Source organism: Xiphophorus hellerii, chromosome 2 (assembly GCF_003331165.1).
Source record: "Xiphophorus hellerii strain 12219 chromosome 2, Xiphophorus_hellerii-4.1, whole genome shotgun sequence".
NCBI lineage: Eukaryota > Metazoa > Chordata > Actinopteri > Cyprinodontiformes > Poeciliidae > Xiphophorus > Xiphophorus hellerii.
Genome location: NC_045673.1, coordinates 22,971,316 through 23,076,270, shown reverse-complemented (window position 1 = coordinate 23,076,270; position 104,955 = coordinate 22,971,316). Strand labels below are relative to the sequence as shown.

General features: G+C 40.1%; 1 protein-coding gene across 1 annotated transcript; it reads left to right on the top strand.

Annotated features, from left to right (window-relative positions):
* Window positions 1-1,464: 1,464 nt before the first annotated feature.
* Window positions 1,465-102,473, top strand: nell2a (neural EGFL like 2a). Its single transcript, XM_032588831.1, has 20 exons — window positions 1,465-1,906; window positions 2,124-2,255; window positions 14,967-15,117; window positions 16,776-16,949; window positions 18,439-18,535; window positions 22,472-22,544; window positions 23,075-23,157; window positions 24,738-24,866; window positions 27,775-27,877; window positions 32,830-32,921; window positions 35,419-35,524; window positions 38,082-38,210; window positions 53,886-54,011; window positions 64,895-65,017; window positions 67,706-67,801; window positions 83,203-83,343; window positions 87,624-87,817; window positions 92,978-93,154; window positions 98,960-99,184; window positions 101,652-102,473. Exons 1-20 carry the CDS (start codon window positions 1,855-1,857, stop codon window positions 101,691-101,693), a joined length of 2,445 nt encoding a protein of 814 aa, XP_032444722.1. The 5' UTR covers window positions 1,465-1,854; the 3' UTR covers window positions 101,694-102,473.
* Window positions 102,474-104,955: the final 2,482 nt, after the last annotated feature.

Sequence of the window (104,955 nt, the reverse complement as noted above, 5' to 3'; positions counted from 1 at the left end):
ATATATTTAGGGGTAAGAGAGAAACAAACATGCTAAATATATATTCAGGCCACTCAGTACAGAAGCTCATATGTGATTTGTTGCAAGTTTCATATTCATGCTTTACTGTCACCTAAAGTCCTGACAAAGTATGTTGAATTTTGAGCTTGTTATGCAACCGAATGGAATAAATTCACTATATATTAACCAAAAGGCAAGCAAAAGCGATATAAAGCATAAGTGAAAGCAGAGTGAGCTAAGCAGCCAGGAACGTTTTATGTCATGCCACCTGCTGAACAGCTAAACTTCAACTTTGAAAGATGACTTGAGCATTTTGAAGGAATAAAGCTGCTTGTCTGCAGGGGGTCACACAACTCTGCTCAAAGAGCAACCTCAGGAGGGTAAAAAGGTTTAGAGGAGCTGTTAAACTCCACTTCAAAGTCAAACTGAGAAGAAAAACATTTAGACAAATAAAGGTGGGGGAGCTGCAAGAACCACATCAGGCAGTTTCACCGCCGTTTTCCCAGCCATTAATCAGACTTCTAACACTGTCAACTTCTCAGGTACTACGCATCCATCAATTTTTTCATTGCCGCTAATGTTCAGTCACAGTGGCTCAGGCGAAATGTAACATTAACATGAAACCATCAATTTCGTGATTTTCCAACATCGATCAGTGGAACACATGAAGCCTCAAGGAAGCAGATTCTCAATCTAAGCAGAGGTAGATAGTCATTTTAAACATCTGCAGATTCGGTTCTTTTAGTGGTTGTATTTCAGTGAGTTCAAAAATACTTTATTTAAAAACAATTATTTTGTTTTTGTGTTGTAATGTCTAGCTCTGTTGTAAAAACATTTTTGCTTTGATTTGCTCTCAATTAACACGTTTTCTTTTGCACTTTGCTAATTTAGAAAGCAATCCACACAAAATCTGTTTTGTCTTTCTATTGTTTCTGCTTATCTTGTAAATATTCATAAAGTATTTTGCCGACGCATATAAACGATCTAAATTCTGTTCTAGGTTTTAAGAAAATAAGTCAAAGGAAAAACCACAGAAACGCCTGAAGGTCAGAAGTTTGATGATACAAGTATCGGTATTGGGTATCTGCGGTTCTGGCCTGTATTTACGGTAAGTGATATGATCGGATTAATACCAAAATAAACAGCATAGCACTCCTCCACTGTGTAGGCAGCCATTGTCTGTGTGGGACAAAACATCTCCTTGTCAGTATTTTAATATTATTATTTAGAAGCTAAATTTGGAGTTTTCATTTGTTGTCAAACAGCAATTCCCCCCCCCCAAGTATCGAACAGAGTCGGACCGATTATAAAGATTTTATTTTGATCTGATTAATATTGAAATCTGTCCAGCAGAGGGCGTCATGGTCCCTGTTGTATCTCCTCCCTCTCCCGCCCTCTTTCTCTCCTCCTGTCTCTCTTCTCTCTCTCTCTCTCTCCACCCCGTTCAGCGGTGTGAGCTCCCAGCCCGCTGTAGGAGCGTCTGTTGGGCTGGTGAGGCAGGGCATCTCATCCACCTGTGCCGCGGATGCTGCAGCCGGAGCGGACCTGGCGTTACATGGCGTAGTTTCTGCATCGCTTACTTCTTGTCTCTCCTGAGGATTTTATTATTATTATTATTATTATTATTATTATTATTATTTTTACCTTTTGTCTTTCCTCCTCTGGCATCTTTTTCCTCCTCTCCTCCCCGTATGATAGAGGTATCTAAAGTTGTGATGATGCCTCAGCTCGGCGTTTGGGATCTGTAACAGCCTCATGTGCAAGGGTGATATCCTGTCAGCCTGTGATTTAACAACACGGTCCTTTGGACGCGGATAAAAACATGGACTAAACCTTTGCTTCAACACAGTCAATATGGGATTGACACAGCTATTTCTGGTTCTTTGCTTATTTTGCACCTCCTCAGGTAGGACGCCTCTGCAACCTCTTGCAACATGTAGCTTTCGGGATATGTGCAGTAGTAGAAGCGTATCCTGCGTAATCAGCATCCAATCTTGCATAAGTTTGTCAAAAACAATTCAATTTATTGCATATTATTGTGCAAAAAAAAAAAGTACCACTATGAAGGATGTTCATCATCCAGCTAACAACCTCAGTAACAATATTCTTTGTTTGGAAATAAGTTGTAGGTTTTGGGGTTGACCCTGCCCTGCGCATCAGCGTCTTTGACGAACTGACACTTGGAGACGGAGGCTTTGATGGAGTTACTCAGGTCCAGGGCTTCCACAGCGAGTCTAGAGCGTTCCATTTTCAAGGTACTTGAAACACACTTCCTGCTGCATGTTCCTATCTGGTTATAGAAAAAAAAAACAAAAAAACACATGCATGATCTGTCCTGTGCTTTTTAGGACTGGGCATAGTACAGCCCTGAAATGCTTAAGTTGGTTTTTTTTGTCAGAAAATCTGGGGATATTATACTTTGATATATAGCTGCATTGTACTGGATTATTTGCTTTGTCCGCTGCAGGAATGATCTTGTGAAGCAGTCCCATCTGCCTCTTTTCAGGACTTTCAAGACAAACATAATGCAGCCCTAAAATCCTGAAATTTGACCCATGTAGATTTTTTTCTTACAGGTCTGCCAGGGATGCCTCAAATACCATTATATGTCGATATCTGTATAGCATCATATACACAGTAAACATACACCAGAGTTGATAGATTTTTTTCTGTAACAGGAAGGAGCTCAGGAGGGGGGGGTCCCACCTGCCAGAACAATAGGCAGTACTAGGTCATGAAACAGTGGGGTGTCCAGGGCAAGCAAAAAGGGGGGATTGTGCAAAGAATATGTTAATCTTGTTCATGTTATGCGAATGTAAAGATACAATATATAGATCTGAAAAGATATTTCTTGAATTCACTGGAGATTCTCTTGGAAGGCTTTCCGGAAGCAAGTCGTCTATTCTCCGTTTCCAGTCGTTAGCTGGGCAAAACGGAGTTGCCAGAGCCACATTTGCGTAGCTATTGAGTTTTTAATTCCATCCACACCCGTGTCACATCTTTACAACCCACTGCGAGCCAATATGATTGCTTCTGACAACCTAATCACAAGGACAGAGATAACTTGGAAGCAGAGGCAGAACTGAACATCTCCTGACGTTTTAAAGGGATTATTGTTGTCCTGGAGCCAGGGAAGCAGCGCCGATCAGCTGCCAGCGCGTCTCTTCCCTGATATCTTCTCATCTCCCAGCACGCCCGTTGAGGCGGCGTTGCGTTGCCGTGCTGCGGCGGCTCCGGCATCCTTTGCGAAGGCGTGTTATTTGATGTCTTCTGTGTAGATGACACTCAAAAGGTGCGCTCTAGACCCAGGCAGAGAGTCGGAGAGGGCTAAGAAAGAAAGGGAGTTAAACATAGACGCTTATTGAAAGAATCTCCCACTGCTTTTTCTGTAACAAGGTAAAAAAAAGAACACAAACTGTACTTCGTCTGGCACCTTTCCGTTTCTTTTTACCTCCACTGAGCACACGCAGTCAGGTAGAGCGGATGGTGTGTGTGTTATTTATGGCAGAGCTCGCCTCCATCCTTCATTCGGGATGTCTGTGTAAAGTCGGTGGTGCTGATGCTGCTGGGTGAGGAAGAAGAGGAGGAGTAGAGGAGTTGGGAGGGGGGCGGATGCGAGGCAGAGCAGACCTGGGCCTCTGCTTGTTTGTTATCAGAAGCAGACAGCGAGAGCCTCATTCGGCAGAGATGCAGAGTCGGGGATGATGAGAGGGAAAAAGCGGGGTAGGCTGTCTGCCAGCTGTTTGATAGACTGTGTTGATACCTCGCGTATGGACCCGCTTGACTGGCCGGGACCGGCCGAGAGGGCCCCCACGGTGACATTCCGATGCTCATTAGATAGCAGGCAGAACATATCCATGGCTGTCCTCTCCGCCGCCTGCCTGCCTGCTGCCAGAGGAAGGGAAGGCTGTGTCTCTCTGTGTGGCTGGGTGGAGGCAGGAGGACGAGTCTTATTCTCCATATCGAAATGTATAGCGAATATTACACATATTTGTGATATCTCTGGATCTTTGTCTGTCAAAGTAGGTTTTTATTTGTTCGAGAGGAAGAAAGAAGAAGGCTGTGAGGATTGGAAAGGTTTGGGGAGGGAGGAAGTTGGTGCTGAGGTTTTTTTTTTTTTTTTTTGGAGGGAGCTGTCAGTACTACAATGCATGGCATCAGGAGTCCTCAGAGATAGAGGCGGGGGGAGAAAAGCCCCCCAGGCCATGCTTCTCTAATGTCCCGATGCCAGGTGATGCTCAGATACAAATGATCACATCACCCTCCTCCCACACAGTTTTCAGGATCCACATTATTGCTCTGTAGGAGCAACAATAACGAAAAGAGAGGAGGGGGCTTTGGGGGGGCCACACCCAGAAGCACTCCCCTCCCCCAGCGCACGCCCAACCTGTGTGGATGGATCAAACTCATTTGAAGTGCAAACAGCACAATTTAAAAGCATCCTTTGAGCTGTGTCGCTGGGCTCGCTGTAATTGCAGCGTGTAGGGGTGTGTTTGTGGTTTGTGAATATGAATCCTGTCAGTCTCTGAAGCAGCGATTTTTACGCCGACTGAACACCGTCAGTAAGATGTTTCTGTGTTTGTTGTGCTTATGATGTCGCTGACTGCAGCGACAGTTAAGTGCAACAGAACGGAAGAGGCTCATTTATTATACAGCCGCGCTGCGCGCGCGGGGGCGTGTGTGTGTTGGGGTGTGTGTGTGTGTGTGAAGAGCAGTAGGAGTGCGGTTCATCCTCACAATGTTGACATTATGTTGAAGCGTATGGGAAGGATTCATACTTTTTGTCTGAATATATCTGAGTTGGTGCGGAGCTTTAAAGTGGTAATCCTCTCAGTAAACACTAAATCAAGGCTCTTTTTCACACGCTACCCTTCTTCAAAGATAAACAGCCTGTTGTTTGTGTTACTACCGTTAAACGAACCATAAAGCAGTCCAGTGAGAAAACTCTAAGAAACCGCCATGGCTGTTTTGTGTAATATTGCAACACATTGTGATGCTGGCTTTGTTGGCACCATCAAGAAAGCACGCCGAGAACCTTTCAGTGAAATGCATGTTGGACCTGTGGCATGCTGGGAAATCTGAAAGAGTCTTGCTCATTTGATGGCTCGTCTGACACCTGAGACAGATAACTATGAACCTACACACATTTAAAACCTTAATTTTATTCTACTGGGGTTTTACTTACGAGAGATGTAATGAAAGAAACTGATACATGGTTTTCAACATGTTCATTTATTTGTGTATGCAAACACTAGAGGTGAAAAAAAATATTAGGGGTGTAACGATTAATCATGTTGAATCAATTATTGAAATAATCACGAACTAATTTAGTAATCGATGAATCGTTAAGTGAAGTACGCATACAAAAATAAGCTGTTTGGTGCAGGAAACAACAGTCAGAGCAGTAATTAAGCTAAAGCTAAACAAAATCTATACATTTTGAATTTAAAATAATTTTTTAAAAAAAGTATTTGTCTGTAAACATATTCTAAAAAAGTGGCATAAAACTTCGGTGGGCTCAAAAAAATTCTATTAACCAGAGGATCTTTTTCCAAGTGTTCGTTGCTTTGCCTCCATGGTTTGTGGCAGGATTTCTAATGACTTTCTTTCAGTAAGGACTGTCGTGTTCCCTCTCTCTCACAGACGGCAGTTTTGCAGAGATTTCGATTAATAGTCGCACCGTCAGCCGACTCTCCCACCTGAGCTGCTGATCTCTGCAGCCCCTCCAGTGTTGTCACAGGCCAGATTGCTGCTTCTCTGATTAAAGCCCCCATGTCATTTTGGATAGATTGCCACGTCTAGGTTAGGTCATCACATTAAAAAGCTGACTAACTAGCCTGAGCGCTTCATTATTCTGTTTTTTAAGGTAATGTTCTTAACAAAAACAGCTGGACTTATACTGAGATTATTTCACACACAGCTTGACTACCTAGTTGCTAAATATGTGTTTTATGGATACAACTGGGTGCAGTGAGTGCATTTGATTTTTAATACAGTAGAGAAAAAAAGCTGAATTTTCACAAATTTTTACATTTCTCAAAGCTCTTCAGCTTTTAATTAACCGTAGTTGAAACTGCCGTGTCTTTAGTGGCATCGTTAAAATTACTCACAATTATTCCAATTAGAAACCAAAATGCAAAAAAAAAAAAAAAAAAAAAAATTGCAACCAAAAGTGCTTTGACCTTTTGCGACTAATAATGAAGAGTTAATTGATGTTAACTTTTGCAGCAGTAGCCTGTTAAATCTGAAGGGTTATTTCTCTTCATCATTCACCTTGTGCTGCCGACTACAGAGAGAGTCAGACTTTTCTAAGCTGGTGGGAAACAAATTTCAAAGTTAAACTTAAGCTTTTAAGGACGGAGTCGAGCAGATCAGTGGGATTTTTCCCTTAAGTTTAAGTCGTCTTGGTGGGAAATTCCCTCTTTGTACTTTTACAGAAACATTCCCTGGCTACACCACTGTAGAGGGATAAGAAAAGAAAAAAACCACTATACTAATATTCCATGTATATATATTTTTAAACAACATTTCGTTAGGAAATAATGTCTAAATGTATTCCCTTCTAAATAAATCAGGGGGAAAAAAATCTGCAATCAGCAATCAAACCAATATCATTTTAATCTTTGGTGATGAGTTTCAAGTTTTAAAGGTAGTAAGCCCTCAATGCCATCACAACAATCTTTAAAAAGCTCCTACATATTCTACAGCAGATTCAAGTTGGGATTCTGTCCAAAATGTTAACACTACTTCCAGTCAGAGGAACATTTTTGGCAAAAATTAAACAATTACTGTAAACCTTAATCTATCAGGCGCATGAATTTTAGGCTGAATTGTCAAAACTGCTAATCAAATTTGTACGAACATTTCACCTATCACTATGAAGTGTTTTGCAATCGCCAGCTGCCCGACGTGTGTTTGAATGTAAAACGTAACTAAAGACAGTTTGTTTTATTTGAACAAAATAAGATAAAAATGTGCAAGTTGTAGAGAAACACATTTTATTACTACTTTTTTTTCCCGTTACATGTTTATTTTCCTGATTTCGGAGACTTAAACATCTACATGTTTACATCCTAAGGCAAATGTGAGAGAGCCGCCTGGCCTCGATTACAACTTTCGAGCTGAATTCGAACAACCTTTGAACACAGTTTTCTAGTCTCTTCAACACAGTGCTTTTTTTGCTCTACTCTGTCGCATTGCACTCCCCCACTCCCCTAAAAAAAAAGTTAGCCAATCTCTCCAATCTTATGACTGACATTATCCCCAACTCCCTGTGGTCAAAGTCATCTTTGCTTGCTGACTTCTGAGGCAAAGCCGATCCACACAGGAGAGCGAGTGACCATGGAGAGAAAGTGATTTCTTTTCCCTCGGGGCAGTTATACAGTTGGGTGGCTGGAATGCTGTCATTAGCTCTGTGTATGTGTGAATGTCAGACGGGCAGACACTGAAGAGGCGATCTGAGAATTGGGGAGAAATTGCTGGCCGAAGCAGTCCTAGAGGTGCCCTTCGTTCGGCTTATTTGTTCCAGAAGAGTGAAGCCTTGGGAGGGTGGTGTGGGGGGAGGCAGGCTTCAGAAAATGCAGATTGCCTGTTGGACTGACTTGGACTTGAGTTATTGCTACGCTTGAATCAAAACTCCTAAAGTTTACTGAACTTGGTGAAATCGTTCTTACCTTGAAGAGTTGCACCGTTCCAGTTTTAAATACCCATTTTAGTTTTCCTTTATGTCTGATCACCTGCTTTCATGATTTTTTGTAGGTTTATAATTCATAAACTGTTCTGTGTAACCTTATTTTGCTTAGCAATTAAATGCAACAATGACCACTGGAAATCTACTGCTGTTTCCTTTGTAAAGACAGTAGCTTTGAACCCAAAAGAAAATGGAGGAATTATAAGGTTATCCCCATTTATGCATCAACGCTTATATTTAGAACCTTTTACTTTTCTTGTAATCTAAAACTAAACAAAGTGAATCAAAAGGCATGCTGATTGTTGACGAGTTTGCAGGCAGAAAAACAGGTGTGATTTTTTCTTTTTTTTTTTAGTATTGGACCTGAAGATTTTAGCATGAGCAGGTTAGAGAAAATTGTCTGATTTTGATCATTGGCTGATTTGTGCATTGCTTATATTTTATTAATCTTTTGATGCAGTTCATTCTGCATTGGAGGCACAAAGTAGCCTTTAGTTTTTAACATGTTTTACTCCAGGGTGCTAGCTTAGTTCTAAGAATGTTCTGCTGGTCATTATTGTTTTATATTTTAGTTTTTGCTGGGAGTTTTTTTCAGTCATAGTTTCACCTGATAGTCCAGTAGACCCTGTTTGATTGGATGACCAAGATTGCAACATTTGTTACATTTTCAGCTGGGGCGATTCACTTTCGTTGCACGGTGTCAAACGCACCAAAATCTTTGAAAAACCTGTTCACCTCCTCGCCTGTGCACCAAGAACCACTGGAGGAAACAGCATGAAAACTTCTGACGTAGACTGTTGTGAATGCTCAGTCTAGTTAGCATAGCTACCAATGACAGCAGATAAACATTTTTCCTGTAATGATAAGTTGTTTTTCCACTGCTAGCACATTTAGCAGTGAATGAATGAGGTTGATTGACAGCGCTAAGACCCTCCTACTGGTTCTGATTGGTTGTTTGTTTTTGGAACGTTGCATTACTTTATCCAGCAATAGTAGTTCAGGGAGCAGGTGGAGGAGATTGATTGTTTTCACAGATTATCTGTCTCATAACAAACTGTCACGACAGGGTGAGAGCTTTAACAAATATGGAGAAAACATATTTTTATTTAAGTTCTGTACTTCAGCTTGAAGTCTGGATTGTTTTATGTGTATTTTGCATGTTGCCCATGACTGATGCTTGTGGAGAGAGACATTTCAGTAATCTAAAACTAATAGAAAATATTTAAGCAACCTACTTGCACACTGTATGCAGACTGTTGCATGTAAAATTCATGAGCATTAAATATTGTGCTAGTTATCAGTATTGGACCAAAGAAAGCAAGGCAGTTGCAAGCCTTTAAAATTGTGACGCTTGATAGGTCAAATGGACTCAAAAAGTTTTAACAGCAGCTGCGTGGGGGGGCCCAATTAAACTTTTTGTCATGGGGCCCAAGATTCCTGGCAGCGCCCCTGTAAACAAGACTGGTGTCTGAAGCTTTTAATTAGTAAATATTTTTCCGCATGTGACCTATCTGTCACCAGAAGAGCCAGTCAGAAAGAGCACAGGTCATTTCATTGCTAATATTTTGTTAAACTCAGAACCACTAGCATGGTTATGCTAGGTTTTGTTCTACTGTAAGGAAAGCTCTGTGTTATCTAGGAAACATTAAATCATCATTTTCAGCTTTTGCTCTGAAGATCTTAGTTAATTTCAGCCTACTCTTTTTTTCCCCCTAACTTTTGAGCTCTTCTCTAAACATATTCGACAGTCGTTATTGTTTCCCATTGTCGCTCCTTTCTCTGCAGCGCTGTCTAGGAAGTTGGTCTGAAGCTTGGTTGTTTTTCTTTCTTTCTAACGTGCACACCAGGCTTATCCCGTTGAGTTATTTCTTAACACTGCAGCCTGTAAATATCTTGACTATTTTGTCAGAAACCATCTTGCAAGTACTGTCACGCTGTGCTCTTATGCACTGCAAATGTTATGCTGCCACAAGAATTCACTGTTAAAGTTTCCCTGCAGCATCAGTACAAATTGAATTCAGGATGACCCGGTAATTCCGACCAGAACTCCATTCAGGATTTCAATAGCTTTTGTCTGGACATGTGTCCATATGAACTGAAACCCTCCCTGCTGCATTATTCTCTTCCTTTATATTGACTCTGTAGTTGCAGGGCGGTCAAAAAGTTCCCCACTTTTATTGCACATCTTCCAGTCGGCACCTGTTTATCTCCAGGCATGCACTTACAGCAGCGTGTGTGAGCTTTGACAGTAATGAAAGCCTTTGTGTTTGCTGCGACTTGGAGGTTTTATTGTCGCCGTGAATCCTCCTGCAAGATTTTCTCCTGGCTTTGGCGTGTTCCTGTGCATCCAGCAGATAAAATATCTCACTCGGAACAAGTTCAGTTCTTCCTTTTAATGGAAAACATTCATCCTGGGAAAATAGTGTAGCTTCAGATGCTTTTAGGGCAGTGATGTCTTCCTTCCACGTCTGTTTTCAACTGCATATCTAATGCAGAATAGTCTTGGCTCTGGGTTTTTAATCTCATCTCATGGCTCACCCGGTCTTTACTGGTGGAGAGATTGCTTATTAGCAAAATGCTGTGGAAAAGCTGTAGGAGGTGTTGCTTTGTTCTGGGAAACCACCAGGTGACTGAGAGCGAAAGTCCTCATTATTTGCCTACAAAAGTAACGGCAAGCTAGAAAGACTGTTTTAAGCTTCCTCTCCTAGTAGAGGAAAAAATATGAGACGTAATATACAACCGAGGTGAACTTCTGCCTCTCCAAACAAGCATCGGAGATACACTTAATCTTAGATAAGCGTAGATTTTTTACAGTGTAAACCATCTGTACTTAGAAATGAGATGAGAGAAAAGCCTTTGGTGAAAAAACTGGGATTTCAGTAAATTTAAGATTCAATGTGTTGTTAGCACAAACATTGTATAAACCTTTAGACATGAATTATTGCAACCGCATTGGGATGATATTGCGACGGACCAATACAAAGTCACACTTGTCTGTGAAGTGAAAGTAAAATGATGCAATTACACCTCGGATTTGTCTCCACCTGCTTTGAATTGTTTGTTTCTCTTTGCAAAATAGCTCAGGTGGACTGCATTAATAAAAAAAAATAATTAATCGGTGAACCACAATTTGATTTTCTCTTGGATTCATATCCGGCCTTTGACTGGGCCATTTTAACACATAAATGTGCTTGAATCTAAACCATCCGTGGTTTGTTTGCTGTTTTAACTACATGGTTTGATGCAAACCGCAAACAGGGCCTCTTGCGTCTCTCTTTCAGAAATGTCTCTTTCCTAAAGAACAGATTCGTGGCGTGTTGACAAGTAGTGGTCATCGACAGATTATCCCACTTGAGCCATGGGTCACCGCGGCTCCTCCAGATTTTTCCAAGGGCCTCTTGGCTGCTTCCCTGATCAATACGCTACTTTCTCAGCCTGTCAGTTTAGTTGGACAGCCATCTCTTGCTAAGTCTGCAGTTGTGTCTTCCTTTTCCCATTTTTGTATGACGGTTTAGAACGTGACCCTTATTAAGCTCCTCCATGTCCTCCACAGAGGTCACATCTCTGATGTCTGATGTGTTCATGATGGTGTTTGTCCTCTAAATTTCTCTCACAAACCTGTGAGCCCTTTGCAAAAGGACTTTAGATATTTTGAGGTTAAATTTTTATGCAAGGAGAGTATTTGGTGAAACAAATGTAAAAATAATGGAAGCTAAAGGAGTATGACTACTTTTGTTTTCCAGGTATGTGATTGGGATACAGGTTTTTGGCCAGCTGTTAGAACTCCAGTCGACAAACGTATAAAATAAATCATGAGAATTGCATTTTAAATGCTCACATCAGAATCTGGTTCACTGAATCATCTTTTTATAGCTGCTTTGTGTCAGGATTTCACATTGGGGTGGTCGTTAGGAGCAGGTGGCTGCCCCATCCAGGCGCCTGCCAATACATAATCGACCCAAAGGCCTTGTCAGCGGGGCTGCATTGATTTGGCAACAAGGAAACGCTGACTGGCTCATCACAGCTTTAAACGCGCATTTATGTATGTTTTTCAGGAATACAGAGACGTCTGATGCTTCGCTTGTCTTAATCTTAAGCGCTTTTCACGGCCAACCGCATGTAGATTACTCTTACCACAGCAACGAAATGAGCGCCGACCTCAACCCTATAATCCACTAACGTGCCATTTGACGCAGCCCCTTGCCCTAAACGTGTAAAAGATGGTGATGAAAGTCAGACGCGTATGGGTCAAATGTTCCTGGCTGCCAAATTGTGGATCAGCCCAGTGTAGGAGGTTCCCTGGTCTTCACCATCCCCCCGTCTGTATCGGACCCGCCCTGACACCTGCTCCCACTGTGATTATTTTGCTCAAGATTAAGATGACATGGTACTCCCTGTTCAGTCTGCGGCCTGGCTAAAAAAAAATAAATAAATAAGGAAACCTATTTATAGCTTCGGATAAAATAATGTCCATTAATCTCAGATTATTTCCAACAGTACCATTTGGATTTGGTTGCTAAGCAGGATCTACAGATTGCTGCAGATTAGCGCTAGGCAGAACTCTTTTTGCCGTCATTGGTCCATCTGTCCCACGTCAGCCAATGGCAGAGATCGTGTCTGTTGATGTAAAATGCATGAAACATTTCCTGTCGAGAGCCTTTGGCGAAGCACAAATGTAGAGAAAATTGGACAGAATAGTAATTAAGCATACAAAAGGGGAAAATGCCGAAGTATGCCAGCAGAATCTTAAAATCCAAGTCATACTTTGTTCTTTCCGATATACGTGTTCATTATTCTCTGTATTTAGACTCCATAGTTGGCCCGGCTTCCAGCCTTGCATTGCGTTGGGTAAATTGGCTACTCCCACCAGCTGGAAGTAATCTAAATACTCTGAAGAAAAGCTGCCACAGCGTTCTTGAGTGTGCCAGGGTTAGCTTGCTCACTTCCCATAGCTGGAAGTGAGCCCTTTGATGTGATTACTTCTGAGAAACGTCATCATTTATGGATGCCTCCATTAAAGTTGCACAAAGTTTTGTTGGAAAGGAGAAAAGAGGGCACAAAGCATGGGAGAAGGGCGTACGAATGAGTGACACACAACTGGCAAAAAGTTCTCTCCTGCAGGGTTATTAGCATTTCACTTGTTCTCCTAAAGTCACCTGGCTTCATGTGTCAGGTCTTACAAATAACCAAGGAGGGAGTCGATAGCTGGGAAGAACGACTTGCACTATTTGAGAGAATATTCTGACAGACCATCAGCATACTGGTTGCAAGAGAAACTGGTGTGTATAAAAAGGCCTGAGCAACTCAAACCAAGGTCAACTGGATTGTGGCCGTTGACGTGTCAGAGCATCTCTAAAATGGCAAAGCTTGCAAAAACTATTGCAGTCCAGGAATAGTGAGTGCATTTCTCACTAAGGCTCTCGTTTATCACAGGTGAATACAGCAGAAAAATGGGTGTGTGGACATTTTTACTCTCATTTTCGGATGCATCTATTTGGTGTAAGTGTGGGATACACTCAGATCCCGAAGCGGCTCTTAAATTGTCTGCAGGTTTATGTTATTGCGGACCTCCGGAGCAAAGAAAATGAAGCTTTGTTGGGTGAATTACAAGCCCATTCTGGTGCTAAATGATGGCTAGCAGCGCAACGTTTCAGCTGATCTTTTTTCAGTGGGTTATATTTCTTGTATTTCTCCTTCTATCAGTTCACCTTGGATGTTAAAGAGGCTGATTGCACAAATGTGCCAGAAGCTATTCAAAATTCTCTAGGAGACTTGTATAATCAAAGAGAATTATATGAGCTAGCAAAATGTATTCCAATGTTTATAGAAGTTTAAGATATACCTTCTGTCATCTGTTGTAGCAGTCCTGGTTCTTGGTATCGAATTTCTTGATTTATTCAACTTTAAAATCATCTGTGCACATGTAAAATTTAAAAAGCTTGCTCGTTCATCTTGCGGCACTGTCTCTTCACATCATCATCTTCACAAAGATCACTTCTGGATACACGACCTAAGAAATTTCACTTTGCTCACCACGTCCAATAATTAGCCTGCTAAATAAAAAGTTGGGAAATGTAGCTTCTGATCTTCCTTAGTTGTAGCAACACTAAGGAACAACAACACTTCTTTTTTAGGGTTAAGCCAATTGTCACACTTTGTGTAACTAGCAATCACTTAGCGCTTACAATAATTTAGCTTGACTGAGACATACAAGATGAAAAGTCCAGGAGAATATATTGCAACTTGTCTGACTCCCTTAAATACAGTAAAAAGGTTTAGACATTTACATAATAGGATATATTTTCTGAAATAGGGAATATTTTAGCTCTGAATCATTAAAAAGTAATACTAAAACCTTGAACAGCATGTTCCATTTTGCATAATTAGCTAAAGAAATTAACATTTTTATAAAGTATATGTCTCTGCTCAATACTCTGCTGTACAGTAGTGTCTAATTTGATGCTTTGCAGTGTAATGAACTGATATGGGTTTGAAGGCTGTCAGACGGACTTTATCCAGCAGTTATAAATCTGTGACTTTTCTTTGAGGCAAACTCTTAAAATATCAAATTAACACAAAATTTGCAGAGACTATGTTTGTGTTTCAGGCTTTTTAGGGTGTTTTTTTTTTTTTTTATCAGGAATCTTCTGTTGTGATACGGTCACTTCCTGAAAAGGAATTTTGTTTTTTTTTATCGTCTTTCTGATCAGCTGGATCAGAAAAACCAAGCTAACCGGGCTGTGGAGTTTAAGTCCTAATTTTTACCAGCAGTAAACGCGCTGTGTCATGGATCACATGTGGGGCAATCATTTGTTTTCCTATCTAAAAACAATGTTTTGATTAATGAAGTCCAGTGTGCGAAAGGATCAGCGTTAACAGTTCTACAAGACGTTTGAAATAGATTGGAGAAAGTTTGGTAAACCTGAAGCCCAAAAGTTAGCAACAAAAGAATTAAAGCTGCTATTTACTATTATAATTTTTATCTTTTCTAAAAATGTGTCGCTAATAAAAAAATCTGCCAATCTGAAAGGCTCATGGGAAGAGCTGTGCTGCTTAGTCTTATCAAAACACAGAGCATGCCTCGTTTCTGAGTACATTGAGAAGCTGCTAGTTTAATTCAGCAACTTCCTGATTTAAAAAGGTCAACAGACACTTGCCGTACTTGGTTGCCATGTTTTCTAGTCTTCGCCATTTTGAAGAGAAATGAGCCAGTACTCATTAAAGATTTATTTCTTTAAATTTGTCGCTGTTTTTTATCTTTCTGTGCTCACTCCAGGGACCTCAAGGGAAGTAAAAGCTCCTTCTACAGTTTCTAAACAGATGGTCCAGAAGCTTAAAGGCAAGAATGAGTTTACTGTGCTGGCGACCCTCAAGCAGGATCATCTCAACTCAGGAGTCATTCTCTCCATCCATCATTCTGAGCACAGGTAAAACCAATGAGCTTCTTGTTTCTCACAGTTTTTGTTCGATTCCAATGTCTCTTTAGTAATTAAAGAATACATAAGAATAGCTTTGTCAATTTTTTCAGATGTGTGTGAGCGTTAATTTATTATGTATATTTGGAGCTGTAAAGTAGGGTTTTACAATTCTAGTTGAAAGCAGATATGCACATGCATGTTAAGAAGACATTTAACAGTCACTTGTAGCCGTACAGTGTCTGATTTCTTTAAATCCCTTACCAGAGTCATAAGTTCGCTTCCACGGTCAGGAGCACACCGAACTAAAAATTTGAGGTTTAAACGGTAAAGAAAAATGCAGAAATGAAAGGTCGCTTGGAGAGGAAGAAGCCATTTCTCCAAAACAAACATTAAAAGTCCATCTACAGTTTTTCAATCTTATTGTTTTATAAAACGCGTCCTGTGGTCAGAGTGACCACTGTTACATGTGGAGGAAAAAAGCTGGCAGGACTGAGAACACACTCCTAACTTGGGTGGTAGCATCATGCTGTGTCGGTGACTTGCTTCAGGAGAGACTGGTGCACTTAAGCAAATATGTATTACATGTGATCAAAAAGAGTTTGGTGAGGTTGATGATTGAACAGTAGCCAAAATGTGACATACTATAAAGCCATCTTGTGATAAATTCAACTAATTGACCATAATTGGAGTTGCATTCAAAATTTAAAACATCTCATTTAGTCACATCAACAGACCGAATGTCTGCAATCAGTTAGCATCTACGTGTTTTACACACCGGCTAAACAAACGCAGCAGTTCCATTTAAATGCTGATGTGTTCGTCATCGTCCACAGGTGCTGTAAGCGCGGAGTTTTGTAATTGTGAGCCGCAGACCCTGTCTGCACCCGGTATGCTAATGCTTCTATTAGTTTGTGCTAGCTGAGCCGTTGGACGATCAGAACAGCAATCTGACTTTCACATAATGCACTGATTGAACAGTTTGTACATTAAAGTCAGTCCTGAGCAAAGAGCTCCCAGGGATGTTAATGACTTTCCCCCACCGCTGATTAGCTTTCCCAGCCGCTCAGATTCTACAAAGCAGCGCTGCGTGGTTTCATTTGGAAATGTGACAAGGACTAATTCAGCATCAGAAGTGTAAGCGAGTGCACTTCCAGAGCCAGGATTGGTGTGCATGCATGGCTAGGGGAGAGTAAATCTATTAGATGTGGTTTGCAGATAAATCAGTTCTATTGCTACTCTTTCATGAGCGTCTTTCTTTTTTTTTTTTACTTTGAATGATGTTTCCAGGAAGCAACTTTTCTTTAACCAAGCCTGCCTTTAAAAGCAGAGATGATGTGTGTGTGTGTGTGTGTACTGGCAGCTCTTTTCATTAATGTCTCGTGGTTGGTAAATCTCAGTGCTGGGGAGAAGAGGATTCTCCTCGAATACTAATACTCCAATGTAAACAGTCGAACAAGTAGATGCTCTCCATTGTTGGCCGCTGCTGATGTTGCATCTACCAGCCGTATGGCTGCTGGTGGGATTACATTTAAAATATTGTTGCTGATCTGAGGAATTTGAGTACACATTTTCAAACGATCAAGGCGTTTAACTGATAAAGGCATTACTTATCTGGATGTTGTTTTTTTTTATCGTGATGGGTGACTGATGCTACTTTAATCTTTTAGGTTTCTGGAGCTTGAGAGCAGTGGCCAGCGCAGTGAGGTGCGTCTTCATTACCGCACCAAAAGCCACCTGGACCACACTGAGGTGTTCCCCTATAGCCTGGCCGACAACCAGTGGCACAAAGTCTCCGTGGCCGTCAGCGCCTCCCACGTCATTTTACACGTCGACTGCAACAGGTAAGAGTTTTGGGATCCGTCAACCGGGTCTTACAGAAATATTCGTCCTTGAACTATTTCACTCCTTGTCTTGCTTGCAGCCACAAACTTTCTTGACGTAAAAGTAAAATGAAAAACTGGAAATTGTGAAATAAATGATACGTGATTTTTCAACCTTAACTGTGATTTCTGTGTTTGAAATGTTCACACAATAAGTCATTGGAGAAACCATTTTGCATCTGACAGAAACAACTCACTTTTGTGCTAAAATAGTTGAAAGAGCAATCCCTTTTGAATAAATGAACGCATTGAAATTAATGCTACAAATGTGGCAGAGTATTAGGGTAGGAGTAAGAAAATAAATGCAGATGCAATTACGAGAATAAAGCCATAAAATTACAAGAATAAAGTTAAAATGTTACGAGAATAAAGTGATGATATTGCAAAGCTAAACTTGTACGAGAATAACGTCATACAAATTTGAGAATAAAGTCGGAATATTATCACAACAAAGTCTTGGTATTGTGAGAATAAAACCATAATGTTACAAGAATAAAGTCGGAACATTATGAAAACTACGACACAAAAAAACAGCTGCGGTGAAATGAGGAATGTAGGGAATACAAAGTAAATAAGTAAAAGTAAGTAAGTATTACAAAGTAATACTTTGGTATTGGTTTTACAAATAAGGAAATACTTAATCTGTTGACACATTTGCATCAGATTATTATCAGTAGCAGGACACATTACATATTATGACTTTATACTTGTATTATTTTGACTTTAGTCTCATATGACTTCATTCTTGTAATGCTGTGCCCATTTTCATAATTTTATTACATTTTTATTCGTAGCCCTAAAACTCCATCATACACAGACATAGAAGCCGAGACGATAAGAAAACTGTATACATTTTATTATCGCAACAGCTGGCAACAAAAAAGCATCCGGGATTTTGGCCCAGTTTGCGTCTGCAGTGGTTTTGCCCTATTTAAACACAACTTTCATTACATTTAGGTGAGACGCTTTTGAGGGATTGCAACCTTATTTTTTATTGCTCATCCAAAATAACAGAACCTGCATTGCTGACCCGTCGTAATGAGTCAAACTGAATGAAAAAAATCCTCTTCTGATTTCCACAAAATTGTTTCACGCAAATTGGGAGTCGCCAAGGCTTCAATCAAGCTCACCTCACTTCCTACATGTTACAGAGACCTTGAATTCTCCCACTTTTACATTTGCACCTGTTGTATGAATGTTATTGGCGTGTTACTGCTCGCGTATGACGATGCTTACCTTGGCACAGCAAAAGGAAGCAGACGGCGTCACCATGTGCGCTGCTGAGAGTCCGTGACCGTTTGTGCTGTCCTTCGGGGAAAAAGTTTACAGGAGGATTTTAAAGAGCAGGTCCTACAACATAGAGAGAAACTGATGCGATGAAAAGAGTAAAGGCCACCAATTGTGTGTTTAAGAATGTCAACTTTAAGTCCGTTGTGCTTTTGTTTTTTAGGATCTATGAACGAGTGGTAGATGCGCCATTTATGGACATTCCTGAGGATACTTCCTTCTGGCTCGGACAGAGAAACTCTGCTCACGGCTTCTTCAAGGTCAGCACTTCTCCCCCAGAATATATTAATGCTGATGCTTGTCTTGATCTGTCATATTAGCTGGCAGCTAATGCTTCGGGCGCTATCTTTCCTCCCCAAACCCAATTTCGGTTTGTCTTCTCATTCTGCATTTGTCTCATTTGGGGTTATTTATTACGGCTCTGGGATTTAATTGCAAGCATTTCTCAAGGCTTGCCATTTTAATTTGAAGGGTTGTTCGACTCACTCTATTAGAATGGAGATTTTTTTTTTTGTTGTTATTATTATTTTCATCATTTTTTGTTCTTTTTTCCTTGGTCTGCAGCAAAGCCCAGCACAATTATCTCAGCAACTCCCACGATGCTGATTTGGGAGAGATCATTAAATAGCCTGTGGACTGAGCTCATTGAGCCCAGAATCTACAGTTCTGTCTTCCAGTCGGAGACAAACAGTATATCATCACTTACTTCCAGCGATGTGCTTCAGAATGTCTCACCTGGGGAGACACTTCAGTGCAGAGATATCACTCTACCTCCAGGTGTTACTATTACAGTCAGTGTGCTTTTGACTAGCTCTGTGTGTGGCGGTCTTCTGCCTGTACGTACCTGTCAGCACTTCACCCACTGCGTTCTGGCTGTTTGTTTCCACTGTGTTAATGGGTTAAACAAAGACACCCCAGTTGTTGACCACAAAACTCATCCAGCAGCGTCCCTCTTTGATTTTGTGTATCTTGATTAGTTGCTAGCAAGACGGCTCTCCTCGTTTAAGAACACACGGCATGTGATGTGATGAGAAAATAACAAGTGAGGCACCAAGAATGTGAGAGCTGACTAGAATGCGGTGACAATGAAATTATAAACGGGTTTTTTTTAAATCAGTGAATGCATCGTACTCTTGTCCTGCCAGATTGTGATAACAGCGTAGAGCTGTGATGTAGATGTTGTCAATAAGAGTCTCAAGATTAGATATTTTTGGTACTGATTGTTTTTTTTTTTCAGAATAAAATCAGGTAATTAAAAGGACACCTTTTTTTCATGATATGTTGAGATTTGTCTTTTGTGGGAGAGAGTGAGAACAAGACTTTCAGCAAATAACAGGAAGGCAGAACGGAGCGCAGCAAAGTTTCTGTTTCATCCTCATAACCTTACATCCTGTTTCTGTCATGATGCTGGATTTGGAAAGGCTTTCTAAGTCTTAAGGTAGTCATTGACTGTGGAATACATATGGAAGCTGTTGCTTTATTGTTGCCAGCTGTGCTAACTGCTAATTTGAGATGCTAAAAACAGCTTAAAAATGTTATCTCCTTAATAATTTTTGAATTTGTTTTAAAACAGTACAACGCTCTATTATTTTAATCAACATTAAGACATTATCCTTTCTCATCGCATTAATAATAACACTTTGAAGGATCTGAATTGGCAACATTTAATTTCCCTTCGGGATCAATAAAGTATTTGTGAATTTGAAGTTGAAATAAGAAGTAATAGAAAGAAGACAGAACTTTTACAGTGTTTCTATGTCATTCAGACCATACAAGGTGCTTTAAGACGAGCGCTACATTCACCCAGTTGTACTGATGTCTGGATATGACGTTTGCTCAGTTTGAACCCTTCCCTCCAGAGATTAATTATCACAGACAGGAAAAGCTGACTAATATTTAGAATAGAAGGCAAGACTGAATAAGTTGTCAATTTCATTTTCATTTCATTTCAGTAGTGCAGAATTTCATGGTCTAGTTCTTTTGTTATTAAAAATCAAAGTTTTATCAGGACCATGCACGCCTTGTGAGAGCCCTTGAGATCAGTATATCTCCCCACAGATGGCGTCTTTTTACATAAGTTTAGAAAGTGGTTGATTGCAATTGCATCCCCACGTTGCTCCTCCTCCTCTTAAACAAGTGTCCAAGTTAAACGAGCAGATGAACAGTTACGAAGAATTAAAATTACAGCAATCGTAATACTCAGGGGGCTGGGGGATTTTCTTCTTAGGTTAATTGTTCTTTTACACTTTAAATAGCTAAAACAGTTAAATATTCCTCATTTCCTCTCCGTATGCTTAACGTAAGTTTTCATTTACTGTTAGTGCTCAGTGGAATATCCCAGGCGGTTGATTTTTTTTATACGTCTGTTCATTTATTAGACACCTGACAGCTCTTTTCCTTTCTCCAATGCGCCAGCCCTCCCAAAATGATCCAATAAAATGTGACAGATTTCATATAAATCCACCCGGTTACTAAACCTCACTCACAAATTTGTCACATTAGTTGGTTAAACGCTTCACTGTGACTCTACTACATATTTTGTCGTTCGAGGAAGAATTCACCACAGCGGCTGGAGGTTATGAAATTTGCACCGTGGCCACAACAAATGCACTTTTTTCGTGGTTTCATGACAATTTTGATCCACTATCTCCTTCTGGTTTTTTTATTTATTTATTTTTTTCATTTTTAGCGCTCGCTCGTGAAAAAGTGCCGCGTCATTTCGGCTGGATTTTAAATTTACGGCCAGCAAATTGAAGTGGCAAGACAATTTAAAAAACAATTTCTCCTAAGTTGTGCTGCTCCACTTCTGTAAGGGTAATAAACGCTCTCGAGGAGTGTACTGGGCCAGGTTGCCATGGCAACTGAGTATCTGTGTTTAGATGTGTACGTTTAAGGGGTGGCTGGTGTTTGGACAGAGAACAAAAGGCTATCAGTTTGGGTCTTGTGCATCACGCCGAGTCTGAACCCAATGTTCATGCTTGTGAGAAAACACCATACAAAACGATCGATTTCACACACACACTAATTTCCCCATGATGTTTTTTTTTAACCTAACTTCCTCCTGGTCTCCATATATGAGATGACTCAACAGCCTTGGTAAGGCTCAGACTAATAAATATGTTTTTGCTCACTCTCAGATTCACTGCCTTTTCCCTCTTTTAGCTTGTTTAATTCCAGAGATCCGTTCAGTAAACAGGTTTTTATTGAGTCATGGCTGACTTAATGTTTTTTTTTTTTTCTTCTTTTGCACCTTGTTTCTTTAGCTGAAGTTAAGTGATTTTATTTTCATGCACCTATTTAAGATTTCAACAGTTTAGCAATCGTTTTTGCAAGGTTAATGCTTGGATTTTATGTGAAAGACCTACAAAAGATGCATAAATGTGAAGTGGGGGGGGGGGGGTGAACAGATTTAAAAACAAAAAAATAATTCCATCTATGAAATGTACGGTATGCATTTGACATCAGCTCTGCTGCCTCAAGACTTTCGAGAACCGTCTCCTGAAGCAGTTACATCTGCGAGTCTTTTAGGTTATGCCTCTTTCAGCTTGGCACACTCAGAGTCTGAAGTTTTTGCCCTTTCCTCTTCAAAATAACCCAAGCTTAGTCAGACTGGATGAATAGTGTCTGGATATTTTCCTTCCAGGCTACAGATCTTCTGTGGCCTCTTAACTTAACAGGCTTTGTTCCAGAACTGCACTGAATTATGCACTGAGGTTAGCTACTCAGCTATACGCCCTGCTAGCCAGCCTGCAGTTATTTGTTTTGCTAAAACAGATGCTAACTTTCACAAATACTTGTTTTTAAACAGTGTTACCTTAAAAAGAGTAATAACTAGAATTTTTTGGAAGTTTTAAACAGCTAAGTCAACCTCATTTATAATAAATCCAGGGAGTTTGCCTTTATGTAGCCATCAAGCGCAGATAGCTAACAGCGCAAAAAAAATGGGGTGATAGGAAGGCTACTCTATAAACCCAGAAAAAGCTCTCTGGTAGGTCAATAAAGGGGATTTAAACTCCACGAACATCAGTGACGAAAGCTTTTGACGGTGATAATATCATGAAACCATAAACTGGCCCATGCCTGCTTAGAAAACTCTGTCAGGTTCTTAGCATTAACCTATGTTATCTCATTTTTATAGTCTCTCTGTTCACCGAAAGCTTCACTAATGAGGACACTACTTATATGTCTGTATGCAGGGAGTGATGCAGGATGTAGAGATCCTGGTGATGCCGCAGGGATACATCTCACAGTGTCCAGATCTGAACAGAAGTAAGTCTTTCTCAACTTGTTTTAGAAAATTAATTTTATTAGGAGAACAACTAATTTAATTTACACTTAGTGAGACTTGATTGTTCTATTATTTTCTGGTTTAAACCTTGGTACCTGTTGTATAAAACTTTGCTAATGTTTTTTGTCTCTTCAATGGTTCCAACTGCTATCAAGAGACAAAGAGAAACTTGTCTCTTCAGCTGGTTTACGCTCTGTGAAACTACAAAATGCACCAGAAGATAATACATTTAGGGTATTCTCATTCTGCACTAATATCCACATACGTATAATTTACATATCACGTTGAAATTGCTTTTCACGGTGGATCTGTGTTGCTTGTTCTTTTAAATTTGTTTACACGGTTCAGGTGTTTTATTCAAATAAACTTCTTTTCCATATTAAGAAGCTTTCAGATAGAAATAGAAGAAAGTTCTTTATTCCTGCTTTGTGATTATTTAGTGAAAGAAAGTACAGTTAATGTATTTGAATACATGGTCTAAAATTGTTCTGCGTTGTATTTTGTGACCCAGCATGTCCAACCTGCAACGACTTCCATGGACTTGTGCAGAAAATCATGGAGCTGCAGGACATCCTGGCGAAAACATCAAGCAAGGTAATGTGACGCGTTTCTGCTTGACATTTAATCCTGCTGGAAAAGATGAGCATATAGTCTTTTAACAAAACGAGTATATTAAAAGGTGTGAATTAAAGTGTTGCAACTGCAAAAAAAAAGAAAATATCAACTTGTGAATGTTCTTCTATCACTGGAAAAGACTGTTAGAGATATAACAGTCTTTTCTGCTGCCTCTGTTAGAGATATAACAGTCTTTTCCAGAGCTTCTTATTGAAGTAGTTTGATTTCTGATGCAAATACTGATGAGCAGATTTATGAAGGTAATTGCAAATGCTACTTTTGTAGGCAAACCTAAGCTTTCACATATTTTTAATTCTCAATTTAGTTGCAAAAACATCAGCTCTGACGCCGATGGCCACATTTAACTGGCCTGCTGCTCACAGTTGTGTATATCTCGGTATATTACAGCCACAGCTAAAAGCTATGCATTCTCAAAAACCAGAGCTTTTTGAATCATGCCAATTGCACAAACAAATACCATCTGTCTAAAGCCGGTTGATAATTATGGGGCAGGGAAACAAAAACAAAAGAAAAAAACCAAACCTGCCTGAAGTTGTTTTGCCTCGCCCAAAAAAAATCAAAAACATGTCAGAAAATGTAGAATTCTTCTGGTGCTACGGTGAAAAATAACTTGATATTTCTATTAAAATATTTTCTCTTTAAGTGGTCTTTAAAATTGTGATCGCTTTTTGAAAGAGAGAGAATACAACTGTTATTATTGTGCAGCAGATGCTCCAACAGCAACGGTCGATAAACAGATGTTAAATAAATTAAGGATAGAGACGATCCATCAGACTTACACAACCCTGATAATGAGACAAGGGACTCTGGTGAGAGGGAGGTGAGGCAGTGAGAGTCAGGAGGTGAGCAGGCAAACCGCTGCAGTAAAAACCAAAGAACCTTCACTTACATGAAATCAACCGAAAATAATTATATACAATATTTATGGCATATTTGTATAGTCTACATCACTAAATGTGTTTATTCGTCACATTTTTGACTCTTTTTTAAAAAAAAAAGAAGTTAAATAATTTATTATTTCCAGATGAGTACATCACTGGAAAGCCTTTAACAATCTGCGGTTTCACTTTCTGATGTAAAGATACCATTCTGAGGTCTTTAGTCAGACAAGTCTTTTTAAAGTTCCGAGGAGCTGGATCTCTCTGTTAATTAAAAATGCAAAAAAAAAAAAAAAAAGTTAAGAAAACTATCAATGATCACTTCACTGCACCTGATGTATTTGCGGCTTTAAGAAGAATTGCCAAAAAAAAAAACAAGCAGCAAGTTGCTTTCACATAGCTATATTCATACAGTTAAATCTGCTTAGTAAATCCTGCTCAGAAATAAAGTAAATGTCCGGCCGGTGCAAAGCTGTTGCCAAAAAACCAAAAAACAAAACGAGGAGATTGCGCCGCCTCCCTCCCTCTGTGCGCGAAAGGTGTCAGAAGCGCCAATTTCTCCGTGCGGATATAGAAACAGACTGAATCTGACTGGAATCCTCCTTTCTTGGCTCGTAACGTTTTGTTTTTCCCCCCCTGTTTTCCGGGCGGGGCGAGCAGCTGTCCAGGGCCGAGGAGAAGATGAACGGGCTGGACGGCTGCTATTGTGAAAGAACCTGCAGCGTCAAGGGGGTCGTCTACAGGGAGGACGAGGGCTGGACAGATGGCTGCAGGAACTGCACGTGCACGGTGGGACTTCACACTTTGACGTGTGTGCGCGTGAGGGGGAGAGAGAAAGGCTACAATTTCATCTCCCTGTGTGTAAAAGAATGAATATAATCAAAAATTATTTGCTTATTACGGCCGCTTCTTATGTTTACGAATGTCTGAGTGAGTAATCAAATAAGCACTGTAATTATGTGCGAGAGCATGAGGTTTGTGTGTGTGGGAACATGCATTTTTAATCATGTCTGTATTGCTGTTGTCTGAGCACACGGCTCAGTTATCCATATGTGACGCACACATGTTCACTGCTATAATTGTACGAGTTAGCTTTTTACGTTTATGTTTGATTGAGTTCGCAAATGTCGAGCTGGGTAGACGATTGGATGTTGAATTGCAGCAAATTGCTGTCATCATTTTTTTTTTTTTTTTTTAGTACATTATGAGATTTTCTAACCCCAGAGAAATGAAACGGCTTCCCATGGTGCTCCACGCTGAACACAAACAACTCCGCTTTGGATTATTATACTCCCAGGCATTTACATTGCCATATAAAAAGTGTAAAGAATTATAAATGACTGGAGATATTGGGCCGGTTCCGCATCAGCGAGCAGATTTCACCGTTTGTCAGCGCGCTCAGTTTTGAAACATGACTCTCACCGAGGAGCTGCTGAACTGCTCGATCCAGCCAATCAGATACCTTCACGCACCGCTAGCCAACATGCAATGAGAGAGAAAAGAAACCAGAGGAAAGAAATCACATATCTCTTAATGTGCTGCACCTAATTGCTCCTGACAGATGATAATTACCATCAGGGATTTGTTCAACCCACTCAGCCAATGGAATAGCTACATTCGTTATAGGGACGCTGTTTTTGCCGTTACCCGGCTGCAATTAAGGAATTAGATGGGATGCGCTCCTTACCTTATGTGCAGCAATTAGATGTGACCTTTAAAATTCAAAGGTGAGGCATTAAGATGTTATCAATTATGTGGATCAGGTTCATAGATGTTGCTGTCACAGAGCTCTCAGCCGTGAAAACGATGTTAATTACCGTACAGGCACAGCAGCCAGAAAGTAGACGCCACCGGAATGTGTTGCATGCGCTGAGAAAATATGGCTTTCACAAACCAGTTACTTATTTATTTATTTTTTTAATCTAAAGTGTGCATATCGTGCTGAACTCTGGTGTTCAAAAGAATCAAGGGTTCGGGCTTTGTTGTAAAACTTTAAAATGGCTGTCCTACTTTATTCCGTTGCTAATCCAACAATAGGAGCCAGTTCTTTACTGGTCCTGTGCAATAACTGGGTTTGAGAACCAGCTTGGAGACCCACCGTTACGTCACTTAAAATGTCTCATCAGGTAAATGTTTGATCCTCTCTCTGTTATATGCTGATCTTTGTGTGGAGGACTCCATCGCAGTGGAACAGTTTAACAACCCAATTCACATTATCTCTGTATTCCTGCTAAGAGATGTTCAAATACCAATTTATTTAGGTTAGTTAAAACAGCAGGCTGAACGCCACTGCAGACCTGGTTTAAGGACGTGTGGGATTCATCAAAGCAACCAGGTTGTTTTGAATTACTCATGCTGTTCTTATGAATGGGTCTGGGAATAGCATTGTGCAGCTGTTTGCAAGCCATTAACCCACATGTATCAAAATAACTCATGGAAAATAGGAAGCTGTGAGCTCTTGTAATTCCAGTGCCAATTTGATATTTTGCTAATGTTAAAGTTGAGCAGTTTTACCTCAAATCTGGTCGATTAAAGTGAGCAAAGTTGTTGTAAGCGCAGCAACTTTTTGATTGGTTAGAACCCTCCTCCATGTCCTTTATGCCGTCAGTTCCTTCCTCACTTCAGAGTTGGTTCTAAGTTGATAATTGTTTCACTTTTTGCCACATTTCACCAAAACCTTCTCTGTATTTTATCGGGATCTCATGTGGAAAAGTTCAGCACAAAGTACTGTAGTTCATAATTGTGAAGTAGGCAAAGCAATTGCTATCTCGTTCTAAGAACTTTTCACACACTGCAAAAACATAGAATCATACTAAATGTTTTTGGTCTGGTTTCTAGAGCAATTATCTTTTTACACTTGAAATAAGACTTATAAGTAACTTTCCAGAGAAATACGGGAACTAGTATTAGGTTAATAAATCCTTAATATTGATGAAAAAGTTCTAGTTATTTCACTGATAATAACTGGCAGATTATTATTAGTGAAATAATCTGCCAGTGGAACAAGATCAAGTTCAATTTGGAGTTAAAATGTCTTGTTCAACTGGCACTTATTACTACGGTAGTACTTTTTCATCATTATTATTAGCTTGAACCAATCTCCTATTTGTTTCTGAAAAGTCACTTGGTATTGTCCTATTTCAAGTGCACTAAGATACTTTCACTAGAACCAAAAATATTTGGCAAGATTTGATGTTTTTGTGATGTTAAATAAAAACCCTGTGCATTGATGTAATTTACCCTGATAAACTTAAATGAAATCTGTACTAATTTCCCCCAGAAGTCAGTTAGAGTTCACCATTTTGTAATTTAATCAAAAAAAAAAGGCTCCTGTGCTTGGTTTGTAGCTAGCTACAACACACATATGGAAGAAGGTTCTCTCTTCAAGCGAAGTCAAACCAAAAGCCACGAGTTGAATATTTTTGCTCCCATTCAAAACGCTATGTGTGGGCAAAGAGCAACATTGCACGTCACCCTGTAGCAACCATCCGTACGGTGAGATATGGTAGTGGCAGCATCATTCTGTTAGGATGCTCTTCCACAGCAGGAACAAGGAAGCAGCTTAGAGAGGATGCAACCAGGCAGGGCTTGCACACTTGTGCGCAGCGCCGTATATTTTAAGAAGTCGAGAGAGGGTGGCGGGGGCTGTGGTTGTTTGGTCACTGTTCAAACAACCTGATTTTTGTGTCTCCTGCAGAACGGCACGGTGCAATGCGAGGCCATCTCCTGCCCTCCCCCTCAGTGCCCGGCAGGCACGGCTCCTGCCTACGTGAAGGGAGCCTGCTGCAAGGAGTGCCTGCGTAAGTGGAGTACTCTTAACCTCTGCACCTTCCTACACTTACGAAAGCATGGACGTTATAGCTCAGGCACACACGCACGCACACACTCCAGATCAGAGCGGCGCAACCTCCACAAGCAGATCCAGAGAGCAAACATAACGCCTCCACCAGGGCTGCGTGACAATTGACCGGGGCTCCGCCGTGTTGCTTAGCTACATCCTAACACGTCCCTCGAGATGAGTCCGTCCTTTTGGCATATACACGGACCAATCAATTATTCACAAGCTGGCTTCAAAACACAGATGGCCAGCAGTCACATAGACGTGAGCCAGTGAATCTGGGATCGCTGCGTGCGATGAAAAGTACTTCCTATTTGTGGTGTGACACGCAGCCGCTTTGAGAAAAGTGAAGAGGAGCGAAGTGTTAAATGTTAAAGGCCCAAAATGAGGCGCACGCTTGGCAGCGTCTCCGTAAATGTCCATTTTTTAACTTTTAGCGCTCATGCGTTCTGGCTGGGGGGATAAATAATTCTGTTTCATCACGTTGCTACAAAGAGGGTCGGGGTTTTTATTTTTTTTCCAAAAGTCTTTGAGCTGAGCAATGAACTCTTATTAGCCTCTTCACAGCAGCAGTCTGCATCTCATATTCTCTCAATTCCACCCTCATTACAAATGGATTTCAGTGGATATTATCCTTTCACACCATGGAATAGTTTTTCTAAATAAAAAAAATAAATGTCTTTGAAAAATGGTAGAAAAAAACGGCCACTGTCTGGATCATTGTCCAGCTTACATGTTGTTTATACAGTCTAATCACCTTACTCTGAGGTTTGTAATTACTTATAGTCTAATTCTTAGCCCTACATATAAGATCAGACATCATATAAAAATATAATAATACAGAATGTATGGTTGCATAGTATTTCTTTGCAGATTTGACTTCACACGTAGTACCAGCCGACTTCCTTTCAGAGCTCGCTCCTCACTAACTCCCACGTTCTTCTGCTGTTGCTCTCCGGCTTCGTTTGCATTCGTGACATAAGACGAGGTTCAGCTCTGTCAGAAAAGGAAACCGTTATTCTCAGGGAAGAATAGGCGATACTACCTTAACATTTTTTATCTCATTGAGCGGCATTTCACAACAGTTGCAACCCATCACATTTTAAAATGTCCAAACAGCAAATATAAGATTTTTGGTAAACTAATTAAAGTTTATCGTTAATTTGGCTAGATGCGTAACTCTCATCACAAGGTGTCCGCATGTCTTTAAAGTCTTAAATTTGTGTGGCAAAAATGAAGGCCTTAATATGTCTTAAATTCCTAAATGAAAATGTAAACTGGCCTTAAATTTGTTCATAGTAGGTCTTAAATTCTGCTATGGTGGGACTACTTGATGTAGTTTTTTTTTTCTCGCGGGACTTTTCTGTCAGACAAACGTTTGAGTCGCACACAGACATCTTCATCGCATTCTGTGCATTTTGTGAGGCGGTTGAGGTAACTCTTACTAGCTCCTAATATACATTTGCCCTAGCTAGCTAACTTTTTGCCTCTGTCATGGGCAAGTATAAATTTGGCTGGACAACATAAATTTTTGCCACTGGCTGACTAATGCTGCCAACCCATACAAGACGAGATGCAAAAAATAAACAAAAACTTTTAACCTGACCACTATGGGGCATTAAGGCTGTATGCAGTGTGAGTTCACAGTTATTGGTATGCCTGATTGCAATCCAGGAAGTTCCATTACCCATATTTACACTTTTATGGTCTTAAACTTGATTCATGATGGCATTAAAAAGGTTTTTTTTTTCTTAAATTTGAGTTGCTCAAACCTTTAGATACCCTGTATGCCAGTGGCAAGCTTAACTCTGCCTGTTCCAGGGTTTGTTAAATAAAAACCTTTGTAGTGCTGTGAAGAAGTATCAGGTCACCTGCTCTTGATGGCGGGTTCAAATACTCGTGCATGAAACCAAATTCCTTCTCTGTTGTCTTTGCTGAGTCAGAAGTATGCTCCCTGTCATATTTGTTCTGTTTGCTTTTTTATATCCACCTTAAAATCACCTTACAAATTTTAATACCTAACAAAGTTAACCTGAGAAAAAACAAAACAAAAAGCAGTTTTCAGATGATGAGCTCATTATCATGGTGAAAAAGCAACCTGAAACTACCTGGCTGTCTGAAAAAGTGATTTCCCCCCTTTGTCTTGGAAAGCTGAGTTCAATCCTTGACTGATGCCAGATCTTTAGAAACAAGACGTCACTTAAGCAGAACGACACGGATTGGGCTGAAAGCAACAAATGTCCTGATGTAAAGAAATCCGTGAACAGATGAGAAACAAAGCCATTGACATCTGTTGGTGGGGAAAGGATTACAAAGCCATTTCTAAGTGATTGGAACAAAGTAAACCACTTTGGCAGCCATTACTCATTGCCAGTATTACTCCAAGACCACACAGACAACTACAGGAGCTCAAGAAAGAAAATCACTACAAAACACTAGAGGGTCGGTTTTGTGTTGATTATTCAAAAGCACGAAGCAGACGTGCAAAAATGTTATTCACCAAAGGATTCTAAGGTGAAACCCACTGTTGTTGCTGATCTCCAAGAAGTTTTGGAAAATAGGACTTGAACTTTTGCCGTCTCTCATGGATCCTTAAATTTAGATTTTTATCAGAAAATCTGGCTGATAGTTTTTGACTACAAGTCTGAGCATACTCAAGTTATAAAGCAGGACAATAATCCAAAACATCAATATTATTATCAATAAAAATAACAAACACACAAAAAAAAAGAACAAAGTGAAAGTTTTGGAGTGGGCTAGTCAAAGGCTGGGGTAAGTCCTATTGAGATGCTCTGTCGTGACCTTAAACTGGCTAGGGCGACTTGAAAACACTGCCCCTCCCGACAAAAGCAGAAGATATCTGTCTGTAAGGTGTAGGCTGCTACAGTTGTCAATAAACACAACATATTTAATACCATATTTATATATAAGACAAAATGTAAAGAAAATGTTTCTTTTTTTAGCACTTTGCTTTGAACGTCATAAATTTTAACTACTAGCATTTCAGCTGCTTTCATTTGTCTGAGCACAGTATTCAGGGCAGGTCATATGATATAGACTGGCAAGGTGCTGCAACATCCAATACACTCTCTCTTTCAGAATAAACTTCCTTGTGAAATGTGAAAAGAGAAAAAAGACCACTCAGATTGCTGAATCCTTAGTTGATCAAGATTTAATGTAAATGGCGTGTGATAAGGATTTCCAGGTTCTGCACACAGAAATATTCTTTCTGGTTGAAGGGCTAAACCAGAAAGCCAGAAAGCCCCAGTATTTTCTTCTTCATAAAGAAGAAAATACTGTTGCAGAATGTGTCTATTCCTTTGTGGATTTGACTTTACTCGTTGTTCAAGTGGACTTCATTTCAGAACTCGCTTGTCACAAACTCCCACACACTTATGCTGCTGCTCTCCAGCTTCCTTTGCGAGAGCGCTACAAGATCAGATTCAGGTCAGAAAGGAAGCCATTAGTCCCGGCTTCTGAGCATCTTGTCTCAGCATCATTTTGGGGGGTTGGTAGACTTTAACCCTAAATCTGTCTGCAGTAAGGTTTCTCTAACATAAACACGTTGCTCTTAAAACCCAACACTCCTGAGCTCACTTATCTCAACCAGGTCCACGCAGCTAATGATGAGGCATGCTGCGGATTTTGAAAGAACAGCCCCACATATTTCTCCTCAACAAAGACATGATTCGTCCTCCAAATTAAAGCCTTATCTCATTTTACTCGCCTAGCAGGGGAGAGGTTTGCACTTTGCTTGTCTTTTTTCTTTTTCAATTGCCTGCCAAGCACAGTGCTTGAGAAGCCGTCCACCGCTCCGTGATGGTACCCGACCGGTGGTGTCAATCATCCCTGCCCCTCGCATCAACCGGAACCTGTCTGACCCCCAGCGCATCATCAAGCCGGGGCTCTTTCTACCCACGTCGTTGTTTTGCAGCGCCCCCGCCCTCATCGGCCTCTTTCATTATTTAAAACAGATTCTCATTAAGGCGGCGCCGGGAAGTGCTTTCTCTCTCAACACATTAACTATGTCATCACTTCTTCTCTCGCAGTTCTTAATTGGGTTTAACATGCTTGATTTGGTCTGACTCTCATTTACCTGAGGCTTTAAAAAGCATAAAGGAGCTTCTGATGATAAGAACAAATATGTGAGCCATGTTAAACAGCTCTGGCTTCAGTGTTGGGAAATTTGGGGAGAAATGCAAAACGTAAGAAAAAATAAAGCCTAACTTTTCCCTAGTTGTTATTTGTAGTTTCGGTCACCAAACCGTTATGCTAGGGTTTTACCAAAAATCAGATTAGGGATTTTTTCATGTTAATCCCCAGGAACAAACACAATACTTTCTATCAATTAAAATGTTATTCAACCTCAGGCCTCAGTTTTAAATCCGGGAACTTTGTCCCATCTCAGCTAATTTAACACAAAACAAAATGAATTCAGATATTTCAGTCTTTTGGTGCATAGACTGTATTAGTTCCAGTGGATGCGTTGGACGTGTTGGAGCATTACCTTAAGCTATTTACAGACAAGGCACATATCTTATTCTTTAAGCTGTTTATTTATCCATTTTGACTGTTCCTGTCCAGTTGTGGGGTTAGCGGGAAACTAGCTTTGCTGTTTCTGTTGAGCTCAGATTGTCTTAAAGTTTTGTTTTTTCGGTTGTTTGCTCTGGTCTATGAAGCAGTGAAAACATGCTTGTGCAGAATAATTCAAGCTGTTCTTTACCTAAAAAAAAACTTAGGTAATGTAACGAAATATTTTGTGCTAGCTCACATCGTCTTGTTGACATGCCGTACGTAGGAAAAAAGGCAGATCGTTATCTTAACTATGACATCAAAAAATGTGAAGTTGGGCTTTGTTTACTTATATAGTGCGTCTTCTTCAGTTTGCGTGTGTGTGTGTGTTTCTCCCACCAGCTGTCTGCTTGTTCGGTGGAAGAGAGTTGGTGGAGGGAGATCAGAAGGCTGTGCGCGACTCTTCTGGCAGGTGCCTGCTGTTTGAATGTCGGGTAAGTCAAGTCAGCACATACACTCAGAAACAAGCGCTGCACCCGGTTTAGTGAAGAGAATTGAATCAAAATCCTCCCCTGAAAGAAAATTGGGCCATAACTCAGGTAGTAGCTATTACACTATTGATGTCTGTGTCACAGTGTACAGTATGCTGTCTGATTAAATGCTTATTTGATATCTAAAGTGGTCTAGCTTTACAAAATTCGGGCTTACCAAGCTGCTTTTTCTGCTTGAGCTAATTTTGCTGGCCTTCTTTGTCCTTTTCTAAGCACTGCAATGTGCTGCTTCACTTAACTGTGATCTTCTTTCTTTAGCTACAGACATCAGCATTCACTCTAAAGTGAAGTGGAATCCCTCTAAACCCCTCACTGCTCAGAATCTTTACATTTGAACACACCAGAAACATTTACTCAGCCGCATTTAGCTCCTAGAGACACAAAGTAAAGAAAGAAGTCAGAACACTGGGTCACTTGTGTAAAACAAAACAAAAAAAGCAGAGTCCAAATCTAAAATGACTGGTTTGGTTTTTATATAGAACACATTTGCACATACCTCCGTTGCTGTTAGTAGTTTTATTATATCCTTCATTAATCCAGGTAAAAGTCTTAATAGATATTAAAATATTGATTTCAAGGGAGAACTGGTCCCTTTTGCACCAAAATATGCTAAAAATCAAATACAATATTGACAAGAGTTCCCACATTCTTATAAGATTTTGCCATCTTAGTTTTGGCCATTTGAATAATTTTAATTTTAGTAACTTTTACCCTCTGGAAATATCTTTTCTTTTTTCTACGCATTTAGCAAAACGTTAAGTTGGGCAAAGCTGAAGCGAACATCCAAAGTCAACTGGAAAAAATTCAGTGAAACATTGATGTAAGCCAACATCATTGTTTCATTTGAATAAAATTTAAATTTGAAGTTCGATAACTTATCACAAAGGGTGTTTGTGTCAAAAATGAAGAACAATTTTAGTTCTCCATATTAGGAGCCCTGAAGATCTCCTTGGATACTGGCAGAAAAGGAGAAAAGGAACCCAACATGATTGGTCCACTTTATTCAAACTGATAAGTAATGTGAAACCAACATGCAGCAATTGCAGAAAACATCATTTCATTTAGTCTGTTTGCAAAAATAGTGTCAAATGAATCAAACAACAACTAAAAATCAAATGTGTTAGAAAATAATCAGACCAAGGCAATTTAGCCCAACTGCACATATTCCTTGTGTGTTTTTTTAAAATTGTCTGTCATATATGTGTTGGAAGCTCCCCTACCTTTACCGTGATGAAAAATTGCTCCAAATTCACATATCTACTTCAGCAGTGTTGTGTCTTGCAGTAGACAAGAAGCTCAGCTGAGCTCTGCTGCTCTGCGGTGCATCTGTCATCGACTGTAGCCATGTTTTAAAGCTAGTCATCAGACACAATGTTGACTCAAATTAGTTCTATTAAGTAATTATTCAAAATGTTTAACTTTTGTCCGCCTGCTGCACCAGATGGGTGCATTGCTCACTTTTGGGAGTACTTCACTTGATGGCATTTCACCAGACAGGCTCAATCACTCACAGAAAAGTGATCTGAAGTTTTAATCACCCGTCTGCGCCATAACAAACCAACTGATTCCTGGGATCCAATGAACCGCTGGAATGAGCCGTTCCAGACAGCTGTCTGGCTCGCTTGCTCGCACCCCACCTGGCCCATCTGTAGTCCCCGTAAAAATGACTGGCAGCCCCCCGGCAGATCAAAGAAGTGGGGAAAGGGAGGGCTGTCAGTCAGCCCACCGCTGCAAACTTCTCCAGGCTCCCCCTGACAGCTGCTTGTCATGCCTCTGATCTTCTGTCTGCCTGCTGGCTGAAAAAGATGGCGGAGGTTTTTAGGGTGGTTGGCGAGAAGTACCGCTAGCAAGGAAACTTTTTTTTTGTTGTTGTTTAGGCTTTTTGAGGAAAAGTTTAGCAGAATTTCACACAGGACTACGATGAGATGAATTCATAAAACATCAGCTTTTACCAGGAGACCATTTTAAGATGAAGCAAAACGTTTGTTTGATTGAGATGTTTGATTGTTGTCATCCTAGCCATCTCAGAATTTTAATGAGTCCAAATTAGCATCAATGGAACGCGCACAGATTAGATCATTAGGGAAGCTGGCTACAGGCATGTGGGGAAAAGATAACCTCTAATCAGTTTCACACACTGACTAAATGCAGCCTTAATCCAAATGTTTGATTCACCATTTGTTTCCTTTAATAAAGACACACTATTTTTTTTTCTCACCTCCAAAGATAGATTTGGGGGGGGAAAAAAATCTCTGAGAGGCCAATCCATAATTGGACTGTAATGAACGTAGGAGGAAGAGGGAGAGCGGAACATTGGAAAAGGAAACACAATAGATGAATAATTACCTACATAATTATCCTCAGGACCTGAGAAAATGAAGGAGGATAGCAGAGTTCACCCCAGAAGTAGCTCATGGGAATTTTGATGTGCCCTTCACAGGAGCAAAGCATGCATCGAGTCGTCCCCACCGATCCCTGTCCTGAACTCAGCTGCCCGGAGTCGGAGCAAGTCACTTTGAGCAGCAGATGCTGTAAAGTCTGCAGAGGTATTGAAGATTTGTCATGCTGTAAATGTTTTACCCAGCCCATTATTCTGCAACACTCATTGCACATTATAGAGTATGTCCAGGTGTTACAGATGTGTCTGTGATGCTAACCAGATAGACCAGGCCAGTTTCATTGTTAAGTGTCATCTACATTTGTAGGCGTGCCTGGGAAAGATGTATTGAAACACATTTAAAAAAATCCTACATAAAAAAAAATTGGGAACATTTATTTATTAAGGAAAGACTCCCATATCAGAAAATAAGAAAAATCAAAGTCACAATTATAGTATATACACCCTGACAATTACGCTAGAGTTCACACTTTTAATCTTTTTCAATGTGTCAGTCAACTTTAAATCAGTGAACCACAACTTCCTGTTTACTTCTAGTACAAATATGACATTATGCTGTACAAGGAGCTGGAAAGAGAGGTAAAAAGTCTCCATAGCAACTATGTGTGTACTACCCTGTTTGTGTGGGATAACAAAAATGCCTTTTTTTGGCCACCATCATAAACACAAAAATGTGGAGTTACCTACATTGTTCTCTCTTTAATTGCAATTAAGCTGTGTTCTAGTTTCATTTGGCAAAAATGACCTCATGCCTGTTGATGCAATGAAGCTGTAACTCATCCAGCATCCAAGCCTTTAACAACTAGGCTTGTTAAAGTGCATTGCACCATGGGATCTTTGAAATGTGAAAGACTCAGCCTCTAAACTAAAGTTTTTGTTAATAAATCTTTGGACTACCCACATGACAGAGATTAAAATCCATCCTCCTTGGATTAGGGTTAGGGTCCTGGGGCCTTAAAGGCCCCAGATGTAAATCCTGCAGAAAACCTTTGGAATGAGCTAAAAGACATCAAGATGTCATAAGAGGCGTCCAAGGATTCTTGGTAATTTAGTGAGAGTTTGCAAACAGGAATGTCCAGAGATTTCTCTCTGGATGCTGCAGCCTTAAAAAAAATTTATAAGAGAAGACTGCTATTGGTCAGATGTAGTGACGTTCGGTGAGGTTCATACCTGGCGAGGCACTGACTTAATCATAATCAGATTTATAAATATAGACCCCCTGCATGTTATTGTTTACATAAGAAAATTTCGCGCATATAGACAACGCTGGAGGGCAAAAAGACTATTCTTATACGTCATGCATGGCCGTAGAATAATTCCGTTACCTCAATCAAACTTGGACATGTAGACATTATTAATTTCGTGCTGTGCTGCACAGCAAAGGGAAAAATCGTTACAGTACAACTCAAAGCCACATCTTTCTCGCTCTTTGTATCAGCGCAGCTACGCGCAGAATCGTTGCTATAGCAACTGACAACAACGCCACAAAGAAAAAAACAACACTTAAATATTTCCCACACAAAGAGCAGAACATTCAGTCTGTTGCAGAAGTATGGTTTTAGGCTTAATGTTTATTTTGCGATCATTAATAAGTGATTGATGTAGTAAGAGGAGAAAACTATAAATATATCGCTGCACTTGACTGCATGGCTAGCTCCATGGCTAGCTTGCCGGTACTGTCTCTTACTCTGCAGTTGTGGAGTCACAATGTCTGGGATCGTGAGCGCCCCCTGCCAGGAGGCAAGAGAACTGCCTGCCTCACCTCGAATCTGTTCTCTGCCGTTTCTGATCGCTCCTCAGCACAGGAAACATGTTACACACACAGTTGGTGACAAAAAACACTGTACATTGTGTACATAAGCAAATTATGGAAAATCAGTTCATACATTAAATGTTTTTTTAGCCATTTTATTGACGACCTACAGACAGGAGGAACATGCTCTCATCGAGTGGCAGCCAGTGCAGTTAGTGAGAGGTTGATGAATCCCAGGTGAGGCTCAGCTCGCTGCTGCCTCACCGGCTTCGCTTCCAAGCATTTGAATGGGAAAATGCAAAAATTCAGCGATTTTGAAGAAAAAATAATTAGAATTGGTTAAGCTAAATGAAAAATAGATACTTTATAGTACAAACCACAGGGTGAAAATAGAAATATAAATTATTTTATCATTATATATTATTTTTCACCTGCCTCACCTGCCTCCCCTGACCGAACATCACTGATCAGATGTATAAACCGTCATTGTGGCAGCAGTGGCTTCAGTAAAACGTAGCTTTTACAATTCTTTACCAGGTTTGCAACTAAGTATGGAGGAAGCTATAGATGAAAATACAAATAGCCAAAATATTGCTAAAGGTGCCATCATCAGTCATTTTCTATTAGGTAATGTGTTGTTATCTAATAGAAAATTAGGTAACAATTGAGATATAACATCAGTGTAAAATGTAAATATTAAGCGTTTATATGATCTTTAATATTGATTACTTTTTCTGGTGAAAACTGACATGTAGAAAATACAAATTTTTAACATTTTCTTTAGTGTCTAGAGCAACTACTAGTATTTTTGCCTAAATATGCCAGTAAGAGACTCAACAGTTGAAACACCACGAAGCAAAGTATAAATAATCCTGAAACCAAACCTTTCCTCCACCCCCTCCTCCTGTCTCCTCTGTGGGTTTCAACCTTTGTGGATGCGCGCCTGCTGCAGGTCATGACTTCTGCTCAGAGGGCCACGGCTGCATGGAGCACTCCGACTGCGTGAACCTGGAGGCAGGAGACTGCTGCGTCTGTAAGGACGGCTTCCGCCCACTGCGCGATGATAACGCCTACTGTGAAGGTACGACGGGGCTCTGAATAACAACACCCCGACTTTAAGCCGAAGTTAGTTTGCCCTACACAAGAGGGCATTCGGGCTTTCTTTCTTCTGGTTTGTGTTAATGTGCGTGAGTCGCATTCGAAAAGGTCGTATGAATAAATAAAAAAAAATAGAAGAAAAGAGTGCCCTCTGGGAAGAAGGTGGCATTGTGAAACTAATGTTATTTTTACACCCAGATTTACAGAGCAGTCCCGGCTCAGGATAACCCTGTGTATCATCCATGACAGCAGACAAATATAACAGCGTGGGTGACATTGAAATAAGAAGGTGGAAAATTGAAGTGAGTTAGTGAGGAGGATGTGTGTATTGTGGCTTACAAAGTGTTCAAGACACTAAAACTTTTCCGCAATTCCTGATATTAGAGTCAAAAGCTTAGCTGCGTTTTATTTTTAAAGTAGTGTATAATTGTGAGGTGGAAGAAAAATGATTCAAGCAGTTGTAATGTAATGGGTTTGGTGTCTTTACCCTTTTCCACATTCCAAGTTGCACTTGCAACAATGTGTCACAAATATTAATTTGTGACACTTATTTGTCATCTTGCAGAGATCGCATCATTGTCAGCATAAGCAGTAGTGCATGTTTACTGCATTTGTTTGCTGGTCATATAAAGAATGTACATAAGAAGCAGTTTTGAAGATGAAGTACTTGAAGAATGTAAAAGACTTTAAGTACTTATACGGCCAACGATACAAAGCTACGGAAAGCGTGGAAAAGAGGCGAAGAAGCATGTGCAAGTAGGTTAGGGTGGGCGGAGAGATGTTTCAAGTGTGATGTGTGATGAAAGGGGATTGGCAAGAATGTAAGGAAAGGTGTAGAAGACAGTAGTGAGACCATGATGCAGTGAAGTTCAGAGACAGTACCAAGGAGGAGGAAGAGCTGAAGGTCGCAGAGGTCAAGATGTTGAAGTTCTCCTGGAGTGTGACGAGGATGGATAGGATGAGGAACGGGTACATCAGAGGGACAGCTCACAGTAGATGTTTTGGAGATGAAGTCAGAGAGGCCAGAGTGAGACTTGGACAGACTTGGACATGTTCAGGAAAGAAACAGTAGATGGATTTCCATTACAAATGCGCGTAGAGCTTTTTCGATTTAATATCGACAAAACACAGTTTGAAAATGGTGCTGTTCCCATTAAATAAGAAACACAATTAAAATCAAATGTGAAGAAGTCTGCTGACCTGAGTTTTTATCAGTCATCAGAGGAGACAGCAGCGTCTCGATCAGGCATTTTATAATGACAAGCTCCTTATACTTGGGAGCGGCTACTTGTGCAGCTTTTTGGGAAAACTGAAGTTAGCGATTGTACACGGAAACCAGTGCCTACGTATAAGTGCATTGCTGCTGTACACAAACTGGCGTGATGCGAAAAAAAAAAAAAAGAGTTTCCATTGCGGTTTTGCGAAATACTCAAATTTGAATATGGCTGAGAAATGACCTCATCCGTGCGCAAAATCCTTTTTGGACCAGTTATTTGTAATTCCAGTTTGCGCAGTTCTATGGTCAATGAAAACACAGCTACTAATTAAATCAGCAGAAGGATGAAGAGGTCGAAACCACCAGGCAGGAGTTCCAGAAAGGAGATTTATGGATTTATGGATGTGGTGAAAGAGGACATGAAGTTAGTTGGTGTGAGAGTATGGAAGGCGTAGGACTAAAAGCTAAAAGAGAAGAAGAAGAAGAAGGTAGGAATATGCAGCCTTGTATTGTAAAAATTAGACTTTTCTCTGATTGCCTTTTAAATTACCCAGCTGAAAATAATAATAATAACAACAACAAAAAAAACTCCTCTACCCCTTAATGAACAGGTCACTTGCTGTTGATGGCGGGTTCAAATACTCGTGCATGAAACCGAATTCCTCCTCTGTCGTCTTTGCTGAGTCTTACCTGCTACATCATTAAAGATAATAACTTTATCACCATGCTCTCCTGCAGTAGAGAATGTAGTAGCTGCTATCCTTGTGCGTCTCGAGCATTAATGAGCGAACGAGGCTTCTTCAAAGTAACTCTCATTTTTCCTCTCCTGACCCTGAGAGCTGCCCTGTCGATACACAGCCTGCTTGATCTTCTCTTTTCGTGGTGTATGCTGTTATGGAGCATCTGTTAGCGGGCGAACGTCTCTGCCTGTTTTGTTAGCAGCATTTCAGACCCTCCCTGTCGGATCTGCTCTGTCAGCTCTATCAAGATGAGGCTCGTGCATTAATCAAGCCGTAGAGGGATTTTGCTGGTATCGTGCGGATGCTAAACCTAAGATGCAGTGGTTCGGAGGTTCAGCCAATCACATTATTTTACTGATGGGACTATTTTCCCAGGTGGTTTGCTTTAGGGAATCTGCTTTGGCACAAAACTATCTGATGTAAATGTACAGGAAGAAAACCTGTAGGTGTTAGAGTTTTAATCAGACAGAAAATGAACGCATAATTAATCGTAACAGTGCGTAGCCATGGTCGCACTGAAAACATCGTTTACTCTGAGTCAAGATAATTAATATTACCATTAGGTACGTATTCCTTTGAGATAAATGTGATATGTTAATTACAAGAGCTAGTCAATACATCATTCTTTATAAGTCATTCAGGTTTTCAGATATAGACAAATATATTTGTTTTACATGTTCATTTGTCAGCCCAGACTGACTAAAGAGATATGAATTCATTTTTAGCAGCATATGTGGACTGCAGCCGTGTCTTTTTTGCATTTGGCAACTTTTATGGTTTTATTAACTGGATGTTGTTGACATCTACGGGTCTGACATTGTTTCAAAGCCAACAAGCCATGGTGAGCAAAGCTCAGAAAGTCTAATAAAAGACTTACTGAGTCATCGATCTCCCGTTTTTATTTTATTTTTTTTATATCTGTGATATATCTTCACCTTTAGGAAGACGTTGAACTCTCGGCATGTCTTTGAACTTGTCTCTTTTATTTACTTCAGCGCAGGTCACGGTTTTTTAACAAATTCTGTAGCTTTCTGTGTACTTCTAAATCTGCTTCTTAGTCGGATCTTTTCGGGCTTGCTACCGCCTGTAGTGGCTTGGGGGTGGTAACACAACTAATACAATTACATTACTAAATCAGAATAGCACAAAGTCTTTATTATTTGCTATTAATTCCGGCATTAGTGGCACCGTAAAAGATAAATTATAAAACACCATATTTTTTCATTTCCTTAAGGATGTAGAGCTAATTAAATGACATATTGTTATTGTAACAGATCTACTGTATGTGTCCTATTGTAAACTGACGCAATATTTCTGAAAATAAAGGATCAGACAATCAGATATTGTGATGCTAATATGTTAGTTTTTAGCTGAATGAGGTTTTAGATTGAGCTAATCAAAATCTTGATGTAAATCTAAGTAGGAGACTGTTCTGATCTAAGATAAACTTCTAATGCTCTCTGTGGTTAGCTGGTGTCTCAAGCCTTGGCTCTGCAATACTTTCCAGACTGAGAGTTGTTAAGGGAGGGAGTTATGTATTTACTTGATTGTGCTAGTTACTTGATTGTGCTAAGAATTGGATTTATGTGCATGGAAAATACATAAAATATGTATTTTTATTTTATGTATTTTCCATGCACATAAATCAATTTCTTAGCACAATCAAGTAACTCTGTAACCTTCAGTTGTTATGAAAATGCTAGGTATATCAAAAGGAACTTAAAGGAAATTGGACTTTGCATCATAGCTGAATCTTTTTAAGAACGTCCTTTCCAACACTCTCCCTTCAGCACATCATCACAACAGTGCTTCGCCACGATGCTGTTTACAACCGATTTTAGGATTGCTGTAGTTTGTATTAGGAGCTCAGCAGATGTGCGGTTCCACCAGGTGATTGCTAATTGTTGCTACCGCTAGTCTGGAGGAGCTCGGCTGGAGACTGCAGCTCCAAGGAGCTGCTTTGGGGGAATAGGCAGCACATTGTATGAGCAGGTTTTAAGGCATCCCTGAATGGTTCCTCGAACATGTATGAATGTATCAAAGCAACACTCCAGCATTGGTTTTGATAACGGAATAACATTATAGCATGATATAAAGCTCCAAAAAGTTGATTTTGCATAATATCTCCCACCTCCTTTAAAACATTTCTTTAGATTATGGCAGGATCTGGTGTTTTTTCTTTTTTGGCTACTTCATGTTATTTCCCTTTTTTTCTACTGGTCTGGTAGTAATCAGGCCTCAGTCTGGCTAAAACATTTAAATACTGTCCAAATACTGGTTAATTTTGACTAATTCATCAAGGGGAAGATTACTTTTTTCACAAAGAACTAACCTGTTTTGGATAGCCCCCCCCCCAAATAGGTGAATTCATCTGTTGTACTTATTCAGGGTGAATTTGTCCAATATCAAAATTTGTTCAATTATCTATTAATATGTATACGTGTGAAAATAGAAAAATCTGTAAGCAGGCAAATGACTTTTCACAGCACCGTATTTGTTTGAAAATACACCTGATTCAGTGTTTCTGTGTTTGTTTGTGTCTTCTTCCTCTATGCTGAACTTGGTTTTGCTGGAGGTTTCTTTCTGCTAAAGGGAACTTGCTCTTCTTCTCTTGTTGCTAAAGGCTTGTTACAGATGAAAGCGAGTAGTAAAGTGAAGATTCAGTAATGTTTTCTTTTTTTATACAATCACTTGATTCTGCCTGATTTGAGTTATATTGGAATAAATTGGGTTGAATCAAAAGGATTTTGAGTGAACTGGGTTTTGTGCTATATAAATAAACTTAGCTTGAGAACGTCGTATCAGAAAAGGCAGTCTCATTTGTTACATGTCCAGTAGATCTCTCCAAATCCACTGAAAGCCCTCAGAAAATGTGCATGTTTTCTTTTTCCTTTCATTCCTGCCTTTCCTTGAACATTTTTCCGTGGTTCCTTGTTGTTGAAATAAGGACGGAGGAGCCCGTCTCATTACCTGTGGGAAAGTAAGTACGAGCAAGTAGACCTGTGCCTCCAACATCAACACTTCAGATCCGGACTATTCATCTCAAGAGCAGCCTGGCTGCCTCTACAAAATTGGATTGCAGTGTTTGTGGTGAGCCTTTGCATCAGAGACTTCACAGAGAATCCTGAAATTGACTCAATTTGCTGATGGAGTTCTTTCAAAAGCAATTGATTTTTTTTTGTCTCTCTCTGTAACTCACTTGCTCAATGATGGGGTGTGTGTGTGTGTGTGTGTGTGTGTGTCCTGTGAGGAGAATAAAAGGTGTCTTGTCAAAATCATTGAGAATCCTGCAGGTGGAAGAGCAAAATGCTTCTTCTGCTGTAATTGATAAACTGTTTTGTGGCTGCAAGAGATTCACAAAAAGATGAGTAATATGGTCTGCTTTCAATTCTGGAGTTGCAGCGATGGCGATGTCTGCGAGATGAGCCGGAAAGGTCCAACTCGGAGGCAATTATCAGTATCGCACGGTGCGGTGCAGAGATATTATGGAGCAGTAAGACAAAGAAGGCACCCGGATGGTCGTGTTTTATGTACACACGCAAACACGCGCGCTCACAACACCGTCAGACGGGAACACAATCATCACAGAAAGCCGAGACAGATACTACCTCTTTAAAACCTTCCTGGGTCAGAGATGTGCTCAAAATAGCTGATGAGATCACTTCTGTGTAAATTTTTCATAGACACAGCAGTAGGGAACACTCAGGGGGATACTGGCCCTGCCTTTGTGTAGCTCTGTGCATGCGTGTGTGTGTGTGTGTGTGTGCAGGTGCACGTTTGTGTTCTCGTACAGCAAAAAAGAGCCCGGTTTTTCCGCTCCATACCATTTCATTTTGAGGATGCAGTTAGACTGAAGGCTTATTCTACTCTGCGCTTCTGCAAGCGTTTGGGACAAAATTAGGCAGGGAAGCGAGCAGCAGAGAAGTGACAGACTGTGTGATTGTTTGTAAATTGAACCATCAGTGTGGTTCAACGTGTTGAGATAATACCATTATTCATCTCCGCATTGTTGAGGACCGCGAGCGGAGACATCTCCCATTGTTGTTTTGGTTTCGAAATGCCCTACTTTAGAGTATCCCTGTCAGAAATGCTCATAAGTGCCCGCTTGTTTTTACTGCGCTCATGCAGGAAATGTGAAATATGAATACAATGCTCTGCAAAATGGATAAAAATGAATTATTTTGATTCACAGCATATTTAGGGTGGGGTATTTTTCAAGGCAAACAGTCTTGATATTGGGTGTAAGCAGCATAATGTGCCACACATTGAAATTGAAGTCACAAAAATGCATGTATGCGTTGTAAAATGTCTGATTTTGTAATGCACAAAAAAGCTAGTTTATTAGAGGGGGGGAAAAAAGTCAGAAACTTAAGTAAGCTGGTTGCAAAACTGTGTTCATCCGGACTGTGATGAAGAACTTTTTGGTACAATTTCACTTTTCTTAAGTTTGCATCCTTCTTCCACTACAGTGAGTCTGATTAACCTGATTATGGTTGAGCTGTCCTAGCGGAGAAAGGTGATCTACCATTAGTCTTCTACTTTCTCTTATCATAACTATATGCTCTGTCTGTGTTGGCTTAAACATAAAAATACTTTTTTTAAATTATATGAGCGTAAATAAGGATGTAGAGAGTGCGAATAATTAGGCATTCCGATGGGAAAGGTCATAAATACAAACCCAAACCCGGATATCTAGTTCAATAGCAATAACAACTGCGAGGCAGGGAGTTTGTGTTATCACCTGAAAGCCTTGACTGCTTTGTGCACGGTGTGCGGGTCTGTTTGTGTATGTGCAGAGACAAGTCCAATTGCTGCTGTTTTCTTTTAAATGTCACAAGGTGGCAGCAGGTTAATTGGCAGCGTCTGAAGCGCTCAGTTCCCCCTGCAAACCTCAATCACTGCCAGGATGAGTCTGGAGCCGCTGGGCTTCCCACCTGCTAGAGGTCTGACTGGTTGGGTTTTCACCTCTGTGACCCAACTTAAATGTCACCCAACAAAAACACTCTTTCCTTCCTCCGTCTGCACGGTGTCGTCTGCTGCAAATAACCAGCGTCCCACAAATACCACGAGGCTGGTTCTGTTTGCACACTGGATCATTTGTTTTTGCGTTAGGCTCTGGCTCAGCTTTATTTAGTTTAAATATAAACACCTGCAACCCATGTGTAGACCTCTGTTCTTTATTTGAGAATGTGGGGTTAGCTTTGGAAATAAACTTTTACCACAGCAGGACCAAAGCTTCAGATGCACCCATCTGTTTCTCTCTGAGTGATACTGATAGTTGGTTTTGTTTGAGATCCGACCTGCCAGTTGAGAGAGGAAAAGATGAGAGAGAAACAAGGCTGGCCCAAAGTTTCACAGCCGCTAGCATAATCCATCAACTTTGGTTTCAGAGGTCTGGCAAGAGGAAAGTGAAAGACGCCTAACTTTGGTCGTATTCGTGTTGTGTTGCACCGCTCTTTTTGAACCTGTTTGGATTTCCAGACCTATGACATACACCAAGTGCAGAAGTTTTAGGTCTGAAAATCACAATTGCAAAAATAAATATAAAGGAAACCTTAAGTCACAGTCCACAAAGGTCGATCAGCCCTATGTTACTAAGGCTGAGCCGGCTTCTTTTCCTGAACGTTGTTCTGTCTGTGTCGCCTCAAATGTAACATAGCTTTCCAACAGGTGAGGCTTCTGCGAGAGGAGCCGTCACGGATAAACGATCAGCCAATCAGAACTGGATTTTGTTCTAACTGTGGAGCTAAAATGGCTAGCAAGGAAATTTTACTTTACTAAACCTGGCCTGCCGATTCACAGTATTCATATCGTTGGTGGTTTTATTTAAACAAAACGGTTAAGAGAAACAGGGTAGAAGTTCACAAATTCTGCTTAGAAAAGTGAGGCATTTATTTTGAGAAAGATACTTCATTTTTATACTTCATAAAAGCCAGCTGGCCTCCTGAGGTGGGCAGAAGGACAAAGAGTATTAACTCAATTGAAAGATTACTTCTCCATATAATAAGTACATTAAGTTAGGAACATACATTGAGGAATGCATTGTCTTAGTCTATTAAAAAGGACATTTGATGTTTCCTGAATGCTTACCCTGTATGTTAATTACAGCAGGTGACGACAAACATCCCATTAAAAGCACAAACAAGTACAGAAGCCCATAAGTAAAATACAATAAAACACAGCGACGGATGAAAGAAAGCAAACATGTCGTTACACATGCAACCCCCCTCAGTGAGATGCCGTCATCAGCCTTCCTAAGAGCTCTGATTGTTGTTTGTGCTCGTCCTTTCCGATTGTTCAGGCCTCCAGCCAGCAGGCCGCGTCAGACAATGACAAGTGATGGATGATGATGCTCCATCGATTGAAACATTTCCCAGATTAATGAGAGGCCTGATGGAAAGCAAAAGCCCATTCGCGCCTGCTGCTCGTAAACAAGGCAGTCGGGATCCTTTGGATTTCCACCCTCCCTCCCCCGGCCGTCTTGTTTGAGTTGGGTTTAAATTGAAGCCTGCTAAGTGGAGGTCGAATGCGATGTTATGCATCGGCACACGCTTTAAAAAATTTGGTGGATGTTAGCGATGAAATATTCAGGAGTGTTTTTAAATTGATTGGCATGTGGACAGTGTCTTTAAACACTCTGACAAGTATTATAATAGCTCTTTGTTGCTATTTAACCAACAAACGCAACCCCGTTCCCACGTCAACGTTCCCATATTTAATCCTCATTGTTCTGTATCAGGTGGAGGCCATTTAACTGTTCTCAAAAGTCCCAGTGTTTTTCTCTGCTGTGTAGAAAACTGCACACTCTGCTCTTGTTTCTGTTTAATGGGATTCCCTTTGTCACAATTGGCTGCTGCTCAGTTCCAACAAACACGATGTTAAGCATCTGTGCACAGTTGCCAAGTTGAAAACATGTCTATTTAAATCTGTTGCGCTGGAATTGTCTGACATTTAAACATGGAAAAGGAGTAGAATATTTTAAAAAATTATTTGTATATCCAGGCTTTATTCCTTATCTGATTTTCTAAGTTTCCCGTCCATCCGTCCCAGAATCCTGTTGGCTCGTGTTTTGGCGATTGTTCAGAAAAAGACACTATGAGCTACTTTATTTCTTTTACACAGACACCTGTTTGAGCGTTTTTGAAGAAAAAAAAATAACAGCAGTCAAACACCGTGACCTATAAGATTAAAACAGCTCCACCCCTGGGTCATTTAATTTTCCGTCCAGCACTTTAGTGGTTTTTAAACTCAGCTTAAAAGACACATCCTCCAGTAAAACTTGCAATATTGCACTCTGCAAACCTTTGTGAATTTACACATACAGAAGTACTTACACATACAGAAGCTATGTACTGTATGTGTCAGACTCCACTATAAAGCGGAGTTGTCAGACTCCGCTTTATACTCTCATAGTTTGTATAAAAAAAGTACAATTTTATAAGCAGTGGTTTAGGGGATTTACTGCAAGCACTGAAATTAATAGCTCAGCTTGACTTTGCGTTGTGACTGAAATAAGAAGGGCAAAAAAGACATCTCTCTCTAAAGCCAATAAAATTTTTGAATATATCTGCATTTCCCAAAATGGCAGCTGCAGTTCTATGTGCGATCTAATTACACCCCGACTAAACAAAAAGAAGCAAAGTCTGGCAGTCCTCTGGCACCTTTCAGACACCCAAAGGGAAAGAAGACCAACAGTGGAGATAAATTGTTTGGCCTGTCGGGGCAGCTTTTTGTCTCTCTGCTCTTTTCTCTGACTCCTAAATCTGTGGACATGAGGGAGAATTATTGGAATATTTGGGCAGGCCCGGTCCCTCCAGCATTTAGGGGAAAACAATCTGCTTGAGTAAGTGAGCGGGTAAAGGAAGGGATTTACCAGAAGAAAAAAAGGAAAAAAAAACAGATAAGGAAGGAAAGAGAGAGCGAGAGGGAGGGATGCTGGTGGTAGTGGAAATGGCACAGATTTCGGTGTCATTGTGGGACGTCCAAAGGCAACGGAAGTGTTATCTCCTTACTCCCAGACCTCGGTGTTACTGCAGGCATGGAGAGTGAGGACGGTTGCTACAGAACGCGCATGCCATGCATGCAAAGAGGGATAAGCTACAAGCTCCTATTTATACAGTTGCAGGATCGCTTGAATGAGCAATAGTGGGGATAATAAAATGTCAACACAGGAACTGTTAGGATGATAGCAGCCGAGCATTAAATGCATGTGCGCCCAGTCGCCGCTCCAGGCGTTTAGATCAGTCATCGAGATCTTTATCGGTTTTCAGTTTTGCCTTAAATTTCCACGTGTTTTTATTTTGTCAGTGAAGTGAAGAAAGAACTTTTTATGTGTTTGATTTTTTTGTTTTGTTTTCACATTTAAGCATAAGGCAAGCCATTAATGGGTGTTGTAAATTTTATTTAACTACTTGAAAATCCTCCTGTAGGCGTAGCAAGGCATGGTGATGTACAATAGCCCGCGAAAATGTCCGAACCAATTGAATTTTTCCAATAGCCTGGCTCTGTACATGTTAAAAGTTTTGGGGATTTAAGCATTTAAGTCGCTCTTAAAATGATAGTAAAACCAGTTTTTATCATAAGTCGTGTCTTTCCATCTTACTTTCTCAGCCAGATTGTTTTGGTGAAATACTGAGTACTTTGTGGGCCAGAAAACTAACACAACTTTAATACCCAATCTCATATTGTGGTGGCAGTAATATGCTTTGGAAGTTTTTGGGTTTTTTCAGCAGAGAAAGAGAAGCTGATGATGGTTGACAGACGAATGGAGGAAACTCTGTAAAGGCTAGAAAATCTTGAGAGAGAAAAGTTCAACTTTTTCCTTCCATTTCACAATTACTTGCATTTACTTTTCTGTTTTTTGTAAAGAGATTATGTCTGTCATTGTCTTTTTGTATGTATTTTTTTTCTACCTGGCTGCAAAGCAAATTTCCCTACAGGGAGAATAACAAAGTGATACCGATACTGAATAATTCAAAATTTGTGGTTGTAAACGTGACAAATCTGAAAACGTTCAAGGGGAATAAGTAATTTCGCAAGGCACTGTATAATGCAAAGCAATTCCTCCTACTCGGATATGACCGTGATTGATTCACTTGTTATTCAGGAAGGTACTGAGGTGAAAAAACAGAAAGAACACAGCCATTATCCTGCCATCCATCGTTGTGTGGCAACAGAGTGACCCGCGAGCGCTCCGTTTAGGGATAAAAGCCGCCGCTGACTCGGCCAACCCTCTTTGCTTGGCACATCACGTGTGTCCGTGTGACAGGCCAATCAAGAAAATGGAGTGCGTTAATAGAGATGGAGATGGCTGCTCTCCCCGATGCGCTGGTGGAGCGCCCCCACATCATCTCACCTCCTAATAAACTGTTTTAATAGACGCAAGTCCTGTCAGCAGGGGCTGGATGGATGGGTGGGCTTAATGGCCTCTAAATCAATGTCGAACAATCTATGACTAAACAGTTCCATACGGTCTTTCCTTACGGATACCTGTGTGAAGAGCCTGCCCTATTTTCTATTCACACTAACAATCTAAAGCCGTTTTTTCTTTCTTTTTTGCAATAAATCTTCTTAATAACCCACTCACTTACAGTTTGTTTGTATTGAATGCAAAGCCTCTTAACATCCCGTCCCCACAGCGAAGCAATGTGCTAGCAGCGTTCTGCTAGGCTATGCAAATCCTGAGAAACTGTTTGGCCAAAGCATGCCGTTGGGAAGCTTTTTGACCAAGCAGTTCTCCTTAAAATACCTCCGTAAAGCGCCTGAAGTTGTTCTCCTGGCTTTTCTCTTTGTGAATCCCCTCTCTGACCCACTCACTCAGGTTGTTATTAGTCAATGCAAAATGCCATGAACACAGTGAAACACAGTTGTAGTTGCGTCATTTTGTTGGGGATGATAGTAGCCCGATATTCCAGAGTAACTAAACCTCAAATCAACTGGTTCTGGAGATAAACTGTATAAAGTGGTCCCTGAAGGTGCTATTTTTTTGTTTCGTTATTATTATTATTAAAATGTGTTTAATTCTGCAATATTTGACCTAAAACTGTCCTGGTGCTGCCCTTTTTGGGTTGAATGTTGGCTACAACGTTGCAGCTCATTTGACGTTTACATCACAGGTGTGACAGTTGTGACCATTAATCGACAGCATTTCAGCTTTGCACATGTGTGATTCATTCGGAGTGTGGACATGGAGTGGAATGGGTTTCCTCTGCTCTGACTGCCGGTGGTTTGCTACAGGAAGTGGGAGGGGCTTTCTGAGGAGTGCTTGTTGCAGAGCGATCTGCGCTTCACGTATCATCACTAAAGATCTCGGTAAAACTGAAAAAATCCACTGGATTTGTCGCTTATTGCTTTAAAAAAAAAAAAACGTTTTAAGAATGATCTGAAAGCTTCTTAAATATACTGAAAAAGTTGCTAAGTTGGCAACAGTGCTTTCCTTTGTCCTGACCACAGCCCTTCGTTCGGCCAAGACCCTCTGTCTTTCTTGGCTCCGCCCACTTTGGTGTAGTCTTTAAATGATAGTCTCAGGGCGGCGTTATGCTTTCAAAGGGGGGTTAGTTACACTTTAGGATCTCTGCTAAAGGATTTCTCGACCTAAAGTTATTCTCCTATTTACCGTCCCAAACATCTGTAGACTGTTTTTAGACACGTTTTCAGAACAACCAGTCCACACAGTGAAACATGGCAGTGGCAGAATCATTCTGAGGGGACAAATTTTGACAAAGCAGTTCAATATCTCAACTGAAGGATGCCTGTAGGGAAAGCCAGAACTCTGATTTGCTTTTTCATACTTTTTTTTCTCAGTTATTTACACTCAGGCACATACTTTTCGACCTCTCCACACTGACTCTGTTCATCACAACCTCAGTCTTTCTTTCTCTCCCCTTCCCGTCTCTGCTAACCCCTCAACCCCCCGTGTTTTTGCTTCATGGCGAGACATTCATTCACCTGCGTGGTCGTCCACCGCTTACTCTCCTTCGGATTTCCTTTTTAATCTCTCTACGTCCCTGTTTTATTTTATTTGATTTCTTTTTCAAAGCTAGTGACAGTTTTAATTAACCCCCCTCATTCATGAAGTGAAGGACACATGTATTTCAATAGTTCGCCGGCAATTGTCCGCCTGCGTCACTTATCAATGAGACTGCTGAATAGCTGGAGGCAGCGCGTATTGATGGCGCCGTGAAAGAGGACATGAATGCCACCGTCGTTGGCAGGTGTCGGGCTCTTAGCTCGCGGGGCGGTGGGTGGTTCTCTACCCAAGGACATGGAAGCAGAGTGAATGCCAATGCAAATCAATTGAAATTCAGTTTCAAGGGCTCTTCACGAAAGCATCTGGCACCGAACGTACTCAGGGGTGAACGTCCTCTTGTGCTCTCAGAGACACTGAATACAGTGAATGAATAATAAATCGCTAACGTCAAGGATGGCGGCGCTCGTCTCGCAGAAAAGTCCCTACGTTTAACCCGCGCTATGAATTGGGGCGAGGCCGCACAGCGTATTAATTTCGGGCCGGGTTTAGTCAGCCTGACCTGTATTTACATGGGATTGCATTTGATTGCATCACATTATCAAGATTATTTTATTTGCCCTGGCAGTTTTTTGTTTTTTTTTCTGCCTGTGTGAAGGTTTGGCTTGCGGTTTAGGAACCAAGAATAGCTGTTGCTAAGGAAACATGGATTCCAAATATGAAGTCCTGATTGGGAAGAAATAAATAAAGGAAATCTAATAAAAGATATTCTTCAATCTACTTTAATCAAGTTTTAATAACTATGCTGCAGAGAAGGGTTTACGTAAGTCTGTTATATAAACAACACTGAGGTAGAGCTGCTGTGGTTACATGTGAGATCATTTTTGTTTTGTAGAGCAAAGACAAAGCAATACCAATGAATTCCTGTTCTGGACACTTGGATTTGCATTGAATAACTAACTGAAAGCGAGACGAGATTAATTCAAGGCCGCACAATCTTTGAGACGTACACAGTTGGGTAACAGGAGAATCCTGATGAGAGGTTACTTGAAAGCAATCTGTGCAGATCAGCAGGAATTCTTTTTTTTCCTTTAAGTTTGAAAGCAGAAAAGAAGCTAAAAGTTGGAGCAAAACAGGCGTGCGGGACAGGTTGGAGTCTTTTTGGTGAATAAAAGAAGGAGAATGCATGTGTCTTTTTAAACAGTCTTTGCTAAACGAGAACATGACTTCTACACATTCCCAGAAAACGTCCCATTAACCAACATTTCAACACTTGAGTTGCCTACTAACCTGCTCATAAGAATGTAAGTCTTATGGTGCAAAAGCACCATGAATGATCTGTGTAACTAGATTAGAGCTCTATAAATCTGGTTCTTAACCGTCTCCCTTTATATTCAATTGACAGCGTTTGACATTTATAGACCTACCTTATTCAGCGATTCCAAAATGTACTGCAATTACACTTTTTATTATTTCTAAGTGCAACAGTAGAATAATATAGAAGTTCAGCTTAAAGTATTTTTGTAGAAAATGACTCGTTTTCAACTTTTACAGAATTTATCTGGACAAAGTAATTTGCTCTGTTACAGATTCTATTTCTGATTTTCGAAGATAAATAACTTCAAGCAAAGATAACTTGAGTAAATACAATTTGTAGTTTGCAGTATTTTCATTATTCAACTTTAAGAAAAAGAGAATGGTTAAAAATGGCGTCCATGGTAGTTCCAAGGTAAAAGCCTTTGTCATCCAAAGAAAAACACAAAGGTCTATTTCACATATGTCGGAAATGAAAAACAAACATCTTGATGATCTGCACTACTGTTGGGCAAATATTCAGAGGACTGATGAAACAAATATGGAACTTCATAACCTGGTATGTTCCTATTGAATTAAAGCAATTCTGTTTCAACACCTTTATTTATCTTACTGATGATTTTCTGCAAGCAGTTAATGAAAACATGACATTTGAGATGAGAATATGACATTGGGTCAATAAAAAAAACAATTTTTAAAAACAGAAGTCTAGCCTTAAATGAAGGTATGTTTATTATCTGCTAAAAGGTGGATATTTTCAAAAGAGACTTTTAATCTGACAAAAGAGCCCGTTCGGGATCTATATTCTAATTTCTTGAAAATGTCTGCGAGTGAGGTGCCGCTCAACATCAGAGGACATTTCCGGATTTGTCTGAACCACATTTCAAAGTTTAGTTGTGCAGAACCTGGTGTCTATTTAAAGAAAAAAAGTCAAATATGCTAAAAGCTGGATGATGTGCTTGTTGGACCAGGAGAGTAGCTGAAGTTGGATGTCGAGGGCTTCTCTCGCAGCACATTGAAGATGGAATGGTGTAACTTTAAGTGCTCAGCGCCCACCTCACGGCCCATCTACATGTCGACCTCTGTCTTCCTCTCATGAAGACAAATGGTCTTCTATTATTGGTTCTACAGGAGGCTTTAGAACCCCCAGGTGGCCGGAAACATCTCCTTCTAGCAATGCTCAAAATAGATCATATGTAACAGATGTCGTGACAGTAAGGCTGCTTTAAATATGTGTCCTTGATGCTTTGCTGACAACTGTGGCATTTATAGCAAAGCCACATTTGACAACATGGAAAATCACAGTTTAGTTATTGTAGCATTGATTTTTTTTTTTTAATCAGACTTAGGATACATCACAATTTACGTCTATACTAAACATATCTCTCTCTTTCTCTTTCTCTCTCTCTTTTAATTCTTTAGATATTGATGAGTGTGCTGAAGGGAAACATTACTGCAGAGAGAACACCATGTGCGTTAACACCCCTGGTTCCTTCATGTGCATCTGCCACATGGGCTACATCAGGATCGACGACTACTCCTGCACAGGTGAGCGCCTCCTCTGGCCTTCTGACAAACTGCATTCAGGATGAGTTGGCTCTATTTGCGGACTTTAATATTGTAAAACTTATGTGGACACTGTAATGCTCCTTGTTGATTTGGGGTGGGTTGTTTTTGTTTATTTTTGTTGATGTTTAAATAAAGTTATGAAAATCGAAAAAAAAAGAAAAAAAATATTGTAAAACAAATGCACCAGCCAATAGCCCTGATATGTAGAATAGAAAAATACAACCTGTTTGTGCCGCAAAGGGGGAATTCAGGTGTAACAGCAGCACAAGGTATAAAGTTTCATACAAAAAAAATTCTTAAAGTGTTGAAAACAACATGTAAAAATAAGGTCAACAATAACAATGATAGTAGTGAAATAATAATATACTGAACAAGACTATAAAAGAATATACTGTGCATTTATTACAAATAAAAATATCAACATCCAAGGGACGTGCCGTTGAGTCAGATCACTTATTCACATAAAACCAAATATATTTATTTTTATTCATTAAAATATTCAAAAATAAGGACTCAACAGTTTTCAACAAAAATCAGAGGAATGTTTGGGACATATTTTTTTAATACATGAATACGACGCCCTACCATTTTCTTTATTTTTATTCATTTTAAATTGACTAACTCTGCAGCTTTTAGTCCTGTCCTTGTGCTTATAAGTATGAGGAAAAACAAATCGGTCAAAATCGGCAGCAGTAGATCAGAACTCAAAGAAAAGCCAAGATCAATATTTACCACTAAAGACCTGCTTGGTGCATTTCTATATTCGAGTTAAAGCTATCAGATTATACACTTAAAAATAACTTTATTATCATTATAGAAGGGAAGATCTTTTTTCACACAGCATGGATCACTTTTGTATTGATGTCCTTTTTCAAAGTGCTTGTAAGAGAACAACATGAGAGAGTAAGAGAACAAGTAGAGACTGTGACATAGAAATCATTTTGCGGCAAGCTGACATCTACCATATGATGCAACGTGTGCTAAAACAATGTCGCCTTCTTTTAACGCTGAACATTTTTTTCTTTAGCGTTGTTCTCATGGGTCCAACTCCAAGTTTTTTTTAAAGACTAGTTTATAGTTGATGAGAATTTGAGCAAAAGTCCTCAGTCAAGTCCAGGCCACTTTGAACATGACAGACCATCCTCACTTTAAGCCTGGGTTTGTGCATTTTTGTGTATGACACAGAAAGAGAAAGTCAGTAAAAACCTCAACAGTGGGACAACGAGTGGAGACGGCAAAACCAGTTTGTTTTTCATTAAACATGAAACCAGAATCTAGCTCAGCAACATTGTCGATAATTCACACCTATTTTTTTCTGGTTAAGCTGTAGATAAGCCAAGCTGCTGAAATGCCTTGTTGGATGTTTGCCTTGGTTATTCATGAGATAAGCAGACCAATGTTATGTCAGCTATGCTTTTAACAAAACCAAAGCCTTACCATTTTTAAAAGGTTAAATATTTGGGAAAATTCATTCAACTGATGCAGGAGAAAAGGGGGAAAATGTCCTACAATAAATGATGGCAGGTTTTCTGTCTGTTGAACCATTTCTGTATTGATTTGTCCTTTTCATGTTGTAAGACACATTTTTGATATCATATGATTTAAATATTTTCATGATGTCATGCACTCTAACAACGTTAGAGCCTTTGGAGGAGAAACAGCATCATTGACCTCCCACCATACTTAAGAGAAGGCATGGAGTGCTTTTCTGCAGATGTTTATTATTGTCACTTCAAATCCATCTCAGGTCTTTCCTGCCAAAAAGCTTAACCGTAACTTCATCTGACCAAAGCACATTAGTTAAAGTCTGAATTGAGTTTGGCAAAGTCCCCACACCTTTATTTTGTAGGGCAGACAACTGATGACTGTCCAGCATTGCTCCTAAACAACCAGCAGATAGCATCTTTTGGTTGTTATGGAGACTTTGTGATCTCAAGATGAAATTCATTGCTGCAGCTCTTCTAACAGTGTTCTAACAGTCGGTGAAATATTAAGCAGTCTGTACATAAAAACAGATCGCAACAGCTGCTGGTAGGTTTATACCTCAGCTAACTAGAACTGCCGTTTCTAGTTAGCTCTAGTTACTCTAGATAAAGTGATCTTTATCTAGAGCTACCCATTCTTGATACAGATTGCGTAGATTGTCTACGCAATCTGTATCTTTTTCCTCCAGGTGTTAGTTCAGTTGCTATGACAACGGTAAATAAAACACAAAAGGACGTTAAAAAGTAAAGTATAAAGTGAGGGAATTGTACATTTATTTAACAATATTATTAGGAGTACAAATGATGATGATGATGATGATGATGTCAAATATTATATTGTTGAAAAACACTTTTTTAACATGGTAACCATTAATATTCAAGTTATTTCTCTAGAGTTAAACTTTTCCCAAAGCAGAGTAAGAATTAAAATTAGTTTTATTCAACCACAATGTTTGTTTCTGATAGTAAATGAGACAGACACCACTCAATAAAGCAATGTAAAAGCAGGATCAATTTTGAAAAAAAGAAACTGTCCGTTTTTGCTTAAATAGTATTTAAAATGTAATGCTGAAAACAACTTGTCCTTCTTATTCATCGATCACATGTCAACATTCAAACCCTTTTGAGAAATGCTAGCCAACTTTTTTCGAATGTTCCACTTTTTACTGAAGTTTTCTTCTTTGCTGTTGAAAGACCATTACCCTAATCTTTCGATCTGTCTAATCTTTATCAGATTCAGAATAGAATTTACTGCGGTCCATTCAGTGCTTTTTACATACCATTTTTACTGTATTTATTTCTACAGAAAAACACCAACATGTGTTTCTTGTAATCTACCTGCAGTTGTCATGGTCACAGTAGATTTGGGGTCACGTTAAGACTATTACGGTGAATTATCATTGCTTCCACAGAGTACTGGAGAACATAGCCAGGCCTCCATGGCCCTGTCAGACGCTGCAGATTTCCATCAACAAGCTTTAGCAGAACTGTCGTATTTTATTGTAGGTAGTTTAAAAAAATGTCTCCGTTCAACATTAGCGGATGATTGAAGCTCTGCTCAAAGTTCCCTTTTCAACTGGGCTCTTTCTGATATCACTAGAATGGGGTTATTATGTGTTACCTCAATATTCTGCCTGGCAAAGCTGCGTAAACTGATCTGAATTTTTGCAGAGATTTATTGTGAGTCACTTGGAAGCTGCTGGCAACATGTAAAATCAGCTTTCTGTAAGGGGAGAAAGTCACACAAATAAGCAATGTCAGGATTAGAAAGCAGTTGGGTTTTTATGTTCTCCCAAATTCAAACTAGAAAAACTACTTTATTTATCCCACAAAATAAATAAATGTTGTAGAAACTCATGTCAACTAAGTATCTTCAAAGTGTCATTGTGGACGGTGATGCTGGAGGCATTAAGGATCTCTGGTAGCAGTCAGTTTTGCAACAAACGTAAAGAGGCCTCTGACTGAAGCCTGAATTACGATCCCAAATATCAGGACTTGGGGTTGTAGTTCAGGTATTAGTTGCACTTTTGAGATGCTGATCGGCCGCTCCCATTTGTGAAAACAATACCTTGCTGCCACGGTTATGCATCATAACCCAACTATCCCAAAGTGAAAAATGTACAAGCAAAAATCCTTCCAGCAATATCCAAAACCAGAGGGGGATAATTGCCCCAAAACAGCAACTCCTCAACCAACACAGTTCTGAACAAAAGTGTTCATAAAGGACAGATCAGAACTAACATGCAAGAAATGCAAAGTTCATGTAAAGTTAAATCTGTAAATAATAATAATAGAAAAAAGGTCTGAGTCAGCATTCTTTGCATGATGTAATCTCTCCGTCCTTCAACAAGAACGTCACAATGTCACCCTCCGCCCTCGCGCCCCCAGCCCGGGGATGTGCAGCTCCACTTGCTCCTGTGCAGCTGTTTGCAGCTTGTGAAACACGATGCTAAGTAGCTCCCTGTGTGAATCATCTCCGAGGAGGGCGGCGACATGCTGCGTTTCCTCCGTGCCTGTAATTAAGGAAGCAATTTACACCGATGCAGTCTAACTCAGCGGCGGCGTAGCGAGGGGACCTGCTGCCGCCTGTGCTCGGTACTGGATGATTTAGGCCCGCAGAACTTCCCGCAGTGCATTTGGAGTTTGAATTACAGCTGCTAAACTAGACAAAAACGACAAACAGCCATACAAAAACGGAAAAAACAAGCCCTTCTTTGAAGAGTTTCTCTGCTTGGGTTTCAGTGGAAATCAGAAAATAAAGAACCTGGAAATGCAAACAGAACTTTTACTTAAATAATACATTCTTTGGCTGCATTTTGTTCTTGGGAGTTATTTAATTAGTGAGTCGTCTTCAGGCGGGCACCGTGCCTTATGCCATTTCACTCACCTCGTTTTCTCAGCTCTTTTTTTTTGGGCTCTGGGCAAGGTCTATTGTTCTACTCATTTGTCTTTCTTTCACTGTGTGCTCCCTCTCGAAATCCACAATGAAGATTAATTCTCCCAGAACCTAGGGGATTAAACTGTGCCACTACATTTTATATATTTTCCCATTAACAACGCCTTCACGGCGCCGCAGTGAAACACACAGCGACGTGTCTCTTTATAAAAGTCGTTTTTTGTGATTAAAGTGAGGTTTTTGTGAAAACTTGATTTAATTACTTTTCTCATCCCTGCCTCGGTGAAATTGCTGTTGTGATGTTCCAGCTGGTTTATTGAACTGAGCTCTCCCACCAACACAGCACTGCACCTCTCTTCTGACACATCATTACAGTGATGCATTATGGGGGAAATTAAAATGAAAGCAAAAAATACAAGGGCTTGCGAAAGTATTCATACCCTTTGAACTATTGATCCATTTCATCACTTTCCACCGAGCAAACAAGAAATTATATGGCTTTCTGAAAGGAATTTAGAATATACAGCATAGCAATTCCTGACATGTTGATGTGCATCTAAAAACATCTGAGTTTTTACTGCATGAAATGGGCAATGCGGCGTTTTTAAAGCAGCAAACACTACTGCCTTTCCTGACACATGCCTTTATGCAGAGGGTTGCGTCACCACCATAATCCTGCTGGTAGTAATTGACACCAGAAATAGAAGCGTGCCGTAGCAATAAAACACCTGCTTGTGTCGGAAGAGTCCAGTGGGAACAGTGATTCCTCTAATTTGCCCGCAGATAAAATATTACAACAGTAGGGAAACATTAAACCGCCGCCTCCTCCAGAAGCTATCGACACTGTGCATTCGCATGATTTACAAAAGCCTTTTATCATCTGCAATGACTTTCACCAATTAACAAACAGCCGACTCAGCAGAAACGGCGCCTCCAGTATTGACTGCCGTTTCTCCACGTGTGTGAAGAGTGTTGCATGTGGGCCGGTGGCCCGAAGTAAGGAGGATTAAGTCGACCCCAGCTCATTTCATGGGTGAATGTTTATGCGTAGAATAGTTGTAAAGGATTGATCTGCACATTTAAGGCACGGTGCCCTGGTTTTTATTTCTGCTCAACCTGTGGGGGACGTTTGAAAGCCCAGATAGAAGTCTAAATTTTACATCCAGATAACTTGTAGGGAGATACAAGTTATAACACTCAAACTTAAGTGTTATAGTTTGATAGATATTTAGATAGCTATCTAGACACATAGATACATAGCTAGCTAGCTTTGTATCTAGATAGCTAGATACATAGATAGATTAATAGCTAGCTAGCTACCTAGCTAGTTATAGAGCTAGGTAGCTCTATAACTAGCTGTCTAGATACATAGCTAGCTAGCTCTATGAAAGCTTTCAGAGATAGCTCTATGAAAGGTAGCTTTCTGTATATCTAGCTAGCTAGATGTACAGCTAGCTATATATATGTCAGTGCATTTTTCTAGATATCTAGCTATCTATGTATCTACGTAGATACATAAGGTATCTAGATAGATAGATAGATAGATAGATAAATAGATAGAAATGAGCCAATGCGGTGCAGTATTCCTCCTCTTTTCATGCCCTCTGCTTTTCGTCTTCCCCACAAATGTCCAAGATTCTCATCGCAATGTGAGATTAGCAGCAAATCCATGAAAGGTAGCAGACTGGGGGTGCTCTGTGTCAGAATGTTTTAAAATAAGGCTGTCCTCAGGACTGTGTGTGTGCACTTGTCTGCTGTAGCTACAGTGCATTCTTCTGCTGTGTGCCCATGTTCTAATCCTTTGGTAGCCAGACCTTAGCCCCTGTGGCTAAGTAAGTGATGGATGGATGGAAGACAGAGGACGGAGGAAAGGGCGCAGGCCAAAGGTGAAGCAGGAGGGGGATTGCCAACAGCAGAGCTAAGAAAAGATGATTTTTAGTGTGACACTTTAAAGAGAAACTGTAGACAAAGAGAGTTTCTGCTTGTTTTAACATTTTAGTTTTATTTCCATCACACCAAATTTCATCAAATGTCCCTTAAGACATTTTGTAAGACTACCATGAGTATTAGTAATCCATATCTAGTTAAGTAGAATCTATATCCAAATTCAGTTCAGAACCATAACACAATTCAGTATGAAAGATTCACCGTAGGGGTTGGTATTTATTGTATTGTTTACCTTGTATCGTGAGAAATGTCTTATAAGAATTTTGATTCATAAATTCCAATTAAACCCCCCAATTGATTTAGTTTTACTATTTTCTCCACTCTTAGTTCATTGAGCCCATCCAATAAATTTGAAAATATGACTAAATGAAGTTACTGTGTGCAGTTTAGTGATAAAAAAATTATAGTTCTCTGTGTGACTAAAGAAGCATTTTTCAAGTGCATTGTTTGTGTTTGTGGGGCTGCGATTGCTCTGCCCTGCAGTTACCTAAGAAGTGGTAATAAATAGTTGTAGTTTTAGGAAAAATAGCTGTACAATTTATCCATTGCTAAACTCCTATGATCAAAGGTGATCTCAAACCCACCTGCTGCCCATGTTTAGAAAACGCTAAACATGGGCCTTGATGGCAACAAGGCTAGGTGGTATGCTAAAGCATTTTGCTACTTCAGCCAAGTGTTATTTAATATAAAAGGCACTTGGCTCCAGTCTCCTTAATGTGAAGCTTTTTCATTGCAAGATAATGATGTCATGATGCTTTCCTCTGGATGTCTCATTCCTAGGGAAGACGACAATGATTAGAGCACATCTGCTCTTGCTTTAGTGAGCTAATCTGACTAATAGAGTGATTTAGGCGGGCTCTTTTACCCGCACCTTTCATTTGACAACAGCAGAATCAATCTACCTGATCATTTTCTGCTAGGGCAAAAACATAGTGCTAATTGTGTTTGACTAAATCTTTAGAGAAAATAAAGGTTTCTGGTGTGAAATACAAATGGATCTGATTGCTGCGCATAGTAATCTAAAAATTTCTCAAGATTTCTTTAACTGTTTAAGATATGATAATGTTTAATTTCCCCTTTTTTGTGAATGATATGATCATAGTTTCAGGTATTTGTTGGTTTTGTCAGATGTCTCTTCATTATCTAGCCTTTGTCAACACACTTTTATCACAAACTGTAATGCAAAAACACCTAGCCAGCACTGAAACGAACCAAAAGAGCATCTTGAAGTTTAGGCTTTGCAGCGATTTTCTGTTTACTGCGTCTGCAAATCTACCACATCTTCACAGATATTTGTAAGAGGATTACCATACGGTTTTCTATAATGAGGGATCTGATGGAGCTTATTATTCCTCGGTCCTTGTTCTTCTTCTCTTTTGGCTGGGCAAAGATTGCGAGCTATTTATCAAGTAAAACAATGCTTTTGTTTTCCATAAAATCATTTTTTTCACTCAAAATAAAGTTGCTTAGTCTGCCATTTTGTAGCACAGTCATTAAATATACATCAAATGATTCTAAATATGATTCTGCTGCTGAACATCTTAAAACTAAATCATCAGTTTGCTATTTACTCTTTTATCCTCTCTAGTAGACAAACTATCATTGCCTTTTTTTTTTCTCTTGCCACTAACTTTATAAAATCATCATTCTCCAGTCTGTAGCATGAAAACTGAGGTATTGTCGTCTATCTGAGGTCAGACAGTGCAGAGGCTGGTATTGTTTTGGCAAAAGGTGGCGGGAAAACAAGCTTCAGGAGAAACAAGCAGCCTTAGTAAGAGCTCCCCGATGACAGGCTCTACATAATTGATTGTTTATCTGTCTGCAGCCTGAGCTGCAGCAGCCAGCGAGGTAACACACGCAAGCGCACCCCCACACACCCATCCTAGGGATTTAGGAGGCGATTAAGATGGGAGTCGTTTACACCGAGTGCAGGGGTGTAATAGGCCTAAATTCCTAAGTAACAAATTCTAGGGTTGTAGTGATGAGACACACACAGTGACACAAGCGGAGTTCCTTCGTGGCTCTGGTAAGACAGACAAATAGTGTCCTCTAATTTAGTTTCCGTCTCTCTCCCGAGCTTTTATTTTTGTTTCTAAATATCTGCGAGGAGCCTTTATGCCGCCCAGCTGCGAGAGGCGAGCACTGGGCCCCTTTTAAATGTCCTTCAATCCATCTCACACACACGCACACACACACACATCATGGCCTCGACGGAGGAGCTCATCACAATGTCACTTTCAATTTGGATGGAAACACGGTGCGTTCAGGGGATGTAATGGATTTGTTGATGGAAGGCAAATGGATGATGTGACTAAGGTGAAAGCAACAAGCTTTTAGGATTCGGGTTTTCTCACTTTTTGGATTCCATCTTTCTGTTCCCGTGGCTGTTTCTTTTTCTTTTTGCAACATTTCAAAAGCAACATGTGCTAGCAAAAAAAAAAAAAAAAAAATTAAATAAGGTGCCGTTTTGTACAAAACAGTGACTGAAGGACGATGTGGAAATCTGCTTGATGTCTGCACAAAATGCAGTTGAAAGCAAAGGACGACGATTATTTCTATCAATTAAAACTAGAATCCCAGTCACGTCCAGCTAGCTGCTAAACTCCCAAAGTTTGTGATTTCCACAAGTCTTAACATTTTCCAAAAGATTCAATTGACCACTTGTCCTTTCCGCAGCTTCTAAAAATGGTTTCTGCACTATAAACACATGATAAAATGAGCTGAAATGTTGTAGGTTTAAAAGTTAGAGATCTGCCCTGCTGAAATATGAATATTTCATTACCAGTTTTTTTTTTTTTTTTTGCATCTCTTTAGAAAAGTTATTAAATTTTAAAATTAGATTCCAGCTGAGGAATATACATTTATCTATGTGAATCTATAAAAAAAATACAAAGGTTATTGATTCTCAAAAAAATAACTTATATTGAGGAAATTAATAAAAGAGAATGCAACAACAGATGAATGTAATGCTCCATGGCCTGCGTTAAGAACTATCAGAAAACTTTGCTGCTTTCTTTCAAATTCCAGCAAGTTATTTGTTGCCCACTGGAGTGTAAAAACTTGATAAATTTGCTAAATAAAGATATTGAATTGAACTAAAATGCCTGACTTTTAGCTGAGGAAAAATGTGCAGCTCTACAACCTTCTAAGTTGTCTGCTTCAGACATTTACTGCACCGGACAAATACAGAGCTTTTGGTAAATGGGTGATATGTTGCTTATTATACTCCAGAGCTTCATCAGCATGCTGTGCAAATTTATATTTCAGCACAATTTTAATTAAAATCTATATCTGTGCTGTCCAGAAATGCATTCCCATTATCTGCACAACATATTTAACATCTTTCCATTGTTTATGCTCACTTATCCTTGCATTGGTGTTGGAGTCTATCTCCAGCGGTCAATGGTTGAGAGCTGGGGTACGCTCTGGGCATGATGCCAGTCTATCAAAGGGCAATATGTTTGACAGTTAGAGTGGAGCTACTCTGTGCACTACTGTGTTATAGCAGGATACAGCGTCACTATAATTTCAACCTCCTTCCATTGTTTTGTTGTGTTTGCATTGCACACACATTACTTTTCAGACTATGAAAAGTAACGTGGGGGTTCTATGACCCCACCCGCATAGAGCCTTTACTCAAACGTAATGGAAACCCACCCAAACTATGCATCAGGTTGAGCAGAGTAGGTACTAATGGAGAAGGGCCATAAGAGCCAAAAGATTCAGGCAACACTTGGTTCAAACTGTACATCTTGATAACAGAAACGATTTTGTTCCTCCAACCTGAAGCTGTTTTTCAACCTTGCTGGCACTGGCATAAACAAATCTTGTCTAATGATTAAGCTTATGTTTTAAGGTGAACATTTCTTTGCTTGTATAAAACCTTCGGAAAACATCTCCTGTGGGCACTTAACACACCAATTATAAAAATGTGCATTGCCTAAACTTTCCTTATTATTTAACCTTCCACCTTCACATTTAACAAGGAAAAAACTCAATGAGATTACAAATCTCCTTTCTGAGTTTCTTGGGTAAATAAAGGCTGCTGGATTTTATTGGACGGAAAATAAATCTATAGGAAGTGTGCGACTTACTAATAGATGAGTAGCAAATGTTGTTGTTTAGGAAGTGCAGACCGTCACCAAGGCTTTTCCCATCCCTCATAATGTGCCACATAAACACGACTAATAGCAGCAAATCTGAGACCATTTCTATGTCATATCGAGATCGGAGCCAGAGGAATTAGTCATTCTGGACTCATATCTTAGACTCACAGCTGCCTAACTGTCAGGGCATTTTATTCTTAATGGGCTGTAAAAATAAATTACCAACTTGCTGCAGTCATTTCTCACATTTGCTGCTCTTTAATCAAGGGGTGCTTTCCGGCTGGCAAGTTGTTGTTCGCAGCTCTCAGGACGGTCCCTCAACATTTGTCTCTTTTTTATCAGCTAACCAAGACGTAGACGTGCACAAGAACATCTGTTGTTTCCAGAGAACTCGCTGAGACTGACGGCTGCCTGTTTGCTTGCTTTTAGAGCATGACGAGTGTCTCAGCGGACTCCACAACTGCGATGAGAACGCCCTGTGCTTCAACATGGTCGGAGGCCACAGCTGCTCCTGCAAGCCGGGATATACGGGCAACGGGACCGTCTGCAAAGGTACCTCGCCGCTTTGCTTGTTTGTGTTCATGTTGCCTCGCGTGACGTCCATCCACGATTCTTCAGCTCTGTCAAAGAAAAAGTGTTTATTTTTCTGGTCATGATAAATGTGTAAATGTAAGACATTCTGAAAGGCTTGTGTTTAATTATTGGATTTCCTCTGATTTTCAAAGTTGTTTTTTTTACATGATTTGTTAAAAATACAGAGAACATTTACAACTGTTTCCTGTTTATTTCAGATTTTTAGTCGTTTTCATATATGCTGGTGTTGGTGTCAAATCGCAAATATGTTGACCAATGATACTCACTGGCCCTTACAACCTGCTTTAATGGTGAAAAGAAGGTTCACCCACTTCAATTTCAAGAATTTTAGCGATTATTTTCCTCTATACTGTTATCCATGCCCAGGGCAGGTTTAAGTTTAAAATAATTGTTTGACTTTACCAACATGTTTCTTCTGATTGGAGGTAACATTTAGGAGTAGTTCAACGTCGGTCATTTGACAGATTATAATTCACACCCTTGACTGGTGTGAATTATAGCTTTTACGCAAAGAGTTCATCGCAGAGGCAACTCAAATCAATTAATGAAAAATCCTTTCTGAATATCATTACATGGACACTGAGCTAACTACGTCTTTTCTGACCGGGAGCTGACAGCGTGTTGAAGAGTTATGGACCTCACGCTTTGGAGCGCGTCTGGTTCAGAAGAGCATCCCAGACCTTTGGTAGAAATGACGCGTTTAATTCAAGTCTCCATTACAGACCAGAGAAAACTAGAGAGTTTTCAATGTTGTGTTAATCCATTTATATTCTAAACAGAGGAGCCGGCAGTTTATCTTCAGGGAATAAATGACGGTGCAGAAATGAACTAGACTGTAACATGCGCAGTGCGCTGCACAACCAATGCGGACGCGGCTCCGCTGCTGCGAAGAATTAAACTTAACTCACTCTGCGGTTTTAACGAATGGAGCTGAAAGACGTGACCTTCCTGCGCTCAGGAGGAGCGCGGCAGACGTAACATCTGTCCGTTTCGGGAAACGAAACCACGCAAAAAAAAAAAAAAGGAAAGAAAAGAAAAGAAAAACTAAGTAAAAGCGCACGCCTGGACCGCACAGGGTAAAAAGCTCGCAGAGTTCAATTGATCGGTTTGGATCCGACAGATCCAACTGACTGGGCAACCAGCGCAGATTTCTCTATAGATGCGACCAGGAGGAATATGTGAGGCACGTTCAGATCCCATCAGGTGAAGTGCTTGTAATTTAAGTGGAGTTGTTTAATATAATTTATTATAAGTTATTGGGACCACAGTCAGTGGTTTGTGTCACTATGGAGAAAACTTTAGGGACATTTATCTGCTTTATATGTGATGGGATCTGGATTCACGGTTCAACTAGGTGAATGTTAACTAAACCACATAAAAATGCGGCTAAATAGCCGATGTTAATATGATTATATTTTGATGGGTAAAAATACATGACCGATTTTTTAAAAATGCTGTCGGTCAAAATGACGGAGAACAAAAAGGTCTAGCGCGACCTCTGGTTCAACCAGAGTCTTGACTTAAATTTGATAGAGAATCTGTGGAACTAGCTGAACATTAGGGTTATGGCAAGTAGGCCTTCCAACCTCATCCATTGATTATTGAAAAGACTATAAATACATTTTCACCTTCTATTTTAAAAATATACAAAAATTAAGATTGATAAGTATTATTTTCAAAATAAAAGTATGTCCAAGTCCAGCTACCTTCAAATTTTGCTTTTGACGTGAGGTTTCCTGGGGTAATGACATACCTTGTTCAGTTTTGGTCTCATTGGACCAGTAAGTTGTTTTGTACACTTCTCTTGACGTAAACCTAAATGAACATTTAGGAACATTTTCACCCCCCCCCCCCCCCCCCCCCCCGTAATCCCTCTGCGAAACTTTTAATTTAGCTATTCGATGCACCTGAGCAAATGTCAGGAAAATCCAGCTGGAAGAGCTAAAGGTTATTTCATGTTCATCAGATTTGAACTCAAGAAAAATAAATTCTGAAACTGAAACAAAAATGGTTTCTATAAACCATTAGTTTGAGAGCGTGTACACTTAGGCAGCTGGGTTAGTGAAACTTTTTTTTGTTACCGTATCATTTTTTTAGAGCTTTCCCTAAATAAAAATATTATTTCTTTGCACTGGGGTTGTACACGCCATCTACAACCCTAGTGATAATGTGTGGGAAGAGCTGTGAAATGAGTCATTAAAGTGTCATTGTAACATCACAAAAACCTGGCACTTTAACACTTTCAAGAGTCACTGTACTTCCTTATTTGTCAACGTATTTTCCCATTTGCTCCATTTAATTACATCTATTCTCCTTTCCAGCTTTTTCTAGGAAAAAAAGAAGCATAAAACGATTTGTGTATATATTACAACGACCTCCATTTCTTTCTGTCAACATCAGTGACCTCTCTGTGTTTTGGGGACATATTAACCAACAGTCTCGCCACGGATAATGAACACTTTGAAATTAACCTCTGCGAGATGCATTAATCACGTGAAGTAATGTTATGAAAGGCTGTAATGAATCACATCACCGAATTAGCTCTTATTCTGTATGCAAATACTTGTGCTGGTGCTGGTCTAATTACACAGTTAATGCTCATTAATCTTTGAGAGTAATGGCTCTTCTCCTCCGGTGCGTCTCCAGCAATGTGTGATGGACTGTGCCAGAACGGAGGATCCTGCGTTTCACCTAACAACTGCGTTTGCCAGCAAGGATTTACGGGGGAGAGGTGTGAAACAGGTAGGATTTCATTTCGGCTTAGCTCCTGTGTTTCATTTCTTCTCCCTTAAAGAGAGGACAAAGATTTATGAATACCCAGGGAAGAGTGGAGAGAAAAAAAAACCCACAATAGAAACTGGGTTTCAGGTGATTAGGGCTGAGCCTGTATTTGTCTTGGCATATCTGGGATCTTGTTTAGAATGACATATTACTTTTTGCGTTTGGAGCTGTCTGCCGTCAGAGCTCTGACACAAACAGATGATTGCTAAATGCTGAGTAGTTGTTGGAGTTGTGACTCAAACGCAGTTATTGTCCGCTTGAGTCGGTGTTTGTGTCTGTGAGCGTTGATGACTTTGTGCGTCTGTGCTCTCTGGCGAGTAATGAGTCTGCGCCTCGTCCGAAGGCCTCGTAGAGGATTTGTACGGCTTTGGAGCAGAATGGGAATCGTATCATGTCACAGCCTCCATTAACCAGCGTAGCATTCTCCCTATAGCCTAAATATCATGTTTTCGTTGCAACAAATCTTACTCCATGAATGTTCCTTTAAAAAAATAATTGAACCACTTGAACTTTTTCACGTTTAATAACATTACAACCACAATTTTATTGTGTTTTATGTGGCACACCAACAAAAAGTAATAAGTATTGTGAAGTGAAATGAAAATGCTTAACGGTTTTCAAGAGTTTTTACAAATAACCTGATACGTGTGACATACATTTGCATTTAGCCCTCTATTTTTACACTCCTAAATAAAAACAACCTATTGTCTTTAGATGTAACGTAATTACCAAATTTACCAAATCGTCCAACTTTATGTAATTTATTTTTAGGATACATCCCTAAAGATAAGGGAGTTTAATTAGTCTGCTTTAATCAAACCCTAGTTTCTTTGTCCAGAAACTCCAGGTTGTTTGGAGAGGTGTGAACGCGTAATCGAACTCTGATGTGGACCAAAAAACAAACTATGGCTGTTCAGTTCAATTGAACAGTTGAACACTGGTGCAGTTCAAAGGCACATTTGATTTTCACGTGGACTAGAGACCCATTTATAGTTAGAAAAACAAAATATATGCATATACTTGAAAACTATGAAACCTTACGGTTATGTGCTCCTTTGTGCTAACTTGTTAATTGAACCAAATTCAAGTACACAGATGTTTGTAGCTTTAACTTAAACCTGGTTCATGAATACATTTCCAACTCTTCGTACGTTGTATCTTTCCTCGGGTAACCATGGTGGTGTAATTAGCTTTTTCTAACCTTCTGCATCAACACGCAAACACTTTTTGTAAAATCCGTTTCAATCTTTAATGGAGTATCGTTCGGGAGGCAAGTGGCCAACCTAATGAAAAGTCATGGCTCTTCAGTCAGGGTCCTTCCTCATCCAAATGCAGCAGATTGAGCTTTTCTCATTGGTCCAGCTATTGATTGAGTGCCCTTTTTTATGAGGCATCCTTTTTACTGCCCATCTTAAAGTAAATTAATTTCCTCATAGTGCTGATGATAAGCCAGGAAAGAAAAAGGAAGTGTGTATGTGCGTCTTAGAGTTTTCACCCAGTCTAATGACTATCATCTTTCCCATGTTGGGTTGAGGAAAGTTTTCCTAACCTTGTCCCTTATGAATAACTTAAGGGACAAGGTTACAGTTATGTCCCTTATTGTCAGAAGCAATTATTACTTCTGATAATTGCATATTTTTTACCCTCTGTATGGGTTTACATCTCAGCCTTTTTCTCTGTAGGTCTGTTTCGGCTGCACTGCTGCTTTGACAAAAAGGCGCAGGACAGTGAACCTATTAAAAGATGTTACATTTCACTGGAAGCAGAATTATAGCTGTCCAGCATCAAACCAGCTCAGTTACTGTTTTGGCTGTAACTGTATTTCTGCATAAAGCATTAACCAATTTGTTCAGTAGAAAACCACCAGACTCAACAGGCAGGACATGAATGCTGCTGGTTCTGTGTGATTTTAAAGGCTCTGTGTTCGAAGATAATAACAGCGGGGAGCTCAATTATCGAGTTCTTTCTGTAAGTACTGAGTTGTCAACAGTTGGCCTTTGATTAAGGATGCTAGCTAAAGTGCATACCTTTTAGAAAATCACAGCAACATGGGTATTTACAATATTTTTTTTCAATGATTGGCATGTTTTGATTACAAGTTTATCAATAAATCGATAAATCAAGTTTATTTGTATAGCACATTTCAGCAACAAGGCAGTTCAAAGGGCTTTACACCATAAAAACAGAAAAATACAAAGTCATGAAAGACAACATACAGATATAAGGAAGAAGCTGTGATTACTGTACTGCTACCAGAAGATGCCTACATGAAGTGAAAGACCCCAAATGTCCGACTGTTAAACCAAAAAAAAAAGCAACAGCTGAAGTGGTTACAATCTGCCAGAGAACACAACGACTGGCCCAAATAATAATGGCACAGCATTTTGTGAAGTGATGAAAGCAAAATTGCTCGATTGTATCTGATGTTCCGACAAGACATCCTGAAATACACCAGTTAGCCAGCAGCAACTTGGTTCAAGAGCAATATGCTGATCGATGTGGAGCGGCCAGACCAATACCTGGACCTTACAAAAATATTGTAAAGCTCTTAAAGTAATGCAGAGGATTTGTCGAATGTAGTTCAATGGCTGAAATCAAATGAATTTCAGGGAGCAATCAGAAATCCATTTTAGAAAGTTAAAACTTTAATGTCTGACCATAGACTTGCAACGCTTGATGTCAGTTTTTTATTTTAAATTTTTGGATTATTTTGCTATTGTTTTAAAGTGTTTTAAGGTAACATTTCTCCAAAGTGTTATGTCTAAGGAGGAGTTTCTCGCTCTTCTACGAGGAATACATGTCGCCCGTCCGCTTTTTTACAAATAGCACTTGTGTATCATTGTCGACTGATGACGTAGGTTTGATTCAAACACTCTACGAAGAAAAATCGACCCAAGTCTACAATTAGCAGGAGCAAGTTCCCAAGTAAAACTGGTGATATGTTAAATCACCTTGTTCCCACACTTGCTTCTTCATGTGCTCGTTTGTTAGTAGATGACTAACGCCGCCTCTTTTTAAATTCTACATCTTTTGGTAATAGTCCAAAGCAGCTGTCTGGTAGTGAAGGTATTATTCTCTTGAAATTTCACCTGTACGATTGTTGCACACAACACACACAGAACTCTCCCATGTATTTTCATGCCTGAAGCGACATGAAGTTTGCCGCCACAGATGCTGGCGAGTGCATCTCTCCTGCTTCTCCGACAATCACTCTCATATGTCTCAAGCACTGTGACAACCACTATGCTGATGTTCCTTCGTTGTGCTTTTAAGCCCCAAGACCATCATCGGGTCCCCAATGCTACAAGGCTAAGGCCTCTGGCACTGTTAGGGGACTCCATCAGTCACTCATTCTGGAAGAAAGGCTTCTCCTTACTGCTTCCACAGCATGACAGGAACTCCCAGTGCGGGCTGTTTCTGCTGCTAGGATGCATGGCGGCTCCAGTTCTAGCAGTAGGAGGAGAGAGCAGCAGTTTGGGTAGAAAAGATGGAGATGTAAGGGGGAGAGTGACAGATGCAAAATTCGAGGAAGGGTTAGGACAGAGAGGGAGCGATTCGGAAACGGGTAAAAGGAGGTGAAGCGGAATGGATGATACGGAGATGTTCGGGTGGAAGGGGAAAAGCTGACAGATGCAGATCTGGAATGGGATATGCGGAGGGAGGGACGGACGGGGTTACTGAGTTTTTCCCTGAATTTGGACGTGGAATGCGGTTGCTGGAGGAGAAGGAGGAGGAGGAAGAGGAGTAGCAGAGCTCGCAGGATGAACATGGAAAAGCTTTCGTTAGGTTTTCAGACTCCCCACCCGCAGGACCCTGTGAGCTTTTAGAGGCCTCCCCAGGGACTCGGCCGCTCCTGATGCCGCGGCATTAGAGTGACGGCCTGTCACAAGCTGCTGAACGATGACGCTGATGCACCCTGTGCGCACGAGTATCTGCGGTGCTCACGCACATCATCAACCTGCCACCTGATTTCAGATCGTCACACGTCCATGTGTAATTGGGCGCACGCTCTTAGCGTAATTGAGCATGTTTATTTCTCTGCAGCTGAGAGGGACGGCGCTGTTCAGCTCGGGTCTGCTTGTGTAATCTGGTGACAATGTGTGTGTGGGTGTGCACTTCCCAGCCTTGTCATTGCCATTCAGTGGGAATACGGGAAGGGAGGACAGGGGACACGCAGTGCTGACAGACAGGCAGCAGCTAGTGGAGAACTCTGACTCGCCATGAATTATGCAGGAGACAGCTGCGGCTGGGCACATCCACTCCAGTCATAGATAAAAATGGACGAAGGGCCAGCCATGTAATGTTTGCCCCCAACATGTCGCGTAGCCGCCACGGTAGCCCCAGGCTAGCTCTTTGTCCCACATTTCCTCACAGTGCGATGGATAAATGTGGAAGTATTAGGCTCATTTTGCTGTAATGTGGTTTTCATTTTAGAAGGAAGATGCAACTGCATCCACCAGCAGATTTCACTGTTGGACTCTGTGAGGCCTGCGTTGTTTGGCTGATGATTTTCTCCCACAGTGCTTTGGTACAAGATGGCTATTGGGGGGGAGAGAGGGGAAGGAGGGAGCTATTTGTTTTTTTCCCACTTGCTGTTTTTCCTCACTGAATTTGAATGTATGTAATAAAATCAATTTAGGTTTATTTTTAAATTATACATCCAGGTTTGCTGCTTTCCGTCCTCTTTGATGTTGTTTTTCTTTCCATTTGCTCTCAGCAATTTTGTCTCCCGTAACATCAGTTGGACACCAAGCAAATCAGAGAGAAGCAATTCAGCCTTGACTGCTTATGGAGCCATTTTGGATTAGTTGGATATGAAATTCCACCGACCTTCCTCTGAAAAGCTTTTAGTTTAAATATGTTTGATGAAGAAGAGGAGCTACACTTCTTCTTATCTTTGCTACGTATATCATGAAAATCTGAATTAACACCAACTCCATGCTGAAGTAAAAGTTTGGTCTCAGCTCACCAGAGAACCATTTAAGTTTAAAGGATTTTTCGAGGCGCTATAAATTCAATTAACATTTAAATATCTCATAAATAAGATGCTTATAGGTATGATGGAGTAGTAGGGCCACATTAAGACAATTAAAAACTAAAATTACAATAATATGACCAAAATAAGTACTTTTTTTTTCCCCTCCAGGGGGTCTTTTGTGGGTTCTAGCGTCCCTTATATGAAAGTAGGCTGACAGGAAAGGGGGAAGGAGAGGAGGGAAGACGTGCGGCAAATATCGCCAGGTCCGGGAATCGAACCTGCGACGAAACGTGGGTCGCACTATCCCCTACGCCACCACAGCACGCCCAAAATAAGTACTTTAATTTATTTGTATTTTTTTTCTTAGTTTGGCCCTAATACTCTGTCATATAAATCAGTGCAAGGGTCTGAACTTTTTCATCTTGTATGCTAAACATTAAAACGCCTTTATGTTAGAAAATTGGACTCTAACATCTGTGAATACCTGCTGCTTCCTCAAGTCTCAGTGTGTTTACTGACTGAGTTGGTGGACTTGTTCTGTCAGATAAATACGGCTCGATTATGGTTTTTTTTTCTTATTTTCAGCTCATTATCCTCTCCTTTCAGCTCCCGCTAAGCTTATTAGGACGCCTGGGCAACAGTTGGAACTCTTCGTCACCACGCTGTCAGCTCTGTAACTAATGACCATCTCAGCTGTCCTTCGTTGGCTTCTTGCTAGTTTCTCGGAGGACAGCGTGGACTGCTGAGGAGAGAGGTTTTTACTTGATTAGATGCTGAGATCGCACACCTCTTCCTTTTCATCTTTCATTTCATCTGCAGTTTTTGTGGGCACTTTTAATCAGTGGCATTGAATCACGTTGAGTCCCAGTTTAGCATCAACTCTGTTCTTTAAGGACAAGGACAAAGAGGTAAAAGATTTTTATGTCCAACATTAATGATCCAATTTAGATTTGCGCCTCCTACCTGCTGCTGTTCAAGAGCATCATCAAGGAGCTGCACGGTTTTACGCCCGCACGATAAATTGGTATTTTATTGATAGCGAAAACGCAGCTTCCCCAACTCCTGATGTTTTACGGCTACTCATCTTCTTCCAAAGCGATGTCCGCATAAAAAGATGTTTTGATTCTTCGCCGGAGATATTAATCGCAGTGAAAGCTTTTAAGCGTGTTTTTTTTCTTCTTGTTTTATGCTTCTGTATGAAGTCCGTGTATCATGTTGGGGACTGACAAGAAAGTAAAAGAGATGGGAAGCAGACAAAAACGAGTTTGAAGAAGATCTGTGTGACAAATGAAGTGAAGAAAAAAGGATGGGGGTATTTAATTATTGGGGGATATCTTGTCACACCAGAAGAGAGGAGAGCAAAAGGCTGCAAATAGGAGGTGATTTATGATAACATGTCTAAATGGAAGCAGAAAAGCGGAAATCAAAGTGAGGATTAGGAAGGGGTCGGGGTAAGAGGATGAACAAGGTTTTTATGAGTAAAACCACGAAGTTTGGTGAAGCAAAAGGATAAGTACCGAGGACAAAGAGCGGCAAAACAAGAAGGGTTTTTTTTTATTATTTTTTTTAATAAAACTGTCTGCTTTTTGTTGACAATAATAGGCAGTTGTAACCTAAAGTTGCTCATAACACAACATTTTCAAGTAGTAGAGGAAGTGCCTTTCAATTTCAGAGAGGATGCCTTGAAACGTTTGTTTTGTTAGAAAACTGTTTCGTTAATTACTCTCTATTCCAAAAAAAGAAAGGGACAAGGCAATGGAAGTGCTGCTTGCTGCTTTTGATTTATTTATTTGCCCTACTTTCCAGAATCTTAGGATATTTGTCTCTATTAATATATGCCCTTATACATCAGGAATAGTGTCAGAATTTTAGACAAAATTATAAAAAGCAAACAATAAAAACATAGCCGCATCACTTTAAGGAGGAGGAAAGCATTGTTGTGTGAAAAAAAAACATTCAACAGCTAACAGGTATCAAAGCTGCTCGTGTTGCATAATTTCAAAGAGCAAAGGCCACAGCGTGCCTGCTAATAATAACTCGCGAAAGCACAACATCATAGTTTCATCGCAGCCTGAATCTCCCCTGGGCTCATCCCACCCAGCACTCGTGCTCAGGTAGTGAATAATTAAAAGCGAATTCATTTTTTCCGCTCCTTGACAGCTCCCACGACGCGTTGCTGCAGCTGTCCCTCCTCTGCGCCGCGGTTTACCCACAAGGCCTGCAGGCCTGCGACTGTTTAAGCTCAAGCGGCTTGTTTAAGCACGATGATTACATATTCATTATTTATTTAGAGACGGCTTTACAAAGCACTCACTCCATCAGCTATAATTAGTGTGTCTTAATTAGGCCCCGCTAATGGCCGGAGCTGTCGTTTAGCTGGGAGCAACCTGCTGCTTTTGCCTAAATGACACGTCTCCCAGGGACAGGTTGATGCTGTAGCTGCTAGTACGCAGTAAACAACACTGGGCACAGGGATAGCTACACCGCTCTGAAGACTGACAGAATGAAAGAGCGTGCTTTTATTAGTGCAGAAGTGAAACATGCTGAGTAAACAAGCATTCTGTTCACTTTTCCTTCTGTTCTGCTTCCATCAGTCTTCAGGGAAGTGTCAGTTTTTAACTTTGGCTAACCAGCTTTTGAGCTGTTGTTTTTGCTTGGATCTTTTTATTTATGTGAGATGGGAATATGCGCAGTAATTAAGAGCAGTCAGTATCTTACTGACTCCTCTTAACTTTCGCTATATGCATCTGTACTATGAGGGATTGCTGTGAAGTAAACAACACAGTGCAAGCAATTGTCTACTGTCGCTACACGCTCATCTAGGAGGAGTCCATCCATCCATCCATCCATCCATCCATCCATCCATCCATCCATCCATCCATCCATCCATCCATCCATCCATCCGGCCGGCCGGCCGGCCATCTTTCCTTCCTTCCTTTATTAATTATCTGAATTTATAATATCTCAACATTTCTGGGTTGTAAGATTTGAATTTTTCTGATTTTGTCATTTTGATTTCTGGCTTTTAAAAGTTTTCCACCTCAATAACAATCTACTTTATTTATTAGGTACACATAAGTTTAAGCTAGCTAACAACTCCTTGCGTTTGTTGTGTGAAATGCTTATTTTTTGACAAAAGCAAGTTCTGTCTGAAGCACCATGTTAGTTTAATATGTGGCTTGGACTATAACAAGCTTGGAAAAATGGTAAATTAAGGAAACTTACCGTGATTCTCAAACAAGGCAGGGAAGTTGAAAACTTTGCTGGTAGATGGTGGAAGGAGGCGGAGCTTTTCAGTGTAATTTTTTTAAACTCAGTTTGGAGAATTTTCATTAGCACTGAATTATTAACTCCAAAAGAATGTATTTCTTTAATACTTTACAAGTTACACCAAAAAGAATAAATAAAAAAACCCAACAATTTAAACTAATATTTTCACCAACTTGTGCTTAAGTATTCAAATAGTGTTAAAAAGGTGATGTTCATCCATCTACAGGAAATCTGCAAATCTATGAAACTCAAGACTGTTTAAATTGTATCTGGATCACACGTGCAACCATTGTTGCTTCTGCTTGCTCTCTTCCCAGTCGGTTTCAGACATATATCCTCCCACTCATAAAACCTGGGAGCTGCCGGAGCAATTTGTTAGCATCTGTACAGTAAGTTCAAGAAACAACTGCACAGACCTTTGAAAACCCACCTGTGCTACTCTGTTTTATTTTTTACTAATAATTGCCAGTCACGCGCACTGAGTTTTACTGTAAAGACGGAGGGATTACATAAGAGAGTGTTATCAGAGTGTTCCTGCAGAAATTGTTCACAAGTCTTGTTTCCAGTTTCCCTTGATTACTCACCCACTCTCCCACTCAAGTGCTTGCAGATACGGATTTGCATTTCAGTGTCTTTTTCATCTCCAGGAACTCTGCGTGAAGCTGGGTTTGACTTGGATTTCCCCATGAATCGCTGCTGTTTAGGCTTTATTTCCTCTTTTAAAAATCAAGTGCGCATCGACAAGGGAATGTCTGTTCTTCGCCCTTTACCATGAACTTGAAGGATCAGGAGTCTTTTCTTGATCTGACATGAAAGGTTGGCTGATCAGGAAAATCTGTTAGCAGCTACAGGTTAAAGAAGATGTTATTTTCTCTAAAAGAAAAATCTACCCATGCCTTTCAGGAATACAAGGGCATTTCAGTGAATATTTAAAATGTTCATTTATATCAGTTGTGCTAAAAAAGCTGGCTACAGCCAATCATTAATGGGAAGTTGAGTAGAAGGAAAAAAATGTTGTTGGAAAAACTACATTGAGAGGATTTCTCAAGCAAAAGCGAAGCTCGTCACTTAAGAAAGACACACACAGGAAATGGGCTACAGCTGTCAGCATCCTTGTTAAGCTACTTTGATTAAAAAGATGACAACAGAAACTTCTTCCTTTAGTTAAAGAACGAGAAAGAGTGTTTAAAAGTCCTCTTAGCATTTTATTTTGAAATCATTTTATTTACCAACCGTGCTTATGAACTACCTTCTGTCTGAGGGTATAAAATAGGTCATGTACTGGGACGTACCTGTCCCAGAAGATGTTCTTCAATCGTCTCAAACAACGACTTGCACAGATACTTCTGATCTCTGGGAGGTGCCAGCTGTTTTTACCACCTGCTATATGAACACACTTTAGTGAGAATACACTTCCAACAGCACAGTTGTAGAAGTTGATGATATGCTGCTGATGAATTTTGGCCAATTTCATTTTCCTCCAGAAGAAAAGATGTTGTTGAGCCTTTACCGGTGGCTGAAACGATGTTAGTACCTCAGGTCAGGTTCTACGTCATAGTAACGCCAAAGAGCTTGAATTTTGTGTCCCTCTCAACAGCTTTTGTTCCGACATCAATTGGAGAGTGAATGTTCGTACTTTGTTTGAGAAAGTCCACAATTATTTTGTTGGTTTTCTTGATGTTGAGAACCAAGGGGTGGTTGTAACACCTTGATGTACTTCAGTTCTGCATGCTGTCTCGTTGCCATTGATGAGACCCAACATTGTGATGTCATCAGCTTATTTAAAAATGAAGCTATACAGACATAAGTGAGGACAGCATAGAGCAGTGGGCTAAGGACACAGCCTTGAGGGACTCCTGTGCTGATGGAACGAGTGGAGGACGTATTCCCACTCTCTCACACTGTGTGCGATTTGGTGCAAAGTCCAAAATCCAGCTACATAGCGTGTTGTTAAATCTAACATTACAGTTCCTTTGGCCATATTGTATTGAAAGTTGAGCTAGACTCGACTAAACGGCAGCTTTGCAAAGGTCCTTTGAGATCTAGATCTCCCAGAAGTGTGTGGACCATGTAGTACTAGCATCCTCTGTCGATCTGTCCTCCCTATATGCAAATTGATCGAATGTTGGTGGTTTAGCTTTCTTTAAGTCTCTCAAGGCATTTAGCTGGTATGGGGTTCAGTGTCACAGATCTCTAATCGTTTAGATATGTGATATTAGAGTCTTTAGGGATGTGGACTATTACAGTTCCTTAAAAGCAGAGAACCAGGAAGTGGACTGCAACATATTGTAGACTGAAGTGAAAATATTCGCAACCCATCCAGCAATTAATCAAAATTAACAGAAGCAAATGCTTGAATTATATCAATTCCTGTACGTAATGAAGCATGTAAGATGGATATTGAAATTGGGTGAGAATTATGTCTCTGTATTGGAGGCGTATTTGGCAGCCGTAACAATTTTGGCACAAAGTTCTGCTTGTCGAAGAAACCTTAAGAAGGCGAACAATGAAACAGGGGGAACACAAAGAAAAGGTAAAAGAAATGAGCTTGCCATCAGCGACAGACAAAAATAGGACGAAGTGAAGAGGTTATTGTGAGCATGGACAATGAAAAAAAGCCGTACAGAGGTGAGGCTAAATCTACGTCTTTATTCTGCCCTTTTTCTGCTCACAGAGACAGCAGACTGCCAGGGTTTGCCGGAGGTTATAATGAGAGCACCTCTGTTTCTGCCTCGGCTTTGAGCTATAGACTGAGAAAAAGAAACACCTGGGAAGGTGAAGGCGGCGGATGAACAAAACTGGAGGAGGGCGGTTTCATGGCAAGCAGACATAAGACGCGCTCAGAGGAAAATCCGGATGCTTTTTTTTTTTCTTCCTCCACTTTGTCCTTCGAGAGATGCCTTAATAGAGCTCTTGTTTCTGGACTGCCACTCAGGATAACAAGAAATATAATTGCAGTCTCTCTCGTACTCACTTGTTCTCTCTTTCTTTACCTTCTCCTCCTCCTCCTTTCTTTTTCCCTTCTCTCTTCTTTGACCTCCTCACCTCCTCGCGCTGCTCTGTCTGCACGTACACAAGGTATGTCAGTCATTTTCGTGTCTTTCCCATCACCAGGGTAACGGCAGTGACTTAGCTTCTGACCTTTCCAGTGGAAGAGAAACAGGCCAATTTCATTTTTGTTTGTGTAGTCATTTCATTTTCCCAGGGAGGAGAGCGGCATCATTTAACAAGTGAAACTACCGAGCCGTCCCCATGTATGATTGAACAAAAGGCAAAAGCCTCTTGATTCTACTGGGACGGCGTCTCTCGGCAGCGGCCTTGTCTGACTGTCATTGTTGATGATTTAATTGCTACGATCTTCCCTTCTCATTTAGAAAGAAAAAAAGATTTAAAAAAAAACCGAGAAAGCGCTCTATCCCAGCTGTGCCTCCATGTAACCGTGTCAAAAGTGTGACTGAGTTTCTCCATGCTGAAAGCACGGAGGCACTTGAAAAGTTGATTTGACAGCGGCGCGGCGGCATAATTGCAGCTGACAGGTTTGCGAAGATAAAAGAGGAAAGCGACAAATCTTTTGTAGAGGGTGTAAGCCTCTGTTGTTATCGCCAGACAGCGGAGCATTTTAAATACCTGAATGAAACCGGCTGAAAATAACCCATTTTGCATATTTTTAGACATTCGCTTCATCATCGCCGCCTGGTATAAATAGCATCTGACGGGCACAGTTGTACTTTAAACTGCTTCGTGCAGCAGGAAATGCGGAGGCTGAATTTCAGCTTGAAATTCTCCATATACTGGCAATGCACCTCATGCATTTTTTCCCCTCCCTTATTTTTTAAAAAAAAGGTTCTCTCTTTTTTATCATCCTGACATTCAGAGGCGGAAAAACGTATCGGATAATTCTCTTCAGAGCCGGGGAGAAGGCAGTATAATTTTTAATGATTGGGGTGAAATACTGTTTGCTGTGGACTTTTTGATATGAAGCTGTGTGCCTGAAACCTGCTCTAAGAAGAGAAAATGAGCCACTCTGCTGTCTTCGTGGTGATGATTAGTGAAATACAAAAGTCATCTAGCTGAGATAGCGCTTTAAACCTGCTGATGGACTGTCCAAGTCATTTTTTAGATAAATACAGAGAGGTGAGAGATTTCTCACCTTTTTGTCTTGTAAAAGCAGCAAGCCATGTTGTATTTTATTGGCTTTTTCTGTCATGGATGATCACAAAATAGAAAGGGAAGCATGTTTTGGAAATTCCTCACAAATAAACCTCTGAAAGGCAAAAAAATATTTCGTCTTTTACAAATTGGACACGTTAGGTTTGTTTTAATTTATAACTTTTCCTGAGTAAATGCTTTGCAATCAAAGCTGTAAGTCTTAGAATATGGCTTCACCAATCTGAAGACTGAAATTAGCTCGTCTCAAGGTCAGCCAGATTTAAGATGAGATCGTTTGAGAACATTCGCTTCAATACCTTGCCACAGAATCTCAATAAGATTTAGCTACAGACTTTGAGTAGGCCATTATAGCACAAAGATGTAAACCATTCCGTTGCAAATGTGGCTGGATTTTCAGAGTCCTCGATAATTTATTTTTCCATATTATGAGTTACAATATTATAGGGCTATTTTCACAATTATCCAAGGAATTGATTTCTCTGTCTCTCTCTCTTTCTCTCTCTAAAACCGTGACGAAGCGATATTCCAACGCCACAAATGCTGTCGTAGTCCAACTATCACACCGCAAGCTTCAACAATCCTTATTTCTCCCCCAAAACATCACACAATTCGACACCATGCTGCTAGCACTTCACAACAACTCGTAGGCAGAAATGAGAGCGCAAATAATGATCCGGCCGGAACACGGTGCGCTACATAACAAAACATAATTTAACGAAGCTTCGAGGCACATAAATTTTCCTCGATGAATTTTAATTATCGAGGTACTCGAATCATTCGAGGAATTGTTTCAGCTCTACAATACTATAAGTTGTTCCACTGGCAGATTGTTTCACTTATATCTTATACTACTTCAGTGGTTCCCAAAGTGTGGGGCGCGCCCCCTGGGGGGGGGGGGGGGGGGGGGGCGCAGTGCTATTGCTGGGGGGGCGCGGGAAGCAGTATGGATGAAAAAAAAACTGTTACACAAAAGTTTCACTGTAAAGATGGCTTGTAGTGTGTTTTGTTGCAATCTGAAGTGTGAAATAAACTTTAGTGGAATTTGAAAACAAAATACTGTATGTGTATAGGTTCATGTCTGGTTGAACGATACTTGTGCCCAGTTGATTTCTTTTTTTTTTCTTTTTTGGGTTTTTTTTTATTGTAATCTATAGGGGGGCCCAGAAAATCTTTGGGAACCACTGTACTACTCCATTAATATTAAGAAATTATTGACTTAAAGCAAGCTTTTAATATCGTGCTGAAAAGTTACTTGTAAGTTTGTTCTGTCTTATTTCAAGTGCACTAAGATATCTGAACTAGAAATTTAACCAAAAATGCTTGGTAAGATTTTATGTTTTTGCAGTTTAGCCTTAAAATTACTATAATTACCAAAAAAAAATAAAAAATCTACTTCCGTGTAGTTTAACCCTCACTATTAAATCCGGTGTTCATCTTTAATAGCTGTCTAATCCTGAAACTAGACAAAGATATTTGGTAAGATTTTGTATTTTTCCAGTCTATTGTTTGCAAAGGATTGTATTTAGAGGAATCAGTGTAAAGGGGAGCAAAAAAAAAAAAGGCAAATCACAATTCCGAATATTTACTTGCAAAACGTTTTAACGAAATACAATAATGTTTGCGGTTGTGACATGGCAGAATGTGAACAGGTTGAAGAGGTGCCTTTTCAGGACACGGTAAAACCTTAATCTGCAGGACATTTTGATCAACAGTTAATCTGCTGCAGAATTTCTATTTAAAGGCCGGGGGCTCATTAGCCAATAGATCTTAATCCTATTACGACTGGTTGGTGGGGGACCAGGAGCCCTTCTGTCGGGGTGTGCGGGTGGGGTGTGTGTGTGTGTGTGGGTAGAGTGGGGGGATACTTTTGCAGTACAGATGTGAAGAAGGTCATACGCGGCACACTGCCATTTTCATAATGAGAGCAAAGCATCATGCATCATGCACAATCATAAAAAAGCCATCACTGGCCAAGCAGACACATTTAATCATGGCACATGTCGGGGAGCTAACATATTTAGCCCCGCCGCATAATAACAGGCTTTATTCCCTCCTTCACGTGGGTCTGGCCCCGGGTTTAATTAAATGTTAGCCGAAATATCAGAGTAATCTCTCTCTCTCTGTGTGTGTCTGCGTGTGTGCGCATTATGCTCATTGTTAACAGCTGAATAGTTCTTGGATGATGTTTGCGGGGACGCCTGCTATAATAACCAAGAGGTTTAACGTTGGCCCGTTGTAAGCGGGGAGAAGAGTGAGCGTATGAAAAGGAGATACAAAGAACAAGAACAGACCGACGAACGCAGAACGACGGGGAGACAAACGTGGGGAGGAGAAAACCCGGAGCACTTAATCTCAGCGTTGCTATAAAGACGAGCTGAAAGAGGAAGCGGAGACGAGGTTTTTTTTTGAGTGCAGTTCTGTGAAAATAAACATAAGCTCCATCCACCGACAGCAGCCACCCAACGGCTGAAAGAAACCGTGCCAGAGCCATTTGTTCAGGGTCTTTTTTTTTCACATGACAGAGTTTTTCCCCCTCAATAAAATAAATCGAGAGTGCACTGACTTTGGAAATAATCTGTTTACCTGCATGTCAATGCATTTTGCTACATCTTCCTGCCAGGGCCTTTTTGTTACGACTCTGTCTCGTCAGAATGCGCTTCGTGTTTTCAGTTAGTTTTCTTTCTTTTTTTTAATGCCCTGCTATCTTTTATTGATACTGATGTCATTCTCTGGCTGCAAAATTGTCTTTGATCAATAAAGCCTTTTGGTCTGGATGCTCTCACATGCAAGACAAGTTGTTTTATTAATTATGAATCAGTCAGAGTCTAGGACGCCCAAGAGGCAAGAATGAAAGCGCAATATCTGACTGAGTGTAAAAAGCTGATTCTGAAGCAAACATAAATTGACTGTATGTGTCTTGCTGTCTCCCCACCCTCCTCCTCAGACATTGACGAGTGTGCGGACGGCTTTGTTGAGTGCGATAGTAAATCCACTTGTGTCAACTTGCCCGGCTGGTACCACTGCGAGTGCCGCGACGGCTACCATGACAACGGCTTGTTTTCCGCCAACGGGGAATCGTGCGTAGGTGAGTTGTTCCTTTTCTTTATTAAATATTCAAAAGTTTGGTAGGAGCATACTCCAGGTGTCCCTTTTTATTTTTTTTGACACCTGAAATGAAAAAACGTTAGGCATGGGCTGGTATCTGATTCTCATGGTGTGATAGATCTGAATATTATGTTCTACCAGTCTGCTGTGGAGGGTCAAAGCTCTTCTGCCACCATCTGTTTGGTTTATCAGAACCAGAGACTTGAAAACAACCTGATAAAGAAGAAGATCATGGCGTGAAGAATTTTTCATAAAATCCACAAAATTACAGACAACCACGAGCCTCCTCTTCATGGGACTGTTACATTCCGACAGAGCGTCTTTTGTCAGAGGCTTCATCAGAACCACTGTAGCACAGACAGCTACAGGAGTTTGTTCTTGCCAACAGCAGTCAGCAATCTGAATTCCAACATTTATATTCACTCTGGGATTAATAAAGTATTGTTGGATTGAATTGACTTGAATAGAAATGCTACTTTTTATGGTGTCTTGGTGTTAACACTCTCCGGTCCAGTGCTTAACTGGTTTGAATCCTACATAAAGAACAGGGATTTCTTTGTTTCAATTGGAAACTTCTCATCAAAAGATCAAAGGTCACATGTGGGGTACCCCAAGGTTCAATCCTAGGACCCCTTTTATTCAATATTTATATGCTCCCACTAGTTCAGGTTATAACAGGAAATAATATTAGCTACCATAACTATGCAGATGACACACAGCTCTACATTACGACGTCACCAGGTGACCTTTGACCCCATCCAATCACTGAACAGATGCTTAGAACAGAGAAATGTGTGGATGTGCCAAAACTTTCTCCAGCTGAACAGAAACAAAACTGAAGTTATTATTTTTCAACCTAAAGAGGAACGATCTAGAGTCAATGCACAGCTTCAGTTATTACAACTGAAAACCAGCAATCAGGCCCGAAACCTGGGATTAGTGATGGACTCTGACCTGAACCTCCAGAGCCACATAAAGACAGTCACAAAGTCGGCCTTCTATCACCTGAAGAACATTTCCAGGATTAAAGGACTAATGTCTCAGCCAGATCTAGAGAAACGCATCCATACGTTTATCTTCAGTCGTATTGATTATTGCAACAGCGTCTTCACAGGTCTGTCCAACAAATCAATCAAACAGCTGCAGCTGATCCAGAATGCTGCTGCTCGCGTTCTCACTAAAACCAGGAAGATAGAGCACATAACACCAGTTTTAAAGTCCCTCCACTGGCTCCCTGTAGCTCAAAGAATAGACTTTAAAATACTGTTGTTAGTTTACAAATCACTGAACGGCTTAGCACCACAATACATTAAAGATCTGCTGTTATTGTATCAACCTTCCAGACCTCTCAGGTCTTCTGGTTCTGCTCTGCATCCCCAGAACCAGAACCAAACGAGGAGAAGCAGCTTTCAGCATCTATGCACCACAAATTTGGAACAAACTTCCAGAAAACTGTAAAACAGCTGAAATACTGACTTCCTTTAAATCTCGACTAAAAACCCACCTGGTTAGGATTGTATTTGAAACGTAATCAATTACAAATTTATTGATGGAACTTGACTTAATGCTTTGTTTTGATTGTTGATTTTATGTTGCATTGTGTTTCTGTGTTTGATATGATGTAAAGCACTTTGAAATGCCTTGCTGCTGGAATGTGCTATTCAAATAAAATTTGATTGATTGATTAACTAGCAACATTTTGTCTTAAGACAAAAATAGATAATGTTATGTAATTCAAAAAATCTCCATAGTTTTTAGAGAGTACCCATAAATAACATTTGACAGGAAAGCAATCTAAACTAAATAACAATTTTTTAGCGCCGATAAGCTTGAGGTAATTTGTTTCTATCAGAGCTGATAAGGACAAAATAAATAAGAACAAGGTTTTCTGAAAATAGCATCCAGTTACAGTGCTATAAGACAATATTATCTCTACAAGCTTCTGTAGATTTTTTTCAGTTTTGGTATTGCTGTTGTGCCAAACTGTTACAGGTATTTATATAAGAAAAAGATTACATGAGTAAACACAAAAATTAGTTTAAAATTATGATTTTGGTTATTAAGTGAAAAAACTTACCAAACTACCCTGGTCCTATACATAAATATAATCGCCGCCAAAATCTAACAACTGGTTATGCTGCCTTTGGCATCATTGAGTTTAGGTCAAACTGAATTTATTCTATTAATTCTATTTTGTACATTTTGATGCCACCCAAAACCTGTGTTTGCACAAACCTCGTGTTAATATGGCAGACGTTTACCGCCCGACATGTTAAACAATGATGGGCCATAACCTCTGAGGCTGAATCTCATCTCAGAACCGGAGCTGTCCCTTTAACAGGTGCTGTTAAATGGATCAGCTGCTGATCCGTTGATTGTACTTTTCCTTTATATGAAAAGGAATATTAAATAAAATAAACTAAAAAAAAAAAAAAATCAGATGGAAAGTTTGTTTTCAGGATCGTATCAGAACTGGAAACTGAAGATGAAGGATGTAACAGGCAGATGGGACCATAAGATCTGAACAGATGAAGAAGAGGAGGTTTTTAGATGGTAGTTATTGCAGCTTGGCAAAGTTGAAAGTCAGTATTAGAAATTGTCCTGGTAAATCAAATACTTGCAGAAATAATTCAGCTTAGTGCACAAGTAGCTGTCTGTTGCTGACAAAAAAAAAAGTTCAATAAAAACTTTTTTCTTAAAAGTTTAACTTTGCGAAAGCACGTTGTGTTAATCACATTTGTCAGTAGCCTAAGAATTCAGAAATGATGTGGTAGTTATCCCAGGATATGAAGTAGAATCACTAATTTGTTTTTAAAAAAAATTAAAGAAAAGAAAAACCTGCTGACCTGCTGAAGATATGGATGGATGGATCTGTAAATGGCCTACTGTTTCATCTTATTGACATCAAGTACTGAAATTTGATCTTTTACTTTTAAAATATTAAATATATAAATATTTACCTTAAATAATCTTAATCTGGAAGGAAAGGCCGTCTCACACAGTGACATTTTTCCTTATTTTATGTCTGTGTATGAAAAATCATAACTATAATTACTAAAATTAAAACTGCAAAAATCCATATTTAGCAGCAGGAGAAATATTTTTTTATTTATCTTTCTATCAAATGAAAACTATTCAGTCAGGAGAAAAGAAAAACGAGGTCTCCAAGTGCCGCCACACCAAGAGATTATTTTACAACATCATCAAAGTAATATTTTCAGTTTGTTCTGTTTTGCATTTACAAAAAAAAGCTGGTAGTTTCTCATCAGTGATGGGCAAAAAAAAAAAAAAATCCAATATGGCTGCCATCTGTTTCAAAAGTGATGACTTGCTGTTAAATGCTTACTCTACTAAAAGCTTAGATCTTTTTTAAATCTTACACAAAGTAGTATGCGCATGAAATTTGATGAAATACAGTGTTGTTAGCTTGTATTGCTAACAGCAGTTAGCTTGTCTCTTAGCACAGCAATCACTGTCTCACTAGTTTTAAGAGTTGGTTAAGTTGGGTTTTGTATAATTCCCAGATTTTACATTTCCAGTTTCAAGTAAATAAACACAAATATATTCCTGTCCTCAATGTGCTTTCTGTCTAAGAAAATGTTTCCACGTCTCAATTTCAGAAATGTAGTTTCGAAATTTAAGAGGCAAAATAGCTTCTCTGACAAGACGTTCCGTCAGCTTCTATTGAATGTTTTTGATTCAGGATTGACCTCTCCAGGTCAATCCTGAATCTCTTTTTAAGTTCCCTTCCTCCTAAAAGATACGTCTCTTTTCTTTCTGAAGCCTGTTAATTTTTTTTCAAACATTTTTTTTCTGATTTAGCATGTCGACAGACATGTGGAGGCTGTCAGAAGCGAAACCCTGAATCAACAGAAACACGGAAGAAACGGGCGCAACAATTGAGCTGGTGGTGCCGCTCCATTCTTTGACCCCCATCTTAGCCGTCATCTGGATTTGAAAGGGCCGAGAAAGAACGCACATTAAAAGCACTCTGAAATAAATTTTAAAAACCCATGAATGATAACAACCTGTCTGCGCCTCTCAAAAGCAGAATGGGTTTCTGGGTTACATTGCTTTCACACGCAGCAGAATTAACGTCTGTGTTGCTCTTCTGCATCAAAAGCAGACGTAATTTCTTTTTAATTTCTTTTTATTATTATTATTATTATTATTATTATTATTTCAAAGCAGATTATGCACAGAAACAGCTTTGCCTGCACAGATCATATGTATGATGTCATTCCTTTGTGCCCCCTGCAGATATTAACGAATGCAAGACAGGGAGGAACACCTGCGCCAACGACACAGTGTGCTTCAACCTGGAGGGAGGCTACGACTGCCGGTGCCCCCACGGGCATAACTGCACTGGCGACTGTATCCATGACAACAAGGTCAAGCACAGCGGGCAGATATGGGTGCTGGACAGCGACAGGTGCTCGGTGTGCTCCTGCCAGGTAATAAACAGGGCAAGATGGAGAACAGAGAGCGCTTAAAGGTAGCGGTGGGTGGAGCTCTGCAGACCGAGGGGCAGATGGAGGAGCGGGACATGTGTTCCCAGCAGGCGCGGGGCGCTACGATTCCGAGGTTGGGATAACCTTGTATCTAGATAGTTTGATTTAATTTAAAGCAGCAAATAAAGCTGCCGTGGCTAATAATAGTGCCCCATATTGCAATCATAATGACTAATTTTATGATAGCTGTGGTTGTAATCACTATAATGTTTAGAGGCCACTTGATTTTCATCCACAGATGAAACATAAGGTGGATAAGTGGATATGGATGAATGAGCTGAACAGGTCACACTGATTATTGAATTTTCTAGAGCATATGAAAAGCAAGATCAAAATCTTTATGCAGCAGCAAGTAATGAGATCAAATCTAAAGATGTTATAAAATTTAAATACGACAGAAAGATTCTGCCTTTTCTTCCATGTATTATTTTAAAATGAATCAGTCACTGTCAGTCAGCAGTTCAACTTATCGGTTCTAAAATAAGCTAAATTATTTCTGGAAATTGTGATATTCTGCAGTTCGGTTCGTTTGTAAGGTCACATCAGAAGCCTCACAAGTCATTTGTTTCCATATGCATCTCAGTATCTTGCTCATGCAAAGCTGTTTGTTTTACCCACAGACGTGTTAAATGTCGCTTGTTACAAAATTTTAATCAACAAACTCTATGACCTTATTGTCTGACCCTGACCAGTGACCTTTTTCCTGTCAGTGAACTAATCATATGTCATCAGTTCGTTCTTTGGGGGGGCAGTCGTTACTGCATGGACATACCAAAGGTTCTCTATTTAGTTATTTTTAGCATTAAATATGTGTTTAAAAATGGAGTTACTGGAAGTAAAATGTTTACATGTTTATTTTTCTAAGGAGACTTAATTTTCTGTGGATGCACTCCAGCCTTTCTAAGAGAGCACTGCGGTCAAAAAGTATCAAACGCTGCACTGACTGAAGCACCGATTATCATTAATGACTTACACTTATGCTGTTTCAGTCTACAGTGTAAATGCTAAATACAATTATTACCAAGTATTTCTTCAAGAATTTTAGATTGAAAAGTAACATTACATCAATATGACTGTAATTTATCAAAACATTATGATTGAGAGCAGCTTTTTTAAGGGCTGATTAAAACAACCTCAAAAGCCAGGGTTATATATCTGTTTCCTAAGACAGGCTAATCATGTCTACGTGCTTTGCCTTTTACGATGGTTTATACTCTGAGTTTTTGTTTTTTGTTTTGTTTTTATATATATATATATCCTCTCTCCACTTCCAACATCTCTAAACAAAGAGTAAGAAAACTAGTGGAAATCTTCTTTTTCTTCCATGTGACCGAAGCCGTCCCCTACAGGGCTAATCGGCTACAAATGTCACCTCCATCCTTCGTAGGGAACTGACATTCTACAATAGACTGTAAAAAGATAGGGAGAGTTATGTCTTTCTATTTTAATTTTAAAAAAAAATTACTTATTAGCATAGGAGCAATCATGACACTTTTAAGTGAATAATCGTATGGCTCACGGACAGCAAGGCGTTGCTGTTTGTTAACTCTGAAGTGTAAACACTCCCCTGTTAGATCTTCAAAAGAGACAAAGTGAAGTGGATAATGTAAGTTCTTTGCAGCAAATTATACTTCATCTTCTGCCTCTGTGGGGGAAAAAAAAGATTTACATTGTAGTATGCACTCATTCATAGTTAATAATTGAGCAGATAGTGTAACTGCATGTTCATAAAGCGGCACAAATAAATATTTTATATCACCAGTGGGTAAAATGAGTTTTATGTAATGTGTTTGCAGTGACAAACCCACAAAAATTAACAGCTAACTTTTTCCGTTCACCCTAGTACTTAGAGGAACGTTCAGCAGCGACGGAAACGAGGGGAAAATGAAGCCCAGAATATGGCTAAAAAAACAAAATCAGTGTTTGCTAGGAAAACAAATGCCTGTTTTAGGGGCTCAAATGCAACGATTAGTGAGTTTCCAATCAACAAAGGTGGTAAAAAGGATTAAAAAATCAGACACTATTTAGTTTACAAACTGATAAACTAAACTAAACTAAAAGATAACAGGAATATAACAAATGGTTTGGTTTGAAATTTGAAAAATGCCAAGTGTATGAAGAATTACAATGTTTAAACCTAGAGCAATCTGCTCAGATAACATCAGCTAGCTAGTGCCACATTATAATTTACTGTCTCTTCTCATAAGCATCAACAGTCACTTGACTAATAGATACGCCAATAGAAAGACCAAATTGTAAAATCAGGCACACAGGTGGTCTGCAGCTTCATCTTTTCCACCTTAGCACATTTACAGTTTGCATTTGTCAGAATGCATTTGAACCAGTTCATTTAACAAACAAGTTGTGTTATTACTAATCCAAATTGTTGCAATTGAGCTCCATGATAGTCATTTAATTTGAGTATGTAACTCCTGTACAGCATACTTTATTATAAAATGTGCTAACTGCGTGTGGGCCTTGATGACACACAATTGGTTCTGACAAGTTCAAAGTTAAAATTAATACTCATAAATAATCAGAGCACTTCCTCACATGAACTTCACTTCCGATAAACGCCATACAGCAAGTGGAGTGGAAACTCCGCTTATTCAGAGGCCATCTTGCAGATTTCATGTTGAGAGATGTTTTCTAGTCCTCCGAGCTACTAAAATGCAGACACGAGTTCCGCAAATTTTCACTGGACATTTTTACTGCACTGCTGCTTCTCTTTTATGCCGTTATTTTTACTTATTTAGAGGTTGGCATGGAAAAAGTTCCCCGTAATGCTTTTGTGTGCGAAAACTTGGTGAGCAATGTGGTTTTCAGGCTCTAGCTAGCCTCCGATGTCGTCACCAAAGCAATCAAAAATAACTTTTTATTTCAACTTATGTTAATTTATCCAATTACTTTTAATTCTCTGCAAACAAGGGAGATTGATGGGACATGACAGCGACGCTACTTTGACGGACGAGCGGGTATGTGCTGTCATACTTCTTAACGTTTGATTGACTCGAGTTTCTGACGTTGTTGTTTTGATCACTTCCTAATATCCAGGCGATGAGACACCTGGGAAGAACTGGTCCGGGAAAACTCATTCTGTCACCTGAGAGATGTTTTATTCCGTTTTTATCGGGTTGCGCCGCCGTCACACTCTGAATTTGCAGCGTTTTACTCAACCTAATGCCGAGTGTCTGGGAGTAGTGGAAGGCGATTATAGTGGATTAGTGTCGGGAGTGAATGATCAAGCGGCAAATTATTCATTTGATTACAAAGGAGCAGGACAGAAATGGCTCCCTAATTAAATGAGTTGTTTAATTGATTTGAGAGATTGAGGTGCTGCCTGTCAAAATTAGTTGCATTGAGCAGATTAAGGGGCAGGGGAGTAAACATGTTTTTGTTTTGGAAGTGGTTGGACCCAGCTGGATATTAAATGGAGCGCCGTCACTAAGTGATGGGGGGGGGAACCAAGGTCAAAGAGCCCAGACAACGGAAAGATAAGAATGTGTCCAGGCTGAACCTGTTCAGTATGCAGTAGACACTCATTATTGAAAAGACACACACAAATGTAAAATCCATATACATTTGCATCAATGTATATTGTAACTATACTGTTGCAGTCAGTGCTATTTTACACTCTCACCTCATTATTGGCATTAAAGTCATATTCATTTGAGATTTAATGTTTTTATTAACAGATTTTTTTAGCATAGACTGTCAATAGGGAACGTATGTAAATTTGTTGCATATTTTTATTAATCCTAACATATATTATATATATATGGCTTCTTGTCATGGAATCAGTTGAAACATAGTCCTTCAATTTTCAGGTCCGTACTCAGGATGTTTTTAATGTTGGCACGCTTTATCAAACATTAAATGATGATTTGATGGGTGTTTGTGATTATTGTGCCAGGAAGTTGTGTGTAACACACTGATTTGAATCATTATTTGGATGCAATCTTTGATCTTAAATTATTCCATCCTGTGTAACTTTATTGAAGAATCCCAGAATCAGGCGGTCAGCTTTGCTCTTGAAGGGCCGGTCATACGATGGAAAACGTTACATTGTATAGGCAGCTTTCTAAATCCATGAAGTAGTTGTTGGTAACTAATCAAATCTGTGATTATATATAGATGAATTTCTCTTGCATATTTAGAGTGTGTCATTTTTTTTATATGTTCATTCAAATTTTTTTTAAATTAAACTATCACACGTTTTATGTTTTGATCTGGTTTACCATAAACTTGTCTGTGAATGCAGATGAGCCATTTGGCACATTTGCATGATTATTTGTGAATCATCATGTTAATTTAGGTAGAATTGTCTAATTAAAAAAAATGTAAACAAATATCCAGCCAAAATGGATACTATATATAATGGATACTACTTATACTTATAAATCAACATTTGTGCATCCAATTATTGTTGGTTAGTCGTTGCAATACCATAAAAAAAATGATTTGCACTTGATATGCTGAGCTAAAAGCTGTGACATGTGACATTTATGCCCGTTACGAATGTATGTAAACTACTTATTAAATCTGTACATTTAAAGAAACTTTATATCTCATGCATTTTTTTTTTCCAATCAGTCAATTCACAGTTGGCATGTGACAAATGTTTTCGCGACATTTCAAGTGTGGACCTTGAATCTCGATGAAAAGAGCCAAAGAGTTTTGTTTCTAGCAAACGGCATTGAATCAGTTGACGAGCGCATTCTTTTCATCATTGTTTGTAGAAGTCTGCCTGAACAAATGACGACAAAAAAAACCGTCCCGTTTTGCTTTAGAGAGATGTCTCTGCGTCTAAAGAGAAGAGGATTATTTGTCCAGAGGAATAAGTTAAAATAATTTAAGCAGTTTAAAGTTCACACTCATAAACATGTCTGCACCAACTTTCATTAGATGCATTCCAGCGTGGTCTGGCTTTCCCTACAGTTTGGACAGAAACGTTGAAAGGTCCGGGCTCTATAACCTTCGCCACATTATTTATCGTGCACATGTATGTTTGATGACTCTATTGCACAAATTGGCTTTGTCTTTTGCACGTGGAACGGTTTGATAGCGTCTGCGTGTTAATGTTTGATTGTGCTCCGCTCTCAGGCCGGCCAAGTGATGTGCCGTCGAATGGTGTGCGACTGTGACAACCCCAACGCCGACCTGTTCTGCTGCCCCGAGTGCGACCCCCGCCTGAGCAGCCAGTGCCTGCACCAGAACGGCCTGCTCACCTACGGCAGCGGCGACACATGGGTGGAGAACTGCCAGCAGTGCCAGTGCCTGGTGGGTTAGAGTTGATGAAATATCCAACGACGCTTCCCGTCAGAACGGTATTTTATTTTTTTTTCAGGATGAGGATGTGTGAAAATACAGAAAAAAAAAAAACAGAAGCGTTCCATCGGTGTGCCGCAGCGCCCACACAAGGAATGCAACAAATACCCCGGTCTCCATGGAAATGCTGATCAAGGAGAGATGTGTGCTGAAAAGAAAGTCAAGGAGAAATATTTTGTTGGAGCAGAGTGATTAAGAGGTGAATAGGAAAGTTGCAGGGAGGAGAAAAGGAAGATTGGTTTTTTGTGTGGTGCAAAAAAGAAAAAGAAGTGATGGCTTTGATTTGTGTGAATACAAACAGCCATCTTTGCTGTAGTCCGTGTTGATGGAATAACACGTTTTACTGAGGCTTCTTCCAAGGTTGAGCATGTGTGGGCTTCCTACTGCTGCGAGTTAACAGGATGTATGCTCGTGTTGACTCGAGAGTGTTTGCTGAGACTGACTTCCTTGTATTCTCTGGTGTGCTTTGCAGTCTGAGAACCCCTATTCTTCATGCCAAACAAAATAACACTGCTCACCTCATGAAGCTCTCACAGTAAGACTTACAGTATAGACTGTTTATTACTGTGCTCCCATCTTCTGCTTTGCTGACCTTTTCCAAGGTTTGGCAGAGGGACGTCGTTTGGACAACAGGGAAACAGTTTGCAAGTTTTTTGTCCAATAAAACTGACCAAACCCTGGGTTGCCCTTCTGACCTTCTGGCCATGTGCGTATTGTGGTTGTATACGATGCCATGCAAAAATATTCATGTTTCTTGAACATTTGCGCATTCTATCATCTTACAGACAGAAACATGTGCTGATAGAATGACACAAAATAGCACTTTGGGCTGAATGATATCTGGTTTTCAACATAAAAAAACCAACATGAATCTGGAAAGTCTGCCCTGCATTCAGTCCCCCTGTTTACTGTACTGTATGTATTACCAGATTTTGCTGCTGGTCTGATCAAACCCATTACTTTACTTTGTGTAATATGAAATCCAGTCAATAAGTGCGGTCCCCAGAAGATTTTTGATGTGTCTTTTGTCCAATATAGCAGATTTAAATGGCTGAATTACCTCCTCAGCTTGTCAGCTAGCTCTAGATGCTTGGTAATGTACTGTTCACTTTGAATCAGATCAACATGTAAAAGTTAGCCATGTAAAATGAAGGGTCTCCTGAATACTCCACTGATCTAAGAGATTCTGTTGTATAGCTCGAATTGTACACTAAAAGCTACCTTGTGTAACTTTTGCTAAAATGTTTAGTTTTGTTTTTACTTACTTGTTAAAACTGCCACCATGTTGTGACAGTTTAATATGAGACAGATAATCTCCTCCACCTTTTCCCAGTGCTGCTCCCAGTCTTAGAGCTGTCAATCATCTTGTGTATGTGCTGCTCAATGTGCTAATGACAGAGAAACAACTTACCATTACAAGAAAACTGTTTATCCTCCACCGGTGGTGGCCCATCTTACCAGCCTTAGCATCCATGGCGGGATCCTTTGTGGTGAACCAGCTGCATACTGTAGGAGAGGTCAAGGGTCAAGTGAGTACACGAGGGTGATTGACAGCGGTAAGACCCTCCTTCTGACTCTGATTGGTTGTTTCTGATGAACCAATGTATTTTTTTCACATGACAGTAGATCTACAGGGAAAAGGAAGAGGAACTCGATTTTTTTTCATAGATTATCTGTCATGCTGCCCCAACATAGTGATAGTTTTAACTATCTATGTAAAAAAAAAAAAAAAATTTAAAACCGAGCTGGGAATCTCTGCTCCCAGAGCCTGGACCCACAATCTCTGCATTGAGGCTCCAGATTTGCTGTGGAGCCTCGATGAAACCGCCCATCATTTTCCTTCAGCTTTGCAGTCGTACCGCTACTTTGCATTGATCTGTCACATAAAACCCCAATTAAACAAATTGAAGTTTGTGGAATGTGACTGCCGCTGCATGAAGGAAAGGCAAATATACGACCCTTCTTCTGCTGAGTTCATCTCTACTTTGAATCACAGACAAGCACTCTTGCTTTTTTTTTCTCTGTCTCTCTCTCTCTCTTTTTCATTCAGTCTCAGCTGCCTTTTAATAACAACCATGCTTGTAGCTTAGATACTGCGACGTTTTCCCCATTCTGACAGATTTACCCTGTGACCAGCACTGGCAATAACCCCACCTCACCCCACCCCAGCCACCTTCCCTCCCAAGTGCTCTCCTGTATTGTGCTGTTGTCCTGCTGCCTGAACCTCGGGGCCGCTCTTTGGATTTCTTACAGCGCACCATTACAGGAGCGCCTGAAAGTCACAGCTCAGCTGAGAGGCAGCGGGGAAGCACTCTCGGCTGAAAATGAGATCGCTCTGCTTCACTCTTGCCGCAGCCGTGCTCACCGCAGGCACTTGTACGTGTTGACACAAACACATTTGAGAAGGCCAGACTTGCCTGTCACAACAGCGGCGCGCGCGCGCACGCACGCGGGAGTGTAAACAGCAGAACATACACATGTTTGGAAATGTCACCACGTTCACCAGCAAGTCCCGCACATGACCCGCAGATGTCCAGGTGTCGAGATTGCAGACATTAAAGTCGGCCAATTAAAGTTCCGCACATTTCCAGCACTTGAAGGAGAAGGCAGTCCCCCCCCCCTCCCCGGTACCGTGGGGTGCAGTAGCGTGACAGGGACGTGAAATGAACCTTGAATGCTGCTACACTTAGGAGAGCAATGGCTGTCCAAACTCAGCAGGGACCTTAAAATACACAGTGACTCCAGCAGATGGGCAAAACATGTTCGCAAGACCGAGATGTGAAACCATCTCGCCTAAGCACATGCAATCATTTCAAAACCAAGAATATGGCCTCTGAAGGCAAATACATCACTGGGTAGAAGTTTTTGACCTCTTGCAACATTTCTGATGGGTTTTGCTTTTTTTTTTATATATATCACCATTTATAATGACTTTTTTTTTAAAATCTATGTATCCAAATACAAAAAGCTGTTCTCTATTGATGATTTGATTTGTAAAATTTACAATCCAAACCAGTCAGGCTCTATGTGAAAACAAAAGCACTTCATTGCTAGGTTATGTATTACATACGATTAACCACATATTTTTTATTTAGTTTCACTAGCCACACTCTAACCTGATCTCTGACACATGTGTACCAAGCAAAAAACTTCTACATGTCTGACAATATGTAGTTGAAAATACTGTATATATATATATAAAAAATTAATGCATTATTGTCTCATTCTACAGAAATTAGAGTACAGAAAACAAAGTCATTAGCATCCATTCTCATCTAACACATTAATTTGCTTCCATTTAAACCAGTGGTGTGATATTATGTCAATAAGTGTGGCCCTCAGAAGATTCTCAAAGTGTCTTTGCATCAACACAGCTCGTTTCTAAAGCTTTCGGACCCCAGTGAACAACAATAAAAGGTATTGACCATGAAAGATGGTGGCCGACCTACCAAAATCACTCTATGAGTGCACTGACAACTCTTTTTATATATATATATATATATATATATATATATATATATATATATTTTTTTTTTTTTTTTATTTTTTATTTTTGTGGGCTCTAGTGTCCCTTATTTTTTGAAAGTAGGCTGACAGGAAAGGGGGAAAGAGAAGGGGAAGACATGCGGCAAATGTCGCCGGGTCCGGGAGTCGAACCCGCGACGGCCGCGTCGAGGACTCAAGGCCTCCAAACATGGGTCGCGCTATCCCCTATGCCACCACGGCACGCCCTCTGACAACTCATTTAAGAGGACACAAAAGAACCCAGAACAACATCTGAGTCACAGTTGAACCCACTTGTCTCAGTTAGGGTCAGTGTTCATGTGTCTACAATGAGAAGACCTGGCAAAAAGAAAAAAAAAAAAAGGCATCCATGGGAGAGTTTCAAGGTCCAAACCATGGCTAACATGTTGCTTTTGATACAAAAATTGCTTCCCCAAAACGTTTGGGAAAATATTCCAAAGACTGAATAGACAAAAGTGGAACTGCACTGTATGGTGTGTGTCCCGATAGATATGGTGCAGAACTAACCCAGCACTTCAGAAAAAGAAGAAGAAATGATGGCGGTAGTGTGATGGTGTGGAGCTGCTTTGCTGCTTCACAGCCTGGGAACTATTCTGCTCTCTGGTAGAAAATCCTGAAGGAGTGACCTTGAGCTAAATCGCACTATGCAGAAGGACAATCGGTGGTCAGCAGGCGGCCAGCAACTCTTTCTCTGAGTGTTTTAAAATAAATAAATAAATGTTTTGGAGTGGCCATTCTGCAAAGAAGAGTGGCCCAAAAACCCCTCACGATCATGTAAAGGACTCGTGGCTAGTTTCTGTAAACACCTGCCGTTATTTAGTTATTTATTTGTTCAAACTTAAAGAGTTTGGGATATTTTGATGACTTTTTCTCTTATAAATAGAATCAGGAACTGCAAACTACATTTTCCATGTACTAAGGTTATCTTGGTGTGATATTAAGATGTGTTTTATGATCTGAAACACTTAAATGTGACAAGAGACCGAAAAGCATAAGAAGTCTATAAGCAGTCTTTGGAGTGGGAGGGGAGAGAAGTTACGATTTTCCACCCTGTTAGAATCAAGAGAGCATTAATATCCATTAACATGCATGTGCGCTGTACTTAAGGTCAGAGCACATACAAAAAAGGAAACATGATTGTTTGAGCCTAATTCCCAGCCGGAGATAAATGTCACCAGTTTTAATCTCTTGGAGGCATTTATTAGTATTCACTCTTGCAAACCGCTGAATGGTCCTGTGTATTTAAGAGGAGATAAAATCACGATGAGACACAAAGAACGACGAATGAAACAGCCTGTAGAAATAACAGAGAGCCTGAAGCCCTGTTAGCTTGATCAAGTTTCCACGCCGTGACGACTCATTACTCATTGTTTTCCAAATCTCAGTCAAAGGGCTGCCAGTCAGGGGGTGGATCTCCCACTTTGGAGTGTTTTCACAGAGCACAGACATGAGGCATGGGCATCTGCACTGTGGGAGTCTGTGTTCTTTACAGATAAACTATTTTCCTGCAACTTCTTCTAAAATGCTGATCGGGGCGATTTTCAGTGATATTAAATACCCCCAGTGGGACACTTAAATCGAGCTTCGAACTGCGTCTCCGTGCTAGCATCTCCTGGCTTCTGCTGGTTTTTTTTTTTTTTTTGGCGGGGGGGATTTGTATCATGACTAATAAATGGCTAGTACGGGACATTCCACGGATGTCAATGTGGGTCAGAAGTAGGTCAGGCCACGGTGATAAAAAAAAAAAAAGCACAAAGGTGCGGGGCCGGGGCAGAGGTTTGCAAAAGACAGAATAAATGATGTGTTTTCTCAGGCCACTCGAAAAACCGCAGTAGGAAAAATCCAATACGACGTTTCCGGCTCAAAGTTTGCCATGAGATTAATACAGGAACAACAATGAGACAATTAGAAACCTGCAGCGTTTACTTCCCCATTCTGCAAAAAAGTGCTGACTTTGTTGGAAGATTGCTTTGCTCATCTATTTTATTTATTTATTTATTTTTTTTTCCTTGGTACCTTAACAACTTTTTCCCCCCCATCAAGTCATGATGATGTTCCCTCTGGCATGCTAATGCACAATGTCAGGAGAAATATTCAAATTAATGACTTGTTTAGCTGATTTATTTATTTTTTTAAAATGTGGTTGTGGTATTTGCTGAGATTTTTTATTTTGTATTTTTTATGACTCCCTCTCTAAATCGTGTGACATTTCCTCCCTCACGCCCCTCGCAGCAGGGGCAGGTGGACTGCTGGCCTCTGCCGTGCCCGCCCGTGGACTGCGAGTTCACCACGGTGCCGGAGGGCGAGTGCTGCCCCCGCTGTGTCACTGACCCCTGCCAGGCCGACACCATCCGCAACGACATCACCAAGACGTGCACGGACGAGCACAATATCTCACGCTTCAGCGGCTCCTCCTGGATCAAACACGGCACGGAGTGCACCCTGTGCCAGTGCAAGGTGAGGCGCCCGGAGTCGAGGCCGCAAGCCGTAGTGATTCACTTACTTCTGGCTGAGAAGGTGGCATCCTGCGATGCATATTTCATGCCACAGTGGCAGTTTGAGCGTTTCCATGGCCTCACTGCAGCATTTCATAGACCAACACATACAATTGGGGTATTTTTTTGGATACTTTCCAAAGGTTTTACACCTTACCTAATTTTATTATTGTTTTCCAAGGAGCCGGACCTTTCTGTACTGGATAAAGCCTTGCTAGCTTTTTAGCTTAGCATTAAAAGGGGACACAGCTATTGCAGGATTAGGTAACACTTAATTTGAAAGGGTGTGCATATGCATAAGACTGACACGACACCTACTGTAAATATAACATCGCACCTGTTATGAACATGAAGGAGACTTTATGAATGTTTATGACTGCTGTCATGAAGTGTCATTCAGTAAATAATGACACTTTGTTATTGCAGAATAATAAAGTGTCTTGGTAATTTTTTAAATTCCCAAGTTGCTCCGATAGTATTTTTCTACCATAAAATAAAAATACATACACAGATAAACCCCTTTGCACATCGGAAGTGGACTTGCATCTTTAAAACACCAAGTTGAAGTTTTGTAGTGTAGCCTATGTGCCCTTGAATATGGTTGTCTAAATAATTGACATTTTGTTATAATCTATGACTGCACTCCTTAAATGTACTAAATTAGATGAATTTTGATACACTGCAGCGCCTGGTTCACATGGCAAGAGTTTAAAATTGTCAGACGTTTTGGGGTTTGGTTCCGATTTTTCAGATTTCACATGAGAACTATCGCAAAAACCTCTAGGGACCAAACGTGAGTTCAGAGCAAACAAACATAGCCGACTTGGAAGAAGCAATGGCAATATTTTGTGAACTACATTTAAAGTAAAACTCACTTTAAATGATAAACTGTCTACATGGGTTATGTAGGGTTCTGTCTTTATGTTTCTGCATGACTTTTTGTGCAATTCCTTTAGTTCGCCATTATTTTTTGCCTAAAACCGTCTCACTATCAGCCTTTTGGTGACCTGGTGACTACGTCCACAGAAAAGTTGTTGCAACTCTGTCCAGTCAGGATGGCGTTGTTGGCAGGTATTTGAATTGGTTCAAAGTCCGCACTTAAAATATGTCGTTCTACTGTGGATACAAGACAACAGAAACGCTCACAAGCAGACGGCTCCATCTTTTATTAAATGGTTAAGTGGCGAAATGACTAGCGCACTCCTCTGTTCAGTAGTAAAAGAATCATCGTCTGATGTGACTAATAAGAAAATGAGTAAACATGACAATCAATGAGCTCAAGCTGCCAGGTAGAGTAGAAACTAGCCAGAACCTTCAGCGATCTGCCCTGCTGTCTTTACTTAATCATCAAAGAAAATATGATGCAAAATAACTAGAAACACAGGACTTGAACAGGGTGCGACATATTTTCATAAACAACATTAACATTTCTGCTGAGCGCTGCCCTATTCACTCCTTTGCTATTTTTTAACATTATTTCTGAATTGCCTGTTGGTTTCGCCCTAATTAAAGATGGTGAACATATCGTCATGCTGCCACAGTTTATATCTGTCTGCACTTTATTAGAAACAACCCTGCGCCTTACAAATGCATCGCAAAAACCCAAATCAAATATCCTGTTTTTTTTTCTTAGCGTCGGTGTCAAGTTTAACATGATCATATTCTTTCAGTCAGAACTCCTGAAGCCTCAATGAGCCCTTTTCTAAAATACTAAACAAAACCTTTATCTGAAAAAGAGGCATTCAATTTTATTTTATATTATTTAGTTTTTTTTGTAAAAACAGAAACATATTCAAAAAGAACGGCTGTTGACCTCTCTTCTGTAGCCACTGGCTCAGCCGCGGCGCCAATCCTCCTCTGCGCTGCGTTAAATGAGCAGACGTCTTTACACAATTCAATACTCCGAGTAGTAGTTGTAGCATTTTATGAGAAACTGCGGCAAAATAACATTTGGACAGTAAATCAAGCTGCTCTATGTGTTGTTAGGCTGAACAGGTGATATTGTAACGTGGATGTAAATTGTTTGCCGTAGCTTTAAAGCTAATCCACTCATTCTTTCCACTTAGCCGACAGTGAGCTTCTTATTGGAAACAAAAGGAATGTGGCAGTATTTCACAAGAAGAGCTTTACACCCAACTGACAGTCTCCTTTTTTTTTTTTTTTTTTCTTGCACGTAGCTTTGAACTGACATGCACTTTTGTTTCGGTCATGATGATGGCGATCCGTGAACCCGGTGGGCTTTCACATTTAAATTCCGGCTATAAAATTCCCCGAGTTCGGCTGGTGGTAAAAATGACAAGCCGAGAAGCTCCAAATGTCAGCTTTTGCATCATGGGAAATTAGCAGCTGCTGCGTCTCAAAAAGACTTTGCCTGTAGGGTTCAAGTGTGACTGTGACCCTCCCTTTTCCCTCTTTTCTCTCATTTGCAGAACGGACACATCTGTTGCTCAGTGGACCCGATGTGCCTTTAGTCCCTGGCAGATCTGAAGGCACCTGTACAGAGTTCTCCATGTACAAAGAAAAGAGAAAAAAAAGTAACACGGCCCCCTGTGTCTCCTCACCGTCCTCTTCACGGGGCCTGGGTCAAATAGTGTTTGCACTGTTCGGCTTGGTTTTGACCTGCTGAGCCAGATGATTGGAGGTTACAATTCAGGTCACAGATAATTGTACATCTTTGACATTCAGGTTTTGTCTCCTCTTAAGTTTATCTTTTTTTTTTTTTTTTTTTTTTTTTTTCCAGTTTAAGGCTTTTATTGTACGCTGCATACATCACCTCCACCCATCTGGTACTTTGTGCACGTTAGGTGTTTAAAAGCAACCTGCGAACAGTCTGTGACCCGCACCTGTATCCTCAGATCCTTTATACCAAATGTCAAACAGACGACGGACTACAGGTTCCCTCTGACCCTTGTCGCGCCTGCCCAAAGCGAACCCTTTTGAGCGTCGCAGATTACCCACTCCAAAGCATCGCTACATGAATCTGTAAGATATTACTTATTACTGGCATGACTGTGCTTGATGTCCGGACATTTTTGCTGATTTCTATAATAACAATGATTATGAAAATGATACCTTAGATAGAGTGAATACCATTAGCATAAGGTTCTGTTGCCACTTTTAACAGTTGTCTGTATGATGTGGTGCTCTGTAGCATTTTGTTTGATTTGATCTTTTTTTTTTTTTTTTGTATTTTTTTTTTTCAAGCTTGTTACAGTGTTATGGTGAAATAAAGTATTTCCATTTCCATTTAAGTTCTGTGTATGTGTGTGTGTGTCATTACTTTTTATTGCGTGCAAAACAGAGCACTTGTTAATATTATAGTATTTCTGATATTCAATACGTCCTCAGGTCATTGTCCCAGCGCCTTTCTTTCACACTTTATCATTCTCTGTTATATTCCATCAAGAATCTCCTAATGTGAATGTTTAATTATTGAAACGAAATGATATAAAAAGACTTTTGCTCAGAACAGTTTTTCATGCAAACTAGTTTCCCTATCTTTACAATTAAAGAGTGATTAAATATGTTGGAGAATAGCTGCGCACAAATTTGCATCTGTCAATTTTTCTCCAAGAAAACCAGAAGATTATTCGTTTTGGTTCGCTGCACCATGATGCAGATGACCTGCCTGACAGTTTTTTATTTTATTTTGGAATAAAAACACTTTTGCTTTTCTATTATCACCATTTCAGTTAGGGGTAAGCAGGTTTATCCGTTATATGTTCCTAACATATTTTTCTAAATTATTCTTAAACTTTCTGGTATTTGGGCTCTGTTTGAGGTCCTCATTTAGACTGTTTCATACACCAGAAATAGATACACAGAAACCTTTCCTGGTTGTTCACATGGATAAGGTTTTAAATTTATATTCCCCTCTTAAATTTTCTGGTAGTTATCTCTTATTTGCCTTGTACATAATAGTTGCTGTCTGGTAAGATACGATATCAAAGGGCCACATAAGAAGAAATGGGAGGCCAGATTTGGCCCCCAGGCCTCAAGTTTGACACCGTGGTTCAGGGCATAATAAACAACGCTGCGAAACTGGCCTGGTGAGCTAATTTGATAAACACTTTTATGTAGCTAAATTTAGACCTTAATAAATACAATTATATGCGCGGCACTTTCAACCATACCTAGATTACATTTAGCCTGAGCGTGAGGGACTTGATCGATGGAACATGAAGCCTCAAGCTGGCAAAAAAATATTGCTTGTTTTTTTTTTAAATTCTTTAGCATAGCAAAGAAAGGAGACCAACTTTGACACAGCATACATTTTCAATGACATTTTAATCAGCATATGATAGTATCAAGTCACAGTAATGGTGTCTGTGCTTTGCAGTGCTTTTTTCTGGTTGCCGGAGTCTCCACGCAGTGTCGATTAAACCTGGACTCCTAAAGCCTTAATGAGCATTTTCCCCAAAATGCTGAATTAATCCTTCTCATAAAAATGAGGCGCGAATCGGGGAAAAACAGAAACCTGTTCAGAGCGAGCAGCTGTTGACCTCACATCTGGCAGCTTCTGGCACAGCTACAGCGCTAATTCTCCTCTGCACTGTGTTAAATGAGCAGACATGTTTGCACAACCCAGGAGTAGCAACATTTAAAGCCTCTCTGACTAACTGAATGGATCTGTGCAGGCTGTATTCACTTGTTAGAAAGCGGTGGCAATGCTAATACTTTATTGACAGTTTCACCTGGAAAAATGTACTCAGTCTAAAACAATGTATAGACTACTTTGATTGAACTGTCTGGCGAAAGTGTTAGTTAGCCTAGCTTAGCCTCGGTTTAGCCTCAGCTAGCTAACTTATTAGCAGAAAGGAAGCTAGTTTTGCTTTAAGTGAACAAATCCATTCTCTAGTATTTACCAAAGCCAAATAACAAAACCCATTGGCATTATGTAACAGAATCATTCTATAATTTCTTACGTCACCCTGAAGCCTGATAAAGCTGTAGTTCACATTGGTGGAACGATTAGGCTCCTTCTTGTCTCTTTTCTACAAACTGGGTCAAAGTCTTCAACCTGATGTTTAGCTAAAACTGCTCAACCTTTGTCCTAACATTAATATCTCAGGATTTGGGATGAGGAAATATTTTAGCAGCTTTTTTTGTGCAAATATTCTTACTCACACCATCAGAAGCGAACTTTAAGCACAGCCTCAAAGCTACAAAGAGCTTAAATCAAAAACTATTTTCGGTTGGGTTGTCGAAGTTAGCAAAGATCTTCGTTCACACACGCCCACCGAGAATGAGTTCATCCTGGAGTTGGCTTCTTATCCCTGAAATAAACTCTCATAAAAAGACCCATTTATATTCCAACACACTCTCCTATCATGTGATTTGTTTTTTTCTGATCCTGGCCTAAAAACTGTTTTTCTCAGTTATTACGACTCTGAGCTCATCAGAGTTGGATCTTTGGACAGAGGACACAGGCAGTAGAGACTGTGTCCACAGAGGCGGCCTGCCTGCTTTGGTCCAGCAGCTTCTAGCTGGTGGTGGCAACAGGCCAGTGGGCACCTGAGTGCTAGTGGAGCAGAAGAGCAGACCGCTCCTCCAGCTGGCTCCTAAATGTCCAATTTTCCATGGCAGAGCTGAATCGCCCCTTCCACAACAGATGTAGGGGACCCAACAGGGAGTCCACTGCAGCGCCTGTCCTATATTCACATTTAATGACCATACATATAAATATGATTTTGGATGGTGAGGCAGTGGCTTTCAAAAACTCACCGCTTTGTC

Coding starts and splice junctions, on each gene's coding strand:
- nell2a (XM_032588831.1), top strand. CDS start 1,855: ATGGGATTGACACAGCTATTTCTGGTTCTTTGCTTATTTTGCACCTCC. Junction 1,907..2,123: donor CTTATTTTGCACCTCCTCAG/GTAGGACGCCTC, acceptor TTTGGAAATAAG/TTGTAGGTTTTGGGGTTGAC. Junction 65,018..67,705: donor CAACGGGACCGTCTGCAAAG/GTACCTCGCCGC, acceptor GTGCGTCTCCAG/CAATGTGTGATGGACTGTGC.